Here is a 144179-nt window from a genome sequence, read left to right as displayed (position 1 = left end):
GTTAGTCTGTATTCGCAAAAAGAAAAGGAGGACTTGTGGCACCTTAGAATTTGTTAGTCTCTAAGGTGCCACAAGTACTCCTTTTCTTACTGGAATAATAAGGGATTTTACTGATTAATGGCCCCAGCAGAGGTCTTGGAGGAAAAAGTAGAATTATTATGGAAAAGGCCTTACCTAATAACCTTTTTGTAAAGCTTGGATGGCAAGATGATTCTGAGAGACACTGAAGTCACATGTCATTAATCAGAAATGACAGTCTTTATTCATGTATATTTGACTGAAGCTGCATAATTTTAGACTCCAATAGGTCTGGATAAATGACCTTAAGTATCGTACTTTTTCAAATTGACAATGATTGATGATGGAGCAAAAAATGATGAACACAGAAGAGAGAGCAGCGTAAGCATGGAAAATAGACCCTTTAGTATCGAAGAGATGACTCGTTTTCACTTCTCTAATGGTCTGCATCTCATTTTTTTAATCTCCATTGCTTTGCTCATCATGGTTTAATCATTTTTATGCTACTGTATTTGTTACATTCTGCCTGAGTGCCCTCAAAATAAACGTTGAGACGGCTGAAAGATCTAGTCAGATAACTGGAACTGATTTCATATTTTCCTGTTAACAAAAAATGCCTACCAAGTTAGAAACCCTTAAGCAAAAACAAAACACATTGTGTACAGAGGGCACCTTTCTGCAACCACGGCTGAAGTTGTACAGCGCTTGCTCATGTGAGTAGTGTTGCTCCCATGAGTAAGTACTAATCAACTTCTGCAACGGTTCTTGAATCATCCCCCAGTTCATGTCATTTCTGAACATGAACCACCTGGTTGACCATTAGATAAATAAGGCTTTCAGAGGACTGAAAAAAAGCTATTGATCTTTTGACAAACTAATTGATGAGATAGCTAAGAAAAGTGCGAAACTAATTAAGTTTGTTGTGCAGTAATCTTCTATACAGTGACCCCTGCAGGAATGAAGGAGTCATCCTATTAGAAAGGTAGAGTGGCCTAGTAGCCAGAGCACTCACTGTGAGATTCAAAAGACCCAGATTTTATTCCTAGCTTCGGTGCTAGCCTGCTGGGTGACACTGAGCCAGTCATTTCCCCCTTTGTAAAACAGGGATAATGCTACTTTGCTCATTTCGTCAGTAGATCTCAAAACCTGTTATAAAGGAGAAATCCGGTAGATGTTAGTATTATTTGTAATCCATATGCAAATCCAAAACTAGCCTTGACAACAGTCAAAGCTCTGTATCAGCCAACAAGTACAGGCCTGGGCCCTGAGTTAAGTGTAATTAGTTATCCTCACTTTCCAGGGCCTCCAACACATGCATGACAGCTTGAGGTGGCAGCAAGGCAGCCATGTAAGGGACACCTTGGAGAGCAATCCCTCTGCTTCAGGGAGTCTAAACACTGCTGCTGAGTTGCTTCCCCCTCTCAGGTGCTATTCACCAGAAAGAGGCCGGGAGGAGAGAAGAGGGGTGTAGGCAGAGTCGCGTCTCTGTCCCCTCACACTCCAGGCCCCGGCTAGGATTGCTGGGTGGTTACTACAGTGGATCAACATTTTTAATGTAAAATGATTTGGAGTTGAAAAATGGCTTTTTCCATCAACATGGAAATTTGGCCAGGAAATGTCCATTCTTGACAAGAGTTTTTGGACTTCCATTCAACCCCCCCCTTCAACCTCCCAAAAAACCAAAACCATTCCCCCCACTCCAAGTTTGGATTACCCCCCCCCCGCAAAAAAAATAAAACTGGGGGAAAATGTTAACGAAAATAAAACGGCTCTCATCAATTTCTTTTACCAGAACAACACAACACATTTCCTGGCCAGCTGTTCTGGTTACTCTTGGGGCTGATACTCTGCATCTCTTACAGGGATATAGAAATCTACTTTCCCGTTTGCACAAGCCAGGATGCCTCTGGGTGTTCTCGTTAAGGCCTTGCAGCTCCAAATCACCACATGCAATGGACAGTGCCGAACTAGATCAAAGTGGCTTAGAAAATGGAGTCATGTCTGGAATCGTCAATAGAAAAATATCTGAAGTTCTAGAATAAGTGTATAGCCAGGGGTTAGTGCATAATCTGCTTTAGCTAAAATATTCTACAGAATATTGTAAAATTTTGCATTAAGATTTAAACTGACAGAGTTTTGAAAAGTGTGTTATGTTCAGATTCACATGGTTACTTACCTTCTTTGTGAAGTGCTTTAAGATCTAGGGAGTGAAAAGGGGACAATGTATACCTTCAAATCAGCGGCACTGCTATGGGTACCCGCATGGCCCCACAGTATGCCAACATTTTTATGGCTGACTTAAAACAACGCTCCCTCAGCTCTCGTCCCCTAATGCCCCTACTCTACTTGTGCTACATTGATGACATCTTCATCATCTGGACCCATGGAAAAGATTGACAGAGCCAGAAGAGTTCCCAGAAGTTACCTACTACAGGACAGGCCCAACAAAGAAAATAACAGAACGCCACTAGCCATCATCTTCAGCCCCCAACTAAAACCTCTCCAACGCATCATCAAGGATCTACAACCTAACCTGAAGGATGACCCATCACTCTCACAGATCTTGGGAGACAGGCCAGTCCTTGCTTACAGACAGCCCCCCAACCTGAAGCAAATACTCACCAGCAACCACACACCACACAACAGAACCACTAACCCAGGAACCTATCCTTGCAACAAAGCCTGTTGCCAACTGTGTCCACATATCTATTCAGGGGACACCATCACAGGGCCTAATCACATCAGTCACACTATCAGAGGCTCGTTCACCTGCACATCTATCAATGTGATATATGCCATCATGTGCCAGCAGTGCCCCTCTGCCATGTACATTGGCCAAACTGGACAATCTCTACGCAAAAGAATAAATGGACACAAATCAGACATTAAGAATTACAACATTCAAAAACCAGTTGGAGAACACTTATACTTCAATCTCTCTGGTCACTCGATTACAGACCTAAAAGTGGCAATTCTTCAACAACAAAAAAAACTTCAAAAACTGAGAAATGTTCAAAAAATGAGAGACTGCTGAATTGGAATTAATTTGCAAATTGGATACAATTAACTTAGGCTTGAATAAAGACTGGGAGTGGATGGGTCATTACACAAAGTAAAACTATTTCCCCATGTTTATTCCCTCCCCCCCAACGTCCTCAGACATTCTTGTCAACTGCTGGAAATGGCCCACCTTGATTATCAGTACAAAAGGTCCCCCCCTCCCGCCCGCTCTCCTGCTGGTAATAGCTCACCTTATCTGATCACTTTCCTTACAATGTGTATGGTAACACCCATTGTTTCATGTTCTCTGTGTATATAAATCTCCGCACTGTATTTTCCACTGAATGCATCTGATGAAGTGAGCTGTAGCTTAGGAAAGCTTATGCTCAAATAAATTTGTTAGTCTCTAAGGTGCCACAAGTCCTCCTTTTCTTTTTGCGGATACAGACTAACATGGCTGCTACTCTGAAAAGTGGTATTTAAGAGGCTGATAATTTATTCTCTCTCCAGGGGAAAAAGTACTGGCCTAGTCTGAGCGTACGGTCAACTCTGCCATTGTTGTGATATTTTATTCTTGCTGCTGAGCCGGATGCTGAAGGTGAAGTTAACCCTATGTATTCTGTTCTACTCTCCTCAGTGCTCCTGCATTTAATATTGTTTGATCTTGGTGCGGCTACCAAAGAGGGCCTTCCATTTCAGTGCTCTACACCCTGATGTGCATGATATCAGTATCATACAGCACTGGTGTTTTGGTATTGTGAAAAGATGGCCAGTGTTAGTATGGTGGGTCCTGCGCTTTTCTTGGCAGGGGGGTTAAGACACCACCCCTTGCTCCTGGGCCACTGAGGTTCCTGCTAGTGGCCCAGGAAGGTGGTAGAGGAGGGAAGCGGGGGAGGGGGCTGGGTTTCCTCCTCACTCTGAGCCCCAGCCCCTCTGAACCCCTGTGGGTTCTCACCCTCTTCCTCCTTGGGTGGGGTACCTTCGGTCCTTAGGGGGAGGGAGTCTACCTCACTTCAGTTCTCAGATCTTTCAAGTCTTACAGCACACCTCCAAGCTCCAGTCCTCTCTCCTTCCCCCTGACTGCCTGAAGCAGGGAGTTTTATTAGGTTCCTGACAGGGCCTTAATTGACTGCAGGTGCTCCAATTAACCTGTAGCCACCCTCCCTAGCCTACAAGGAACAACACCTTAATTAGCCTTGGGTTTATATATTTCCCCTCTAGCACTCTACTACTGCTCCCTGGCCCTCCTGTATCACAATATTTTTAAAGAAATCTAGTAACAATTTTAAAAATAATGGCATGATTGCTATTCAGTATACAATATAATAATATGATTCAGGACAAACTCATTTCGTATTCATGTAGCTGCCTTAAGTACTTCTGTAGGTTTTTTTAGTGTAATTGAGCATTAATTAACATTATTTTAAATGTGCTACTAGAAAGCCACTGAAACAGCAAAAAAGATAAGCCTAGAATTCTGCTTTTCTTTTTAATGGCTATGAATCCCTTCTGTGCGTGCCAGGGGCCAGACTCTGGGACATTAAAACTGGGGTGATTATTTTCAACTCCAGTGAAAGATGCATGATATAAAAGCTAACAAATAAGCCCAACCACATTCCTCATCCCTCTACAAGGAAGTGTCCCTTGCATAAGCAAATGTTGGGCATTCAAAGATGCAAATGAAGTTAAGTATAAGGAAAGGGTCTCTAGAACGTAGAAAAAAGTTCATTCTCTTTAGATTTTCTCCTCAAATCTTTCCATGTTATGGCTGTTCAATCTTGAACAGTAAAGATGGTCACTATTACACACTAGCAAGGAGATGACGACTTGGGGAACCCTTATGTGAGCACATAAGCCGTGGCATTATCTGCACTGAGAGGTCCACCACTGCTGTAAGCTTCATCACAGTGTAGCAGGTTTTACACCAATGCAGTACGTTTAAACCAGTGTGGCTGACTGGCAAATCAAGTCGCACTGGTGTAAATTAGATCTGTGTTAGGGCTTTGCAGGAGTGCAGCTACACCAGCAGTTGAAATCCCATTATAGGTAGATTTATTTTGAACCACACCACAATTATTCTGTGGCTATGAAAGCTTACTGTGGGTGCAACTAAAAAGTTTTTTATCTTTTTACCAGTAAGCAAAATATCCCGTTTTGAGCAGGGAATCCCTTATTCTGATACAGGTAGAGAAACCTTTTTGGATTGTGCCCATTGGTCTTAATTCACCCCACTCCAAAGATTAATGTGTGTTGAAACACCCTAGAACATGAGAAGGCTTCTGTAGTGAAACTCCATATAGATACCATCATTATAAAGTGCTACCACCCCATATGAAATATTGGCTTGCTGCTGACATTTTTCACTATTTTGCTGTTGACTTTCATATTGGATTAACATGGCTAATGCTACAACACTGATATCAGATGAAAATTTGCTAATGAGATTTGAAACTGCTTAATGAAAGTTACCCAGTTCTCACAGATATCCAAACCACTAATTACCTGCCAAAAATCCAGATTGTATAGTCACTACTGGTATTGATAGTGAATAGTTGATGCGGGGTGGGGGTTGAATTTCTGACACACTGCATCATGTCATGTCATTCCACATCAAGTTACCTTGAGTTACTCTGTGTCAGGTCGGCTTAGGACCTAATGCAGTGTAACACAAAGTGACATGTTGTAATCCAAAGCAGTGAGCTCTAAGGTCCTTATTTTCTCTTTAAAGTGCTTGCATTATCAGAGGTGAATAGTACTATGATGAAGATACCCGTGCTCTCTGCTGCAAACCAAACCTAAATCCTGCAGCAAGGTCTCTACATTTTGCTGGACTCTGATGGGGCAGGCTGGACTTTGAGATATTTTACCTTAAATGAAAAAAAATAAATGAATTTAATATAAAGTAAAACAGTTACAGCTGTCCTATGATTTTTGGGGGGGGGGGGAGGGGCAGGGGAGGACAGCTTCTGCCACACTTATTTATGCTGTCTAGCCTTGTACTCTGCAAATAGTTTTAGGTTTTGCTATCCCCACATATTCATTATTTGCATTGGTAAGACTTAACTGTATTGAAGACATAACTATGTTGCTAGAAGGAGAACGAAGCTTTTGGTTGCTGAGTAGTGGACAGTTGAGGCTTTTGCCACTTGGACAGATTTAACTCGTTGAGAGTATTGCAGTGAATTTATACCTGAGAATGATCGTTCCAGTCTGTCTGTATACAGAGGAAGACAGCACATCACTTTCCACTCACTTCTAGTTGTCACAGTTTTCTTCACAACCATGAGGACAAGGGGTTGGGGTCTCATTCTGTAAGAAGGGTTGGATTCTCCAACAAATTCTGCGGCTGTGGAATTACAGTATGGAATAAGTGGAGCTCTACCTATAATGCCCTCTTTTCTCATGCCAGAAGCAAAGGTTTGCTATATTGCATAAAAGAGCAGTGAAGCAGGAGACAGTCCCTGAAGGGGATATTTGGGCAGAGTTTAACTGAGTGAAGGAGTCTGTGCAGGATGCAGTTTTATAGGGCACAGTAAATGACAGACTTATCCAGTAATTAACCATAGCCTCTGAATTTCTCTTTACTGTCTCTATCACAAAGAAGGGCACACAGGAAAGCATTATTGTATAATTTATAGACATTTAGGAGAGCAGCTGTGAACAAATCCAAATATCCACTACTGCCTTCAACCTCCAAGAGACTGAAAAACCCAGAAACTCATTGGGAGCATTCCAACCCATTTGTTAGGCAAAAACTTTGATTAGCGAAGGAATAGCTAACTCGGCTTTTGCTATAAGGATTTTTTTTAATAGTTGGAACCCTGTTTTTTTTTTTTTAAAGTGAAACTTCAAATAAAAATTGCTCAAAGATCACATTGTGTTTCTCCAACACATCTTCTAGCGTGGTGGCAATGTGAGGAAGCCTGCTTTCCAAGGACACCACCATTTTATTTGTTTACTATAAGATCAATTTTAATGCACAGGAAGAATAAGGCAATTAATTGTGTGTGTAGATTGCTCTTTGGGACAGGGTCCATCTTGTAATAATTTGAAACACAATGAGGCTAGGATCTCAAAAAAAAAAAAGTCAGCACAACTAGGGCCAAATCCTCAGCTGATCTTAGTGGGCATAGCTCCGTTGAAGTCACTGATCTACACCAGCCAAGAATCTGGCCCCTAACTTCCATCGCAATGCCTGCACCGTGGTGCTAACAATACAATTTGAAAGTGAAGCCCATAAAGTTGAGGCTAGCATTATTTGGGCTCTACTAATTACAGTAGCCCTGGTCTGGCAGACAAGGCTTTGCAAGACAGGAAACCATAGAAGATCTAAACAACATCTTTCCAAAGTGTAACCCATTGACCACCAGTGAAGTACAGGCCATCTGTGTGACATTATCACCTAGAAGTTGTCCTAATCGTTTTAAAAGATTTACTTTTTTGCTTCTTCCTTTTACTCTGCGCCTATAAAGGCTCCCATGGATCAGAAATTTTCAGCGTAACATTTCATATCTTGAAAGTATGTGCACATTGCTTAGTGTGCTAGACCAAATGCAAGTGGGTGTATTCGTTGTGAATAACTAATTAACTATTCACATTTGTCCACTACAACTGTCCCAGGCTCTAAGGACACTTGCAAAGCCATAAATCAATTGTAATAAAGCCACATTTTCAATATGGTAATACATGACTTCAAAGCACCTAATTCTCATTTACATGAAGACTACTTTGCCCTACTCTAGTAGAGTAAATAACTTACTGCAATCTTACAGTCCCTTTATGTTGTTAGAAGGATGGCCTTACAATATGAGAATTAAGCCTATAGCCTTTAAGGCTAGAAGGGACCATTGTGATCATCTGGTCGGATCATAAAATTTTACTTAGTAATTCTTTCCATCAAGGCCACAACGACACACTGAATTAGAGTATTTAAATACACCACGTATGCAGGTCTTTCCTAGTATACAAAGCTATGAGAGTAATCAGAAAGCAATGTGTCAATAGCTGTTTTATTGCACTGAAGTGTCCATGTGGAATTTGGACATCCTGTTAAGGTGCCCTATTGGTAGAAACTGGGTCCCTAATATTTAAAACCAAATTTAGTCCACAGATGTAAGTCTACAGCACCACTTTAAAATTTGATCCAATGTCCAAATTGACTGCATACTGTAGCAACAGATGTGGCAGTGAATTAAGTCATTGAGGAAAACTTACTGTTAAGAATTCTTTCACTGTTTCTGGCAATTGACTTTACATGCTACGGGGCTATGGGTTGAAATAGGAGAGCATGCTTATATTAATCAGATTGTTTAGCTGATGACAGTCAGATTTTGTGGTGGGAAAAAAACCTGAAGCACTGTGCTCAACTGGTTATTAAACAGCTGGGAGACAGGAAAGGTTCAGATTCAAATGAGATCTTAACAGCTCAATTCATTTTGGGACACTAGGCAAATCAGTTCTCTTTGGGCCTGATCTCACATCCTTAAAGTTATACACGTCTTTAAGTGCTGGGCTGGATCAAGGCTCTTGTGCCTTAGATGACCCAGTTGTAAAACTGGGTTCAAAAGTAGGCCCTCACTGAAACCCAGCTGCTGCATGTGAGCTGAGCAATCTTGAGTAATTAAATTACAATAAAAATTGCTTAATTCATTAACTAGGGTAATTGACCAAAAAGTGATAGGACACTGGGTATTCTCAGTATAATTGGAACTGTGCAGTCTCTGTGCATAACAGGTCACTTAGGTCTAGTGTGGTTTCAGACTGTTGTATTAAATAGATCATAAAATTCCAATCATCACTGCTTTCAGTGGAGTTAGACCAGAGATGAATTTAGCCCAAGGTTTTTAGCAACTGATATTCCATCAAATTTCAAAGATTCTCTTTTAGTGTTTATCTAGTTTGCTGCACAAACCTCTTGGTCCTTTTCTTTCACTTTCTAGCATCAGATATGTAGATTCCTCAAAGTACAGAAGATGTTTCCCTACTATTGTTTTTATGTATGATTATGGGATACATTAATTTTATTTAGTAAGTACCAAGACACAGAAGCCCCTGTACTGCTCAGTCTGAAGGACGTAAGCACCAGAAAACTCAGGGAATGGATTAACTTGCAATAAACAGGTTTTTTCTATATCTCAGGATTCTATATTGGGCCAACTCCTGAAGTCCTAGTTCAGTCCTTACTCAGACAATTGGAGTAAACAGGAGTTTTGTTCAAGTAAAAACTAGTACGGGGAAATCTATGGCACAGGACTCAATAGGACACATTTCTCATACTTAATTGCTTAATTAAGGGGCTTCTGCTAAGTAACAAGCAAACTACATAAGGAGCCTGCAATGGTACAAAATAGCAATTTTTGCTTTAATTGTGTCAGTTCCACACTGTAGTTAAAATTCTCGGAACATGTGTCTGAAACGAAGATCCTGCTCCAGATTAAGCATAGAGAAATTGTATTTTGTAAGGACTGTATTTTCAGTTTCAGCTGAACAATAACTTGTACAGCACACTGAATGATTTAACTGAACAGATCTGAAAGACTAGAGTTCAGTAGACAGAGTTCTTTGTTAGATCTTAGTCACAGTCCAAATTCAATAGCCTCTGTGCTGCAGGCATATGCTGAAATGCCAGAAAGGCACATGACATGGTTGAATATGTTGGGATTTATTGTTTAGAAAAATTAAGCTAGTTCCCATATTTAATCGTTAATGAAATGACCATACTCGAACTGAAGGGATAAGGGGGAGCGAACACTGTTGTTTTGTACATTGCAACAGATATTCAGTTCTGCATGTATTGAACCAATCAGTATATGACCTGTTTCCTGAAAACAGGAAATTTGCTCCCAAAAGCAAGCTGGATAAATTTATTACAAGCAATGCATTGCCAGCCCTATCACTGCTATACATTAACTATACATGACCATTTATAAACAGGTACACTATGTGCATAAATATAGATATGTTTATTTCCTTATGGAATAATGTTTGAGAAGTGCCAAAATAGAATATAAAAATGGAAATAGATATTACAAATGTGTAAAGTATCTATATAGATGTATCTGTTTAATATTCAGTTGAGTTAATAACTCAGCCATGGATTTATAACTCAAGCTGACCACTTTTTTTTTAGTGGCTAATACACGTAATAACAAGTCATATTTTGTGTTTCTATAGCACCACATCCATCCACCAGATCTCATAGTGCAGGGGTGGGAGACAGTTGGGATAGAGAGAAATAGCTGCTTAACCATGCAGAAATGCTGGCCATTAACACCAAAACACATTCCTACTCTCCTGTCATGGATCTTTAGGGACACAATTTCAAGGGAACAGGTCATGTGCATGCGCATGGATTGTACACACAAATTGGACAAACTGTATGAGCTAACTAGCCATTTGTATGCAGAATTGTTGCAGATTTGAGATACTATCTGCTCTGCCAGTAAAGGACATTTCCCACTTGGCAAACTATAAGGATCTTATAAGAAAGAAGGGCTGAGCTGAGTCTACCAGGATTTGTGCCCGTGGCTCCAGGCTCTATTCAACACCAAGGTTTGACCACTAATCCTCCCACCAGAATTTAGACTGGAGACCTGCGAGACGTGTCCTCAATCTGGGGAGCCAGAAGATGGCGTTTGACTTTCCTGTTAGGGTAGTTAGCATTTGCAGCCAATGGACATACAAGTGTATGGGTATGTCAGGCGGTGCTCCACTCACCCCTTGTCTGGCACCTCCTCCTGATCATTTTGGGAATTAGCTTAAAGTCAACACCCTTTTCCTGGTGTCACAGTCTCTCTCACAGGTCAGCAGCTTCTCTCTCCTCCCAGGAACCACAGTGTCCTCCTCATGACTCAGACCTCTGGCTAGGTCACTCAGTGTTTTCCCCCCTTCCGGGATAAAGTTCTTCAAATTCCCTGTCACTCCCACAGTGACTCAGAGTCTTCCAGTTCACTGTCCCATATCTGGCACTCACTGGCAGGGGATCCCAGGCCAACCCATTACTCTAGGTTCCAGTCCAGCAGACCCTCAAGCCAGCCAGCAGCTTTTACTCACCCAGCCCTCACTGCTCCTTCCCTGGGCTTCTCCCTACAACTCCCGGTTTCCCCACCACCACTTTCTCTGGGAGTACAGCTCCAAACCCTCCTCTCTCTTCCAAAGGAGAGGCTGCTACCTACACTTCCCTACAGCCTCCAAACACTCCCTCCCTCTTCCCAGGGAATGACTGTCCTTTCTCTGCAGCAGCCCTGGCTAGGGCCAGCTTCCTGGCTTTATAGGCCCCACCTATTCCTGCACAGCTGAACCTGCTTGCAGTCAATTCCCTGCTCCCTGGCTCTCCCTACAGGTGCAGTCTGTGGAGTTAATAGGTGAACTTAACCCCTTCCAGTCCTGCGTGGGTGGCTACCCCACCACAGGGCAATACTCATGTTTCTGTGAGGAAAAAAGCACATATGAGCTGCATTAAGCAGGTTGGCACTTCCTGCTAAATAGTTTCCTGTGGAGGAAGTAATGGCTTGCCACTTAGTGTCAGCTAATGGGATATGACACATAGACCTATATGGCCTGTTTACCGAGACAGCAGACTATGTCACCTGTCTATATTAAAAGACAATGCTTTGGGCTGCTCTCAGGCATAGTTTCTGCTGATTACTAAAATAGGGTTGCCAACTGTCTAGTTGCACAAACCTGAACACCCTTGCCCCACCCCCTTCCCCGAGGCCCTTACCCCACTCACTCCATCTCTCCTTTCTCCATCGCTCACTCTCCCCCACCCTCACTCACTTTCACCAGGCTGGGGCACAGGGTTGGGGTGTGGGAGGGGGTGCAAGCTTTCGGCTGGGGCCGTTCGGAGTGTATGGGGAGGCTCTGGGCTGAGCCTGGGGCAGGGGTGCAGGAGGGGGCTCAAGGCTGGGGTGTGGGCTCTAGGAGGGGGCTCAGGGCTAGGCCAGGGAGTTGGTGTCCAGGCTCTGGGCTGGAGTTGGGGTGCAGGAAGGGACTCAGGGCTGGGGTGAGGGAATGCGGGTGGGCTTTGGGCGGAACTGACCTCAGGCAGCTCCCAGAAGCAGCAGCATGTCCCTGCGACTCCTAGGCTCAGGGGCAGCCAGGCGGTTCTGCACACTGCCCTGCCTGCAGGCACTGCACCTGAAGCTCCCATTGGCTGTGGTTCCCAGCCAATAGGAGCTATGGAGTGGTGCTCAAGTAGGGGCAGCACCCAGAGACGCCCTGGCTGCTCTGCGCCTAGGAGCCAGACATGCTGGCCACTTCCAGGAGCCACACGGAGCAAGGGCAAGTAGGGATCCTGCCTTAGCCCCACTACACTGCCGACCAGACTTTTGGCCTATTAAAATCTCTTGGATTGCTTTCAATAGCTACCAGGAGATGGAAGCCGATTCCGGGAGACTCCCAGCCAGTCCGGGAGGGTTGGCAACCCTACATTAAAATAACTAACAACAAAAGATAAATCTCAATTACTCTGGTAATTGTTTAAAAAAAATGGGACAAATCAACATTCTCTCTTTCAATTAATGTAATACGAATGGGAAGTAGTACAATTGTAAGCCATTCTCATTTCCATCATTAAATTATCATCTTGTTTTCCTCCTTGCAGGCCTTATTCACAGTAACTTGCAGCAAAATCAATCAGTAACACTTCAAATTAAAAAGAAAAGGAGTACTTGTGGCACCTTAGAGACTAACCAATTTATTTGAGCATGAGCTTTCGTGAGCTACAGCTCACTTCATCGGATGCATACCGTGGAAACTGCAGCAGACTTTATATACACACAGAGAATATGAAACAATACCTCCTCCCACCCCACTGTCCTGCTGGTAATAGCTTATCTAAAGTGATCATCAGGTTGGGCCATTTCCAGCACAAACCAAACCTGGATTTGTGCTGGAAATGGCCCAACCTGATGATCACTTTAGATAAGTTATTACCAGCAGGACAGTGGGGTGGGAGGAGGTATTGTTTCATATTCTCTGTGTGTATATAAAGTCTGCTGCAGTTTCCACGGTATGCATCCGATGAAGTGAGCTGTAGCTCACGAAAGCTCATGCTCAAATAAATTGGTTAGTCTCTAAGGTGCCACAAGTACTCCTTTTCTTTTTGCGAATACAGACTAACACGGCTGTTACTCTGAAACTTCAAATTAAGCTTCTTAAATATTTTTAACTATGCATTTAACATGGATGTTGAAAGTCAGTTATTGTATATTATACCATTTCATCATTCCAAACTTTTTGTTTAAGTAAATGTGAAGTTTTAGAGTATATCCACGATCCAATATACAGTGAAGTTCAACAGAATTACTGCTTATAAGCTTAGCGCCAAAGCTTAAGGTATGCAATGCTGGTCTATTCATGATTACACAGTAAAGGTGGGATTTTCAAAAACACTTAGCATTTGCCTAACTGTTCCCACTGAAATTATCTGGTGGTTTACCCTTGAAATTCAATTGGAGCAGATTTAAGTGCTAAGTGCTTTTGAAAAATGCAACCCTGGTCATGATATTATATTTTTAAAAAAGAGCTGAACATTAGGCTGCTAAATAAGTGGCTTGATTTTCAAGGGAGCCCCATGGGAACTGCTGGGTGCTCAATATGGGGGCGAGGGGAGAGAAATCAGGCCACATATTTAGGAGTTTACCAACAGACTCAGGATCCTAACTATAAGCCTCCTACTTCTGCAAATCTTGATCATGGGAGTCAGCCACCAAGTTCAGATCTTGAACCAGTTTTGAAGTTCCCCAAAGGTAGAGTGGACTTTTCAATGGGCTTTGGTTTGGATCCTTAATATCATTCCTATTTCTATAATACAATAGTGGATATGGTGCTTTATAGATAACTGCGTTGTCAGCACAGAGATTTAACCATTCTTAAACCAGTGTCTAAGTGGGTCTTTACCTGAAATTGCAATAGCTATTTAGCCCCTTTAAGATTTTAAGTTTTGCCTCAACAACTAATTTTTGACCCAGTTGAATGGGCCTGAAGAATGCCTTTCTTGCTGTAGCTTGCAGATTATTACAGCAAATAATCATTAACAACCCTGCTGCTGTGCAGAGATACTAACCACCTTTGTTAAACAGCTGGATATAAAAAGATGCCGTGATTCCATGCAAATAGCTAGGAAGCCCTCTTCAAACTAAAAGAGGTTTAAAAATGCACAGTGTGTAATTGTTAGGAGTACCTTGCAGATACTGAGGCAGGCTCTCTCTATAATTGCAAGATGCATAAAAATTATAAGTAGAAGTTATGCTGTTCAAAATATTTACATCAAACCCTTATCTTATCATTGCGTAAAACAAACTCTATATGGACCAAAAGTGAGAAACCCTATTCTAATCTATACCTCAGTGTGGGCGTCATGTGAACAAGTGTCAGTAACTTGCAGTTACTTGCCCTTCCAAAGATGGTTGGGGATCCCAGCTAGATTTCAGGTCTACGTGAGGACAGTTTCTGAGGTGGGTGTGGGGTGGAAAAGATTGAGATTTCCTGGCCTTGAATATTTTCTGTGGTAAAACCAATTCAGCTTTGTGAGCAGATAGTATCATTTTTATAACTAATACCACCTTATCTTGCAGATGTCCAGATACTGCCCTGGCAAGTGTCTCAATCAAAGCCTGCTTCACAATGAAACAATATGAGCACAGGATTAATTCTTTCATACCAGCTGTATCCCAAAATGCTTCAGAGGTCAGTTAATCATTTATACAGTGCCATAAAATTACGTGGCATTTTGCCAGCGTAGAGCTGGAGTTTTTAGTCCTGAGCTGCAGCTAGTGCAAGTGAGAGACAGGGTCAAAGGTGGTTCTAAGCCTAGCCTGGCTAGAGACCAACATGGCCCTCACAGTGTAAGCACCGCTCCAAGTTGTGCTGGTTCTTTTATTTCATAAAATGTTGAGAGCAGAACCGTTTTGCTTCACCGCTCTCTCAGGGTCAGACTGAGCTCCAGTGAAGTCAATGAGAGTCTTTCCACTGACTTCGGTAAGTCATGGATCAGATCCCCATAAGCAAGTAAAATCACAAAGTAAATCATAGGAGGAAAATATGACATGACACACTCTAGTAGGTTAATGAATTTTTTTTTTAATCAACTATTTGCTAGTTCACACAGGAATCACCAACCCTTCTGTTACCAGCTGGCTGAACAACTGTGTCTCAAGGCCTAAGTTTCTTTCAGAGACCAACAAATGTTCGTCACAACAATACTTTACTCCTGAGCTGCATACGATTAGTAACTCATCCTTTGCTTTTCCGCATCTGCGACCCAGGAGAATGTTGCAAGGGGAAACACACAGTTACCAGCCCTTTAACATTCCAGACTTTAATTAATCAGCAGTACTAATAACCCCTCAGTTCAGCTTTTCAAGAAATCACATATTTAATCTGCCTTTCACTTTAACAAAAACCCGTCTTAATAAACTTATTTTCATTTCAGTTTCAGATAGAACAATCTTCAACAGTCACAAAAAGAGGCATAACATGAGATTTGCCACATGGTCTATTATCCCTATTTTTGGCTTTTGAAGAAAGACAACAGTTGCGGTCCTCCTCAACCCCTCCTGTTAAATCTTAAATATCATCCCTACTCAGGGACCCACTTCAGCCTGGACTTAATTTTAAGCATGTGCTTAAGTTTCATTGAAGCCAGAAGGAAGAGGATGGGATTGTGACTCTAGCACCCAGAGATGGGGCCTGAAGGTGTAGCAAATGCATGACCTTCGCACTCGTCCTTGGGTTCATTACACATTATAGGCCATTGGTGTGTGTTTTAGATCTAAGCGGACCGGGCTGGGGTAGGGGGTATTTATTTATCACTGTTAAAGTTTTTTTTTTTAAATAAGAAAATGAGAATGTACTTAAGCTAAGCACATGATAAATTACTGTCCTGAATAGGGATGGACTCCAACACATAGTTTAGTGCTCTCCTGAATCAGGTCCCCTATATAAGGCATGCCACCATATATGCTTTAGTGTCACTATCATCCATCACAAAACTACCAAGCTGAATATTTACCAGAATGTGTCACTTTTTGGATACTATCCAAAACATATCTGCAGTGAGAATTATCACTTGGAATGGTTTTGTTTTTCTAGGTGTTCTCAACCAAACATGTCAGAGCAGCCCCATTTTTCCTTCATCATAGTAATTCCTACTTTAATTATCTATTATCACTATTTAGTAGCACCTAGGGTCCAGTCATGATCAGAGTCCCATTGTCCAAAGAACAGAAGATAATCCCTGCCCCAAGGAGTTTATAATCAATAGTCAGGGAAAAGATATACACCAACACCGAAGAAACCAACTGTTCAGAAGTACAGAACTTGTCAGGCCACAATTCCCTCCCCTCCGCCCACCCGCACCCCTCCTGGGTGGTTGCATCCCATAGCAGGGAACCGGACTCCATTACCCAGTAGGCTCCTTCCAGGCCCACATCCTATTACTATGTTCTAACCTTAATCTTACAGGTGCCCCATTACATTTTGTATGCTCTGCAATAAGTTGGTCCTTCATCAATTCTTCATTGTAGACCTATGACCTTTGGGGTCAATTTTCAAAGGCACTGGTATAAGTTAGGTGCTCAAGTACCAGTTATTTGCAGATCTTGCCCTTCAGCTTTTATAGCCACTACATAGTTCTTATGAAACCCTTTCTGGGTTTGTTAATTGCAAAAAGATTTTCAGTCTGGGATACTCAGTAGAGTGAAAAGCATATCAGCACCCACAAGGCAGCAAAAGCCCATGTACAGCGCCATGGCAACAAATGTGTCCTTTCAATTTGTGCTCTTTTCTCTCTCAATGAAAGCTCTTCACAGGTACCTCCTATAGCAATGCCTTATTCTGCAACTAGTGCAAAAGAAATCAGTGGGACTAAGGAACTGTTTACATGCTTACCAGTGAGGAACTGCCCAAGCAAGGGAAGGTCACAGCCCCCTTTCCAATTCTAGCATAATTTAGAGCCAGCCAAGGATCCACTATGTAGACCAAGCCTCAGGCAAAGGGTCACACTTCTCCTCTCACAGATCGCATGCCGCTCCTTGTCCTCAATATGACCCCTATGTGCGGGGGCCTAGGGTGGCGAGAACTAATCAAGTTCTACACCACCCCAGGAGTCGCTGTCAGGAGGACTGCTCAGCTATTTTGCTCTATGAAAGCAAGGAAGAGCAAACACACCTGGGCCCAAGGTGTCTCGGGAACATTGAGTCTGCCATGTCCCCCCCCAGTTGATTGTTGTAAGTTTTACAAGGAACAACAAATTTTTGGAAGAAAAAAGTTTATGTTCTGCAGCAAGCAGAAGGACGTGTCAGCCCTTTCATTTCTCTGCTCCAGGGCTTGACAAAGCCCTAGCTGGGATGATTTAGTTGGGGATTGGTCCTGCTTTGAGCAGCGGGTTGGACTAGATGACCTCCTGAGGTCCCTTCCAACCCTGATATTCTATGATTCATCAATGCAATTACAAAAAACTGAAAGCAATTTGTAGAATGAGGCTCTCTCCAGCCATATCTGATCTGGACAGTTTTTTACTTAAACACCTACTCAAATAAAAGTTAATTCAAACAGTAGGAGAAGGAATGTTTGGGGTTTGTCAGACTGAAGATGGGGGGCAGGCAGGACATAGGCAGAGTTCACGTATCTTTGCACCTCCTTGGGATCACACCCCTTTGGTTACAGGGCACATGGAGGGCTGTACAACTAAAACTGGGCTTCCCTGTACAAAGGCTGCGCACATTTGCGGCCACTATGCTCAGAGAACCGCAGTGACCGCTCCCTCCTAGTGCACTTGGGAGTGCAAACTGCCCCCAAGGGACTAGAGATAAGGATGGGACCTAGACCTATTTCTTCTCTTCCCACTGTCACAGGGTTCACTCACTGTTAGTGGCACCACCTCCTGGATATCCTGGGGACTAGTTCTGGCCAGGCCTTGCACCCTCCCCCAGCGGTGTCTCTCTAGTCATCCTCTAGCCTTGCAGAGGCTTCTCACCCCAGGAACTACAGCCTCCTCTTCACAACTTAGCGCCCGCCTGCCCCTTGCAGAATACTAAAGTCCCACAACAAATGGGCTCAAGCAGTCTGACTGCTCACTGCCCTGATGGTGCCACTTCATCATGAGCCAGTAGGGGAGTCCAGACCTGCCCTCAAGTCCAGCTCCTAGCTCAGAAACTCCCTGGTCAGCAGCCATGGTCCACACTACCTATGGCTTACTGCTTTTTCCCTGAGCCTTCTCCTGCTATCTGGCTCTCCTCATTCCTCTGGGCTTGTCAGTCCTAAATTCCTTCCTCTTAGGGAAGAGCTATAGGCTAACTACTGACCTATAGCACCAAAACCACCACCACCCTTCTCCCAAAAAGTATCTACAGACTAGCTCCTCTTTCCTCCCTGCTCCTGGGCTTTATACAGACCACTCCCGTTCCTGCCCAGCTGAGCCTCATTTAATCAACCCCTGTGCCCTGGCTCCTCCTCCAGGTGCAGCCTGGGAAGCTAATTGAGCCTAATTTACCCTCTCAGGGCCTGTGTCAAGAGTACACCCTGTCATACCCACTGTATAATAGGTACTCACTTCCATAACAAATGCATATACACTGGCCATGAACAGATTCAGGCTGGAAATTAGGTTTCTAGCCAGCCAATGGAGGTGTGTGCTCCAGAACAGTCTCCCACTAGGAGTTGTGGGGCCAAACAACTTAATGAGATTTAAGAGCAAGCTGGACAAATGTATGAGTGCATTTGTATGAGGGGGTTGCTTGTGATGGTGGGGAGTAGAGCTCAGCAGCCCTGGGGCTCACTTCTGGTTTTTGTCTCTCAGGTGCCTGGCTGGTGGATTTTCCCCAGGTCAGATTGGCAGGGACAGGATGTGGGTATTGGTCACTTGACAAGATTATCTGGGTACATCTCACAATCTTTTCCCTGCCCTTGTTGGAGCTTCAGGCGCTGGCGTGCCTTGGTCTCTCCTATTCAATCCTGTAGCACATAACAGTCTAGTCTCCTGTGGGCTATAATTCTTTGGTCTAATCTCAATTGTTGGGTTTAACATGCAGGTGCTTGGTGGCCTGTGATATACAGGTCAGACTAGATGAGCTGTTGGTCCCTCTGGCCTAAAACTCCATGAGGATATTCACCTGAGAGCTGCACAGGGGATGTGGTTGGCACCAGCCCTTTCTCTCCCACGCCAACCCTGGGAGAACTTCAAGTTATTGTCTGAGTTGAGAAAGCTTAGGCCAGCACTTTTGTCTATTGGCATATAAAGGATTGAGTATTCCACGTTCCCAGGTTAGCCAAATCCCTTGTTCAATTAGTAAACATCATAAACCACACTGTGTATTTTAAGCAGGCACCTCTTATTGTTAATAACTATTGTTGAAGTATAATTGCAGTGTAGTTCCATAAAAATGTAATATAACAGTAGCATAATCCAATTAAACAATAGTAATTGCGAATGATTATACAAAATCTCAGTCTTTTTTATGTCTATTTCTAACAGTGAGCTTGTGTACACTATATAAACACCATCTGTAGATAACATAAGACATTCAACTACTATCTGAATACAGATATATAAAAAATGTACCGTTTTTTTTAGCGAGCATCAAGTTAAACAGTTATTTTCTGTAACTTCCTGTAATCTACATTAAATCAACAATTTATTCCTTTAGATTCACTTTCCTACTTCATTGAATCCAGGCTTAGTTACTTGCACCATTTTCTGTTTACTGCAAAAATCTATATGCACAAGCCCTGAATCTCTAACTCCACCTCCGCCAAGCCTTTCCCCAGTATTAAACATTCTTAATTTGCACTTCTGCATTCTGGCCCACGCCCTCTCTGTGTGCAATTATGATTAAGCACTAGAGGTTGACACAGAGCAGTGGTTCCCAAATTTCTTGCAGTGAATAGCTTTTGAGGTGTTTTAGTAGCAGGCTGCTAGTTGTGAATACCAAAGCAGGGTCTTTTCCCTCTGCAGAGGCCCCTTCCTAAGTATAAAGTACAAACAATGAAAATGAAAAGCAATAAAAAAAAAAAGACTCTGGTCTCTGAATGCTTTTTAGGGTCAAGCACTAAAACCTCCTTTGACAGCTACACAACCCACACTTGTTCTCCTCAAGAGAATTTGACCTCAAGTGAGGAATTGAACAAAGAGCTTGTTTTGTCTAGAGTAGACAAATACGTTGTTCTAACGCAACAAACAAACTTCAGATAAAACACACAGATAAATGACAGGAGGGGGAAAAAACTCCCAGAGATGAAGCCTCAGTCTGAGCAACCCAATTTGTACAAATTTAAAAAGAGAAAATATTTCTGATTTCATTTGACTTTGCAGTGTACAGCAGAAGGTTAATCAAACTAAAGTATGACATTTCTCCTTTGTTATTGATTAACCAAAGCCAAGTAACATTATCATTTTACTTAATGTACTTAAATCATGAATATTTTCCCAGATGCTCTGCACAGTCACTCTATAGATTTCACTTGAAAGTTGTTTATATGTGAAAGCATAGAGGGTTGATACAAACACTTTGCTGTGATAACAACACAGGCTCATTTCATTTTCTCAGTTCAGCAGGAAATTACCTTTTTCCCCTTGGAATTCTCTCTCTCTTTATAAAAGAATTATTCCTGCATAATTTGAAATTTAAGTGTACTTAAAATGCTGCACTTTTGTACCAGCTTTCACAACAGGCCTGATCCAAAGTTCACTGGAATCAATGGGAGTCTTTCACTGAGTTCTCTGAGCTTTGAAACAGGCCCCAAGTACATTAGAAAACTTTTTTTGATGAGCCAGATTCTCTGCTATCATAAACCCATGGATTTCAGTGTTTCAATGGCATTACATCAGCAGAAAATTTGGCCCAGTGAGTTGTTGAGTGAAATCTTGGCTCCACAGAAACAATGGGAGTTTTGCCATTGATTTCAGTAGTGACCCTTGATTTCACCCACTGACTAATGAAGTTAAAACTGATTATACCATGGGCTGATCCAGCATCCATTGAAGTTAATGGCTAAATCTTCCACTGATTTTAGTGGGAACATGATCAGTCCTGAGGTCAAAGTACCCCATCTAGGTAGCCAGTGTCACTAGTGTCTTCTGATGCATTCCTTAGCTGTGCTATGGATTCTAGTTCTGAAGTGGATTCCCCCATGACTATCTTGCAAGGAACACAGATGGAGCAGCAGAGCTACGCATACATTTATTAATTAATTCACATTGGTCAACTGCTTTGAAAATGAAAAGAACTAACTGGGACAAATTCAGCCTTGGTACCACCCCTCTGATTTGCTCACAACTGATTGTAAGTATTATTGATTTTGTATTGCTATTCTTGTTCAAAGCTGTTTAATTTTTACATGCCAGCTAGTAATCTCTGGCCAGATTTTCCTAGGTGAGGGGAAATTATTTCATGTATTATGAGAGAGAGAGAACAAACCTATCTGTTACAATAAGAAATAGGGAGAAAGTCCATACATCATCATCACCACCATTATTATCTGTATTCTGGTTGTGTCCATAATGGGCTAAATACTGCCCCCACACTAAAGAGACAGTCCCTGCCCTGAAGAGGCTATAATCTAAAATGACAACATATAAAAGGTCAGGAGGGACACAATGAAATACATGCACATTTTTATATATGTTATATACATTATTCTCTTTAATAAATACACATCAGCTATAGCTAGCTGCCTCTCCATTTTTGCCCATTTTCTTGCAGGCATCAAGACAGAAATGGGTCTTGCAGAGGGATTTGGAGGGGGAGAAGCTTCATGGATCTGTTTCAGGTGGGCCTTCCAGATAGTTTGGAAACAGCTGCCAGGGCAGTTGTGGGAAAAGCGGGTGGAGAAGGTTGTCATCACTGGCAAAACAGAGAGGATGGTGGGGAGAGCTGGGATAAGAAACAGAACAAAAGTAGGGAGCAGCAGCACTGGAGGGGACCTTGAAGGTTAACATGTAAAGCTTAAACTTGCTGTAGTTTGTAGCACCACTACTAGGCTCGGTAGTATGGTATGACTTTTTTTTCACTCTGCCACTTGGATGTGTCACGATGCTGCTCTTTATAGAACTTTAATCCCGCATCCACTGAAGTCAATGGCAAAACTCTCATTAACCGCGGTGATGCAGGTTTGAACCCTATGGAAGTTCTTTTCCATGACAGTATCTCAGTACCAGCCAGCAGCAACAGCTGCAGAGGCACTGCTGTGCCATGCACCTCTGAACCAGGCTACTTAGCTAAAATGAAACACACTGCAAGTTTACAAGGGTGGGGCCCAGACAGTAAGTTTTATATATTTACTTTGGCACTTCTGAGCCCCACTCTACACTGGGGGGAGGGTCGATCTAAGTTACGCAACGTCAGCTACTTGATAACGTAGCTGAAGTCGACGCGCTTAGATCGACTTACTGTGGTGTCTCGACTGCAATGAGTCGACTGCTGTCACTCCCCTGACAACTCTGGCTGCACCTCTCGCAGCGCTGGAGTACAGGAGTTGATGGGAGAGCGCTCAGGGATTGATTTATCGCGTCTAGACTAGTAGACTAGACATAAACATAGGTGACAGTGGTGATACCTGATTGTAAATTAATTTTGGATGTGTCAGGCAGCTTGCTGTTTTTAATAAAATGATAGCAGTGTTCAAATGGCCTAGATATCACAGATATAATTTATTGATGTAAGCCAAAATTTTCAAAAGTTGCCAAATTTTCAGATTTGCTGGACACCCACAGCTCCAATTCAACTGGAGTTAGCAGGTGCAAGGTGCCTTAAGTTAAGTAACCAAAATCACAGGCTATTTTTTAAAAACTGGCTGTATCATACCAAGAAAGTACATTTTGGGAGGTTCACTGAAAGCCAGAAGAAACTTCAAACTGAGACACTTCAAATAGGCAATTATGAAAGGTAGCTACACTTCAGTATACAGAATTTATTTTTTCACTGCTTTATGTTAATGGCAAGTACTTGTTTGCGCTCTGTGCACCTGGGGATGTGTTATTAAAAAGAGAGCTCGGACTTTGAAGCAACAGTACACTTTGAACTTTTCAAATATCACCAGAGACTATAATGCTGCTGTGTTTGGAATATATATTCTCCTCATCTTCATTTTTGTAAAGTCTCTTTATACAGAATTTAAATATTTAGTCAAGACAAGGTCTCTGAGAACTGCGACTAATACCAGTACAAGGACAGACTTTTCAGACCCTTGCACACAGCAATGCAAAACGAACATTGAGTATGACTAAGCATGCAAATAACAAGTTAGATGGTTATTTCACTGCATGGTTATGATGCGTAGTCACTGTCTGAGCATAAAACGGAGGTGTGTATATTTGCCTGCGCATTTGCAAATGAGGCCCTGGAGTGGTTTGGAATAGAAACTAATAAAAGGAAAAAACATCAGCATGGAAAAGTCTTGTTCTGTCTTTCCTTGCTCTATGTTATCTTCAGGATGTTATTATTATTGAAGACTATTTCTGTAAAAGATACATTTTTCAATTAGGTTTTAATTCAGCAAAGCATTTATGCAAATGTGTAACTAAGTATATGAGCAGTCACTTCAATGAAATTACTACTCACATGCTTAAAGTTACACATGTGCTTTACTGGATCAGGGCCTTGGGCTTGTCAACACAAAAAAGTTGCACAACTTTAACTATACCAGTATAGTAATAGAAGTCCAACTACACTAGTGTGGATACAGTTATACTGATAAAAGGTGTTTTTATGAGTATGGCTTATTCCTAGGCCTTCTACCAATGTAATTTTTTCTGTTAAAAAAAAATCACATCTCTGGTCTATGAAGTTAAATCAGTACAAAAACTGTGTGTAGACCGAGCTGGTGGTATAGAAGTTGGAAAAGTTAATGCCCTGTGTGCTTGGACGGAAAACATTATTGAAAATATTCCCTCTCTACTTTGCAGTAGAGATAAATAGAGTGTATATCACAGGTGTACAGTAATTAAATGTCAGAAAAGCTCATCCAAAGCAGTACATCCTTGTTAGATTTCAGTATTTAAAGAAAAAAGAAAAAAAAAAACACCTGTCCCTTTTTTCCGTTCCTCAGATGCACCTCGGTATCATGAAACCCAGCCCTCCTCCACCTTCAAAAACAAAAATTCATTTGGCAGCTGAAAATACTTAAGCATTTTTCAGTTGAAGGGATTTTCATTTTTTAAGCTTTTTCATAAGCAAGCAGCTGACTTTTATGAAGTGTTTGTTTTTCTATCCAGTGGCACAGACAAAGCCAAAGATTGATTTTCAAGGGTTTCAACTGCATCGCTAACTTGTGCGCTGCACATCAAATAGCCAGTAACACATCGAACTGGGGCTTTGAAAGTGCAAGCACAGTAATAGAATAGGCAATTTAGGCATGCAGTTGCATATACATTTTGTTCACCTAGGGCCAGATCCAGCCTTAGTGTGGCTGCTATGAGTTTTCCCATTTTTTTTCTATTTATTAAAAGCTGCATCAAGTCGTTAATTTCTTTGAAAATCCAACCCCATCACTGCTGCCAGCACTGATTGAATCCAGGAGTCCTTTGCTCAAGCTATGCTCCTCCAAAACCAGTTTGCGTGGCTAATTTGAATTACCATGTGTTAATGGCTGGTAAGTGATGTACAGTTAGTAAAATATCCTCCCTGTAACTAGACAGGAAGACACCTGTGCATATACATGTACCAAAAGATTTTCTGAACTGTTCTGGCTCTGCTCTAGTGATCCGATTACCAGGTAGAACAAATTCTTTATTTAAATTTCACAGGCAAACCAAAATGCCTGTGCCAAAATGCTGGATGTGTTCTTTACCAATTAGCTTTGTGAATTTAATGTATTCCTCTGATGGTTTAAATTGTGTATTTTGAGAACTACAGAATATTTTGTTAAACAAACAGTACAATTATCCTATTTTACTTTCATCTACTTAGTCTATTAATGCAGGTGACTACTGAGCGTGCATGTTCCTCTAGCAGCAAAACTTAATGTGTACCAAGAGACTACAGTGATAAATTACATGTACATACTGTGTCATATCCAACTAACTCAAATTGACTGTGCTCTGCATTATGCTGTTAGTGCATGGAAGATCAATAAATATGGAGACAATCCAACAAGGCTTTCTCCATTCCCATCCAATTCTAGTAGGTCTGAGACAGATCATGCTACTATGATGTGTGTGCTGCTGCTGAAGGGGGCAGGTGGTGCATAGACACCATTCAAACTTGGCCTATTCAATCCAAACTCCTCTAACTCTCCATTCATGCATAGCAAAACACCATCTGGTCCTATTTTGCCTCCAGCAATCACAGCTGACCAAAAACGATAATAACAGCTGTTGCAAAACAAAAGCCAAACAAAGAGGAGAGGGAAAGGTTAGAATGAAGTCCAGTGCTGAAAAATACTCCATGAAGTGAGAAATGGAAAAGGAGCCATTCAAATATCCAAACCCCATTGAAAAGAGTCAGCACCAGACTGCTGGTTAAACTTGAGATATTTAATCCATCTGTCTAGAAAAATCTTCAAACCACAATGGTCAGGTGATAATATATAGTTGAAATTATGCAGCATAAAAGTATTTAAAGCCTTTGTTCTCCGAGCTGGAAACTAATGACCCCATGTCAGCTAAAAATTAAACCTCCTTATGTTCTTTCATCATATGGCAGCCTAGGTTAATGTGAAAGTAGAATGTAGTTAACTGGGGTGATAAAGTATCTAAAACCTTGGGAAATGAAGGGGGTAGTTAAGTACTTGTTAATGATAGGAGTAAAAACTTTATTTAATAGGTGTATGACACCAAAATCATTAGGCATATTTCCTGTATGAATTGTATATTAACAGTTGTATTTCTGACCTGTAACAGCAAAATTATGTACTCAAACCTGGAGCATATGAATGCTAACTTGTACAATTTGAAACACAAGATGTTCTGCAATATGCTGTTGTGGATCATGTGAAATATAATTTTGTAACAAGCAGGGGGAAAGTAGTTTTCCATGATTCAAATCTTGACATTTAATATATACAGTTCTGCTTAATGATTAATGTTTTTAACTGCAGTAATTAAAACTATTTTTCCTGGAACTGACTATCAATAGTTCAGCAGCACTGAAACAAATGGGATACCACCCAGGATTTATTAAATCATTTAATGAGCGTAATAACACCTGAGTCTAACTGCAAATAGTTGAAAACAGACTTCAGTTGTAATTAACTCTTATTACTAGTGACATTTTCTCAACAATACTTCATAGGTCTTCAAAATGACAATTATAAAACTAATACACAATTACTGTCACATGCAGTTTAGCAATTATTTTTGAAGGCGTTTGTCTAAAGGTTTTAAAATAGACTATAAAATGGTTCCCATTGTTATGTAACGTTGGTTAAAAGTGACACAGAAAAATCTCTCACTGCCAACCTCTGCTGTGACATTTCTAACGCATGCAGACTTCCTCATGTGTGGAATAAACAGTCTTCCTCCGAGATGTAATTAGACATCATAGTAAGACTATTTCGAACACTGGTACCGGTCAACTAACACCTATTACGAAATACTTCAATTTATACACGAATGTTTCTGCTCCAAGAAATCTATAAATTTATAATTAGAATCTCTTGCTGATCAATAGTTGTACATAATAAACAAAGTACCAGATTATGAAATATTGAAAGCTGAATTCATTATTAATAACTCACAACATATAGTAAATCTTCTCACAACTATAACTGCAACTTTTTAGGAATCTATATTCCATTTTGTTGGGTTCTGTCCTGAGCTCAGTAGCCATGGACACCACCTCTAACATGCTCATTCTTTTCAGATGAGGATTCTGCTCAGGCTTGACACTTGCGGTTTTTAATTTTCATTTTATCATAAGCAGTTCTAAATTGTTGCCAGTGGTAATTTGCAATTTTTATCAAGACCTCTTCATTATAGTTTCTGACAGAACAGATGCTGTAATTAATCACGCAAAACAACTGGGGAGTGTGGTCACAGTGCACTCATAGGGCAGCTATTATGGGGAAAGAAATCAGAGAAAGAAAAAGAGTTCTCTTCCTTCTCAAGAGTAAGAATGTATACAAAGCACCAGCATCTTGACACTATAGCAGAGGAAGATTCCAAACCTGCCACATGACATGCTTATGTTCTTTACCCCTAGGTATCACTCAGTGCTCATATGCTAAAATATGCAAATAAGACAAATTGAGATGAGCCTGAATCACAAAGTTCAGGGTTTTTATATCCAGGGTTTTGAATCAGCCTGTTACAGAACTATGGGTCTGTGGCAACAAAATTCTGGGTTTTTTTAAATCCAGAATTTTGACTGAGGACCATTTTGAAATACTACTAGTCTGCCTGATTCTGCTACCTCGTCTCCTCAAGTAGTGCCTTTGATCTTATGTAATATCTGTGTATTGTGACTGTTTTGTAATCCCACCCTCTATACCCTGCCTGTGCAGTTAGTCACAGAGACTCGAAACAAGTCATACGCTGTTCTTCACATGTTTTAACGAGGGCACTTGTACATACACCAGAACTGATCATATGCAGCACCAGCAAACTTTGCACAGTACCTAGTTACACAGTGTGCTTGAGAAAATAAAAATCTGAAGGGAGAAGTAAGTAAGTTTTTAAAGACAGTAGTATTAAAAGTGAACACTTTTTTCTGGTTGTTGCATCAAACACTTCCAGTCCACTGGTTTTACGGAAATGTGTTTATTCTATAGCAAGATAAAAGCATTTATTTTAGATAAGCAAAATACAAACAACTTAATTGCTGCTATCATAACTCATAAAAAAGTATAAAACAGCTTAAAAACACAATAAGCAATGTAGCAATTAATAGTTCATGTTACCAGTGTTTACATTAAAGCCTCGTTTATGAAAACTTTACAACACATGATATGAAAAACTTACAACTTTTAAAGAAAATATTTACATTGATTATTCAGATGTGGAGCTTCTTTTAAATATTCTACTGGCATTACAGCATATTAAAACATCTTGCATTTTTTAATCAGTTTTTGTAATAACAGTTTTATTTAAGTGCATTTCCCTTTTAAAAATACAGTGTATTAAATCTGAAACTCGTCACTTAAACACAGAATATAATATTCACATTTGTTTTGCAACTGGAATTAACATAATAGGGTAACAGTGTCGATATATATTTTGTTACAAAGTATGGTAGGTTTATTTGGAGAAATCAAAGTGAAAGGATGGGTCAACCATTAAAGTTTAGTCGCTTGCATTTGTTTTTCTGAAGACGTGTAGGAAAGAAAAAATTAAGAGCTTTGGCAAAAATCTGTGATTTACATTATTTTCATGACAAAAAATGCCATCAACTACTCACGTCATACAAGTATGATTGTATGAAATCCAATCATCATTTTACAGGTAGTTACAACTGTGCTTTTAAGGGTTTCATGAGTTTAAACTGCCTCGAAGTGCATTACTCACTTTTTGAGAAAGAAAGGTGACCTTATATAACTCTGAAAGGCCATTTTGCAGTCATAACATCCACGTATTTATCAGGCCATTTTATTCACATATTGTAGGTAAAGCTAAAATAAATTAAAAAGGCCATCACATGAAAAGGAGCACAGCTTATTTTTTATTATTTTTTTTTTAACAAAACGATGTATAGTCAGCTAAAAGATGATACACAGCTACATTGTAGTTCTTTATTGCCTATCTAATAGACACTTTAGAGGATCGTTTGATCTGTTATGCATCTCTGCATAACTACCATCAACAATTTACAGTTTTCAGCCAAATATGGTTTACCCCTACCCCCTAGATAAATGCAAAACAAGGTTGCAAGAACATTTATCTTCAGAAAATACTAACCTGTGACAGTACTTGAGTCTGTGTTTGGGACGGTATTTGTGACTGGTGCTGCTGAGATGCTGGCTGAGGGCTCCCAATGGCAGGGAGCGGGGAGGTCATCTGGGAGGTTACAGGGGAATGCTGCTGAGGAGAAGGCTGGGACTGGTGTTGCATGTGTTGCATTTGCTGCTGCTGCATTTGCTGGAGCTGGAGCTGTTGCAGCTGCTGTTGCATTTGCTGCTGATTGATTTGCTGGTGAAGATGCTGCTGCTGCTGCAAATGTTGCTGCATGTGGTGCTGAAAATGCTGCTGTTGCATTTGTTGCTGGATCTGCTGATGCATTTGATGCTGATGTAGTTGCTGCTGCTGCATTTGCTGCAGCTGCTGCTGCTGCAGTTGCTGCAGCTGGTGCTGCTGGGTTTGCATGGAAGGGCTCACTTGCGATGAAGATGGTGTTGCAACGATATTTGTTCCCATGGAGCTTATCAATGGGGCTGCAATGTTTGCTGGCATGTTTGGTGCAATGGTAACAGAAGCTACAATCTGATTCATTGGCAGTCTCATGGTTAAAGGTTTTGGAGCGATTGCCCTGGGAAGGGATTGTTGGAGAGTCTGAGGAGATGCAGACACCGCTGCATGTTGAGAAAGAGGAGTATTCAGCAGAAGGGAGGATGACAAATTAGTGGACGCCAACGTTTGCTGAACAGACCGTATTGTCTGGGCTTCAGCGGATTCTGCAGCCGCCTGTGTTTAAAAGAGAAATTCAAGAGCTGATATTGGTACAGAGAAGGGCATTATTATCAGGCTCACAAATTATTTGACGTCCCTTTCTGCCCTCATCTACTGTTAACATAAACAGCTTAACATGAAGTAGGAAAGATAATTCATCCTAAGCAGTCTTACAGTTGGGACAGTGGTTCATGTAGCAGATACGAGTCACACCACTTCTTAGAGTTTGCTCAATACAACTGATTTCCTTTATTGAACAGCAGCTTCAATAGATTTATTATCTCATTTCTTATTTCTTCCTTTTTACATTAAATCTGTACAAGATAGAGAGGCCGGCAGGGATCCTGGCTCAGAGTTACCCAGGTCAATTTAAGGGACCACACATTTTTACAGGGACAAAAAGGGGTGCTGTTGATGAGGAGAGAAAATCCAGAAGCTGCCAAGGAGAGTGGGTTTTTTTCTGGAAAATATCAATTAGCAGGGAGAAGAGACCATTAGGGCTCATATTCATTCCATCATGCATTAATACACCGCTCTAGCTGGTACCACAAGCAACTAAAGTTCTGGTTCTGACAGGAAGCTAAATTCTGCTCTCCCTGAACCCTTGCAATCCCGCTCAAGTCAATGGGATTGCATGGTGGAAGACCTGAATTTGGCCCAGCAGCTTTAAGATAAATACCCACAGGGACATCATGGCAAAATACATCGCATACTTGCATGTTTGTTTTCCACAAAACTTTCCTGTGACAGATCTGAATGGAATTACATGATGACACAGCACTGAAGGGCAAAACCTCTTTAACTGACTTGTAGAATATGGATCTCAACTATTTATTGTCATTAGTGTACCAAGTCTGAGTTCTTTACAGATGATTAAAGTCTAAAGGGATTTCAATGGGAGTTTGGTTCCGAAGCATTTTTGAAAATCCCAGTAAGTACCTACCTGCATCTTTAGGCACCTAAATATATTCAACAATCTGGGCCTGTTATGCTGACCAATATTGTCTCATTGTTTCTACGTAGTCCCCTGTCTGTCTATATCCATCTGTTCTCTTGTCTTATACGTCGATTATAAGCCCCTTAGGATAGGGACCATCTTTTTGTTCTGTATTTGTAAAGCACCTAGTACAATGGGATTCTGGTCCATGACTTGGGCTCCTGGCCACTACAGTAATACAAATAAATAAAAATAAGCAGCCCCACTGTCTTTGAAAGACAATGATACTTTGGCTCCTAAGCAACTTTGGTGCTTTTGAAAAGAGGATTAGGGTAACATTTTCAAAAGCGTCCAAGTGACTTAGTAGCTTCATATTACAAACCCTTGAGATAATAACGAGCCATATCCTGTGGACAATATAACTTCAGATATAGCGCAAAGTTTTCAACTACTGGTGTTGTTTTTATATCTGTAATCTGAATTATTTGAAATGCTTAACACTTTCTCTTGTGCTATTCATATAAGTGATCCTGAAAGCTGGTTTTCATCATTTTCTTGTACTGTTTCCTTATGTTTTATTGTTGCAGTTAGGGATTCTTTTGTAATTAATCCATGAAACATGTAATTATGTCTAGTAATTCTTCCATAGATATTTTAGTTGGACGCATGGATATATCTCTTGCTTATGTTCAAATGTGAAAGAAGTAGAACCAATCTAAGAATGCCAATTAAAAAGCTACTTCTGACATAACGCTATAGGCTGACTTTCCTCATATTGCAAGTTGGGTTTTATAATTGTATTTCTTCTGAAATACTCAGTGTGGATCCCTGACAGGTTGTCCATTTGCAGGTACTTTCTAACTTCAAAGCCACAGTGTATATCTGTCCTTCAACAGCAAGAAATACACAGGATTCATCACATCTCATCTTCCACCTTGCCCCATATCCAGTATATTCTGTGTCTTCTTAAAAAGTGGGTACTTGGGAAATTCTGCAAATAGCTTTTAAATCTGAGTATTTAAAAGTCAATACATTTCTAATAACCAGATTCTACTTTTACAAACTGTCACTCACCGTAGCACGTATTACTTTACTTGTAAAAATAACCCAGAGACAAGGTGTGTTTGTATAGTTGTTGTCCGATATTTATTACTGTGATTTTAGGACTATGAAAAATTTTTGTGCAAAAACTAAGCACAGAATGTTGTTTGAGCTGTTATGTTTCAGGGCTACATTAAAGGAACTCTGGGATTCTAGATTTATTTTTAATCACATGACAAAATTCACATTTAAATAACCATTGCCAAACTCTACCTTATGTTTGATTGAAGTTACCATCAGGCTTACCTTGGAAACAAGACTAGCTCTATAGGCAGCAAGTGCCTTTAGGTATTCTTTTTTGGCAGCTTCTGTTTTCCTTTTATATATCTGTTAAAGAGACCACAATTAACACCAACTTCAGCTTACACATTTTTCACCATAAAACAGCACTTGCCAGAATAGGGTCATACTTGTATACATGCAAGGAATTAAAGATATGGTCCTGCTTTTCAGTCTATAACCCCCCGCCCCCAACAGACACACGTGATTTTTCTTCTCTTAAAATGTTGACACTAGCCTTACACTGAAAATCATATTACCTTTCACTGTACACTATCTACTCCCATAGATGAACTTCAGTTTTCACCTTACTGCCTTCCTGTTTGGATTTTAACCGCAGTATCCTAATGTTTTCCTTATCACTAATCATATTATTGTTCTATGGCTGCTACAAATTGCTATAGTGAATGATCTTAGCTGGTGGTCAGTAAGTATGACATTTTTTTCGGCAAGATGTTGCCTATTATATTCTCAATTCATGCATAGGAGTTATGTGGCTATGAAGAGGAACACAACCCCTAAGGAAGAACAGCTAATCTCTAAAAACTCATTCTACTGTACTAAGTTTTAAAATGAGCTATGAATAAAATTTCAAACACTAGGCTGATATAGTGAGGCACACAGGGTTGGCTTCAAAGGTTTGAAACCAACAATCTTTGTAACAAAGGTTCATAAAGAAGATCAAAGGAAATGGAAAATGTGTTGCACCTTCCCTTCTTCTAGTCTAACTTTTGAGTATAGTAAAAAAGAAAAAAGCTTGACAATATATTATTTAATTATATATAACGGTGTACTGGGATGCCTCACCCAAGCTTTCTCCAAACTGACCTGTAAAGACTGGACTTGATGGCAACAGAGTTATCTAAATGAATTGATAGGCCACCAAAGTTCGATACCACCATAAGATTCCTATAACGACACGCTGTTCTGCGGTCAGCTCCTCAGCAACTGTAAATCAGCATAGCTCAGTGGAGCAACATTGATACACACTCGCTGACAATCTAGCTCCTGTTATTTACTTAACAGGATTGTCATTTTACTTCTTGTAATATACTATTGCATAACTGCAGTCTGTTCTTTATTACCTGTTTTTGTTCTTCTCCTAAACTGTCCCACATAGATGCTACTATTTTTGAAACCTCTCCAAATGTAGCATTAGGATTCTGCCCTTTAATTGCAGCCTGTGTGTCCCTGAAGAATAGAGCATATGCTGACACTGGCTTTTGTGGTTCATTGGGATCTTTCTTTTTCTTCTTCTTTGGAGTCTTGGGCTTCTTGCCAGAATCTGGAGCAGCTCTTTTTTCTCCAGTAGCCTAAGAAACAGCAACAAAAATCATTGCCTACACAGTATATTCAGATATATGTGTGTATGAAAAATCCTCAGTAGTTCTATTAAACAACAAATGAATAAGATTAATGGACAGGTAACGTTTTAGAATCCTGTTGTGCAACCGTTACTCCTAAGTAGAATTAACTCAGGCATTTAATCCCATTGGCCTTAATGGAACTAAATGGGTGTGTAATAACTATTCAACATGACTAAGGGTTGCAGACTCAGCCCCTTAAGTTTTAGATGGGAAGAGCATGTCCTGGATATAATTTCTATAAAAATTAATACAGGATACATTACATATTTTGTGCATTCTCTATGAAAGAATACATTTCAGCAACAGAAACTCAAAAATAAGAAGCTTAGGGGCACCTCCTGGTCCCTTGGCTAAGCCTGTTAACCCCTTGGGCCAGGGGTTACAAATACTTTCCTCTGGCTACAGAGCTAGAGTGAACACACACTGCTATACCTCTCTAACTCCACCACTTCCTGTGGGTTGATGGGTGGAGAAGCAGTGAACAGATGGATCCATGTAGTCATCAGTTCCCTGCCAGGGATCCTCCCCAAACCTCACTGAGGCTGGTACACACGAGACTCTCCTGAGGACCCCTCCAAGAGTCACAGAGGGGGCTTCTTACAACATGTCTATGCTCCTTGCATTCTACCGCATTCTGCTGTTCTAGGATACTCTGTGGCAGCAGAGGGATATGGTGAAGAAAGGACTTTCTCCATAATATTACTTTGGTATATGATGACCCTATCCTGCAGGGCTTTCACATGCACAGTTCCCATTGGTTTCATCAGGAGATCTGCATGGGTAATACATGCAACCCTAACCCTAAAATAAATTTTAATTGCTAAAATATTTGTATTAATTTCAGTTGATCCGGCCAGAATAATTCCTTTGCTAATAGGTCTATTTAAATCTCAATGGAAATGAACTACAGGCATACTAAAACTTTCATAAAAAGGGAAAGGTCAACCTTTATTTCTAGAAAAAAGCATGTATAGTTAAATATAAGATATTAAAGAATGTTAAAATGTCAAAACAGTTATAAGATAGCGCAAACTGACTGATCATATCTATAAAATCTGAAATTTGTCACAGAAATAGGCCTATACATACATACGTGCCTAAGATATCCTCCTAAAATCACTAAAATGCTATATTATGTACACTTCATAAGCAAATATAGTTTTACTAAGTAAAGAGGTCACCCAGAGCATATGAATATTGCCACAATCATATACTCCACTACTGAAATACTTGTATATTTTACCTGGCCGGCCACACTGCAGTGAAGTCAGCAGTTCTATTGCTACGTATTCAAAACTATATTATATATGGTCATATATATTATAACACATACTATAACTTACTCTGTTTGATTCATCTGCATCCTCTTCATTTATAGAGCTGGATGGGGAAGGAGTTGCTGATTTACTTGCAGGAGGTGAAGGAGAAGTATGTGGCAAGCTAGTGCCTCCTAAATTTAGTCCCAACTGTGCACTTAGCTGAGACTGGTTAATGGTGGTTAACTGACTAGGAGGCATAATTCCTGAACGAGCAGCATCAGTCATATGAACAATCGATCTCATAATCAAAGAATGATCCTGGCGATACTGTGAAATTTGTGAGTGGCTATGATCCTAAAAAGCATGGAAAGAGCAAATATTTAGCAGCGACCATAAAATAATGTTATGGATAGTTTTAACAGTCTTATTTAGTTGACACTGTCAACTTGAAATCTAGTCAGTTTAAAAAATGAGTTAAAAGCAGCTTCAGGTATAACACCTTCCCCAGAGTCCCCCTGCCCATTTTTGTGGCATTATAATCACATTTCCCTATTCTTTAAAATGTTTTCCACCTGTCATTGCTGTGCAGTATACCGACCAGAACAACAAGGGGAAAAGACTGACTGACTGTGCAGGGGAAACTTTGAAACTGACTAGACACAAATTGCTGTCTACACACCAAGTAAACAAAATGAAAAAAACAAACAAATGTACGTTTTCCTCTACTGAATAGCAACTCAGTTATTACATAGCTCTTATCTGTAACCAAAATAGGTTAAAAAATAATTCATACTGAAGTGGAATCTTTAAGTTCTTTTAAGCAAAGAACCTGTTGTGTCTGGAACTTAGACATTGCAGCATGCTAGTGCACAGTTCAAATAATTCAAATCACTGCTAAAAAACCCATTCTGCAGGTAGCCTACAAAAAAGTAAATATACAAAGATAAAAATAAAAACCAAATAACTAAGTACACATGGAATTAACAAGCTACATCCTAATCATCAGCCTTATTTTTCTTGCATATTGTGTCTCTGACACCCACCATTTGTGGGTTTTTTGTCTTTACAGATCATAAACTCTTGAGGGCCAGGACTGCTTTCTTATAAATCTGTACAGTACCTAGCCTGTTTATAAATAACAACAGAGACCCTTAATGTAAAACAGACTGGAATCTGTCTATGCATAAAAAGGTTTTATTATTTGTAAGTATATAAAGAAGATCAATGTTCCATAAAAGAACATTTAAAATTGAAAGAAAAAATGGTAATTTATAGACCACACTTAGTAAATGGAGAGAATAAAAATCTCACAAATTGATTTAGAAATCTGCCTAATCTATATTGTCCAAACAGAGGGAAATGCAAGAAGTAAATTAGATTCTGAAAATTATTTCAGTGGTAATGATCTACAGCATAATTATTTGCTTATAAAGGAATACTTAAAGAAATACTGTAGAACCTCAGCAAACTGCAGATTTGTGAAGTGCTCAATTTACAGTCCATCCCCAACTTCCCTGCTGGTTGCTGAGCTTACTTGAAACACTGGCCAGAAGCATCTCAGTAGGACCTGATAAGTGCTGAACTTATCTGACAATCTGGAGCTTATTTAAGTGCTTCAATAAGGCTCAACTCTTTCAGAATTGCCCCCAAAGAATCTGACTAGAGCTGGTCAGAAATTTTCAACAAAGCATTTTTTAAAAAATTTTTTAGAAGTCAATTCACCAAAACCAGAAGTGTTTATGAAACAGGTTCACATTCAACAAACCTCCTGACTCCAAAAAACGTGTAAAAAAGTTTTAGAAATGGTCAAAACATTTCATGTCAGCTTTTTTTTTTTTTTTTTTTTTTTTAAGATTTTGATATTTTGTTCCATTTCACATCAGGAAAAAATTTCAATATCTCAAAAATATACACATTATGGGAAAACCATTTCCTGAAAGCTCCAAGGTATGAAAATCTGGCCCTAAGTGCTGTAGGGGTTGGTAGTGGACGGTGATGTTCATTCAACGTTCTATCCTCCTCATCTGTTGGAAACAAGATTGCCCAGCCCCTCTCACTTCCCCAGAGCACCCAGTCAGTGCCCCTTCTACATTAACACAGAATCTAGGGTTCTCTTGTTTTTGTGCTGATACCCACTGAGGAAGCCTCCTTCAATTTGCAGAGTGGTCTAGCACACAGCTATGGGATGATGGATGTTTCCAGTGCCAGAACGCACCAGGCTGTGGGACAGCCAGGCTATCTGTCACACAAAACACCCAACCATACCAAGAAGTAGTACTTCACTGGGGTCCAACACAGATGCACTAACCCTCCAAATTCAAGGTACAGATCTCTACATGCTGGGATCTCAGAACCTGCCAACAGCTTCCCCAAATTTCCCATGGTCTACGAGCTGCTGCCAGCTGGGCTGCTCACCCCTGCTGGACTTCATTTTTCTTCTTATTTCTCAAATGCTTTTATTATCTCCCACCTCCAAGAAAAGGAACCTAGTTCCTTAGAGATGAATGTGTGTGCCAAAAATGAAGCACTTGATATAGAAATGTTTAAACCATCAGACTGATTAACTGAAATGCCTATTTGCTTCAGGGCACCTTTCTGGGAAATTTACTACCGCTAACTATAGGGTCACTCTGATTTAGAATTATATTGACAGTGGCATCTGGAAGTCGTTCCAAGGTTGTTGTTTTTTTAAGGGATATCACTTTCTGTACATTAATTAAGTCCTTTTGCTTTACAGACACTCTTTTACTGCATAAAGAAAAAAAACTGCTGTTAAAACAAAGGTGGAGATAATCAGAATTCGCTTTCTTTGTGGGTCATGCACAAAGCGGTTTCTAGGAAGTATTCTACCTCTAAAAGACTAGTTTTCCTTCGCTTCCTTGCTGTTACACAAAACCATCTTTCACAGTCTTTATACCAAAGCAGCAGAATACGAAGCCATGGGTTACAAATAATTGACTCTAAGTCTTGACATTTTGGTTGAGTCTATGACTTTATTGAAACTAAATGCTCTTGACTTTGCACCGACTTAGAATTTAATTTTATACACAAGCCCATGAATTGTTAACTGTTCCTTCTTTTGACATGTTTGTGTGGGAAAGGGGGAGTTCTCTTTTTTTTCACCTCTTTGTATTTCTTTATTATTCCCTTCCGTTTTGCCTCAAAAAAATTTAAGTAAAAACACAAATTGGAAAGTTAGTAACATTTCATCACTGGAAATGGCTAACTGGCATCAAATAGAAAGTCTGATATGAAAAAAAAATATTTTAAAGGTTAATTTCTGGTTCTTATATTTTGATTTGGTAAAAAAATAGTTTCTATTGTCATGTGACAACCACCAGCAATACATTTGCTGCATTTATACTCAGTTATATTCCTAATATATGTATTTCAATAGCATGATGAATGGAGCGTGAATACAATTATTATTTTGTGGAGAGACATTGTGAATTTCAGTAGAATACTGTACGTAACTGTGCATGCAGAGGAGATTTCAGAAAAGGAAGTGGAAGAGCTGTTTATATTTTTATAATGGTCTGATGTGATAGTATGAAGGAATGGTATATACACAGTCCTAACTTTTTTGGTTCACAGCCTAGGTGAATCCCTTCTGAGCTTGTAAATCAACTTGAGGGCACTATTATCATGTAAAAGTCCACCAACATACCTTAACTGTTTATTTTTTTCCTAAAACATTTTAAGCATGGTGGATTCCTTATCAGTAACACTTCCTATAGAGTCAACAGGATCAGTAGCATTTCCTTCATTATCTAGAGAATTATGAGGAACTTTCACATATCAGAAGTATTCAGGGAAAGAATATAATCAGTGTTTGGATCACAGTGTCTATGTGATATTTTAATTCCATTAGTACTTGAAACACTGACAAGTGAAACAGTAAAGCTCACATATTCAGAATGCATCTTTTTGGAATAGTCAAAACAACAGATAATACTATGTACCCATTTCTAGAGCCTTGCACAGATACAAAATTTGTATCTGCATCCGAACGGCAATCTGCAAAAATGATCCGCGGATGAGGATATCCGCAGATTTGCAGGGCTCTACCAATTCGTATTATGAATTTACTTGGGATTCGGTGTGGTTTTTTATTTGAAATGTGCACAACTTTCACAATATAACTCAAAACTTAGATCAGGTTTGCCAAAATATTCATCCATCTTTTAAGATGAACTGAATCAAGTTTTGAGTGAACCTTGTCTGATTTATGGTTTTGGGTTGAAATTGGACAATACTCCATGGTTCTGACCTGAAATGAGACAAAATGCAAGAGTCCAGTAGCACCAGGGCTAAATCAGGTTTGAATATCATAAGAATTAGGGGGTGCAAACTTATATGAATTTGAAATCAAAATGGGAAAGGATTTGTATGAACTCGGTGCTGACTGAAAACCCCAGGAGCCCAAGTCAGCAGACATGGGCCAGCTGCGTGTGTTTTATTGTAGTGTAGACGTACCCGAAGTTTCACATAGCTCTGCTTAATATCCCTCAAGAGCACTAAAGATAAAGTTACGGTGGAGTCCTGTGCAAAAGCACTGTTGTGAGGGAGTCAACAAACCCTGCCCCTTCCAGAACACCCATGCTCGGGGCAAGTCAATATTTAGCCTAAAATGTTTTATCACCAAAACTCTCCCCTCTCAAATTGTCCACAAGCAAATGTTAGTGTCCATTATATGTGTGTGCATAATTTAACTGTTCGTAGTCCTAGAGTTCTGCACTATTATCTCAGTGTAATGTGATACACAGAAGGCAAAATCAAAGGAACCAAGAGGATCTCCAGACATCAGACTGCTCACTGCTTTGCCAACCTAGTCTAACACTCTTTTCTGTAAGCATCCCTGTTTGTTTGTTTTTTTTTAAAAGGATTGTCCTTTTGAACTGTCCATCTCCCTCTTCCCTCCCCAAGTAATGGAGGCAATTACTGCAGTGCACCAGCACAATGTTGCAGACTTCACTATATGATATGCAATGCAGATACAACTGGAACTATATAGCCTTTCCTTCCAACCAAGGACAGTGCTAGATATTGCTCTTGTAACATCAAACTCACAAAACATCCAGCAGAAATCAAAGCGAACTATTTAGTATTCCTCTTGATAGAGCAGAGTGAAATTCACCTGGAGCAAGGGGCTAGCATGAACCTGTACACTGCTTACATCCCATTTAAACCCTATTTTGATGGTAACTTCTGTGTAATGGCATTGCATTAGTCTTCTGAAGACAGGAGAATTTCACCCTACATGAACATTTAATATGATATTTTAAAAATACAATCTGAATTTTAGGCTCAAATCACTAGAAAAATCACTCTTAAATATCATGGAGCAATCCTGAAGTCTTGATAACTTCAAAAATACTGTTAAAATCAAGGGGGCCAATCCAGAATAATTTATTTAGGCAACACTTCCACTTAAATTTCAGTGGGAGTCTTGCAGAAAAACAATGTCAGGACAGTCCAATAAACGTTTTGCCTGTATAAAGATACAGGACCAGGATCAAACTCTGAACTTTGTGGGTCAGTTTTTTACAGAAGGATATGGTAAATGTCCCCACAGAAGTATGTATTACAAATCCTACACTTACGTGTGCAAATTACTCTGCGGGTATACCAACTACCCCCTGGAAAGTTGACTTAAAACATTACACATTCTATTATCCTTCAGATTTGTCACTGTCAAGATAACATAAGCCAATGTGATATACCAACTGATAAATTTACTTCAATATAAAAAGCAAAACCATCGCTTGTTCCTATCTGTAAATTACTCAGATTTTGTAAGTCAGCATCTCTCTGAAGGAAATCATCAATGTTCTCTCTCCACAACTGCAGTATAGATAAAAGAATCCATTAATCAAATTTGTAGAAGATTTGAATTTGTCCGTCCATCAAAAAAACATACTAACAGGATGCTTTTATCTGTCAGATTAAATCCTTGTTTTATGAAATACAACACAAAGCTTTGCTCAGTATTGCCACCATTCAAGAAGTATTCATGTTTTCAAATATACAGATTAAATACCAGCCCAACTGTGGTTGCCAGCATCTCCTGTTCCACAGCCATGACCCTGTCTCACGTCTCTGGAGAGAGGAAAGTTTGCCTACCCTTGTCCCACAACAACAGGAAAGGATAAATGACCATCTCCATTCACAGGGAATTAAGGCTGCAAGATACATCTAGAAGTTCCTCTGGATAGAGGAGAAATGCACAGGTTCTGCTACCTGAAAACACTTAGGCTGTTTTAAATCTTCTGGTCTAAGTGCACTACAAGTCTCTCAGGTCAAAAAGCCATTCTCCCTTCCACTCATACAGGCACAGTTCATCCCCTGGAGACCCCAGAGATCTCAGCAAGACCACATATCTCCTCATCATTACACGCCTGAAAGGGAGAAAGTTTTGGATATCTCTCAGTTCCTTTCTCACACAAAGAGCAAACAAAGGAGCAACTAGTGAATCACCCCTAGATCTAGGTGAGTGTCCTTTTCTGCTGGCTTGATCTCACATATCTCCATGTCACATCTCATTAAGGCACAGAATTTTCTTATATGCCTCCCTTCACAAACAAAACATGGGTTAGGAGGTGTGGCCAGCTCTCCCTACAGTCTGGGAGAGAATGTGTTTTAACTCCCTACTTCTAATCCTATGGTCCGTTCAGTTTTCTCTGATGTTTTTTCAGTCTGGCTTATGACCTGTCTTTCAGGCTCGGGCTGCCCATGGCTGTGGTGGTCCCTCTGGTAGCTCAGCTTCTCCATGTAGTCTTTTGTGTGCTGCACAACGTCTGCCAGCATAGACAGTTGATGTGGGTCCACCCAAGTCCGCAACTCTTGAGCAGACAGCCTAAAACCAATCCATAATTTCTTTCATTGACTAATACTCAGGCTTGAGACACCAAGTCACCTCATAGGTTAGTTGCTAGGTGAAGGAGTGCAGCCACAACCCTGAGGAAAAGACCTTCCCCCCAGAAATGCTGCTGGTACTTCTCCTCAAAAATCCTAACCCAGTCTAGGATGGCAGCCAGGGACAATGAAGGTAGTCAGTGGCAGCGTTCTTACCAAAGGCCAGAAAAGAACTTGGAAAGGAGCAAAATGGACAGCCCAAGACTACTCCCAGGCAACAGCAGTGTCCATCTGCTCAAAGGTGACCAGGCACTGTCATCATTCAGTCCCATCTCGAACAGAGAAAGGATGATGGGTATTAGAACATAAGAAGGGCCATACTTGGTCAGACCAAAGGTCCATCCAGCCCAGTATCCTGTCTGCCGACAGTGGCCAATGCCAGGTGCCCCAGAGGGAGTGAACCTAACAGGTAATGATCAAGTGATCTCTCTCCTGTCATCCATCTCCACCCTCTGACAAACAGAGGCTAGGGACACCATTCCTTACCCATCCTGGCTAACTGCCATGAATATCGATAGCCTAAATGGTGTCTTCTGGAACATTTGCTCCTGGAATTGCTGCTGTTGGAGTTGGACTGCAGACTGGGCTTGCTACTACTATTCTTAGAACTATCTTGGTGGTTCTTGTCAGTCTGCAGCCTGGGTCTGCTGTGGCATATCATCTAAGTCAGGACTTCCTCCAGGTTTCTTCTTTTATACCACTTTTGCAAAGAGATTAAAAAAAAACAACAACCGTAAACCATGTGTGATAGTTGCCTTTTCCAACTACATTTCAAAAGCAATCCATACATGGTGTGGATCTCACTTCTGTCTTGGAGCTTGGTTCTGTTAACACAGAAATTAACAAGATAACAAATTCCGCTCACTCCTTCACTCCACAGAACTCATCCGACACTTGGCTGCTCCTAGACTGAAAACTCTTCTATATATTCCTGTAGTGCCTATCACAATATTGTCTCAGCCTGGTTGGCTGAAAGACAGTCCTGCTATATTAATTAATTTTTCTTCCTCAGTGCTCAACCACAGCCTAGATCCTTCCTCTCTCTTTCTAGAAAGCCCCTCACATATCTGGAAGGGGTAATAAGTCGTCACCTGCACCAGTGACTTAGCAAAACCCCTTCATATTTACTAGAAGCAACATCACCAGCTCACTGGATGGGTGTCTCAGGCAAATGCTGCCAATCTGTATCATATTGCTGCTACTGAACTTAATCTAAGGTTTCTATGATATGGTACGAGTCCATTTTGACTAATGGACCAATAATGGGGTTTCTCATTTCAGTATACTCAGTTTCCATTTTGCTCCGAGTTACATCATTTTTTGAAAGAGCATTTGGGGTTTTTGTTTGTTTGTACTGTAACAAGTTCACTAGCACCTGGATTTGTTAAATTTGTATCAAGAAGAGAGAAGGAGGAAACATGTCTTATAGCAAAGTGACTTTTGTCTGCACTGACACATACAAAATTAAAATGGCATTGAGGGCATAATAAACTAGAGTCTGCAAAGACCAGTTAGATGTTTTAGTCCATCATCAAGATAGGGAAGGACTGTATTTGCTTTAGTGTTGTGTCAAACTGCAGTGGCTGTAGCCGGGATTGTTACTGTAAATTGAGTGGGCTATATATACTGTTTATTTCCACCTCTAGAAATCCCAAAAGTTGTTCAACTAAGCATTGAACTCAAATTTGCAGGTATAAAACCAAGTGTCACAATTCCAATGCACACTGGTATTGCAAAGCCTTAACTGAGAATTAAGGGACTACTCCTCCAAGGTGCTAAGCATCTTTTGAAGGGCGCTAAATACACACAACTCTCTCCGACTTCAATGAAAGCCAAATGCATGCAGCTTCTTGCAGGATTGGTCCCTAAGAGTACCCTTTCGTTTTAGTTACACTTAGTCAACAGCAATTATTTATTTTGAGATCATGTCTGTGGGTATCTTATTTCTTGAAAGGGGTGACTATAAAAACTACTATTCCTAAAGTACAACTCAAATATAAAACAGACTAATACTTCTGATCTTAATCTGAACTTTAGTGGCCCATAGTTTCTTGAGAAAAAAATCAAATCACGGAAAGTAAAAGATCTCTTCTGGTGAGAATGGCCACTGTTCTTATAAATGAATAATTATCACCTTCCAGAATTAGTTGTATTTTTTCCTATTAAGGATGGCAATAAACATGTTCATAACAATAACAAGGGCTTGTTTTAATAGAACGTTCCAGGCATTAAACACATTAATGACCCATGAAATAACTGTTTTATCTGTAACACATTAAACATAGCTATAACTCTGTATTAATTGAAAACCTACTCCTCTCTCTCAAAATATAAAATTATAAACCAAATATTTTAAAAAAGATTACATGGAAGTTTCTTTGTAAATGAAAATTAAAGATATAAATTAGAGGTATGCAGTCATGTGCGATGAAGTAATTGCCTGAAATGAAGACTTTTTTACCATTTAAACTAGGTTTTTTTTAGCTTTAATTTTTGCCATTTTGAGTTAATCTAGTCACTGAAAAGCTAAATTAGCAATTTGGGATTGAATACAGTAAGATTCAGATCTTTAAGTAAAAAGCACCACTGTTTTGAGATGTTTATAACATTTCCTTCTTTGGTTTGCGTATTTACTACCCTCTAACAGGATAAAAATTGCAACTAAATTCTTTAAGGCCATGACATCGGTTCACTGTTTATTTAAAAGTCTCTTCTTATTATCTCAGTTATAGCCACCATCATTTTTTGATTTTTGACCTCAAGCCAACATTTAAATGGTAACATAATTAAAGATGAGTTTATTCCAAAATGAATTAAGTGTATCTGGGCAGGATCCTAAATGTAATCAGGGTATTGTCACAATCATAAAACTCAAATAGGATCAAATCCTCACCAAACAGAAAACACAATTTCTCCAACAGTCAGTAAAATATATGGAGCAATATATGTAAAATTATCAGTTTGTTTTTGTAAAATCTATACTTTTTTGGATAAAAGGGAAAAAAATACAACTGAAAAGAGAAAATTACTTTACTGTCTGTTTCTTAGATATCAGAAAGAGAATTTCAAAATTCATCAAAGCTAACCTTCTGTTATGTACAACAGGCTAAGCTGAAAAGAATGTTAACAAGTTCAATTTTCATTCAATCAGCACTACTGCTCTCTGAAATGTTTCAATGCAGGAAAGAAATAAAAATAATCTATATGGTAATTATGAGGATGAATCCCCAGTAACTTTCAGCTACATGAAAGGTCAGTTCTATTCAAGATATTTTATCAGTCCCCTGCACATACTCCTGTCCTGTCATTTTAAATCTGAACAGCATTTTATTTTCCCATTTACAGCTACCTGCAGAATTAAGTACTTAAGCCAAATAAGAAAAAAAAAGAAAGAAAGAAAGAAAGAAAGAGAAAGAAAGAAAGAAAGAAAGAAAGAAATGTTGAACGCTGGCAAAGGCTATAATAGCATGGAGATAAATCGTTCAGCTGCTCTCTCTCAAGCCTCTGGGGCTGCAGATTTTTCTTCTCCTGGTGCACTGTGGGTATTCAAAACTTGTTCAACATGATTTCATTTCATTTCAGGCACTGCCTGAGAAAACTAAATTACAGAATCAATCATACAGAAGGTCAGAGTGAGACTTCATTACAAGTATTGCATGCTTGCATGAATATCTTTCATTTATGACTGACCCAATATGTCACAATAGCTGTCTAGTAAAAATAATCCACTTTCTGAAATTGATGTACTACTGATGTCAATGCTACTCAGCAGGCTGGGCAGATTATAGAGAGGTGTTAAAAAAAGGGAACCCTCAGGAGCACAAGTTGTAGTTTTATAGAATTGCCATCTTTTGTAGATTAAAATAATTTTTCAGAATATCATCTACACAGACAACAGAGCCTCAGTGTAAAATGTTTTTGCCAGAATATTGCTACTGATTTCTACTTATTTTGAGTTAGATATTTATAAGTATAGTATCTGCATCATGTAAATCAAGGGTTTCTTTGAAGTCAAAAAAGCATCAACATTCCATTTTTCATTAATACATTTTTGAATACTAGGATTTTATTTGCATATTATTAAAATGTAAATGTTAATCATACTGCACTCCTTTTATCTCCCCTTTTTCGTTGCTGTTGCCTGTTTTTAAATGTAATAGCATGCATTTAAGTAAGATAAATGTATTGTGCTTGTTGCCAATAATAATGAAGCTAATCAGCAGTGTGACAAATTGTCACTCTTTTCTAAAGCAAAACCAATATGGCAGGGTAAGAAATCAGTCCCAATACATCATAAACTATCTTCTTCTTAATAGCATGACCAATTGTTAATCCATCAATACAATCTTTTAATAACTATTCTGGTAATAAACATCTTGCTTGCACTTTGCATGAACTGAAGAATATAAGTCATAATAAATCAAGAATATAATGTAAAGTATTATTTATTATTTTTCTGGTCCTCCTATGGGGAGTATCTGAGGAGCTTGAAGAAGTATTATGATGTAGCTAGCCAACTCTGTACCCTCAGGGAGACATAGGAGAACCTTGACATAACCTATTTTTAACTATGCCTCCAGCGATTCTGCATTCAAGTTTATAGGTGAACATGTCAGGTAGTACATAGAACAAAGCCAAAGACACACTGTATTAATCATAATTCTGTCCAAACATTTTATTTTTTTCAAAATTTCTGATTTAAAATCTCATGACATTTCTTCAAGGTGAAATTCTACTGGACTTTGCAACAAGGTAAGGCTATATCAAGCTAAAATAACTATCACTTACAGTAAGCTCTCTAATAATTCAGAAAATGACCAATGAACTTGATGTGGTTTATCTCAAATTATTTTAACCGTTCATATTCAGCAAAGGAAACTACTGCTTGTTTTTCAGTATCTATAAACTCTCTCCTTTTGTAATTAGCCATAACAATTAAGCATTAAAATAAGACTACCCAAAATCACTGCATAAGAGCATTGTTCTGTAAGTGTATATGAATATCATAATTATTTTATGGCCCCCATCTTTAGTTCTTTCAGATATAGTAAATTCAATTGACCACGAAATGAAATTTCATAGTCAAAATGCCTCCTTTACATTTTTTTATTGCTGTAATAAAGTTTTTATAGCTCCCAGGCAAGGTAATTCATGAAATGTCTAATTTAAAGATGAATTCTAATATTATTAATAAATATTTACCAGTTGAATAAAGTGCCCATTTTCAATATAAAATATGATATACTGTTTTCATTATCTATTTTCAGAATGAAGATGATCCACTGGGAATGTATCTGAATAGTAGATAGAGATAAAGGAGTTTTGGGAAACCTGCACGATGACCCTTTTTTATTTTTTAAAGACCCTTAAGCTATCCAGTGTTTGTGGGCAGGGGAAGAGTTTGATTTAAGAAGAAAGGGGAGGAAAAAATGTCATCACTTAAAAACGTAGGCTGCCTCTCCCACAGTAAAACCCAGAGGGAACAGTCCTGGGGAGGAAATCAAGACACGAATCCCCCTGCAAAGTTCCTCCCTGGTCTTGGGCCACGGGACCTACCCGCACCGCTTCATCAGCTACCTAGTAAGGCAGCTCCATTAAAGCTGTGCTAACAGGGATTCCCACAGCTACAGCTTCCCCAGCACCACCTGAATTGCGGGGGGTGGGGTTTGGGTTAACGGTCTCCTCAGAAAATCTCAGAGGGGCTGGTGGGAGGATGAGGTGTGTGCTTGCCGAGGCTGCCTCCTGGCCCACCAGGAACTAGTCCTGCACCAATGAATCAATGGGAGCTATGGTGTCAAATTCAACGGGCACACAATCTAGCCCCCAGTGTCTACTCCTTCCCCCAGAGTGGGCCCTGGAAAAGGAAGGACATGATTCTGCAGAAGCGTAGCTAACCTAGTGGAGGTGGGAGGGTCAGTGGAGAAGAAGTGATCCAAATCAGAGGGTCTCTTCCATAAGCAGATCTGAAGGGGACCATCCAACACCATTATTTGTGGGGAATCACAAAATATGAAAAATGCAAAATTAAAAGCCTTATCCTGGTCACTTTGTTCACACAATCCAACTGGTAACACCAAGGAGAAGTATGCAGGATGTGGTCAAAAACATTCTATTATTTGTGCCTGAACTGGTTGTGGTGTGTGAACTGTATACCCATACAAATCACAACAGTTCAGGATTCCCTACTTCTTTGGCACATAATTCCCTACTTCTACTCCAAAGCCTGAGACTTTATTAAACTTTTTTCCTCTGGTTTAATCACTCCGTGTGCTCAAAACATACACAAATCCCAGGCAGGATGAGATCAGAGTAGAGGGATCGTATTCTGAAAGTTATGACTCCTGGCCATGGAATTATTTTGACTTTCTGCCTGCTCAGCAGTGAGATTCTTTTATTTATTTATTTTTAGTGTTAGCTATTTATCATGACCTTAATGGGAACATTCAAGTTTGCAATGAAGCCAGCAAGCTGTAATGGGCTTTCAGCTAGAATGGAGAAATCCAAAGAAACATTTGCTGCACATGTATTTGTAATTTTTTAAATTACTGCATCTTGGTAGAAATCTAATCTTTCCATGCTTTTACCTTATCTGGAGTGTTTCATTTTAAAAAATAAGACCATGTGTATAAAACTGTAAACTGACAATGTGACTTGCTTTCTTCTAGACCACTAGTAAACTTGCATTTTAATTTCACCACGCTAAGAAGAAGCTCCTAGAAAACTGCCAATCTGAATAACTATTAGTTGTATAACATATCTGTCTACCTGTACATATAGCCATTCTTTATTATGAAATACAGAGACTAATTCAAACTGTAGCCAAGGAGTTTAAAATGCTAAGTACAGTAAATTTACCACTGAGATTGGAAATAACTGTGGATCTGATAGCCTCACCCCAAAAACACTCAAAAAATGGGACCTGTAGGAGAAAAAACTAGGTTCCCTTTTGTAGAGTTCCCAGCAGATCATGAAGTGAGATTTGAATCTCTGCACACTGGAATGAGCAAACACTGTGGGCAATAAAATACATGGACCCTGCAAGACACATGCAGATCTACTTGACATCATGGCAGTCTGTCTGAGGAACTGTGTCTTCCGAAAGTTCCCCCCACAACTTTCCCAGCCATATGGTCAGAGTCATCCTGGCCAGAGACTCCTCAACCCACTGCTATCCCAACAGACTTCCCACTAAAGTGGGAGTTGCACAGTATGAAAAGGCTCTGTAGAAAAGTTAATATATCTTAAGGTTTTACTAAATTTTTAGTAGATTCTGATTGGTGGGGTTAAAGGTGTACCTATCATGCTGGCCGAACCCTTCCCCACAGTCAGATCTCTACCTTGCACCCCATGCCAGGCTTTCCAGAGGACAAGGGCATAGATGATGCCTTGCCTCAGCCTACCACCACTCCCAGGGGCATGGACAAGCAGAGAGCCCCTGTTTGCGAGGATCCTCAAAGGACAATCTTATCCTGTATTTCCAAGCATAATCAAAATACTGAAAACAAACAAGTTATTAATTTAAAAAGATGAAATGCAGGGTTCTTAGAATAACTGCATGGAATTATACATACATAGTATAGTAAAATATTTCCTTTACTGTTGATAGATTGGTTCAAAAAGGAAAGGAAAGGAAATGAAGAAACATTCTCTGTATTATGCTAGCAAACCATCCCTGGTACTGTCAAGGCAGTCCCTTACCTTCCACTCAAAATACAGCCAAATAATTCCTTGGTAACTAACTTACCTAAGACAGGAGGAAGTTTTACAGGGGAAGAGCAGTTCTTTCAATTCTATAGAACAAATTCTGCCCTCAAAAGTGTGGATATAGCTCTCATGAACTTCCTCAGCAGTCCTGAGTGCATGCAGTGGTAGAATCTGGCCTATGGACATGGGTTTCTAAATCCAGTCCCAGAATGCAAATTCTTACGTTAACAGTATTACCAGGCTGGTTCCTTTATTGTAAAATAGAGAAATCCATTCATATGCAGCTCAACAATACATGGTTTATTAACAACAAAGCCCACATTCCTGAATCTACCAACAGTTACCCTTAAACATTTTCCAGTTGCCACAGAGAAGCAAATACACCGAACCCTTGCTAAAATGCGGGGTTCGGGATCCAGGTGCGGTACCGCGTTAACAGGGGGACCACGTTACCATGGATCCCAATTTAAATATTGAAATTTGGGAGCCATCGCCACAACCGCACTGTATGCGCATCCGCGCTCTAGCGATGCATGCTCTAGCGAGGGTCCGCTGTAATGCTATTCCATTAGTTGTAGTACTCCCTATCATATGTAAAGTGCTGCAGATACGCAGGTAATATTATCTATTTAATACTGGCAAATGTTTAAGGGTGACTACCGTTCCACTAGATCAGACGGATATTTTGAGAGGTCAATAAAAATAGGTATTTTTATATATTAAAAAAATCTGCATTTCTATGTTTTGACAGGTGCTATTAATTAACTGAAAGATACAAAGGACCATGCCTACCATATGCAATCCATTGCTATGGATTACACCATCTTGCTCCACAAGATTTCGTGATATTGTAATAGAAGGGAGATCCAAGCTCTGTGGAGGAAACTGGGGTGTAAATTCATTTCCTTGTCCAGGCAGCTGGTCGCTTAGACCCTGAAAGGGCAACAGTATATCTGCCATTCCCAGCGTGGGGTCTGACTCAGGAGGGGGCGTAATTGGTGGGATCTCAAACTCTTCATCTCCGAGGCTTGGAGTATGGAATGTCTGCTAAAGAAAAGAAAAGCAAACACATTAGAGTGCACCATTCTAAATATTCATTTTTGGATTTGCAAACCAAACGAATTCTGTATTATTTAGCTCTCAAATGAAAACTCTGTAAATAAATTTTATAAGTTTCATATACATAGGGCTTTGTGGATAAGTCTGATTAAAGATTTAAGTCTCATTATCATATGGATTTAATGGAGTATCAGCATTAACAGTTTTTAATGCGTACTTAATTAGCAACATCTGTCTTTGTTGTTAGATTGAACATCAGCCACACTGGATTTGGGCTGTATAACAAATTGCCACTTTATTTATATGTTTTTGAAATAGCATCAACAGCTTACATTATTCTCATGCTTCATAAAATACTGACAATTTTGCAGCACATACACTCCATTAATCCAGTACTGAACATGGCACATCTTTTGTTTCCTTTTTACAACTAACAAACATGAAATATTATAATTCAGTTTTTTATTTCTTTTCTACTCCACCTATGAAGTACAATGGACCCCTTTTCATAAGGGTTATTATTGGACCACAGAAATGTATACAATAGCAATAGTGAGTATAGTAGCTTCCAGTGTTTTCTGAAGCAAGCCAGCATGTTTGAACAGTGGGTTTTTTTATTAAGTAAACACCTGTTAAGATGCCTGGAGCAGAATATATACTGCCAGTTATCGTCAGGGTTTGTATGTGTATGTGTGTGTCTAAGATAATCTTTATTCAACTACAGTCTGGATCTGGCCTCTGCATTGATGACTTTTATTTGAAAAAAAAAAAAATGAACTAAGCTTATTCAGATTTCCTTCTTGTGAGTTAAATGAATTTCTGTATATTACTTCAGGTCCACTGCTTCTTAATAATAGAAATCTAATACTTGAAATCAGGCCATTTCACATATACCCAAATCAGGACTATCTCAATCAAACTCAGCAGTTGGCAAGCCTAAAATAGGCACTCTGTCTTGTTTTGGATGTGCAGCACTGCCCTGGGATTTATTTGTTTGTATTAGTTCAAAATTCTAGTTGAGAGGGACAAAAATTGTTTCATGTATTATTTATATTGTTTGAAAGAGTGTCTTAATTCCCGTTAATTTTAAAATGATATGTTCAGTGAAAGATCTCATTAAGTGCTGTAAATTGTCATCCTTCAGACTGTTAATGATGATATAAATTAATAACCGCTTGAGAGAAGATGGAAACTGAAACACAAGTAAAACCTTTGCTTGCATACAGAACCTGTCAGCTGTCATTATTGGTCTCTCACCAGAAATGATGAGGTCCCAGACTGCTACCGTCTGCAGGAGCATAGTGAGAAAGTCTGCTGAGACTCTAGCAGTCTCGCTTGATGCAGAATATCGCAACTTAATTCCAGATTTGAAAGCTGGTCCTGAATTAGGGAGACATTTGACTTTCATTGCCATGTTACAAAAGGCATACATTTTCTTAGTGTGGAGCGCTGAGTTCACAAACACAAAGGATGGATTGGCCATGAGAAGTGGTTGGCTAATGAACATAACCCTATGGCTGCATTTGCAGTTATTTTGGCACTAATGTGGTCTAGTAACAGATGCAACTGTAATTTGTGACTCATTTGCTACCCCATTACTGCTTAATGAAATCTAACATATCACATTAACAATACGGATAAACACTCATTCTTGATATGTGGCATTTGGCTGTTTTCATTACCACTGTAATTAACACTTGAAATATTATTTCAATAAATATTTAAGGTGCTTTAAAAATGGGTCATGGTAATCATCATGACACAGAGACAGAAAACAAAGCAGAAGTGAGGATTCTAAATGTGAAGGTGTACTAGTGCTTACACTGTTCTCTCTGTAGGGCATTATTTACGGGAATAAAATGGTTTTCTAGCACGGCGGTGTCCATATGCAAAATCCTAATAAGCTGCGCTCATTTAAATGTAAAAACTGAATAACCAAACACACACTGAATGCAGTAATTGCCAAGTTAGGCTCACACTATAATGCAAATATTAACACTTAATCATATTCTTATTCTTTCAATAAGCAGTGAAATCAGTATCATTAGACTAGCTCTGAAACTCTGTTTTAAGTGTCATATTTATGAGGTAGAAGTAATTATGAGAATGGGATTTTGTTTCCCCATCTAAAGGGATAAATCCATTACAACTGTATAAATATATAATGCAACCATATAATAATGCAACATTTGTATAATTTACAAGTACAGAGAGAATCATGAGTAAACTGATGAGTACTTACATAAAACTAATTCTCACAATATAATAGCTTGAAATAAGTATACATTAAAAATATCTCTAAATGATCCAAGAATGAGGATAAAATAGATGTAATCTAAAAGAAAAAAAAAGTATTGTAGTGATGTAGTCTTAATCCAAATCACTGGGCTATTCAGATTGTAAAAAGAGGTATGTGATTTGATATTGCAGAAAGGTGCTGTTATAACCAAGATAATATAACATTTCTGGGGGTTATCTTACCAAATCGTATTTTTTAAGTTATTAACTTTTCAAATATTTATTTCTTATATATATATATATATTTTTAAGAAGTGTGTGCATGGTTAAATGCCATCTGTACTGAAATGTTCAAAACATTTGTTCCTTTTGATAAAAATGCAAATCTGGAGAACTGTTGTATCAACATATAACAGCCAATGTCTGACACGGTGAATTATCACAGCTGGAATTAAATTGTCTCTGAACAGCTGCTGGCAGCAGAGCTTTCATCAATGTTTGATTCAAATGTAGGAAAAAAATTCTACAGAATGAAACATCATGTTGTCATTACAGATGGGGTTTGTGTTCATTATCACAAACAACCCTGGAGCCAGTGCCAAACAATATTCCCTTACCTAAGCAGTGTTGTTGGATAAAAAGAGATGGTGGCCATTGTAAAAATGATTCATTAAATACTACTCTTAATTTGAACCTTCAACTTTATTGTAACACCTTCTTTGCCACTGAGTTCCATACCACTTTCTGTTTGGCTCTAACGAGCACAGTCATGACAGAATTGTCACCTTCAATGAATAAGGTCAAGGCTGCTCAATTTTTCTAACCTTTCCTTACCCTTGGGAGATTTATGATGTACACCTTATGTACATATTAAATATTACTTACTACCAGTTTCTGCCTCTGTCTCCATATTCCTACATTACACATGCATGCCCATAGGTTTTTAGGCAATACATCTTGCCCTTTTTATCTTTCCACCCTCATTGGAACAATAGCTGTTATTTTCCAGCTATACCCAAAAGGCAGCTCCATCTAGAGCTGATGTCAATACTACTGCAATGATAGTCTAAACAACTGGTTGACAGAAGATTGTGGTCTAAAAACAACTGCAAAAACATGGTGGTTGGTGCACACAGCCCTTCACTAGCCCCACTCCTACAAGCTAGCAGCCAAACGTATCACCTCAATGATCTGTCAGCCTCCATCAATTCAGACCCAAGGCTTGTTCCCAAGCCCATGTCTAAAACTTGGCTGAAAGTCTGTTCCTCGTTCCCACAACACAAACACTGCAGCCAACTAAGTTGTTTTGTTTTCTAACTTATGTGAGTGTTAAGAACCCAAATTAAAATGTTTGTATCTATGAGTGAAATTAGCATATTAGCTACTAATGACTTCTACTAGGCTTGCTTTCAAAATCTACACCTACTGTGCCTTTTATTTGTTTCCTTCTGTTTATAATTTTTTTCATACACAAAGCAGATTTGTTTCTATTGACATGCTATGTAAGTAACAGCCTTATGGACAGCTAAATTGAGTAGTAATGGAGAGCTGTCAGGTTATTTTCTTTCTCATTAAAGTCTTTATTTTGTGCTCCATAAAACACATACAAATTCAGCACTTCACTCTTCATCTGTTGAAAGTCTGTTAAATTATCAAAGCAAACAGCGGAATATGAACACAGATAAAAAGAAAAACATCTACCTCATTTGCAGTAAGAAATGCATTATTTGCCTCCGTCATGTTCATGTAGTTGTTATTGTTTCCAAACTGAAAGAAAAATAGATATTTGGCTTTTAATATATGCCATGATAAACCTTTATGACTATACAGTCAAAATATATTCTTTATCCCATCAACTACCGAGAAAAGAACTCCTTCTGAAAAAAAGATAAGATGTAAATCTGCACAAGCTCTTTTGGAGCTGCTATAGTCACAACCAAGCTGGAGATTTTGATTATTATATTGCTGCTTGAATTAGTATGGATCATTTGTGTCCCCCAGTTCTGCACAGAAAGGGTCCACTCTGTGCCTGGAATCTGCCCCTTCTCATGAGGAAGGTGGGGTCAGCTGACTCTGCAGCACAATCACTTCTATCAACCAAGCATGTCACAGGTCCATTCTCAGAAACAGATAATTCATCCCCAGACTCTATTATGTTTCTGCAAAGGCCCACCCATCACCCAGGAGGTCCTGAGGGGAACCAATGCTAGGGGAGTCCCCAGTAGCAGGGTTTCAATTAGAGCCTATTTAAAAAAGGAAAGAGGGGAGGGAGAATGAAGGAAGTCTGCAAGATTTTTTTTTTTACGTCTCCATCATCTCCTCCCACCCATTCAAAAATTTGAAATCTTTTGCACAGTTCTCATTCTAGTGGAGTCACACTGCCAGGGAGCCAATGGGGGCAGGGATAGGGAAATTGTGCTGGGGATCTGCCAGGTTTGTGGTGAACTCTGTGGCCCATTCCACTGAGGGCCTCTTCCTCCCACACATGTGAACAATCAAAGGGTATCCTCATGGAGCTTCTCTCCCCCAAGTTTCCTTCCTTCAAACTCTGAATCATGAACATCAGTTGACTATCAGAGAAATATTTCTTCTTTTTAGGGACCAGTATGGAAAAGAGGATGTGGCTAACTGGTGATTTACATGCACGGCTCTCTTAAATGGCAGCAGTCAGATGTTTGTAGGAAAATAGGTAGACTGGTAACTATCTTTATACACACACAGGCATTTCATAAGCTTTGCTTTTCAAGAACAAATACCATTGGTGTGTTTGTGTTGTCAGCTGAAACAAGCAGCTATGGCGTTTCAAACCTCCTTTGTGTTTCTAAGGTTCTATTTACTATGAGGCATAGTGAAAAAAATATAATAAAGGGTAGCAAAAAAGGAAAGAGTCCCTACGCCACATTTGTGTATGTTATCTACGTTCATTAGTGTTGTTGTAAACTAATATTTAATACCTAACATAGCATTTTGGGCAAGAGTGAAAAAAGGGATTGCTGAAATCTCTGAACACATTAATTTTTTATACACTGTCATTAAAATGACCTTCTCACACCATGAGAGTTAAGGTTGCATCAGCATTTCTATCCTGACCTCCTATTTTCTGAGTTTTATAACTCAAATATAAATCTTTCCTTGGGTCTTTTCCTTGTCTTGCAAAGTCTTGAGTGCATTTTACTTGAAGTGATTTTTTAAAAAATAGACATTTTTGATACTACAGAGCTCTACAATGAGTTTGTGAGGATGGGGAAATATTCATTTTCACAGCCACCCCCACAATTGTCTGCTCCAAATGAGATAATCCAAAAATGCTGCCAGAGTGGGATGAATCCATAATGAAAAGGGATATCCTCCACCCTCACTCAGTACTTTGTCCAACTTACTGCCTGGAGGTCTTGGTGATGAAGAGGTTTCAGACCTTGCCCCTCATACCTGCAGCATCAGAGAATGGGATTGGGGGAAGAAAACTGGGTCTTTTCTTGAAAGGGTTAATTTCCCTGAAAGACACAAGAACCTTTCCCCAAACTCCCAGCAGCACTGGGAGAAGGGAAGAAAAGGAAGATGGGTAAAGGGAACTGGGATCTGATCAAAGTCCACTGTAGTAAAATGAATATCTTTCCACTGACTTCACTGGCCTTTGGATCCCGCCCTTGGAGATAGACTTTAGAAACAGGGTAGAAGACAGAACTGGAGGAACTGTAGAAGGGAAGAACTGGAGAAGGAAAGCAAGAGATCAACTGCAACTTACAAAATTAGAGAGTAAAATCTCCACACCAAAATATGAAGCGATACACAAATCGTATCTAGGATATAGTCTAAGTAAAACTGGTGTTTATGGCATACATATACTGTGTCATAACTACAACTAACTACATAGCTAAAGATGATGTCAATATAAAATTCACCCAGGGGCTTAGTTTTTAGAGTCAGCCATTGCATATTAACCGGAATTTTTTCCGGCCAAGATCTTGTGTGGATTTTTAGCATACAGACTTAGTACTCATGCACAGCAGTGAGACTGACATGATAGATTTCTCATGTCAGTGAGTCGAGAACTAAGAAGGATTTACATGAAAAACTATAATGGCTCCAAAGGAGCTGTTCTTTTCTACAGTACCAAAACAAATCACTTATTAAAATAATATCTAAATACAGTCATGTACATGAGAGTGATTTTATCACTATCTACTGGGCAGAGCCAAATTCAACCCTACTATATAAATGAGCATATCTTTCCTGAGGTTGGACCTGCTCACAACAGGCCTGGTTTTGGCTATATACACCTTTAAAAAAAAATAGAATGATGTGTTTTCTTGGTCTTCATATACTTAAGTACAACATAGGCTGAGGCAGATCTGAATGCCAACTGTTTTTTTCTCAATTTTATGCGATTCACAGATTGAAAATTATGTCTGTCTGTCGTTAAGACAATGGAACAAAATGAGAAAACAAGGGAAGTCAAAGTGAAGGCTGCAACTACATTTTTAACTTGCTACTGTTATTGCGAATGGCAGCTCCCATTTTCTATAAGAACTCCAGAAACTAGCCTCAGACAATGCAGTATCTGTGCTGCCAACGTGTATCACAACTTCAACATTATTTAATTGTAGGTCTTTGTCTGTGAATTAGAAATCCATTAAGACAAACTATGTTTTATCAGTGAGCATTTTAAAGATTAAACTTACTTATTATCTAATAGTAACCACAAATGACACAGGAAAATAAAATGGTTATTATCTTAAGGACCTAAACAATTCAAAAAACAAATTAAGCTTAGAGTGAAATAAGAACTGGGTTAGAAATCCTCTTCTGAACAGTTAGTATGCGAATGTAATTACTGAAGAAACTACAGCTAATCAGCTGTGAATTGTATCCATTAATTAGTATTTGCCCTGGAGAAATGAGAAAAATCAGTAACAATGTTAACACCGCAATGCACTGATGAGTACTGAAACACAGGGCCCTCAGCAGTTAGTCAAGCAGGTGGCTCCAATGGTCCAAGTAATTTTAAAAGCTCTCACCTGAAGTGCAGAGCTGGAATTACAAAGCACTTCTTGCATATCTTTTGTATCTATATAAGGCTATAATTAATGGCTTTTAATTTAGAAACACTTTATGATCATCTGGGAACAGTTATAAATCATTCTAAATAGAACAAGGAGTTCTATTCTATTTTAGTAAAATATTTCATTTAGAATAGGCAGACAAATCAAACCTGTTGTGTGAAATGAGTCAACACCTATCTCCATTTATTTTCTGGGAACTCACTTGCCTAGACTGACATATACCAGTAATCCACATACTTGAGAACAGGGGTGCAAAAGGAGGGCTAGATCCTGCAATTTAATTCACATGAGCGCAACCCTTGTGACGCCTCACTGATTTCACTGACTGGGGCATTAAGGTGGATCCAGCTGCTGGATCTAGCCCTGATACCTTACTGTTTGAGTTGGCCTATGTGTTGTTCTAAAAATTACTTAGTAATAATAGGTTTCAGAGCAGCAGCCGTGTTAGTCTAAATCCGCAAAAAGAAAAGGAGTACTTGTGGCACCTTAGAGACTACCAGGTGCCACAAGTACTCCTTTTCTTTTTTTAGTAATAATAGTCAGTAATACTTTGTACTATATGGCGTCTTTCACCTGAAAATCTCAACGCACTATACAACTAATAATGAATAAAAGTTTCCGGAGGAACATGCAGCGTTATCCCCAGTTATTCAGAAACAGAGGAACCATAAGTGACTTTCCCAGGTCACAAAGCAAGTCTGCGGTCCAACTGAAAACAGAACAAGTTTTACTGTCTGCCTGTCCTGTGTTCAGCCATTGGCTCATGCTTGTTTGATTTCAAGAACTGCACAAAGTCCAGTTCCAATACTGACTAAGATTTGCACCCGGTCTCGCTTTTATATATGCACACCATATTTTGATGGAGCAAAAGAAACTGTATATGCACCCTCATGTTCTGCAATGCATTGAAATAAGAAAAGCAGGTAAGATATTTTGAACAAACTGTAGATCATCTCATTCATTCATTCTGCATGTGCAATGCCTAGGACCCTCTCAAATTCACAGGCCATTTAGGTCAATTTCACGGTCATACGATGTAAAAAATCATAAATGTCATTATTTCAGCTATCTACATTTGAAATTTCACGTTGTTCTAATTGTAAGGGTCCTGACCCAAAAAGGAGTTGGGGGGAGGTGGCAAGGTTATTGTGTGTGTCTGTGTGTGTGTGGGGGGGTGCAATACTGCTACCCTTACTTCTGTGCTATTGCTGGCGGTGACTGCCTTCAGAGCCGGGCAGCTGGAGAGCGGCGGCTGCTGGCTGGGAGCCCAACTCTGAAGGCAGAGCTACCACCAACAGCAGTGCAGAAGTAAGGATGGCCTGGTATGGTATTGCCATCTTTACTTCTGCGCTACTGCCTACAGAGCTGGGTCCTCAGTCAGCAGCCGCCACGCTCCAGCCACTCAGCTCTGAAGGCAGCTCAGAAGTAAGGCTGGCAATTCTGCGACGCCCCTAAAATAACCTTCCAACCTCCCCCCTGCAACTCCCTTTTGGGTCAAGATTCCCAGTTTGAGAAACGCTGGTCTCTCCTGTGAAATCTGTATAGTATAGGGTAAAAAACACACAAAGGACCAGATTTCACAGTCCGAGAGGCATTTTTCATGGCCGTGAATTTGCTAGGGCCCAAGCAATGCCCATTCAAGTGAGTGGGAGCTTTGCATTAAAACTAATTACATTATTTGGTCCTATGTCTTTAAAATTACAACAGTCCTTGGGGTGAAATAGCCTTGGACTTCAGTGGGGGCAGGATTTCATCCTTTTCTCTCTCTCATAAGGTTAATTGGGGGGTGTATGTTTGTTTTCACTTTGGGGAATGGCAAGAAATCTCTTGTAGCTCATTCTTAGTGCCAATCCAAAGCAGCCAAGTAATTGCCATTCTGTAGTCCAGTAAACCACCATTGCTGGTCTTCTCAATTACATACTTTCAATTACAATGCTTGAACTGAAATGTCTAATCTCACTACAGATTGCAGTTTTTAAAAACATTTTTCCTATATTAGGTTAAAGCGGTGATACTCAGACTGAGGCTCAGTAGCGGCAAGTGGCTCTGTAATGCGTCTCCTGCAGCTCTTCACAGCAAATGATATCAAAACACTGTGTGATTTAATTATTAAGCAATCTAAGTTATTAACCAGTCAGGATGCTTTTACTATACTACTGTAGTTGAAAAAATAATACTGGGTCAGAATAAGAAAGAAAGAAAGCTATAATAAGTGAAACAATTAAGTCACACCACTGTGGCTCTTTTGGGTGATGTGGATCGCTAATTTGGCTCCTGAACCACTGAAGTCTGAGTATCACTAGGTTAAAGTTTCTTTCCCACCCTGCATGCTTGTCCTAATGGACAAAGTCAAATCAACCCAAGGAGCAGACTTAGGTTTTAAATATTGTGCAACCCTTCCCCTTCTTTTTAACCCTTATACCTTTAACTTGCAGTATTGCCAACCTTAGATACCCACAAATCATGAATCAGCTCCCAAAACACCATGATGTTAGCTTAAAAATCACAAGATTTTATAACAATAATTTAGATTCTGATTATTTGTATTCTGGTTTTTGAACCTTTATGGTAGACTTGCCTTTAGGGTTTTCAATCTGTTCCCTGCAACCAGGAGTGCTAGAAACTTTTTTTTTTTTTTTTGGTAAATGAAAGTTGAAATTCTCATGAATTCATATGAAACCAGGAGCTGAGGCAATACTGTCAGGAACACATCACAGGTGAAAGGTTCATAGAGTCTGGCTTCCTCTCCAACATAGCCTCCTCAAAAAATTAAATTTTGGGCTATAGAGTGTGTTATTCTTCTGTAGCAGTGATGAGGCAAAACACATTTCCAGAAAGTAAAATATAAGCGACAGTACATAATCAACTTTATATTATACCCTGTTCTAAAAACGTGACCATATTTTCACAGCTGTACCCATAAGCCTCAAATCTGAAAGTATTAAAAATATGGTGGAGAATAATTTGCTCTAAAATATCCCATGATTTTCAGAACATTAACTATGAGTGAGATGGGAGAGTTTAGATACGTAGGATGAAATCTTGGTCCCACTAAGGTCAATGATTTTACCCATAATACGTAGCAATTCTTAAATAACCGAACTGTACACATCACCATCCTTTTAACTACCAAAACCCTAGTATAAATCTGTTTGAAAATTAGTGAATAAAAATGAACATTTAGTCTTGAGATAACTCATCCCTAGTATTCACACTAGAAAGAAGCAGATAGAGAAATACAGTAAGTAACTTGAAGATAGACAAATGGGTAAAATTTTCAAAATGCCACCCACCTGCCTCAGTGGAACTTGCGGAGAAAGGGAACAGTCCCAGCAGCAAGGGAGGGAGACACTTGCTCTTCCACCCTGAAAGTCTCCGGCACCCATCGGCCAGCTGGGAGGGAGGGTGTTGATTGGCCAGCATATCACAGCTCCCAGGATTTAACATGAAGCAGGGGCCACATGGAGCCTCTTTCAGTTCTGTTCCAGTGGCCTCACACTAATCACCCCAAACCAGGAATTGAAATCCAGTTGACAGATGCTGCAGGTCTAGACATTCAACCCTTTGGGGGATCAAGAAAGAATTTGTTCTCCCATGGGCCAATTGGCAGAGGACAAGGAGTTTTTTGCCTTCCTCACAGCATCTTCAAACCACAGCAGGTTAGGTAGGAACACGTTTAGTGCCTAACACAGGTACTTGGGTTGAGTTGTTTATTCATTGCAACTTGCAGCCAGTTTCCAGGGCAGTTAAGAGGATAAAATGAACAGTTCTGATGATAAAACTGATAAAAGATCTGGGATTTTGGTGATAGGCCTTGGGCTCATGGGATAGGGTGAGACCTTGTGGCCTTCGCAGGCTGAGATTAGACTTGTGACCCTCGCGGGCTGAGATCCCCATCCTTCTGCACCCCCTGTTCCCCTGGCCAGGGGGGAGGGTACTAGGGCTCAGAGACAGATGAGTCCTGGAGCATAGGCTGAGGAGAGCCTATCCCAAGTTATGGATTTTCTGGTCATGATCCCTGTAACCCTGGCATGGGAACCAACTAAATGCTTGGTAGAGGAGAGTGTGAGTGATGGGCAGGTAGTGCCCCTCCCGTGTTAAAGTTTAATAAAAGTTGCAACCTGCCACTTAATTCCACGCATGTGTCTGTCCTCATTTTGCCGCTATGTCTGCATCAGAGTGCTTTCAGGTGACTTAAGAGTCTAAGTCCAATGGACTTTCAATAGATTTCAGCCACTATACTACTCAGGCGCCTTTGAAAATGTTGCCCAAACGTCTTCTATCGAACACAAACAACAATTTTTATAGTCATAGTACTTTTACCCTCAACTGTGAAACCTGACTCACCAAGCAAATCTATTATATATTCCCAATCAAACTCCTCTTGTTAGTATAGACTAACCAGGCAAACACAAGGAACAAAAGGAGAAGCTTTTGTTCCAACCAAGAACAAAACAAAATCTGGCAATAAGAATAGGCGGCAAAGATGTACTGAAATCATACCACAGTAAAAAACAAAAAAAAAACCAAAAAAAACCCCAAAAACCACATCACAGTATGTCAAGACAATGAATGGGCCCACTGGTACCATACTAACAGAACATATCGTGAATTGGGAAAAAAACGTATTTATGCCACTTGAAGAAAAGTTTATAATTCTGTACTCAAAGTACTGTAAGTTTGAGGAGGATATGCCATACTTCTCTTACCAAACAGATATGCTGAATCCCTTATTTAGGTGAAAATAGAACTCATATTTAACTAATGCAACCACCTGTGCCTTCATAATTATTAGTAAATAAATATCAAAAATAAATATTTAGGGCCAAATATTGTATTGCATTTTAGGTAGACAGACATCCACATTCTATCATTTGTGCTCTCATTTCATTGCTCCTATAAAATGGCAATCTCTAAAATAAAGTTAGAAGCCATATTTTTAAAATGTGGCCATTAATTAAATTATATATATTTCTCTACTTGCACAAGAATATGTATATTTGTGCAAGTAGATACATTATAATTATTGTATCTACTAAATATGACCATTATATATATTCATTCCATGTAGAAAAATATCTACTTGCACAAATATATGTATGTTTGTGGAAGTAGATATTATATATAATTATTATTATGGCAGAGATCTCAGCTCTATCTTCATTTTGGCAAATTAATTCCTGAGAGTCTATACCATCTTTATGAATAATAATAATAATAAAAAAAAGATAATGATCCCAAAAGATGTAATTACAGACCAGAACTAAATTACTTTGCAGGTCTAAGTACTGTATCTTCATAATTCCACTAGAGAACATCTTCACTGCATTTGGGCAGATTTGATTTTGCTGCCTGACCAATAATTACAGCTCTGGCAAATACAATGTCTGATAAGGACATCAATTAAGAATGAGCATTGTGTTATTTAAAAAAAAATAAAAATCATCATGTTCACAGCCTGTCTGATTGAATGAAATGCCAAATTAAATTAATGGAGATTGCTAAATCTAGCTAGCTGGTGGGGAGCCATGCAGAAAGTGGGACAGCATAGACAATAAACGGTCTGTAATTAAAAGATGAGAAGCTGGACTAATGCTACTTCAGCCTGATTACTTCAAACACCACAATATACATTAAAATCATTCTGACAACAAAGTGTGAAGAATGGGAGGAGGTTTTGATCAACTAACATCTACAAACAGCAATGTCGTAATTAACTACTACAGAAAATTATAAAGCAAATATTATTTGTTCCCATCATGAAAAACTACTTACTTCTTCAGTTCACACAACTGCAATGCAAAATAATTCACCAACAGTTACAACATATCCATCTCATTTTTTTCTGGTAGTGCCTTCGCTTTAAGTATAGTGGACATATAGCTCCTGGACCCATGAATCAAGGAACACAGGGAGGGCTCTTTAGATGATCTGAAAGAGTAAGTCTCCACAACCATTTAAATGCTTCAGAAACTTTAGGTTATATTGCAAATTATTTCATTTTACTTTTGCAATTAAAAATGAAGAGACATATTCGGCTCTCAGGTTCACTGATGTAAATCTAGAGTAAATCCATTGTCTTCAGTGGAGTTACTTGGGATTTACACTATTGTAACCGAGTTCAAAATCTGGCCCAAATCCTTTAAAAAAAATAAATAAATCAAAGGGAATGTCAATTCCATCTCAGAGTGAATCCAAAATGATGCTCTGGGTATTGTGGCTGCTTGGGGACCCTGCAAATCTCAGTACTTTGTCTTGCAAGATAGAAAAACTTCTGAAATAAGTAAATTGTAAATTACAGTAAAGGCTATGGGTAATGGGTATAACAGTAGACAAGCCACAGCAGCTCAACATGGAGAAACTTGGATGTTCAGAATGTAAGAGGGTTAGATGAGAAATAACCCTCTGGTGTTCTGTTGGAGTCTGAAGAAGTCAGGCAGGGCATACAATGTGGTGAGGAAGGGATGTTGGAATTATTGTGCAATGGTTAACAGCCCTCTGGGTTTAGTAAAAATCACATGTAATCAAAAGTAAGCATTTGTGTGTATCTGCATGAAGTACTAGGTCATTGGTCAAGATGCAAGTTATGGTATACTTACTAGTTCATCCTTCTTGCATTTCTACATATATTTCAAAAGTTCATACAATGCAATTTACCTCAGAGATCCACAAAGGCACAGTATGGTGAAAATAGTTTAATTCTAACTTTGTGAGACATATTATCATTAAAAATACATGTTAAAAAACAGAATAATACATTTTCTTCTGCAAGCACATTCATTTCCTATTTGCATATGCCCACAAATTTCCCACAGGAAGGCTTTAGAGAACCTTGTAAAAAGATGACAGTTTATACCAGAATCTACTCTAAAGGTATTTTGGCCCAAAGAAGTTAATATCCAAGTCTGATACTACCAGCCAGCCACATACAGAGTTCCCTCAGGTGATATATTTGCAACTTGATTACTCCTCCACTGCTTAAAAATCAGGAGTGAAATGCTGAAGTCAATGGGAAACTCCATTTTGCCCAGATCTTACTTTGACTGAAACTATGCCAGTGATCTGCCAGTGATAAGCCACCAGGCAAGCAGAATCTTAAAATAAATTACAGCATTACCTAACCCCCCCCAACTCCCAATTCTGCAATCACATTTGCACATGCTCAACTTTAAGCAGGCGAGTAGTCCCATCAATTGTTCATTAATGTTAAGCATATGTATGAGTGTTTGAAGGATCAAGATCTTATGCAGAACTATAGTTTTAAAAATTACTTCACTTGACTTCAGTGGGACTACTCCAATTTTAAAGCAGAGCATGTGCATATGTGTTTGTAGTACCGCAACCTATATTTTGTACATTGGTTTGTTTTTTAAAAAATAACAAAGGAAGAAAATCTCATTGAGACAAAATAATTTTTTGCAACGTCCTGAAGATGACAGTGGTAAACTAAATTGTATTCATACATTCCCAGTCTCTATCAAACATACTGTTTGCAGATCTGAAGATTTAAAAGTTTTCAACAAGCAATTAAAGTGAATATATTTAAAATTAATTTTAAATGCCTTTAGCCAGCAAGTAAAATCTTCAACAATAATAAAAAAAAAAACCTTGACAATCTCTCCAATTCCAGCCAAACCATTTAATATGAAATCCTTCTTCAGCAAATTCCATGGCCAGCAGCAGTAACTTAATGATATTTTGCCAAGTATGGGACTGTTCTACTCTTGGAACAGTAAAATGAGGAATATTTAATGGTCTCAAATTATAGCCATGTTTAGTTCCTTTAAGAAGTATACAGTCTATAAAAATTACTTCCTCTAGAAATAAGTTACTTTCTATAAAGACATACAGTATGATAGTTTTGTTTGGCTTGCACTGGAAGTAATACAGAATGTTCTATTATGGGCCTCTTATGCTGATTTGTGCAGCACTGTACATCACACAGCTGTGTGAATAAAATTATTAAATCTAATAAGTGAAGAAATAGAATTTGATTATATAAACTAACTGTCATTAAATTAATTTACTTCATTCCAAAGTTGACCTAAAGATTATCACGTAGATAAAACCTTTATTTTCCATTTGTTGTCAAATGTTCAGAGCGCTCCAATTTACCATCTAATATGTTTGTATTCTGCACCTGACTCTATTTTATAGCACCAGTTTTCTCCACTGACTTCTGAAGAGCTATACAGATGTAAAGCTGGTGTAACAGAGTAAAGAATCAGGCACTATGTTTTTGTGAGAGTGTATCTGCACCTCCCTATACACCCCCCCCCCACACACACACACACTTAATAGCACATTATGTATATTTTTCTTTCAGAGGTTAATACAAATATTAAACTTAACTAGACTAGGTACTCTATGTTCCATGTAAAAATTATCTCAACAAGATCTACAGTCACTGTCATCACACCCTATTGCCACCTGAGGCTTAAAACACTTTCAAGATCAAATGCTGAGATAACCACACACAGACACACAACCCACAGTAAAAGAGACAATACATTTAAAAAAAATATTAAAACTTGAGAATTGTGTTTTTAATGTTTTCACTGCTTTGTTAATTTTAGCTTAATTTTACTTTTCAGAGATTTTTCACTGATGAGTTGTGAAACTTCTTTTAATGATGAATCCCACGAGTGCTTGTTTGCCTGTTGGAATCAGTCTGACTGTATGTCAACGAAGGGAACATACAGCAAAACAACAGAAGGCCTTTGCTCACATGGCAAAACATCTTGATTACATACATTTTTCTATGACTTTAGGTTTGCCAGGATTCCCACAGGGAAAGCTTTTTACCAAACAGATAATCTTATAGGTTTCATTTGTTCTCTCTATTTAACAGTAATATTGATTTATTTATCTAAAATCTGTTACCAAGATATAGCTCAAATGAGATATAAAATTTCATTCCTGATGAGGTCCAGGGGCAGGAAGAAGTTAAATTACATTTTTCCCTGTAACTTCTCTAAAGCACACAAGCAAGGATAGAGCCGTATTGTTCCCTCCCCACAGAGCCACCTACAGGAGAGCAGAAATTATTTACTCCAACCTCTGCAAGGTTTCTCAATGAAGAAGGACTTGCAGCCTCACAGAATGGATGTGGCTTTCAACTTCTATGGAACACAACAACCTGCAGCAAAGGCCAAGCACAACTCTGTGGATCTAACTCTGGGATTGCCTACCCCTTTCCTTTGTGAGGCCATCAGGCCCAATGCAAATCACCATAAAGTCGATGGCAGTCTTTTACGAGATTTTAATGGGAGTTGGATTTGGCCTACTGGCTGTAAGGCTACTCCAACTGAGGTTGTGCCTTCTCCGGAAAGGACAGAAATCATGCAGTGGTGTCACCAGATCTCTGCTTCGAAGTCTGCTTGGTCTTGCTCCCCTTTCCATGGTCCTCCTCTTATTGGCCAGCACAAGCAGAGCAGATCAATTTACCCTTTATTCTTCATTTCCTTTAAATACACTTTGTTTCAACTGTTTATTTTTAATTGGTCTGGCTGTAACTTAGAGACAGTTCCTAAAAAAAAGCGATACCGTAAAATATAGAATCAATCATCATCATCATCATATGAACTTTTGGTGTTTGGCCTTCATCTTCAAGGCACTAAGTTAATACAATCGAGGAATTAATCAGGTGTCTCATTTATTTTAGCATTTTATATAAGCTGTCTAAGTACTGAATCTAAGTATTTCTTAACATAATGACAGCATTTTATTCTTAGAATCCCAAGAAATGGTTTTATCCCACTACATTCAGGATTACCGTAACATTTTCTCACATGAATTTAAAGTGATGTGATTATTCTGCAATTGGTCTATAAGTAGATTTTCTTAGAATCTTAAATCGAATTTCACTCACTTCAGCAAAACCTGTAAATTCCATTCTGGACTGTGATTTAACTGTACTACACAGTAACACATGAGATCAAGTTTTAAATGTAAAATTGACAAAAAGAGTGAAGCACATATAGTACTTTATAGTGATCATAATGGAAGATGAGTCGAGCCACTTTTTGGCTAAATACAGTAGATGAAGGCAATATTAAATCGCTCATTTCTTAGTTACGTTGACATGACAGTTCCTTTAATTTTTTTCTGTGATGGCATAGTCTCCATTTTAGTAAACACTGTTCAGTATCAAATGAAAAATCAGCAAATTTTATTTTACTTTTTAAATCTTATATTAATTCTACTTCGTTGTATACAAGCCTGCATCTAGTAACATAGTGATGGTAGCTCTCAGCACTATGATTTTGGCCCTACAACAAACACACTGCAGACAGATGGGCAGACCACCACCAGAGTTAGAACCCTCCACCCAAAATGATTCCAGGAAAATGGGGGACCTTTTCACCTGGGTCTTCCACCCCCTCATAATATCTCTCCATGGGTTTGGGGAAACTTTCCCTCTCAATATTATTATACGTTTGTTTACAATAGCACCCACTATGTGCTAGATGCTTTGCAAATATTCAAGAATGATGCTCCAAGGAGTTCATAAGCTTAAGAAAAGACACACAGACAGAGGGTATTGGAAGGGGAGCATCAGCAACCCATTTATATGTAAGTCTATCTGATTTGCTATAGGCAACAAGGCAGAAGTGGGCCTTTAAGAGGGTCTTAAATGTGGACTGTGTCGTAGCTTTGCAGATGAGATCAGGGAGGTCATATCATGCACAGAGGGCCACATGGAAGAAGTCAGAGAAGTGGTTGTACAAGAAGCTGACAGACAAAGTCCAGGCTGAGAACCTTGCCTCAGTGAAGAGGTTTTCAAATATTAAAGTTTTAAAAGATAATCCATATAACTATCTTCTTTGCTACACTTGGTTTCTAATATAGGAAAAGCAATATAAGACCTAGTAAACCCTGGCCAAAGTATATATCTTTGACTATTTAATCCTAAGGGAAAGGGCACTTCCTTCTAGAGGTGCATAAAGATTAAGTGTTTTTATTGGGATTTTTGGCCCAAGATTTGGATAAGAAAATTGTGAGTATTCCCCAAGGGCAGAGCCTCTCCACTCACCCAAATCTCTACTTGAGGCTTCGGGCTGGTCTGAAGTTAAAAAAAAAAAAAAAAAAAAAGGCTGAAACATTCTTCCATAGAAGTGACCTCATATTATTTTCTCCTGGTTCTTTATCTTGCATCATCAACTGAAAACCTGCATCATTACTTCAGACTTGCAGAGATTTCAGACAACACTCTTAAAACAGCAAAACTGGCCATCCATGAAAATGCTTTTATATAAGAGCTTTTCCTCCCTCTTCTCCATTAAGTACAGAGTGACTGTAACAGCTAGTATTAAGAGAAAGAGGAGGAAGAAACAAGTTCTCAATTTCATAAGGGCTGCTAGGACAAATAAATCATCAAGGGAATCTGATAATGGTAATATATTACAGGGTTGGTTTCAAAGCGACTCAGAAGAAAAAAGGAACTCATAGAAAATCAAACTGCAAGCAACCTTTTGTGCAAGGCCGGGCAGGAAAATAAGGAGTAATAAAGAAAAACCTGAATAAAACACCTGCAAGTAGTGCTAGTGGTGAAGAAAGAGGCCATTTGCCCACATGGATTAAGTAATAATCTTTGATTTACACATCAAATATCATATTTGTAGCAGTATTGTATTACGGGAATATCATTTGCAGCTATGCTATTTGATACCAAAAATAGTAAAAGAGCTACCACTTTTCATGCTTAGGGTACAAACAGATCATCTTCTGACCACAGGAAGAAATTCCTACTCCATTATATGATTTAACTAAAAGGTGGTGTCACGCCTCACACGCGTCAATGATATTTACATTCCTTTCAAATAGCAGTAGCCAATACAGGATTCTTCAGAAACAGATTAGCTGAACTACAGATTTTTTCTGGAGTCGCGAAGTCTTATGTTCCTATGGAAGGCTTGAGTGTGAGCTATCATGTTTCCCCTCTGCAGACTTGCCTTCTACAAAGGTTAGCTTCAGGTAAGATGGGCGCTTTGTTGGCCTTCTCCATTACCTCTGAAGTCTCAGTCACATCATTGGCTCTAGGTGTTGCTGCTCTGTACCAATCTGTTTTCTTCAGTGCTACAGTGTGGGCATTTTCTGAGCTCAGCTTGTTAGGCCCACAGTAGTTCAGCCTCTTTAAAAGACTTCTATTATTAGGATCTCAATGATGAAATTTCACAAGAGATGAGAAACACATGTATTCCTCCAAAACTACAAGGGCAGTCAAGCCCAATACATTTGTACAGTGCTGCTCTAAAGCATAAAGGACTTACAATACTGTTTCTTCACATAGCTTATTTGGTCATCGAAATATTGTTGTCAACATTCACAATGTTAAACAAGCACCAGCAATGAGGAAAGAGATTTTTTTAAATGCATCTATAGCATGCAAGGAAAGGTCGTACACAGTAGTACATTTGTGCCACATGGTAGCGGATACCTGAGTTGAAATCCTGGCCTCACTGACAGTCAATAGCAAAACATCCATTGACTTCAATGGGTCAGATGTCCCTTCAGAACCGTATTTTCAAAAAAACCCTCAGCTTCCAGTTAGGGACCAGCATAACCAGCCAGATTTTTAAGAAGTCAGATGCTGAACTCTTCTGAAAATCTGACCCTCATTTCTTTAAATGTTAGATGAGCACTTTTGATATCTTGCCATTAGTCTGTATAGCAGTCTTCCCTGACTAAGGAATAAACTGCATGTACCATACACGGAACATCAGCAGCAGCCCTGGTTAAAATGTATACAACTGCCAGATAGTTTATGCTTCACTATACTACTCTTCCAATGAGCCTATGGGAGGGAATTAAGATTAGTACAAGCAGAATTATACATGTAGGAGTTTAAAGAAAAAGATCTGGCTTATATCAAGTTGAAACTTTCAGATAAAATACTGCATTATAACAGGTTATACTTGCAATAATAATTTTGACTGGCATGTAATTTTTACTAACTACTGCTTGGAATCCATCCAGAATGTGCAGCGTACCATAAACTGTTATGAAAGATACCTCTGTATTGTTCAATATTTACAGTGTGCTTTTAATTTTTAAATGGTAGAGCTGGCAGCAAATGTACCCCCTTTCTACAAAAAAAAGTATTTTACTAAAAGCAGCTGACTGTTTTGTTCAGAAATGTTCACACTAAGACTTAATAAACTTTCAATGGTAAAAATGTGATTGCTTTGTTCAGGCGCTCAAACAGATTTCTCTCTCTGCTATGTTTGCATATTTCTGAATATTCTCTCTCAGATCCACACATTTTTGTTAGCAAAATCAATTTTGTCTTGGACAAAAAGTGAGATTTGGTCTAAAGATTTTAAGCTTTTAAATAAACATGAACTGATTTGATGTAAAGAGCTCCCCTTTAAAAAAAAGAATCTTGCTGTTTGGAAAGAAAAGAATTCTTTGCATCCATGGAGATCAATTGTCAGTAATACATTTTAACATGCAAAGGGGTGGGGGGGGGACAAAAAGGGAAAACCGAAAAGAACCGCAATCTAATTACGTAGCTGTAAATACAGATTGATGATAAATTTAATTTTTGAGGAACATTAGGTTCCAAAGTCAATATTTATAGACACAAATCATAAGAAACACCAAATTATGATATAAAACTTTTCTTGCTGCTTTTCTAAAGTAACATACAATACTCAAGTTTATGAAATAGCTTCCTCTTCACCTGAAGAGGGATTGTTCTGAAATTCAACAGTTCTGCAGAATCCTTAATAATAAACACTCTCCACATGCAGTTTTTCCAGGCCTGCTTTGCCCTGCTAATAGTTATTGTTTGCACAACTGTAACTAAGTACATTACCAACCAGTTGTTCAATCTATATAAATTTAAGAAACACACATTGCCAAGGAGCAACTCATATATCAGTCTATTATATGCTACAGAGCAGACTGTATTAAACAAATCACTCTCCCTACAGCTGAAGAATAGAAGCTATATACAGAGCAGAGGTTATTGTCTAATTTAAATCTTGGCTCACTTCCCAGTGCGGTACAAGATTCCAATTTGTGGAAATGTTGCTCTCTGCTACTGCCAGAAAGACTGCAGAAAATGGTATTGGGTGCCTTCCAGAAATATGTCTGCAAAATGCCAATCAACAAGTCACTAAAGATTAACAGTATGACTGTACCAAATTAATTTAAATTATAGAAACATATGGCTAGGATGTTTGCATTGCACTTAACAAAACACCTGCTCCACAAACAGCTAGGCTCCTTGTACAATATAAATAATGTGTCAAACACCGTAGGCCTGGTGCTCGGACTATTATAAAAATGTATAAAATGTTAATAAATTGGTAAGTAGATGTTTACGCAGTGCCACCATTTTGGAAAATGTAAATTCCTTCTTTACTTAAAATATTAGGAGACAATCTGGGTTATCGTTAGTTGGTCTTCTATTAAAGAAGATAATTTGAACGTTATCAGGAAACAAAGGAGAAAGAAACGAAACATCTCTCTGTTCCATTTGACAAATTCAAACTGGTGTGAGCATTTTACCAAAATTAGCTTCTGCTCTTGTAATAGTCCCTAGTACAGTGGTTTTGCCTTGTTTTGTGAGGACAGCATACAACAAAGAAGTTATTATCTTTTCAGCACAGACATGCATGAGATGTACTACAGAATCCTGGAAAATATTATGTGATGAAAAATTATACTACAACAGATGTATAATTTATATTTCCTTGATGTTGCTTTCCCCATTATTTTTACAAGAATCTTTAATATATATGATCATGTCATCAAACATAAAAAAATCAATGTCACTCCTAGCAATACTTACATATTAGTGTATGCTGTATTTCAACTGAAGAGGAAGGAAGCTGTTTTATGTTTCTCTCCACTGCTTTTCTATTATTGCCTAGCTAATGGAAATACATCAAACAAATGTTCTACCAGAGCAATAAATATTAAAGTTGACCTATCCATCTGGGAGAAATGAGAACAATACTGCTCACTTTTAGCCCAAATATGACACTGATAAATGAAGCTGTGAGATTCCATCACACTTTTTCAACAACCTGGGCTGAGCACCCACCACATGATTCTTGTACCAGCAATTTTCTCCATTCATCTTCATTAGGCAGTCACTTGACCTGCCTCCTAACATCCCTGTCAAATTTGAACCTTCAGGGGCTTGTTGTACTTTCTAACAATGTACTCTAAAGGCCCTATTCCCTTTTTTTTTTTAAAAAAAAAAAAGCAAAAAAAAAGCTCATATGAACATAAAAGAATATATAAAGTATTTCTTCTGGAGACAGAACCATCAAATGCTACTCATGATTTTAAAAAGGAAATTACAGCACTATACATAAAACAACATATACAGTATCACACTCACAAGTCTAAAACCAACATGATGGCTGACACAGAAAGCACGTATGTGCATGAGCAATCACCCCTTTGGACACAAAATGACAATTACACATTCAAATAAGGATGTACATGGCACCTTATCACAAATGAAATGCCTTCCATTTCCTTACTCAATCACTGTTTCAAGTGAGCTGGAACAGCATTCTTAGCCTAACACAATAAGAGAGTTTCACCACATTACCAGCTTTACATTACACCCACATTATTTTCTTTTTGAACAGTACAATAATAATGGCACTGATTTGATTATTCTGCATTAGTGAAAATGGATACCAATTCAATACGAATTTGTCACTATAATAAAAAGCTACTAATAGGAATCTGGAAAGAATTTTTATAGCCTTATGATCAGAGGGGGAAATCAAAAAGGCAAAAGGTACCTTTGAGTGAAACCTTTGACATTAAAACTACCTTGGATATTCATGCAATTGCAGCAATTAAGTCAGGCTGCATATACAGTATTTTTCAGATACGTAAACAGATTCTTCTTCTGTTTCCCATAAAAACCACTTGATCATTTCTCTTAAAAGGATCCTCTAAATGTATCTACATTGCATACTTAGTGTAAAACAGCCAAAGTACTGTATCAGTTAAAATGTATCCAGATATATTTCCTACTAGGGATCCAATTCACTCATGTTGAGTGACACTTACATGAGTAGTTTCAAAGAACTACTACCTCCCTGGAACGACATACATGTGAAAGTGCAGTGCTTAATTTAGGCTTAAATAGAGACTGGGAGTGGCTAAGTCATTATGCAAGGTAGCCTATTTTCCCTTGTTTTTTTCTACCCCCCCCCCCCCGACGTTCTGGTTAAACTTGGATTAATGCTGGAAATGGCCCACCTTGATTATCATGCACATTGTAAGGAGAGTGGTCAGTCTGGATGAGCTATTGCCAGCAGGAGAGTGAGTTTGTGGGTGTGTGTGTGGAGGGGTGGGGGGCTGAGAAAACCTGGATTTGTGCTGGAAATGGCCCACCTTGATTATCATGCACATTGTAGGGAGAGTGGTCGCTTTGGATAAGCTATTACCAGCAGGAGAGTGAGTTTTTGTGTATGTGTTTTTTTGAAAAAAGGGGGTGGGAGGGGTGAGAAAACCTGGATTTGTGCTGGAAATGGCCCACCTTGATTATCATACACATTTTAAAGAGAGTTGTCACTTTGGATGGGCTATTACCAGCAGGAGAGTGAGTTGGGGGGGGGGGGGAGACGGAGGGTGAGAAAACCTGGATTTGTGCTGGAAATGGCCCAACTTGATGATCGCTTTAGATAAGCTATTACCAGCAGGAGAGTGGGATGGGAGGAGGTATTGTTTCATGGTCTCTGTGTATATATAATGTCTTCTGCAGTTTCCACAGTATGCATCCGATGAAGTGAGCTGTAGCTCACGAAAGCTCATGCTCAAATAAATTGGTTAGTCTCTAAGGTGCCACAAGTACTCCTTTTCATCATGAGTTAAGATTGCATAAATAAAGTACACACTAGTAAAATGTATTTCATTACATTCAGTGGAAACGGACAAAAATGTAATTTTTTAGGTATATGAAATAGATTACTTTCATGGCAGACATTTCAACATGCTAACTAAACGTACCTCACAAAAAGAAGTTCCTTTTTAAAAAAAAAAAAAAATCTAGTTCAGTACCAGATGATGAGGGAAAAATTAACCAAACAGAAGCCCCTTCAGGTCTATTATACTCACACAAATAGCCCCTTTGCAGCCAGCGCAGCTACTCAAGTAAAAAGGAATATTTGAGAGAGTAGGGAATACAAGGTCAGCCCCGCTTTCTCTATGTTCTTAGCTTGGGAGCGTCTCAGGACAGGGAACCTTTCTTTGTGTCCGTCTGGAAGGCACCTCGCACATACTGAGCACTACCATAAAAAAAAATACATAATTATAGCACATACTGTAGTATGCATGAGTCGGGACTCCATTTTAGCCTCTATCCAAATACTGCCATCCTTCCTTCTGTGCTGCTGCTGGCAGTAGCTATGTCTGCAGAGCTGGGCTCCCGGCCAGCCACTGGTGCTCTCCGGCTGCCCAGCTCTGAAGGCACCGCTGCCGCCATCAGCGGTACTGCAACCACCCCTACGACAACCTTGCCCCCGCCCCGCCCGACACCTCCTTTTTGAGTCAGGACCCTACAATTATACTACCATGAAATTTCAGACTTAAATAGCTGAAATCATGAAATTTACCACTTTTAAAATCTTAGGACTGTGAAATTGACCAAAAAGGACGTGAATTTGGTTAGGCCCTAGTTATGATGATTATTACAAGGGTAGAGTTTGGCCTAATGCAGATCCACCCAGGCGACCCTCAACACCAAGAAACTCAGGAGAAACTGGCTTGTGGATTCTGAGAAACACTGAATCCTCCATATGTGTTTGTTGACTTTCATTTCTGTTCCTCTGAGATGAGGACCTTCAACAGAACTGGGTTTACTTGCACCCCCCAGATTAATTATGCAGCAGAAGGGAAGGTGGGTAGGTAGTGGAATACAGACAGGGACCACACATCTCAAAGGACAAAGTAACTAACCTTTCTTTCTTCTTCAAGTGATGGCCTCTCTGTGTATTCCATTTTAGGTATACACCTATAGCAGTATATGCTGAGGAGGTGGGTTTGAGGACACCTGTTGTAACAATGACGGCAGGACTACTCTGCTAAAGGATGCATCACCTGTAGAAATTTGCACCAGGACATAACACTTCACAAAGCTGTGAATGGAGCCCCAGGTTGCCCCTCTACAGGGCTCTAGCAGAGATATCAGAAAGTGATGGTACCAGTGCAGCCGAGGCTCTAGTTGAATGGGCCCTCATATTTTGTGGGGGATGAACTGCTGTTAAGTTACAGCAAAGCAGAATGCAGCCTGGAATCCATATGGAAAGTTTCTGAAAAGAGATTGCTTCTCCTCCCTTGACAACGCCACTATGATCAGATGGAACTCCCATATTGGGGTAGCTTTTATTATTGGAAGAAAGTGTCTGACCAGGCCTTTTAGAAAGCATACTATAATAGGACAGGCAAAGATTGAATGGTTGTCTGTCGGAAAGTAAAAGCCACTGACAATTGTGAAGTGAAACTGCAGAGATCTAAGGGATAGAGACCTGGAGTTTTTAAGGAGAGAAGGTAGTCCAAAATGGCAAGATGTTGGCCTCCTCTGTGGTTTTCCAATGATGACGTCACCAGATGGAAAATCTTTTCCACTTTGAGGTATAGTATTTCCTCATAGCATTCTTCCTACTATTGCTAAGAATGGATTGTACCACCGCCAAACATGACTTTTATAGGTTCATTTTCCATTCAAATACCATGCCATTAGGTGAAAGAATACTTGATTGAAATGTTTGATGTTGCCTCTGCCTTGAGTCAACAGGTCTGGGGGAAAGCTATATATGGAGGTAAGGCAGATGGACATCTGGAGAAAACTCAGTATTGTCTGGGCCACCTGGGAGCTCAGCCAGAGCTGAGTAACGATATTACTCATAACCAGGAATCTGCTCTGAGGCAAATATACCTTGACACAGACTGTGTCTAGGTTTACCCCAAAAATATTTGTTCTTTGTGTGGGAACTAAAGTGGACTTTTCTATGTTTACTTCAGGCCCAAAGAAGTGTAGGAGACTGAACAGTGACAGGGTTGTCATCCATAGCTCCTAATGAGATTTCCCTGTGACTAACCAGCCATCAAAGTAGGGGAACACAGTGGACCCCTGCTAGTGGAGGTGGGCAGCCATTTCAATAACACCTTTGTGAATATCCTTGGCACTCCTACAAGGCCAAGGGATCACTCTGTATTGGTAGTAGTCCTGGGCCATGGTGAATCTCAGGAGTCTCCTGTGTGCAGGATGGATGTCTATGTGAAAATAAACAGCCTTTCAATCAAGAGCTGTTACCCAATCACCCTTGTTCAGTGAGAGAATTATAGAGGACAGGGTGATCATCCTGAGCCTCAAGCAATGGATTAAGATGTTCAGCAATCTGAGATCTATTATAGGCCTCGATCCTCCCTTCCTCTTGGGGAGAAGGAAATACCTTGAATAAAATCCTTTCCTTCTGTGCTGAGTAGGAATCTTATGGCTCCCTGAGCATCTTCCTGTGAAAAAGGTCCCTGAAAATAAATGGAGATGGATGTAACCAATGGTGATTATCTCCAGAACCCACCTGTCTGTTATCAGGTGCAAAGCCGAGAAAAAGGACTAGGCAGCCACCATACTGGGTAACAGAGCCCTGAACATGTAGATGTTCTAGGGTGGGGTTATCCGCTCTTTTCAGCAATGACTTGCACCACTAGCGTGTTCAGAGCATAGTGCGTATTCTGCTCCCTTAAATGGCACAAAGCTCTTCTCCAGTCTTTTCAAACTGGGAGCACACGTGGCAGGACTGTGTCACACCATTGCAGTTAGTTCTAAGATGGCTTCATTAATTGGGAATGCCACGCTATTGGACCAGCACTCTGGAGGATTACAGCAGTTAATGAGGGATCTGGAATGTGTGTAGGATTCTCCTTAGTAGTCCTTGAAGTTGTCTGTTGTCATACAGTGGAGATGGTGAGGCCAGGCAACCTGATTCATCCTGATTCAGGTCCTTCTCTTCCTCAATTAGTTCTTGAGGAGGCTGAGGTTCTTCCCTGCATGGAGAGGATTGTCTTGATCCTGGTGGTATTTTACGGATTCAAGCTTCTTTCTATCTGTGATGCCAGTGTTGCTGTGGTCTTCGGTATAGATGATTCCCTTTCATGCCATGTTGGTAGAGCCAGTGTGGGAGGCATACACTGTCATTTTTTCCTCACTGGTACCAGGGATGGTCCCTCTCCTTCATTTAGTGCCAGTTTTGGGGTGCTCTTGTACTTTGGTGCTGTGAATACAGTGACAAGCTCCATATGAGCTCCTGGCACTCCCATACTGGGATGGAGAATCTCACTTGACTTGCAGAGTGTTGGGGAGGATGACCTACAGGCAGATTTCTCTAGTGTCTTGTGAGAGTGTTTCTTAGCTTCCTCATACCCATTTGGAGGAGTCCTCTGTTCTATTCCTATCAGTTCTGGAGCCAGAAATCACCATGCTTGGAGGGTTATTTTTCAGTGCCTATGCCCAAGGTACAGTGGGGTCTGATGGGCCATGATTAGACTGGGGCCTCAGAACATGATCCATTTGGAATCTTCGAAGTCTGTACTCACAGGCTGGACAGGTTCCACTTGGAAAGGCTTGGCAGATGCTGCACATAGAGAGGATGTGGGCTTTCCTGAGACAGTAGACATATGTGTCACAGTAGTCACTGACCGGAAAAACTGTGGGCAAGCCACACAATTCTTGAAACTCAGGACCTTGGGCATGCCCCTAAAAAAAGAGGGCAGGGTCCTGAACTAACTAACTATAATCTATCTAAAGATTGTAAATAGTTTGTAAACAACTAGAGTTTAAGCATAAGTAAGCTAGCTAAAGATGCAGACCCTGAAGAGGTTCGGTCTCAGTCCATGGGCGGCAGAAAGAAATTTGAGAGGCTGTCAGTCCGCACCATGCTTTATGCTCCAGTTCAGTGCACAAGAAAGAGAGGAGAAGGAGCAGATCAACAGATACTGCAAGCAAAAATCTTCTGGTCTCCTGTGCATACAGCACATCCACACATACAGTGGCATACAATAAGGACCATCATTTGAAGAAGCAGCAATGTTGTGTTGTCATAACACTACGACCATTACATCCCCATTGTCGGTCAGGAAAAATAATTTTATGGCCAGACTGAGCACTGTTGAAGCAACTTGAAAAAAGATTTGCCAAACACCTTAAGAAAAAAGCGCATTGAAATTGTACCATATTGGACATATGATGCTTATGTGCCCATCAATGCAAGATTCTGCATATATGGAAGGAGTGTTTCACTATACAGAACTTGAGCATTCAGCTGTATCTAAACAGCAGACAACTGTGGTTAAACTCCTATGAACTTCTTCTTTATAACTTTGTTAACTTTATTCAGAATGCCCTTCCAAATGCAGTTCAGTCATGAAACTATACAATTTATAATCCAGTATTGTTTATGTCAGATCTTCAAAGTGAGGTTATCGCTGCAGGTTAATGGATTTATGTTCAAAGAAACTATGATTAAAATAGGTTTACCTACAGTGACCTGTATTCTGCGTTATACAGTAAAAAAACATATCTAGCAGCGTGATTGTTATCAACCACCAAAACAAAGTCCTATATACCCAACACACTAAATTCAAGTGTGTTCATTAGACTGTGTCCATGTTGTACATGTGGAAACAGTGGTTAAACTTGTTATAAAAAAAAATCAAACTGAAAATTAATAAAATAACATTTTCTATATCAGTGCTAATGACTTAATCTGGAAAATAATAATGATGTGCAACATTTCAAAAGAACTATGAATATCCATTTGTGAAAATATTTAAAATATTCATGGCATTTTAGGCATTCTTTTCAGCAGATGTTATAAACAATGGAGAAAATCATCTGATATTTTACAGGAACGTGTGATGTTATTGTCTTTTCATAAAATTTTGAACATGTACTTTTTTACTGTTGAAGCAGACATTAGAATTAACATTTAGAAATTCTAATGTGTAAAAATAATATAAAGAAGACGTTTTTGTTAAGATGTTTTTTATCCTCTGCTGTAACATTTTAACAGCACTTTAACTACTTATTAAAAAAAAAAGTAAATAATTTTGCCTTCCTCAGTTTTTTTTATTCTATTTTTAATTATGAAACAGTGTAGTGTCAAGAAAAAAAAGTCTATAAATTTTCAAGTGAGATTTACGCATCGTTGTTACAGAAGCAGAAACATGGAGAAACTAAGTAGAAAAAATAAGTTAATAAGTTAATTAGAACACTAATGAGAATAGGTGAAACATTCAGAGTAAAAGGCCAACTAATCTTTTACAGCTTGACAGATCTGTAACTCCGTATTTGCATGGCCAAATATTCAATTTGCATGTGCAACCAGGGTAAACTGCATCTGCAAATTGGCTTGTACTTGCATGCTAATTTTTTGCATGCATATTTATACTCCCATATGGTTCAAAATTGGGCCTTTAAAGTTTAACATTACATTGCAGTGATTCTAATGTGATACTGAATCCATTTAGAAACCAGTAAATTTAGTTCAAAAAAAGTATGAAAGGTATAATTAATAGATTCCATAACTTATTCCAAACTAATCTAGAATCTGGGACAAATACTGCATGCACACCAGCAACCCCACCAAAGCCACTGTCTTCTGTGAAAACTGGAGCTGATCTTATATACTGCCATTGCAAAGGAAAGAACAAAATTTCCTTTTCTTCTTTAAAGGATTGATAAACATGGGAAGAATGAAAGATTTTTCAATGAAATCTGGTAAGAGAATTTTGAAGTGTAGGCAAATTGCTACTCTATACACAGAAACCTCCAAGAAATCAGAACTGGAGTATGAACCATATTGTTATTTTTAAAAGCGGAGTCATATATTTTTTTTTTTACACAATTTTTAATGGAATAGAAACCTAACGTTTCTGCTTTTGAGCTACAATCCTTAACTACATGTCCATAGTAGCAAACCAAATAGGTGGATAGTGAATAGCATCTCTGAGAATGAGCTCATTAACCTTTAGTGGCCAAGAAATTCCTTCTTCTTTACAGTTCAGACTCCGAGCTGGGACTGAGGAACACTCAGCACAGCTCATGAAGGTGGGGCACAAAGGCATCTTTAAGCCACCTTTGTGGGCCAATCTGTCTCAATCTGGCCTGCCAACCCAGAGTAACATAATGGTAACTGTTCATTTAAAATGCTACAGCAGCCATGTCTTCCATTGACTTAGCACGGTCTACAGTGGGGGGTTAGGTCAGCATAGCTGCATCTCTTGGGATGTGGGTCTTCCCTACAGCTATGCCGATGTAAGTTCCCAGCGTACACCTGCCCTAAGTTGTGCCTGTTGCCAAAACAACCCTGTCAAGGTTCCTCCCCCACTCTGAACTCTAGGGTACAGATGTGGGGACCTGCATGAAAACCCTCCTAAGCTTATCTTTACCAGCTTAGGTCAAAACTTCCCCAAGGTACAAAATATTACCCCCGTTATCCTTGGACTGGCCGCTACCACCACCAAACTAATACTGGTTACTGGGGAAGAGCTGTTTGGACGCGTCCTTCCCCCCAAAATACTTCCCAAAACCTTGCACCCCACTTCCTGGACAAGGTTTGGTAAAAAGCCTCACCAATTTGCCTAGGTGACTACAGACCCAGACCCTTGGATCTTAAGAATAATGAACAATCCTCCCAACACTTGCACCCCCCCTTTCCTGGGAAATGTTGGATAAAAAGCCTCACCAATTTGCATAGGTGACCACAGACCCAAACCCTTGGATCTGAGAACAATGAAAAAGCATTCAGTGTTTTACAAGAAGACTTTGAATAAAAAATAGAAGTAAATAGAAATAAAGAAATCCCCCCTGTAAAATCAGGATGGTAGATATCTTACAGGGTAATTAGATTCAAAAACATAGAGAACCCCTCTAGGCAAAACCTTAAGTTACAAAAAAGATACACAGACAGAAATAGTTATTCTATTCAGCACAATTCTTTTCTCAGCCATTTAAAGAAATCATAATCTAACACATACCTAGCTAGATTACTTACTAAAAGTTCTAAGACTCCATTCCTGTTCTGTCCCCGGCCAAGACGACTACAGACAGACACAGACCCTTTGTTTCTCTCCCTCCTCCCAGCTTTTGAAAGTATCTTGTCTCCTCATTGGTCATTTTGGTCAGGTGCCAGCGAGGTTACCTTTAGCTTCTTAACCCTTTACAGGTGAGAGGAGCTTTCCCCTGGCCAGGAGGGATTTCAAAGGGGTTTACCCTTCCCTTTATATTTATGACAAACCCCCAGGGTCCATTTCAGTAAGTGGGGATTGTCAGGGTATCCCCCACCGCCAACTGCATTCCCTAAGGCCAGCAAGGACTAAAAATTTAAAGGGAGAAAAGCTCAACTTCTAAAGAACCATGTAACCATAAAAGGAGGGTATTCTGAGATACAGAAAGGTCAATCATGACTTTGCAAACTCACTTTTGTCTAGGAAGTCCACCAGTAGTCAACCAGTGAATTCTGTCACTGGCCCTTTACAATAAATTGAAACAAACAAACAAAAACCCTAATATTCTTAGACAAATGTATCATCTGGAGCCCCCTTGTGCATTTCATGTGTGACATGTGCTGTCTGCAATATGGGGCCCCATTCTACCTCCCTTACTCATTTTGAATACTCCTTGAGCAGCCCAAAACGAACAAATAGCGACACAGCTAATCCACATTCTTGTTTAATGTACATTCCAAATATACAGCTTTTATAGACAATAGGTATTTTGCTGTCCAGAACAGAATCTGGAAGGACTCTTGTTTGGCAAGAATTGCCACTGACCTTTTCTGCTTCATTCAAATGCCCTGCCACTGATAAATCATTCTTATTAACATCTGTGGCAAAGACAACTCTTTGTAGCTGGAATATCAAAAGACATGGCAAGTAACCAGAAAATGTCTGTCATTTTCCTCTCTTCCTTTAACCATTCTCCTTGTATGGTACCCGACTGACCTCTTGAGAGTGCACTCCCCAACTTGGAACTGAAAGTAAGTTATAACTTGCCAAGACAATTCTTGTAATGGAACTCCTATTTGCAGATTTTCTGGTATAGTCAACAGCAATAGAAAAGCCTTGAGGTATTAAGTCATCACCACCATCTTAGGCAGGCATACACGACAGACATATATTGATATTACTGTGAAAAAATCTACACCCCTGAGAGACGTAGTTATACTGATCGAATCTGCATGTAGACAGCGCTATTGTCAACGGGAGAGTATCTCCCATTGACATAGCTAACGCCTCTCTGGGAGGTGAATTAACTAGTCTGACAAGAGAAGCTCCCCCATCAGCATAGTAGCATCTTCACTAAAGCACTGTAGCACTGTACCAGAAGAAAAGCCCTTAGATAACCTATCTTAGCTGCTGTTGTATCCCTGGCTGGAAGTAATCATGTCCACTGGGCAATGTTCAAACACAAGAACTAAAATATCTGTTGCTTTAGGGCCGCAGAATGATTGAATCTGGTTCACTCAAACTAGTATTTTTGTACCCTCTCTGTTTTGGGGAACACTGTGCTCATTTCCAGAATGAGCAGAACTTGCATAAAAACAAAGGCACTCCTCTTGGTACTTACCAGAAACTTGAGACTTTGTAAATTATCCAGAACTCTGGCAACTGCTCAAAATGACCAAGCTTTCGTTAACCAATCATTTGGACAAAGTATAAGATGAATCCTTCATTACCTTAAAATTACTGCTACTCAAACAAGGATTTTTTGTGGGAAAAAACTGAGGTACTACTACAGTCTCATTTGAAAAGGTTATATTTGGAATACTAGATAAAGTGACTAATTTAATGTGATATGGAATCCATTTCTGTATTCTCAGAGAAAAATGTACACATTTTGCTAAAAATTACTAGTTGTTTGTAGTGTTGAGTGTACCCTTTAAACAAACAAAAGGAAAAAATTATAAATGCAGGCCTGGATTTTCAAGCCTATATTGACAAAGTATACATGCACATGCATCAGTTTATATACCAAAGTGAAGTCTTTGTTTATTACTGAATTTGTGAAAGTATAAAGCCATTTATGTGTATTACTAAATGTGTCTTTTCAGAGTCAGTACATGCTTTGTATTTCAGGCATCTTTTTATTTTTTGAAGCTGAAGGAATAGGTTTTCATGCTCTTGGCTGATTGCAAATTCTTTTCTTGAGGTAAAAAGAATAAATACATTTTTTAAAAAAAAAATATCTCAGAGCTGTGGCAAGTCTAAAGGATAAAGAAAACTGAAAGTAAAAGAATGTTATGGAAAAACAGAGATACCTCTTGTTCCTTGCAAGTTTACTGATGCTAAAAAAGTCCTGGTTTTTTGGGTGAAATCAGTGTCTCGAGAATTTGCATCTATAACTTTTCAAATAGTGTGTAGTTGTTGAGTTATTTTAGGTCTAGGTCAGGTCCTTCGGTGTCTATTCTACTTCTCAGAAGACCAAAATAAAAGGAATGTCCGCCTGTGAATTTTTATTTGTCTGTCTCAAGTTGCCATTACTCACATCTGTTTGGGACGACTTGTTGTAGAGTGATCTATGGAACTGCTTTATGATAGTAATCACTATTCCTAGCCATAAGTGTTTTCAGAACTGGGCCCTTATTTTTACTAGTTATTCAGACAAAATTCCTAGAGAGATCAATGAGATTTTTCTCCACTGTAAAGACTTCTCAATTTGATCATTTAATTGTTTACGTGCAAGGAAATCATCTGAGGAAGGGAAGTGGAGGGTGGGTTTCCAGAATTATATGTAATATTCCATGGATATTGTTAAAGTTATATTTAGTTAATTTGGTGGGAAATTTGTTAGACTATCTTCCAGAGATGGTTTATTAGGAGAGGAAGGATGATATTGTGAGATTAAACTACTAGAGTGGACTCAGGAGGTCTGGTCATCTGGGTTCTGTTCCTAGTTCTGTAACAGAATACCTGTGTGACACTGAGCAGGTTACTCTCTCTGCCTCAGTTACCTGTCTAGGAATTGGGGATAATACTACTTAACTATCCCAGAGAAGGTAAATCTGTGAGATTGAATTTGTAATGTTTGTGAGGAAAAGTCTAAGAATTGCTCAAAGAAGGATTTTTGAAGAGTTAAGTCTTTTAACCAAGACCACCCCCGGAAAAAGTAAAAACAGTAAGACCAAGCCAACCATGGAAATTAAACCACCAGGCCATGGTCTAATACACAGAGGGCCACCAAATTATATGCCAAATTCGGGAATGGAAAGGGGACAATATCCACAGAAGCATGAATATACAGGAAATTGACAGCTAAAATCACTAATATTGATTTTTTAATCTTTTCTACACTTCTTTGTGCTAGGCTCCTTAACTAGTTTGTTAAACCAATCAGAAAATTAACAGATACATAATACATTCCCACTCAAAGATTTAGCTAGTATGTCATAACCTTTTCTAAGGGCTAGAGCCATTTTTCAGTGAATCAGTTCATTCAATATTACAGAATCCCAATGAGCAGAACAGAATAGCCACTCATGGATACAAGAAGTCACTGATGGGTTTTTTTGTTTTTGGTGCTGAACTTCATTGGCCTGAGTAACATAATATGTAAAAAGAAAAGGAGTACTTGTGGCACCTTAGAGACTAACCAATTTATTTGAGCATGAGCTTTCGTGAGCTACAGCTCACTTCATCGGATGCATACCGTGGAAACTGCAGAAGACATTATATACACACAGAGACCATGAAACAATACCTCCTCCCACCCCACTCTCCTGCTGGTAATAGCTTATCTAAAGTGATCATCAAGTTGGGCTGTTTTCTCACCCTCTGCCCCCCCCACACACAAACTCACTCTCCTGCTGGTAATAGCCCATCCAAAGTGACAACTCTCTTCACAATGTGTATGATAATCAAGGTGGGCCATTTCCTGCACAAATCCAGGTTCTCTCACTCCCTCACCCCCCTCCAAAAAAATGGACACAAATCAGATGTCAAGAATTATAACATTCATAAACCAGTCGGAGAACACTTCAATCTCTCTGGTCACGCAATCACAGACAGGAAGGTCGCTATCTTAAAACAAAAAAACTTCAAATCCAGACTCCAGCGAGAAACTGCTGAATTGGAATTCATTTGCAAATTGGATACTATTAATTTAGGCTTAAATAGAGACTGGGAGTGGCTAAGTCATTATGCAAGGTAGCGTATTTCCCCTTGTTTTTTCCTACACCTCGCCCCCCCCCCCCCCAGACGTTCTGGTTAAACTTGGAGAGTGGTCAGTTTGGATGAGCTATTGCCAGGAGGGGGGGAGGGGGAGGGGGAGGGAGAGTGTGTGTGTGTGTGTGTGTGTGTGTGTGTGTCCGGGAAGGGGGGGGTGAGAAAGCCTGGATTTGTGCTGGAAATGGCCCACCTTGATTACCATGCACATTGTAGGGAGAGTGGTCACTTTGGATGAGCTATTACCAGCAGGAGAGCGAGTTTGTGTGTGTGGTTTTTGGAGGGGGGTGAGGGAGTGAGAGAACCTGGATTTGTGCAGGAAATGGCCCACCTTGATTATCATACACAGTGTGAAGAGAGTTGTCACTTTGGACGGGCTATTACCAGCAGGAGAGTGAGTTTGTGTGGGGGGGGGGGGTGGAGGGTGAGAAAACCTGGATTTGTGCTGGAAATGGCCCAACTTGATGATCACTTTAGATAAGCTATTACCAGCAGGAGAGTGGGGTGGGAGGAGGTATTGTTTCATGGTCTCTGTGTGTATATAATGTCTTTTGCAGTTTCCACGGTATGCATCCGATGAAGTGAGCTGTAGCTCAGGAAAGCTCATGCTCAGATAAATTGGTTAGTCTCTAAGGTGCCACAAGTACTCCTTTTCTTTTTGCAAATACAGACTAACACGGCTGTTACTCTGAAACCTGATAATATGTAAAGCTTTTGTTCCTCCCTCATCATAAGACATTTACAGCCAGGTGAGCCACAACCTCTCTTTACATATTTTTTGAATTTCACAAATACATAATTTCTTTTCATGATTCCCCTTACAGAATTATAATTTTAGTGGTGTTACATCTTCATGAGCTAGAGAGTTCTGGGTCCTGATTCTTGCCCAATGACTGGATGGGACTCTATCAAAGTTAGTGGAGTTACACTGATGTAATACTGGTCTGAGATCAAAATCAGTCCTGAGGGACTTAAGCCCTGAACTCTTACCTAGATACATAGGTGATTTACTACTGTTTAATCCAGTTTTATGCCAGTGGAGGTTGTTGGTCTCACCTTCCTCTAATGAGAACTCCTACAAAGTAAACTGAAGCTTTATTTCTATCCCAGAACTTTGCCTCCGTGGGGAATGGCTCTAGGAAAATGTCCAAGAGGAGATAATTCAACGAACCTTTTTGTCTTTAACATGACATATGCATTTATATCTCCTATTTACTTTCATTGTGGTTAGCTTGATCTGCAAATAGGCATCATTGAAAACTGAAGCCAATAATTGGTGCAGTTTTCCTTTAGAGGAAGTCTGTGGCTTTATAGTGTCAGAAGCTCTTTTTCCCTCCTCTGAGATGACACTAAGATCCTGAAGGGTTTTTGAGGCTAGAGGAAAAAACTGAGAAAATTGGTGTGGCTGAGGATTGTCTTGTAATGGAATAAATCATAGCACAGTCACAGGAGTTGCATTTTCTTCCTTTCCTTTCTTGTTAAAATTACCGACCTGAAGTTGGCCCAGAACACAGATGGGGTGTACCACTTGACCTGTTAAGGCACCAGTATTCTAAAATCATGATTGGTTTCCCGGATTACAGTGTACATGCTTCCACTGTCCAAACTGATATGTCTAATAGGTAGAAACACAAATGCTTCTTTTAGACATTCTTAAGGATGTTGTGATTTCTTGCAGTAAGTACATGGGTAAATTTAAGAGGCCTATATTTTGCTTATTCTTTTAAACTATAAATAAAAATCAAGTTTGTTTTGACACGAACCTTGCAGTTGCATTTGGAACTAAATTCTGAATGTGAATCTATTTATATTGCCTAAATCAATGGTTTGTAATGTTTGTTCTTTCTTATCTGTGCAGCTTCACTACAAAGGAACAACATGCAAAAAGATTTCTTCCCAGGAAAAGGAAAAAATTAGACAGCATAGAAGACAGGTCTTTCGTTCCCCTGCAAAATACAGCATTCTGAAACTAGAATATAATTAGGTTTCCATTCCAAGTATTTCAATGCACACTGTTAACCTTAGACAACTGTGCATGAACCTTTTAATTAACATGTTATCTTTGGTGCAATTAATATCTTGTACTTCAATATGTTACCTTCAAATTAAAACTTTTACTATCTAAACCATATTAATGTTCTAAGAGTGCAGAGACATAATTCAAGAGAAAGAACCAGTATATTTATGTCATCATAGCTATCAAATTTTTAGACCTAACATTTAGATAACTGTTAAAAAAATATTACACAGGTATTAGCCTTCAGCCCCCTCTTCCGCCACATAGCTATATCCTCGCTATTGTATATGTTATTATATCAAATGGATTAGTATATATTTGTACCCAAAATCACAGATTAGAATATTCAAAATGCTCTGCATTGCACACCTGTTGCAATGTAGGAATAATTTTAGCAACAAGACTGATTCTACTTTATTTCCTTAAATAAATTCCAGAATCAAGAATATTCCTTGCTATTAGATTTATACTAAGCAAGAATTAGTTCCAAACCACATAAGAGCTCCAACTGTGCAAAGATTTAATGATTTGATCTTGAAGATATGAAAGATCATGGTTGATATTGGTAAACCATTTTGCCAAACTGATGAATGAATAAATTCATAGTTTAACAGCTTGTAGCAAAACCTTTAACAACAGTAATTTGAGAAGTTAAAATATGGAATGATTTGTAAAAGATACTTTTCCCCCTAAGAAACTAAAAACACAGGAAGAAATCTGAGTTTTTATTACATGTGATATCTAATGAGAGGTAAACATAAAACACAAAGCCATATGGCTAGGATCTATCAAAGGATAACATCCAATTTTTTACAGACATATTCCTATTACTGTGCGTAAACCAGATGCTGTTCTATGTTTGGCCACAGGGAGAGCAAGGACTCCCTAATCCATGTTATACCAAAAGCATCCATATAGTCCCAGGAAAACACAGCAAAAGTCAGCTGCAAAACAGTGTTCTTTTAAAAAACTGCATTTGGAAAGAAAAAGTGATTTAGAAATATTTAACAGAAGAACACTAAGAGATTTTTGTAGAACTGCAGAACATCAGATTCTCAGTTTTTATTCCATCATTGAATAATTCTATATAGTTTAAACTTGAAAAATCTAGAACAACTCTGCAGTTACCTACATTCAATAAAGATGGCTACAGGCTATCATTCTACTATGAACTAGGCTTTATTTTTAATTAATTTCATATTATTAAAATCCCATGTATATATTGTGATAATGTGCCTATCAAAATAGCTGGCATATAAGACTAGACATCATCTGCCAAAAATTGTGGTCTTCAAGGAGGAGATACAGTAAATCAGCGTTATTTCAACCTGATACATGTTTAAACTGTTCTATTGAAATACTAGATGGGAACAAAAATTGCAACAGTACTGAAAAATTCATTTGTTAAAACAAATTGAGGTTATATTAGGTACCCAAGTACATTTATACATATAGTAATAATTACTGTGCATTTGTATAGTGTCTTCTAAGTGGGACTCAAAGCACTTTACTTACATTAACGAATTGAGCCTCACAACACTAGCGTAAGGACCAGAAGTATTAACATCTCTCTTTACACAGATACAGACACTTAGGCACAGGAAAGGTAAATGACTTGCCCAATTTAAGGACAGCAATTTAAGGACAGAAATGGGAATAGAACCCAAATATCCTGACTCCGAGTCCTTTACTTCAACCAGTACACCGTATGTTCCTTCTAAGCACCAAGTAATTCTAATCATTCTATTATAGTAAAAGGAAAGAAATAAAAACTTTTACTTAAGTGGGAAGTGATCAGGCTTTATGGAGTTTATCAAGGTAAATACTGAGATAATGTATGTCTTGAATTTGTAACCTGAGACTTATCAATACAAAAAACAATTTCTAGGTGATATCATTTAGAGAATCACTGGTTGATCAATCAAAAAAGGATAAGCTTACACAGGCAGAAATATATGTTTTATCCACATTATGACATATTTTTCATTTGTTGCAAGAAAAGCCAAATTGCTTACACTAGATATGTGTAACGAAAAACAACAATTTGGTATGCTAAGGGTCTAATTTTAAATCTAATACAGCCTTCCTCTCTACTTACTTTCCTCTAAAAGAAAATATCTTAAAATACTAAATTGTATGTATAATTTATTTTCTGTGCAGAATTATAACATTCTGTTTATGAGACAAGGAAAAATGTACCTGGAACTTTCTGAATACCACAATTTATTTAACTGTTTTTTCTACCAATTTCTCCCATTGCTGTAGGTAATCCACCTCCCCAAGAAGCAGTAGCTCCGTCTACACTGTGGGATAGGGCGGCTTAACTACATCTCTTAGGGTTGTGGATTTTTCACACCCCTGAGAGATATATGCCAATGTAACTTTTCAGTGTAGACCAGCCCAGTGTGGCAGGATTCCTGGGACACACTTTGCATATACTCTGCAGACCCTCATTACAAATGAGGTTCCAGTGCTAATATAATTTCTCTCACCTTTAAAGACCTTGACAATGACCTATCACAAATTGATTATATCATCAAAATTACTGAGGCTTCAATTAATGTTTTTGGGAGAAATCCATTCTCCAGGCACCAGACAGTAATATGTTCATAGTGTTCAGCCGACATACTGGAGAGAAAGACTGGGGACCTCAAGGCCACAGGGCGACAGCAGCACAATTCCTTAGAGGCTACTCTAGGCTGATGGCTGAAGTAATCTCATCTCCAAGAGAGTACCCTCAGCACAGTGAAGGGCAAAAGATCCAACCAGTGACTAACATGGAACTGCCCACCTTATTCTGGCACCATTCCCACAACAGTGTGCCATGGTGCACAAGAGAGTTAACCCTTCTCCTCCCTCCCTGGCTAAGGATGCTCAAATCCTGCCTCCCCAGTTGAACACCACTGACTCCACTGCCTGGGGCCCCTCTGGAGATCAGGGTATGAGACGGATCCAAAGTCCACTGAAGTCGATGGAAATGCATTATTAATGGTTTGGTCTTTGTTTACTTTATACTTTCTATTCCCAGCAATTCTTTCAACCATTGCAGAAGCTCGGAAAGGCACATGAAACCGTTTGGTACTTAAGTGGGTTTCACTGTAATATTAAAATTCCAAAAAGTAAGAAATGTTAATTGAAAAAGATTTTCCTTATTTTTTTGGATTGAACTTCCATTGTCTTGAAAGTTTCCAAAATCCCAAGACATTAGCTACCTAAGAAAGTAACCTGGGTTACCACAATATCTAGGAATATTATACTTATACCCATGTCAATACTTAATATTTATTATTTGCACTGCCACTACCATAGACATACTTTTATGTCAATGGAGTTACTGCAGACACTAATCTAAATAATAAAAATACTTTGAACTAATTTTAGGTAGAACTTTGCTGAACTATGAATGAAATGTTTACTATATGATCTATTTTAAAAAAAGATATTTTCTCTTTCATTAATCAGCAATCATTTATTTTGGATTTTCATTTCCAAAAGGAATAAGATTCTGTTCAAGAAAAAGAATTAGCAAAAAACTTTCCAGAGCATGTGGTTTTAAATTTACATTTAATAAAAGTATGAGATAAGTGAGGAAACAGGTGCTTATGCAGATGGATATTGCTAAATGTTAATGTATGTAATGCCACTGAACAAGTGTTAACTTTACTCTTTTTTGAAGATTTTTTTTAATATTAGATCTTTTAGTAAGGAATGACATATCCAAATACTACTGAAGGTTCAGGGCTTTTAAAAGATGAAGTTCATTACTTCATACAGTAACATCTTCAGATAGTATTTCTGTCTAGTTTTAGAAAACTACAATTGATCTCTACTCCATATATACTTAACCTCCTACAGATTTATTTGATTCTCAATAATTACTATTATCTGGTAAAAGGCATATGTTATTACTGTACACTGCACTCCCACAAGCTGTCCACTCAGTGTATTTTAATAAATCTCTGCCAGAGCTGTATAAATTTGATCCTGTTTAAATTTAATAAGGATCAGAATATATCAAAGCCCAAATACCCATGGGAGAAACAGATATTTTGCATAGTTATTGAGTGCCCTATTCATAGATACAATGTGTAAGACCTAGACCATCAACCTTGAATTAAAAAGAAAAAAAGATTAATGTGTTCAAAGCTAGCTACTTCTTAAATAACAAGTGAAATTAGCATTTAATAAAACATTTTCTTCCCTGTATTACTGTTAAGGATATCAGCACTGTTGCTGTTTTAATAAAAGTATTCTAATATACAACTGCTGAATAATTATAATAATGTCTTATAGATGCCACATTTCTCAAGTACTCAATTACCATTTTTAAAGTGTTTTCATTTCAGAAGGACATATGGTACATTGATAAACACACCCCAAAAAATTTTATTTAAGGTCACTTCCAGCTCCCTTTGAATTCAATGGGAAATTTGCCACTGTCTTCAATGGCAAGAGGATCAGGCACCAGCTAGCATTACTAAAACGAATCCATTTGCAGCACCAAACACTGCATGACTTTCTGAGAAAAATGGACAGCATGAATATGTGACAGTCATTATATCCTTGCTTTTCCTTCCCTTTCTCTGTAACAATTTCTAGTGTGAGAATTTATTCTTCAATGTTCTGATAATATTCTGGATAAAATTTAGTGATCGTCAATACTGCTTTACAAAAGGACCACTTCCACTGACTTGACTGAAATTGCTTCCCTTCTCAGCCACTGCCATGTCAAAACACCATTAGCAGTAACGTAAAGACACTATAGCATAGTCCCACTAGTGGAAACTATGATGGCCACTAACTCTAACCCAGATACTGTCACATGCATACCTATATATCAGGGTCTGCATATTCCAAGGCTGCACTTAAAAACAAATGGTTAAAATTGTGTTTTATGTATCAGAAAAAATAACCAGTCCAACACATATAAACCACTCATGGCAGCTGTTAGAAATGGAAATAAAATTAATTAATGTTCCCTAACAAGTCTGCATCCTTTATTATTGGGTAGTATTACTAAATGTATACCTAACACTATTTTTTTAAACAATCCCATTAGCTCAGTACCCATCACTACCTTCTGGTTCTGAGATAGTCAGTCAGGGGACAAAATGAGACCATGGTTATTCCCAAAATTAGACACTCTTATTTTTACAGTGTAAGGGCACAATTCTTATTTAGTGTAAATCAGCTCTACTAAATTCATAGTACAGAAATCATTTTACACCAACTGAAGATCTGACCCGAGAAAATAAATATGCCAGAATTCTTTGCCATTGTTTTACAAATTAACTTCTAAGGGTGAAATCCTGGGTCCACTGAAGCTATCAGGAGTTTTGCCAATGGCTTCAATGGGGCTAAGATTGTACCCTGTGTGTTTTACAGCACTGGAAAACTGAAGTCAGTGGAGTTATGGCTTTACATGGTGTTACAACGAAATTTAGTCCTAAACGTTCAGATTATCGGACCAGTCATGTTCCCAATGAAGTCAATGGCAAGATTCCCATTTTTTCCCCTCTTTGTCAAGCTCTTTGGAGCTGACATCATAGTCACATCTGCCAGTGATATTTCTTCATCCAGGTTTTTTTTCCTTATTTGCTTCATGACAAAACTCTCAAGATCATGGTGATGAAAGTCTACATACAAAGATGAAGATAAATGAAAAAGGCCACATTAATAGAAACCATAATATAGTCAACATGGAAACAGACTATTGTCACAAAAGTTGAACATTAAAAAACAACAATTTTGAACTGACACCAAACTGTGACACACACAGAATATGTGGAGAAATATTTATTTTAATGGCATGGATTAAATATGTGGATAATTTTTTTGTGCACCACTTGTACTACAGGGTTACAATCCATTGGTATTTGTTCTAGACTCACAAAAGACACAGACACTGGAGAATAAAGAGGGATCCATTCATATAACACTGCAATGCTTATCTACTAAGGAGCCGAGTTAAGAGTGCAGTGAAAGGCTTAACTCAATTTCCTTGCTTTTATGGGTTTATGTCTTTCAACCTTAATGTTATTTCAACACTGTATTTTGTGTTTATCATGAAGGTATTTTGCTGTACTGTACTTTCCTTTTCTCAGTTCATGAAATTTTCAATGTAACAAAAAAAACCCTTGAATTCCTATTTTGAAAATCATATTGCCATTTTTATTCAGCCTGTATTTTAATATAGCATCAATATTTAACTACTTCATTAAATGAAGTGTGACTTTTATAGTGAAAATGTCAGTCTTTGCAGTTCATTAAATTCATTTAAAGCATAGCTGCTTGATTTTTTTTCCTGGAGGAATAAAGGGCTATTAACTGAAGGCATAAACTTAGCATTGGCATGTATTTTCTCCTTCAAAATTAACATTCAAGATTTGTAACAATCTTTACAAATTTAAGGGATTGTTTGTATTATCCTTATTTTTATAATAGATGTCATTTTTATAGCATACACAACTGTTTAGCCCAGTTGGATATGACCAATAGGATGTCACAAAGGATATTAAGATGTCCTGTGTTATTACGAATCTGTTGAATTCTGTATGTAGGATTAAAAATACATTATTCTGAAGTGTGCATCTGGAAAAATAAACCATATAGGATGTGAAATTTAATAACTTGTGGAATCCAACGGGGCTTGTGAGTGGTGTATTTCTGTTTCATAAAACATTCTATGATTAGCATCTTTTTCAAGAAGGAGGAGTTATCTGAGAAGAACGAACATAGTTAAAGCTCTATTTCTGGAAATGAAGCCCCATGTATTTGTCAGATGTAAGAGTCCTGGTTCTTACTCTCTAGGACTTCTGAAATTTACATGTGTAAAGCTGGAAAAGCTAATTATTTCTGATTAATAAATGTCTGTGATTACAAATTTCAGAGTAACAGCCGTGTTAGTCTGTATTCGCAAAAAGAAAAGGAGTACTTGTGGCACCTTAGAGACTAACCAATTTATTTGAGCATAAGCTTTCGTGAGCTGCAGCTCACTTCATCGGCATCCGCACACAAGTGGCACAAGTACTCCTTTTCTTTTTGTGATTACAAAGTCCTTTAATAAGAATTAAGAAGCTGCTATGAAATTTACTAGGACAGACATAAAAGTGGTGAATATTTTCTGCTAATCTTACCATTCCCACACATGACTAGAATAAATACAAGCAACAGTAAAACATCAGTTTTGTAAGCAACAAGTTCTTTCCAATTATTTTTTTAAAGCAGGAATCATGTGATTATGATCTTCTGTTGGTAAGACAGATCTGTACCATTATCATGATGGTTCTCATGCTAGCAATTGATCTGAGATTCCTATGAATTGAGTAGTCATACATCCAGTTCATTAAAATACTGCAGGGCCTACATTTTCTGAAGTGTTCAGTGATTTTGAGTTTCTCAATTTTCGGGAGCCAACTTGAGACGCTTTTAGGGGCTGATTTTAAGACCATACAGTGGACCTCCTCTGAAAATCAGGTCACTTTTAAAGTGCTTCAAATCTGGCACCACAAAGGACATTAGTCACTTTAGAAAATATAGGCCCTCGCTTTCTGCAGTTTAGGCCCTTCAATTAAATTTAACGAAGACCTTATCGGGAACTAGTGTATGAAAATATATCACCCAACCTTTGTGTCCCCTTTCAAAATTAACTGGATTCTATGCTTTCTTTGTACATGGGTCCCCACAATCTGTTACAGCACCCCATCAGTATGCAATCCAAAATGGGGACAGAACTACACAGGAGGAGGAGGAGGAGGACAGGATGACTGCATTAATTTGTACCTACTATAAAAGTAACATTTTTCTACCAAGAGTCCTATTTTCCATTACCTTTATCTTTGGAAAGTAGCACTCTTTTTTATAAAGACATTTTCTGCCTCTCCCAGTCTGTACTGACAGACTAATTTCTTTCTCTGTGAGTTAAAAGTAGCAGGATCTATGAGAACTAGCCTACGAGTTTGGTACCTGAGTTCTCAACTATCTTTTCCCCAGACGAAATTACTACAGCACTCAGAGGTAATAAAAACAGACTAAAGAGGATCAAAACTATAATGTTACTGCTTTGTAATCAGTAAAGGGAAACAAAGAATTATAAAAACCATTTATGAAAACAGCAGCCCTAACACTCAGATGTATAAAATAGTGCACAGATATCAGTGTGGGGTGTTCCAGATGGGTGTATCAGAGATAAACAGCCTTTACACTCTTATTTTCTACACCGTTAGAGCCACCAACCTAGGCTGATAGGCTCTAAACAGCAGTTTCTTACAAGATTAAGTGGCGCTAAATAGAAATAGTTGGTCTCAGGATTTCATGGCTGAACACACAACTGCAGAGTCAAAAGTGTCCAGCTTGCTGTAACAAATCCATATGTTGCAGACAACAGTCACAATTACTAGGTAAATCACACAAACACACACACCTGCAGAGCGGGGATTGGAATCCCAGTGCTTGAGTTTGAAAACACAGCCATATACCACTTGAGGTAAAGGAAAATCTCCCTGGCATGTAAGTCATAGTAAGTTCCTTTTCCTTTTTGTGGACCAGCCACCAGATGACAAAATGCTCTCTTCTCTCATTCGGGGGGGTGGGGAGGCGAGAGGAGAGAGAGAGAGAAAACTTATATTATGCTGGTAAAACAAAATGAAGAGGACTAAATGGGTGTTTATAGATTTCCTTCACCTTATCTCTCCATCCAGGAAGAGACCACTTTCTTTGTGGAATGTACTTTGATCATCAAGCCAGAGATACCTTCTACAAGCATGCCTCAAAATCCCTCCATTCCCGTCTGGGAATCATAAAGTTGGACATCATGGCTCCTATTTTAGGATCTCTTCACAAGATAAACAGATGATTTGATATTCTTAATTCTTATTCTCCCCTCCCCCCCATCCCCAAATACAACTCACCCCTCTTACACATAAGGAGTAGCAAATACAATCCTATTATAAGCAGTGTACAATTAAAAAGTAAGGAGAGATATCTTCTAGGTTTCATGTGAACCAAGAGAAACCCCATATATCCCATTTATCACCATCTGGATGCTATCCAACAACAAACTGAGCCACATTCTTAAGGAATCATAGAATATCAGGGTTCGAAGGGACCTCAGGAGGTCATCTGTGCAACCCCCTGCTCAAAGCAGGACCGATCCACAATTAAATCATCCCAGCCAGGGCTTTGTCAAGCCTGAAGAGACCACAAGAAGATGGAATTCCATCTAATGACCAGATAATTTTCCCCTGAACTGCACTGAAGAGGAGGTGTGGATTCTGAAAGTACTAGCCTTTGTCCAAGCCTTCCTGAATAAATACTAATGCCAATTAGTGCTTAAATTAGAACTTTTCGATTTTACCTGTTGGAGAATTCCCTCTGAATTCATAATACAATGATGAACAATGGATAATGATAGAGTACCCAAATATATGATAGAAACCTCAAAAAGCAAATGCATTTCCTTGGCCCCAAAGAAATCTAAATCAGTCATGCACAACATGTCAGACTCAAACAGTCAAGAGGTATTGGCCCTGCTTTGAGCAGGGGATTGGACTAGATGACCTCCTGAGGTCTTTTCCAACCCTAATATTCTATGATGGGGGGGAAATAACAGAGGGGAAAAGTGGGCCGACAATCATATCATGCAGTTACTTAGTAAGGCATATACACATCATGATGGTTTTTCTTTTCATTAATATTTTCTTTAGTTCCCCTCTCTTCCTGTAGGCTCGTGGCGGAAGTGAATTTTTAAGTATTGGAAAGTGGTGGAGAGGGTTTGCTTGGTGTGCCTTTTAAAATGAAGAAAATAAATTGGAGGAAGCTTAAACTAGCAATATCCCAACATGAGGACTAAATTAGGAAATTATAAAATAATCCAATCTCTGATAAAAATAAATAAATACACTGTTACACATTTTTCTACAGAATCAGAGGGCAATACTGACAACATGACACTAGGTTAGGAAGGGAAATAGACCCACATATCTCAGAGGATATAATTCTAATCACTATGAAAAGTACCAACTTCCCCCACTTTGTGGTAGGTGGGAAATTATTTATGGATACTTCTGTACACTAGTCTTAAAGCAAAATAGATGCAAAATTTACAAGAAAATTCTAGCACCTGCGCCATGGTATGAGTGATCATTTTATCTCTCTTCCAAGAATGTACCAAACTGAAAGAATGCCGATGTGCTGTTAGACAATGGATACAAGAGCCATTTCAAGGATCTCCAAATTCCGTTAATTATGGTGTTAAGGCAATGTCTTGATTTACTGAAGTTAAACAAAGACAGAAAAATCCTTGTAACTGAACCCAAAAAATTGCACTTAATTACTATGGTTGCAAAAACAAATACCTACTATACATATGAGGATGACAAGAATAAAAGTATTAAAATAAATGGAACAATTTATGCCTGATTATTTGAGGATAGATGGACATAGTGGAATTAAGTAGTTCTAAATGTATCCTTGATATAACTTTTATAACAGTACATGTAGTCACTCTAACCTTTAACTTACATTGCCTTGACTCTTTTGTAATCCTTTACTTTTATATCTGATACACTATACAATCACTTGTATATGAATATTATATATATATATATATATATATATATATATATATAATGTGTGTATGTTACCATCAATAGTTCTGTTTGTCTTTAATAAAAATATCAGGGACTAGATTGAACTGAAAATGCTTGGCAAACAGAGTTTTTCCTGTCTCTGCCTCACACATGTCAACGGTCAGGATGGATTTAAGTTTCCAGCTTTCAATCCAAACATGGGGAAAGAACCACTATTCCTTTACTGAAAATTGCACAGGATCAAACTCAGACAGCAGTAGCTAGGGTGGAATTCCTAGAATGCTTATGGCCAGACCCTTCTGCATCTTGCAAACCACTTTTTACATTAGTGGGATCAGAGTTAAGGTGTGTCTATCCCTGTGGACTAAGAAAAGGGAAAGACACCCACTGTGCTAATTTCGTCTCTAATTACTTTCTGCAGAACTAAGACAGTCTGACATTGACCTTGTACACAAACAGGTCCAAGGACAGCTGAACTCACAATCACTTGGCATACCTCTGCGAAGAAATGTCTATTCTTTTCCACTGCCCAAATTAATGAGGACTTCATTTCTTAAGGGCATATCCTTAAAAAGTCATGAACACTTCCAAAGCCTTGAAACTCAGGCTACTAACTCAGGCTATAAACACCTCTAAAGGAACCATCTCTCCTGAGCCAACGAACACTTCAAGTCCCACGGGCCATATCCTAAGATGATGTAAACCATCTCAATTCCATTTTGAGCTATAACAATTTGCATCAGCTAAAAATCTGCCACATACCCGTAAGTGGCAGCATCAGTAATCTAATGTAAAAAGGAAAATTCCTTTAATCTCTTTAGATAGATAGTTTCCTTCTAGGCTCCTGGAGATTCCCCCCAGCAGGACACTATACAGTACTCTGTAGCTGAGATAAATTCAGTGTGGAGAGAATAGTATTGTAGATAATCATCCCTCGAGCAAAATTCAAGAGGTTTCTAATGAAACAAGAATGCGATCCCTCCAAGTCCAGGGATGCCTGATAATCACCCACAATAAAGCCCTTGCAGTTTCCATTCATAATCATTGAATCACTACAAAATGAGTCACCCATCTGACCTAGGATTGGCCATCTATCTCCTGTTATCTTTTAGAGATGGCAAAATAAATTAAATAAATGATTGAGCATGCCTCCAGAGGAGAAAATGGTTTTTCTTCCGGGATACCAAGCAGGTTATCTACCAGGCTTGACGTCATCTGTCTCTGTCTGTAGTTCATAACACAGGAGAGGGAATGAACCAAGCAGCTGATGGAATCACTATAAATTATACAAACCTCTGTTAACTACTGACTTCACACATCGGTTCATGCTTTCACTAGCCAGTTTAGCCTCCCTCCAGTCTGACAATGTGGACACTCAAAATCATATGGGTTGACCTGATTGCCCTCTAAAAAATTAATTTCCTTGAAATTCTGCACTGAAGGTTGACTGATACTTCTAAAATCCTTCTGTTGCAGGTTCTGGATTATTGTCCCATCTAGGGTTTGCTTTGTCAAAGCAGATAACCTCTCTTGCTCCCACCAGATTAGCCAATCCTTCCACTGGAACTCAGAACAACCTAGAGTGCAGGGACACGGCACATGAGGCAATTCTGTATGTTTTACTGCTGTAGAAGAACATAACAATGGTTGTCGTTTCATAAAGTAAGAACACAGGTCTTATGACTTAGTTTATGGCTGTATACCCCATTTTCGTCACCAGGGAGATACGTTGCTGCTGCTGGTGAGGCTGAGACATCGCATGTAGTGGCGGTTGTACGCAAGTTGGTACTTTAACAGCCAGGTGGATGGTTACTAACATTGTGTGGTGGACTTGTAGCACAAATTATTGTCACTGATTCCATTTATTTTCCAAACGGAATCAGGGAGTGGCCTTAACTTCTCAGATTATGGATACCTAAAAACTGGGGGACTAGAACCCAGGTCTGTGGAGTCTGGGACGGCTGATATTCCTATAGTACCCCCCCAGTTTACTTTTTCAGCAAGTAGTTTGTGAAACTTCGATAAAATGTGAAAGTATAAGAACTATTTCTATCTTCAACCTGCCACAGATTTGCCATCAGAGACCTTACAACTATGTACGGGAGCATGGTCCTATCCAGTTTCTCCTGCCCTTGGATGACTTTGGAAACCAGAGCTGGAGAAGAGAGAGTCACATGTGTTTTTGACAAATTTTAGCACCAAGTCCAGCACTTTCTCTAGGTTAAACGTCTGGAAGAGTTATGATCCTTCTTCTCAGAATAGGAACTTCTAAGAGAAGAGATTTTCTCCAAGAGAAAAACTTCCGCGGTTGGAACAGAGTAACTGCCTCTTCCCCTTCACTGGCCACCACTCACACAGAGATGCATTGTCTGAAATCTTCTTCATGTTTCTAAATTCAAGGATGTTAATGCTGCATCCATTCCAACAACTTTGATAACCTGAACTACTAATGTAAGTGAGGAGTGCTACAAATGTGAGCTCCCTTGCTAGGTACTAGAAGCTATCAGAATGAAAGAAGAAAAAGATGAATCCATTTTTTCCTTTTCTGTCTGGTTAGTATCAATGTTCTGTTTTTTGAATGAGTCATCTCTTTCTCTGGAAAGACAGCATGCATCCTCAGTCCCAGAAACTGCAGGTTTCAGAGCCCAGGGGCACTAAAGACAAATCAACCCCAAAATTAACTGTAGCAACACTTCCCCACCCTTATTTTCACCCTTCTTGCAGGTTCGCCACAGCTATCTTCCTTTCTTAAAAAATACGTGGCCTTTACAGAATTTTATGTGGCAGCAGGTGTACACTGGTATGACTCTTCAGAAAGAAATGTGAAAGTAGGGAATGAAGGTGAGGAATGCAGCAGAAAGAAGTAGGGGGAACGCATTAAAATAATGGTGAGAGGTAATGACATGGAGATGCCTGCTGCCAAAATTCTGGGCTAGATCTCAGCAACGGAACTACTGGTCTCTCATCGAGAGTAGCTGCAACCCATCAACCTGGACAAGTGAATATGAAGGTCCAGAACTGATTTTACTCTACAGAAACTGTACACTCCTTTTTATTCTCATATTTATTTTAAACGAAAAAGTTTATATTTTGTGAGGAACAAATGTAGTTGCAGGAGGCAGCAAGGAATACGTCTGATGTCAGTTCTCATCCATGCAGAAGATAAATGAAACTCAAGTCCTTTATATAGTTTGATGCCAGTTAGATTTTTATAATTTCTCGACCCTATCTAACTCTTCTGATGTCCTTATTTTTTTTTAATTTAGCTTATTATGAGTTGTTTGAGTCATAGAAACTCTGCAGGAGAATAAAGTCTAAAATAGCATAAAGCTCACACACATCATCATATGAATCAAGCTCTTTATCATCACACACCATACTGCTCATTTCTCATGATGAGAGAACTTTTAAAAGCATTTATTTAGAAATAATTGTGCATATGCATAGTGCCAAGCAGTATGAAATGTGATGCAGAGATGGTAAGCATGGAATGGGCCAGAAAGTCAGATACAGGAGGTCTATGGGAAACTAGGCCCATAAACATGCCATCAAAAATTCAATGACTCTAGAGAAGCCAAAGATAGAGTCCTAACCTTTCACAATAAAAAGTAGCCTCTTACCACTTTTGTGGTGCTATGAAAGCTCATTTCAACCGAGTCAGACCCTTAAATTCGGTTAACATTTTAAAGAGACTATATAAAAGTATCATTTTCTGACTCAACCATTCTCATCCCTGTGTGTATTACAAGTCAGGGCTGCAAACTTTTCTGAAGAATAAGTTTATTACATTTTATTCCTGTTCGTCCTACAGAATCAACACATCTATAAGTGAGGGAGCTGGATTCTTTTCTGGTTCACACATCATCATCAGAGTTGTTCAAGAACCAAATTCTGTGACCTTTACTCAAGCAAAACTCCTACTGACTAAAGATATGGATAAAGTAATGCAGGCAAAAGGCTTTCTAGACTCTTGTGTCATCAGTAATCCAGTTCTGCAACCGGAATGTAGAGTGAAATATTGCAGTCCTCACTCAAGCAGAACTCCCATATGCTTCATAATATGAAAGACAGAAAGAGCCCTGTTTTATTTGCATTTAGTAAAAATATCTTGTTACTTAAAATGAGCAAATTAGATCTGCAAATCACTGTGACAATAACCATGGAACCGCATAATGCCATTTTTACAGTGACTTTTCAGAGCAGAGATAAATTTCAAGTAGAAAGTTCAAGACTCATCTCAAGCTGGCAAATCTGACACTATCCCACAAATGGCTTTGCGTATGTACAGTGCCAAAGTGCTTTGTAAATCTAGGTTACCTAGTCATTTGTCTACCTCATCATATCCTTCCATTTAGCATAACAAATGTGATTTCCTTTTATACAACTTCTTGCTAAAAACTGTGGGCTATATTTAGCCCTGGATTATGCTGGTTTTTACAGGAAGACCTCAGGCCTGGGTGGTGAAAGTCTGCCTGGGTTTGGGGTAGTTAAAAGTAATTAAAGTGGCTGGTATGAGCTAGAACCAGCCAACCCAAGTCAAAAGTGGGAAGCACTATCAGAGGTGGGGCATGACAACAGAACCCAAAGAGTGGGTTGATTCAGAACATTCCCCAGGCAGCATTTGCTACTGGGAGCCAAAGACACAACATAAAACTGCCCTCTGCTAGCAAATCACCACCTGCCCTCGCCAGACATAAATCCTCATTCTCTTGAAGCAGCACCTAATGATCCAGGGTGCTGCTAGACCCCCCCAGAGCCAGCCACAGTGAATCAAGCCATCTGCTCATATACCGTATTAGAACCTTCCAAATCCCACAAAGAATGCATAATTGTGTAGGGGAGTATCAGCTGAGTCCTTGGAGTAACAATTCTAGATGTATATTCAACAAGCTACAGATTTTTTTTTTGTAAACATCTTCCATGAGTAATACAACGCAGCTATTCTGAAATGTGCTTTTCAAATGCTGAAATCTAAAGACAAAGATACCAGAATAAAACAGAGGACATGTGTTATCTGTTGTATATATTATACCACAAACAACAGGTAGATCTCTATCAAAAAAGCAACCATGCAAGCCTCTGTTTAGGTTAGGATGTCAGACTGCACCATCTGAAGTAATGTGCAATTCATCTATAGACATACACATGCTTCTTGGGCCTAACTCTCAATCACACTAAAGCCCCATTACATCATTGTGGCAGAGGAAAGGTGCCTTAAAGTGTGTGTTTAAAAGAAAGAAAGGAAAACAGGAGCACACATTGCATGACTTTATTTTAAAAAAGCTTACACCACAAAGCATACACTGTTCTTCTGCAGAAAGTCAGTTATGCCAATTCATCATATTGTATATAGTTTTGCAAATTCTTAGAGAGTCACAGACTTCACCATTACACATGTACAAGTATTCATTTCCACTGAGATCCATGACTATATGCAACATAAATGTTTCATGTTGTAGGCCAAAGTTGTGCTCTCAAATATTTTTGCCATTTATACTGAAGTAACTAGGGCTTAAGTGCAGATATCTAGGGCGGAAGTTGACTTGTAACTGTTTAGGTGTAAGGTTAAAGTGTTTCTAACCATTTTAAACAATGCAACAGAAAGAAACTCCATCTTGGGTTGTGGTGACAAACCACAACCACAGAGTGTGTTACTACTGCATATCAGTGAAATTCTATCTTTGTAGTTAGTACATAGTTGCTTGTCTATTAGTAGTAGTATTGTATCTTTATGCTTACAGGTTAAAACCCAACAAGGTTATTCTTTTACACATTCTATTTTCTAAAGCACACTGAATATCAATTTTCCAATACCTAAGTGACACTTCACTTAATTAAATTCAATACTGTTTATTCTACCAACTGAAACTGCTAAAAAAAAAGACAAACCTCTGCCAATCGGAAACTAGCTTATGAATAAAAGTATAATTTAATTTAACAAATGCGCTTTTATGAATAAGAGAGTTTGGCAATTTCCTAAACCACCTGAAATGCAGCTATTTATAAAAGCAGCATAACTATAAATAGAGTAACTGTAAAAGAGCTCAGTCATGAGATAAATATCTTCTGCTTTGAAAACAAACAGCTCTTCTGTGCCTCTCAGTCAATTTTTGTAGTTATCATAAAATATTTCACATTAAAATTAGGCATCTAAATCAATGTTTCGGTATTTAAATACGCCCCACTCCTACAAACACTTACATATATGACTGACTTTACACATGCAAGTTATCCCATTGAGTTTAATCGGATTACTCATGCATACAAAATTATTCACATGTGTAAATGTTTGCAGGGATTAAATATGGATTCAGGTGCCTAACTTCAGGTACCCAGTTTTGAAATATTTGCTAATTTTCTTGTATCTCTCTCTCTTTAAAAAAAACTACTTGATTTCAATGCAAAGGGTGTGCCCCTTCTTCACTGTTAAATAGAACCCCCAAGTTTCAGCATCACCAGTAGATAGCTTGCTTCACAGTAAAAGCAGTTTTTGAACAAACAAACAAACAAAAAAAGGATTTGCAAATACTGTTTGAAAGGGAAAGTAGCTCTCAAACTGAAAATTACATATAAACTTTACTACTGTTTTACTTTAGTGAATAAGAGACATCCATGAAAGCTCTACCCATAAGAAGGCACTCACTCCAAAAACTGGGTGCATTTTTCAGTAAAATAGGAAAGGACAATTGACTTTGTAATACAGGTAGCTTTGAGCTTCTGAACCTCATTTACACACGCCTCTTTACTTATGTGGTAGTTCCATTAAGCTCAGTGGATAGAGTTAACTGAAAAAAAGAAAATGCAGACAAAGGTATTGAGGCCCAAATCATTCATTGTATACATTAAAATGGGGAGAAATGGGAAGAAGAGACGTACCACTGCCTCTCCACAGCAACTCTCAGCTGATGAGATCCAAACCAAAACAGTTGCAGTATCCAGGATACCTAAAAGAACTCAACCAGATCCCCCTGCCTCTAGCAATTGCCCGGTCGCACACTAACATATCCTCTACTTTTACCTTCTGTGTATGCCACATCCACCTCTCCTCCACCAGAGTTAGCTCTTGGATATCCGTGCTGCAGACTTGTGGCCAGGAGGAATAATGCAAGGTCAAGGTGAACCACACATCGAGAATGTTTTTGCTACTGTAAAGTAGAATCAAACTACTGAGTTGCAAATTATTTTTCCCATGAAACACCAAGAATAGGCCTGATATACATCACTGAAACAATTCCCACATTGGATCAGACCTCAATGAGTATAAACAAAGTTAAAAACCAGAAGTGCTAGTGAAAAGAAACACGCTGCATTTCTATCCAAGAAATCTTATATGAGCTTAAAGGGACACAGTCAACTTGAATTTTTTTTAAATTGACCAATTTCAAAAATTCCTGTTTGACAGGGAACCTCCTAATAATAGGACTTAATTTTTTTTTGGGGGGGGGGAGAGAGGAGGAGAGGAAAATATTAAACTTTATAAGGGTTTTTCTGCTCCCATGATGATGTTTATAAGGGGTCGTTCACAAAAGAGAAACGGACCAGCTAACTGACTATGCAGGGGAAACACTGAAAATGACTTTATATATACACCAAGTGTTGTCAAATAAACCATCTATTTTGATATGAAAACTGCAAATCTGAGAAGTAATTCTAGAATAAAGGATTTCTCCCCTCTCTTTATACAAGTTTAGTACTTGAATTAAATCTGTCTTTTTCAATATGTTGTTTTCATTGCAAGTAGAGAGAACACACAAAAAATAGCATTTGAATTTGGGCTGACAGGCCCAGAACACGAGGAAACAGATATGAAATGGTAACCTTATTGTAAAAATAAACATTTAATAATGGGCAAACATGATCTCATCAAAGGCTTCATCTTAATGTAACAAAATGATAGAGACCAGAAGGTTCCTGTGTGATTTTGTTATCTAAATTCCTGATTAGTTTTTCTCCCTGGCGTTCTCAATTTTGGTAGAAATCATCTGCAAGATACCAGGGTGACTGGCACTCTATAAATACATAAGATAGAGAGGTAACGGTATGGACCACTGGTATCAGATAAGAGTTTTAAACATCTGAGTACTCAGCCTTGCCGTTAGGTATTTGGCTGCATATTGTCAGGGCAGTACCCAATTTTACGTCATGCTGTAAGCAGCAATGGGAGTCTACAGATCAAAACGGCAGATTGTTCACTTAAGGCCTTGATTCTGCAAACAGGCATTTGAGTAATCCCACTGAATTATCTATTTTATGTCTACATAACTTGGGTGTTTTTATAGTGTTACTGAACTCAATAAAACTACTCAAATCCAATATCAGTAACAACAACAACTCAACTCAAAAACTGGTCCCTTCCACCAAGAGAAATTGGTCCATTTAAAGATATTACCTCACCCTATCTTGTCTGTCTCATATCCTGGACCAACAAGGCTACAACTACACTACAAATCAATAATAATTATAACATTTACATTGCAATAAGTAGCACCTAAAGGCTACAACCAGTTTGGCCTATCGTGCTAGGCACTGTGCAAAAATATAATACAGTAGAAACTCAGTTACGAACACCTCAGGAATGGAGGTTGTTCCTAACTCTGAAATGTTGGTAACTCTGAACAAAACATTATTCAACAGTTTACAACTGAACATTGACTTAATACAGCTTTGAAATTTTCCTATGCAGAAGAAAAATGCTACTTACCCCCCCCCCTTTTTTTAGTAGTTTACATTTAACACAGTACTCTACTGTATTTGGTTTTTTTGGTCTCTGCTACTGCCTGATTCCATACTTCCGGTTCCAAATGAGGTGTGTGGTTGACTGGTTAGTTTGTAACTCTTGGGTTCTACTGTAAATGGAAGTCCCAGCCAAAGAGCTTACAATCTACAAAATTGCACAAGTGTTTGCAGTAGAGTGTAAGCGATTACCTGTAACACTGCTACCAAAATTTCACCTCACTTCCTCAGTAGAACTCAACATGATCATTTTATAACAAAGAATAATATTTTAAAGTAAACAATCTTATGAGAACAGGCCTCAAAAGGATATTTAAAAAATAATTTTCCTCATTCTTGGAAATATTTTTTTGAGAATTAATTTGTCACAAACTATCACTTCATATTTTTTAAAAGATACATGTTTGGGCTTTTCATATACCATACTAAACATACTTCAGAAAATCTTTAATAATAAACTATTGCACTTTACTTTTCTTATACTATTGTACTTGATTAAAATCCTTGCTGATTAAATTGTAATTAGTTGTAAAGAAACTTGCTGACAAAACAGCTTCTGCTATGTTAACTGTTTTTAAAACCAATTTCTCCCTGTGTCATACATACAAATGGTTTATTCAATACAGACGTTGCATTATTTGAACAAAAAAATTATACACGGCACAATCCAATTAGTGTCACCACTATGCACAAGCTCCTTCAAAAAAAATAGTCCTTTGTAAAGTTGCCGCCCTTGACATATAGGAGGCTTGTTTTCTAAGCTAGCTGTTCAAGAAGACTCAAGTAAAGAAAAGCTGTAGATCATTCTTCAGAAAGACAACGTACTGCAAGAGCTAGTGATGGTACAAACCGTAATTTTTATTCTAATTTTGGATTTTCACTGTTCCTCATGAAGCCTGTATTAGTAAAGTGCAATGGCTTGAAAAAGGTTTCAGTGATATCAGAATTCATGCCTCTTTGGAGGAAAGGGAATCTCAGATGGAACATTCTTGGTCCCCGGAGGACAGGGGGGACATTTTGCACTATTCTCTGGTTCCCCACAGAAGTTGCCTGTAAAGTGTTGAAATGTTGACGGGTCTGTTTACCATTTTGGGCAAGTAACAGTTCAGTAAATTTGTCAGCTATCCAGGAGGATCACTGAACTATAATGGTGATAAAACGGCAATCCAGAAAGAGGTGATAAGGGGAGAGATCACAGATCCTTATTTGGATTGTCTCCCATCTCATGGCCTTTAGACTGAGTTGTCTGGGACACGTGGGGAACCCTATGCTTATATGCATAACCATGACCAAGCAGCAATAGTGGGTTACAGCCAACTTAAAACTCATATTTCTCTTTGAAAATGCACACTGCTGCATATGTCTTTAGGCATTCAGCTTATTACCAGGGATCCTCAGCCACCAAAAGGAAACAGAGTTTTCCTTTCATTCACTACTGTACAGCCAGACTAAAGGCTCCCCATGACCCAGGCTACTGCTGTCTCTTCTCTAACTCTATTAAAATATAGGATAAACTCATTTTAAACCCATAAGATACAAGATATTTCAGCCAAAAATGTCAAACTCTGGCATCCAAATATGGATTTTTGGTGCCTAAATTTAGGCACCCAAATTTGAAATTTTTGACCAACAAGAGCATCTGTATGGAATAAATACACTGTATTTCAATAAAAATGTAAATGTTAAATAATGCAGCAAATTTTGTTCAGTTCTAATACGATAACTCACTTAAGCACCAGCCTGTGGTTGGGTTTTTTGTTTGTTTGTTTGTTTTAAAAGCACCATGAGAATTATGGCTGCTATACAGACTTCCTTATTCTCTCTGACAAAAAGTTCCATAAATATTTTCAGTTCAAGGCACATAACCTACTCAATAACTGGAAAAAGTTTATTTAGGAAAAAAAAAAACATATAGCCTACATCCAAAATTACTGTCTATCAGCAGAACCATAAAAGGGAGCAAGACAGAAGCAGAATGTGTAACAGCTGGTCTCTTTCAACTTTTTATAATTTTTTTACAACTCTTTTATGGTGAATTTTTTAGTGCCCAGAAATATAACAGGCCTGGACTAGAAAGAGGCATACTGCAGTCTCTCATACAATTCTACCAATTAGAGATGGGTCTCCTCCTTGAGAACTACCATCAGTCCTAACACACAGAGGGGCAGGTTATGTACTTTGATTACCCAACTACCTTCACAACTGTATAGAAAATTTATGAAGTACTGGCCCAATCCTGAAAAGCATTTAAGCACATACTTCACTTTAAATTTGTAACTAATCGTACTGAAGTCAATGAGATCCAGCATGGACCAGATAAGGCACTGATCTAAGTTCTTAGTTCTATGCCTGGTTATGCTGGTGACCTTGGACAAATCACTTCACATTTCTGTGCCTCTGTTTCGCCGATTGCTCTTCAGCTATTTATTTTGTAAGCTCTTTGGAGCATACTATGTGCTTGTACAGTGCCTAGCAAAATAGAATCCTAATCTAGAAATATCTAGAAGCTACTATAATACAAACAATACTTGGACTATTCTTGTACTTGAAGTTAAACTTGTGCTTAAATACATTGCAGGAGGGGCCTATCTGATTTCCAAAGGAAGAGTCTTCAAAATCAAGGTGCTACCCCTTGGAAATAATTACCATAACACTGAGTAACCAACAGTGTGACATTAAGCTTGAGAGTAGCAACTTTTAGAGGCTGTTCTGGTGGAAGAAATCAAGTTAGCCTTCTTGTGTACTGCATACCTGCAGGTACACAGGTTTAGGTTGTGACATTTATACCAGAGTTCTGTTTAGGGGTAGGCAGAGTCACCTGGCCTCCAGAAGAGTGACAGAGAGATTGTCTGTTAGGTGGAGGGTGGGAGAGGTATGTTAGAGTGAGAATTCTGCTCCAATGATTATCTCTAGCGTATTTACCCAACATCAGTGCTTGTGTTGAAATTTTTAGACATCATAACTCAACAATTAATTTGCAGTGGCTGACTCATGAATCGTCAACTACACTTTTTAATCACACTGGCAATATTTTCATAGAAACTGTGTTTATGCAGTGATATGTTCCAACAGGAAAACATTTTATTTGTAACATCACACAATTTTTTTCCATAGCAACTCAATGGTCACAGGTAATGTCATTGGCACATTACAAGAGGAATATGAATACAGATTGTAACAATGAGGCAGAGTGGTCAAGTGGACAGGGAACTCAGCTGGGAGTCTGAAGACCTGGGGTAAAATCCTGGCCACACTGAAGTCAATGGGAGATTTACCATTGACTTCAATGGTGCGAGGATTTCACCCTTGAGTTCTATGCTTTCAATTCATCCCAGTGACTAAAACAGTTTATTTTGCCTAAGCATATCTGCAAAAATAATAATAAATAATAAGCCTTAAAAACTAAACTTAATAAGAGAACTTGAAATGATGCATAGATTTTAAGGCCAGAAGAACCCATTTTGATTGTGTAGTCTAACCTTCCTTTGTGAACTCTGTTTTTAAGGGGGTGGGGAGTATATTTTCCATGCAAGAGAATAACTACAGAAGATAGGTGAGCTATTGAGTATAGGTAGAAGTCAAACCTAACTTACTATAGAACAGGAGCCTCCCTTCTAGGAACTCAATCACAGACTGCACTTCTGTTTTTGAAACACCTGCACAGTATGCTATTGCTTTCCAGACTGATCTAACGGGAAATGATACCCATCAATCCCAATAACATCACTAGGAACTGTGAGTGCATGCGTCTGCTCAAGATCAGGCCCTTAACATGCAAAGATTTATCTGTAACAACTCACACAATGTAGATCTTTACAAGTTCTCCTCTAGTTATAAAAATGTCTTCTGCTATAGGTTGAAGCTTGGCCTACTAGTCTTTACCAAAACTGTGTTAACAAGCACAGAGAAATAGAACTTCCATTAGGTTTTCCAAAAATCTTACAGGTCAAGAAGTTAGTTACTTCTAATGTTCGTGGGATATGTGCACTAATCTCCTTTCCTGCCTGCAATAAAAATTTATTCAGTATCTGATTTTAGATGTGAACTTTATGTGCATGTGCACCAACTGAGTTTACACAACAAACTTCAGGTTTTGGAGCTATTCATGATTTTGGATGTAACAAGCACTGTATCAATAAGAAATTACACAGTAGATTGTAGTGGCTCCAACATAAGTACACAATGTGCATAATACAATAAAAATGTTAATGAATAAATACATTTATGTCAAGTAAATGACAAACGTTTTCAAAATTAGTTGGTGTACCAAACAACAATGCATGTTTACTAGGCATTTTAGCATTTCTGAAGCCTTTAACAGCATTCAAAGCTTGACACTCATGTTATCTTCATTCATGTTTTCTTTTAATATTAACGATTAACAAAGTAGCATGCTAATAGCCTCCGTGTTGTATTCAGTGAGAGCATGCGCAATGTGAGAGTCATGTACATTTCCCGGGAAGTCTGTTCTACATCTCCCAGTGAAAGCATATCTGTGTTTTGAATAGCACGGCAGCTCACAAAATAGCACTCTCAAGCTTCAACATTGCAGCAATTGAAATTAGAATTATTAATTGAAGAGGAATAGAAAAGTATACTTGTGATATCCACTTGTCTGTCATTTTTTCATGTGAGTTTCTCCATACTCAGATACTGTTCCATCCATTTATTCTGATCCCAAATTATGTCTCCCCTGAAGTGATCTCTGTGTTTCCTCAAACTTTAACTAGGCATTCGCAAAGGATTCTAGAACTAGAGTTAACATAAGTTATCACATTATGCAGCACCCTTTCTTTCCCCAACATTTCATATAGTACCTCACAAAAGGCCCCAGAGGTTGGGCAAACACAGCACTAGGAAAAACACAGTGTGAAAGGGACCTTTATGTACATGTGAGAGGGCCCAGTGCTAATAGCTCAATGTGCTATTGACACATCCCAGTGCAAACAGCTAAGTCTTTTTCAAAATAGCATGAGTCACAGTGTCATTCTTAACTTCACATTTTCCATCTTTTGGTAATTTGTGAAACAAACTGTCTTGATATTATTTAAAGACATACTTTGTAAATAAATTGACCCACTGGGGAACAACTACTTCTTCTGACTAGCAACATCTGTTGTGAAATCCACAAAACCACAAGAAAGGTGTGAAAAACAAATACAGTAAGCAGGACTGCAACTTCTTTGACAATATCCAAATCAAAATGGTTATTCCCTTTTAAAGTTAGCAGCTGAGGTACATAAACCTCTAGCTAACCCTCCACTTTGTAATAATCCTTTATTTAGCAACTTGATAAAACTGATCTGAAATAATCTGAAAGAATAGAATGAACGAATTATTAGAATAATCTCTTTCTTTCTCCCACAACAGAGATGCACTGTCTGGAAGCATCATTTCCATCAGAACTCTGCTATAACATAACACTGGGAGCAGAAGTCGGTCCAGCCCCTGAAAAACTTCACAAGTGCTGGCCCTGGATAGAAATCTCACTCTGCTACTATGGACTCAAAGAAGCTGTCCATTGTTCCCGACATGTGGGGGAAAAGCAGCGCATCTTAAAGTTATATTTAATAAAAAAACTGCACAAGATCCTTTGCCCAGATGAAAATACTTGGTTCCTTAGTAATTCTCTTGTGACCAATGAAACGCTACAAGCGGTAACATGATGTAGCTGTTCAAAGTGTAACACATTTGTGTTTACAGATGTAAATGCAATATTACAAAGCTGTGCCTTTCAGACTGGGGGCGGGGGGGAACAGAAATATTCTCACAGAGCAAAAATCACAGTGGCTCTCTCCATCAATGCATGCCGAGGGAAAAGGGAGCATTTAAACTTTTAAAGGACATTGTGTCCCATTTTGCAGTTTCGAAATGTAAGTTTTAACCTGCTGGATCCGTACTTAAAATTCCCACCTCCTGAAATGCTCCCCAGCATGCACCAAAATCTAATACATACAGAATAAGCAATATAACAGCAACCTGAAGAAGAACAGAAATGATCACCTTGTTGTAGCTGTAGTAGCCCAAACACTGGGCAAAGTCCAGATTGGAAGGGTCTCCGGGAAGAGAGCTGCCAGCTGCAGCTGGGTAAAATCTTACATCCATGCTGGGGGTGGTTTTGGTCCAAGAAGTGCACTTCGAGAAAAGCGCTGGGAGGTTATAATAGATCCACCTTCAGTGCCCTTCCCTGGATCTGTGCTTCAGGGAAAGGACCAAGTTGCTGGAGCTAGCGAGGGAGCCGACTTTTCCTTTGAGGCGAGGGGGACGAACAAGGGAAGGGACCGAGGGAGGGCAGAGCCAGAGAGAGAAGAAAGAGGCGGTGGGGAAAGTGCAGGTAAACAAGGGAAAGGGAGGAGAGGGGAGCAGCCCAGGTAGGGGTCTCTCTCTGCCGGGGTGGGGGAGGCAGGACGGGCTGGGTTTTTTGTTTGTTTGTTTGTTTGTTTGGAAAAGCTCAGGGCCAAGCCACAGGGTTTGCCTCTGCCTTCAGGAGCAGCTGTACACAAAGAAGCCACGCGCCCGGCACGGAGACGGCAGCGGCTCTCCCCGCTGCGCCCTGCCTGCCCCAGGAGGGTGCTGCTGAGCTCTGCCCGGGGCTCGCTGGCCGGAGGGGGAACAAAGGGCTGCCCCGCTGCCGGGGCGCGGGGGGGGGGGAGGAAACAGGGTCCCGCTCACCCCTCTGCCCGCCGCCAATCCAGCCGCCCCGCGCTTGGCTGCAAGGCAAGCGGGAGAGAAAGAGCTGCCCGGCCCCGCTGTCCGGGAGGGGGGTGAAACCAGGCTGGGGGGGGTGAGGGAGGCTCCCCGGCTACACCGAGCGGAGTTCAAAGTGTTGGAGAAGCAGGGGAGCCGCCGCCGCTGCTACTGGCACCGCTCCCCAGGAGGAATGAATCCGCGAAGCGGGTGGAAACAAGGGACCGGGGGGCCCCTCCCCGCGCCCGCGCTCCCACCCCTCCCACGGCGAGCAGCTGGCGCTCCCTGCGCACCGGCTGCCTGCCAGCGCTCCGACACGCCGAGCCCGGCGCGCGCTCGCCGGGCATGCCCCCCTGCGCACGCCCAGCCGGACTACAGCACACCGCGCGCGCGCGCACCCGGGGGGGAGGGGGGGGCAGGGCAGTGCGCGCGCCCTGGGGGCACACAGCCACCTGCGCCCCCACCGTTCCGTCCAGAGCAGGGACCCAGCCACAGAGTGCACAGCAGACGTGCCCAGAGGACACTGCCCATCGGCACATGCAGTGCATAGGCAGTGCCACGCAAGGTTTGCACAGATCTACGCCCCCCCCCCCCCCCGGTGCACAGAGAATGGAGTGCATGCACATACCCCCCATCCCATCCCACGTGTGGAGCGAATAGAGGAAGCCCGGTGCTCGCACAGTCACATATACACTGTACAGCACACGCCCCATCTGCCCTCACAGTCACAACTACAATGCACAGTGCTTAAAGCTACAGTTGAAGTGTTATATAAATGCCTAAAATGTTAACAATGCGCCCACAAACCCGCAGTGCCCAGGGTGCATGCTGTGAACGCAAAGTGCATAGAGACTGCGCACACACAGCTGCACATGCGAGTGTACATAACCTACTCAACCTAAACATAATGCAAAGTTCATGCAAAGTGTACAATGCATGCATACACACATAGTGAACAGTTTGTACATATATACACACACCTACCCCCTCCCCATTTCTCTGATCCATCCTCCACTTTCTCCATATCTATTCCTCAGTTTCTCTTAATCCACATGCGCATATCTCCCTGCCCCTTTGAGTCCTTCCTGCTCCTCCATTTCCCCCCCTTGTTTTTCCACTTTCATAGTTGCCTCTTATTCATTCATGGCTCTAGGACTCCCTGACTTCAGTTTCCCTAGCAAGATCTACTCCTTCTTTCCTTCCTCCTCAGCACTTTCCATATCTTGTATCTAGAGAAACAAGACCATTATTCACTTGAAAAAATTCTAATAATTTTCTGTAGTATTTCCTTTAGTTTGTTTTCATTCGACAAACTTTCTTTCCTTTTTATTTATTTTTGGTCTTGTTTTGTATTCAAAAGGTATTCCAATAACTGGATGTAACCGGACCTTTCAATTCCTGTCCTATTTTCTTGAAAGATTCTAGGTGAGTAACTTCCACCGCTGCATTTTTTTTAAATTGCAGCTTGTTTTGTAATGTACTTTATTGATTCATAGTGATATCTTGCTAGCTGAACCTGGAAGTAGAAGAAAGAAAAAGATTCTTATAGCATAATATCAGACTAAGGCTTTAAAACATAATAGCCTGCCCACAAAAGCTAGCGCTCTCTCTCTCTCAAATTCTTTGGAAGCCAATGTGAAAGGGAGAACAGTAATCCAAATATGTTTACTCAACCACAGTCACCACATTATTGGATCTGCTGTCACAATAGAGATGTATGGAGGCTTTTGTATCCCAAAAATGTTAGCTGCAGAACTTTTAAACAAGACCCTGTATGGTAGCACTCATATTTCTGTACAGTTGTTGTAGGAGGGGACATGTCTTGTACATCTGCTCATTTTATCCTTCATAAAACCAGATAACAGAAAAATAAAGGGTTCTTGTGATCCCAGACTGTGAAGGAGCCAGGGACCAAGGAAAGATGGATCTCTGGATCCAAAAGAAGGCTGCAGCTCCTCCTCTCCACTTCAGCAGTTAGGAAGCTGAGGCAGCCTCTCTTTTAGCCTAGGTCCACCCTAACACCAAACTGCAAAACCCACCACCCATAGAAACTGGCAAGATGTGTGGCCAAAGGTCCTCATCCTCTTGGGAAGAGAGGATATTCCTATACATTTTGCAGTTCTTGACATGGTATTGTTTTCATAAGGTTTTTAATTTAATTAAAAAATAAGCAGAGGATTTCAGCACAAAATATATGTTATACAGAGGAGTGCCTAGGTCATTTTTAAAACATGGTCATTTTGAAAGGCTCCACAGAAAGAGGTGGCTATAGACTTTAGGGTCCAACAGGCTAGTGTCTAATCTTCTAACTTACAAGAAAATTTAGATAAGTTCAATTTTATTGCACTTTCATGGGTCTGAGGAAATGAGGGAGAGATATCTGTGTGGCTGAGTCCTGAACTACAGCTATAGGAGATATCCATACAACTGGAACCCTGGCCCACCAATTAAAGTCCATTGCACAGTCCAAACTGACAAGCTTCCCCATTATATCATTTCATAACCAAATGTAGGCAGGTCTTATATATGTATGCGTATGTACATGTGTGTGTGAGCAAGAAGATGATCCATTTTTCATTGTATAGGCAGATTGGGCTGTAAACAGTAAATGAAATGACCAGCACCAATCAAAATGTGTCCTAAATTAATTTTTGCACACACCTGAAAGACACACAGGATTTTAAAAAGGGGACATTGTCCCAGTTGTGCTCTTATCAGTTTAATATTGGTTACATCCTGTGGCTCGATTCACTCCTGCTAGCACAGGGAAATCCAAATGACAGCACCCATGATTCCTTCTCATAGAGTCCACGTAAGAGGAAAACTTTTAAGCTCCATCTGGGATGCCGCGGGAATCAGCATGTCACCCCAACAACCTTTCCATAGACTCCCCTCAGCCAGAGCCATCAACATGTTGACTGCAGACATCCCAGTAGAGGGGAGGTAATGGTTGCCTTGAGCTACTGCAACCTCCCAGTTGAAAGACTTCAGTGCTGAGATCCCTGCACCTTATTCTACACTGATCCCAGAGAGGCATGGCATGAGGCAAAAAAAAGTTGTCTAGCCCAAAAACAAGCTTCTGAATCCAAAAATCGAACATGGCATGGAGGTGCATCTTTACTTACCTATTACATGTATAAGTAAGGCCATACACCTTTTATATGAGCACACAAGTGCCTTAACAGAGCAACAAGATATGCTCATCCAAATACTGTAATCAGCTTCTGTTCAGTCAGTGTATGCCAACTTCAAACCTCCAACGAATCAAAACTAACAGCATACTTTGATGCTAGAAGCAAACAATGGTTGAAATGTGCATGGTGTGTATACAGTGCAGTCATAGGCAACATGTACCATGTAGCAAAAATATTTACACTCATGAGACAAATAAGTCATTTGCCAAATGAAAAAAATAGCAGAAGTGCAGAGCCTATTCCAGAATTCATACAGCCCTTCAGAATGTAAAATGTTCTTGGAGATCTCATCTACAAACAACATTGACAGAAAAATGATAGGTAGACAGGGATGGCAACTCAATTTCTAGAGGAGAGAAGAATTTTGAATGAGGCTTAACAAGTGCAAGCACCAAAATCTGTCTATTCACTTGGAGGCTATACTCCTAGAAGACATTTATGCAAGGTAGGAAAAGTCGCTTCTTAGCTGTGACTCCACACATTATTTATGACAAGCAGCTTTTCTGAGAGACTATCACAAATCTGAGGGCAACTCCCTAAGTGCCTTATTCTGCTTTTATACGATTTTTATGAAGCCAGTGTATAGGCATATTTCCACTGAATACAGTGGGACTTGCATAACTAAGGTGAGCATGATTTGTCCCCAGGAGTCTAATTGTGGCGAGAGTTGACTGAAAAATGTCCAATGGAACAGGTCTATTTCAACTAAATTTTTTTTATAAATTATAATACAATATTTTTAAAAAGTGAAAATTACAACAAAATGTTTTGATTTTATTGAAATAAAACATTTCAATTGATTTGAAAGAAAAAAATGTTCAAAAATTTTGTTTCACAGGAAATTTAGAAAATATGGCTTTTTGCACAGAATAAAAATTCCAGTTTTCAATCATTTCTAGTTAGTCACAGGATGTAAGTATGAATTTCTAGTGACAGTGATAATTGATCAAGTGAGAGCAAAGGACCATTTTAAGGTGAAAGGAATGGAAACTAGGATGCATGCTTATTACCTTTCTTTTAGAACAAAGCATTATGTTTGTATGAGATATTGTTCCATGGAGAATTTAACAATTTTGAAAATAAAACAGGTATGTAAGGGGTTTATTTTCTCAACATCTCTTCAAGTTCTTGAGATAAATTGAATAATTCCTGCTACACTTTTAATGGCTACATACACAGCCAAACCATATTGATCTCATTGGTTTATCTAAGGACAGAATGTGGTCCCCAGCATTTCTATCATTTTATATATTTAATCTTAAAGAGGCCCAGTAAATTTCACTCTGGTTATTCACTTTCATATCCTCTAACAGATCCATTACTTTGAAATTCTACTTTCTTTTTTCTTTCAGAGCAGTTGTATTTATGAATTATTGGTCATTTTAAGTGCATGTTCCATTCTTTTCATGGTGTAATAAAGTAAGCATCTTTCTGCAGAAAATGGAATACTCTTGCCAAGGATTTCCTTTGAAACCCACCAGCCTTGAATTTGAAGAAACTTTTTGAAATGTACCCTTTTGGTAGTAGTATAATCTAAATCTAGTAATGCCAACAATTATTAAGTCTGAGGTATCACATAAGATATGACTCTGTTCCATCCTCAGCTAAACTTTCTTCTGAATTGTCATCATCATCACAAATCAATTAGCCATAAAGAACACTCAGACTCCTGGTCTATGGAAAGCACAGAAAATGTATTTAAATGAATCAGTAACAGATATATTACAAAAATATGCACATATAAATTCACTCCCGCCTAAAAAAACGGTATCTTTGACTTAAATCTGTAAACCCTCATGTTCCAAGTCCAGTTGGTTTTGTTACATCGCTGGCAAGTATGTTTTCCATGCAGTAGTAGACGTGGGGAAGCAGTATGTCTAGAATCAGAGAAAAGCACAGAAAATCAGGACTGTTCATCGGCTATATCCGGTGACCTTTTTATTATTCTCTGTGAGACTTTCTACAAGTCATTTAACCTCTGCTCCTCAATTTCTCCTTTTGTAAAATGGATACAATACTGTGAGATGCGAGCATTATCCTTCTTTTTCAATCACAGAAATTGTGATACAGAGGTTAAGGTGACTTAACCAAGGACACAATGAGTTAATAGTGGAGCCAGGATTATAGTAGACCTCAAGAGTTCCTAGTTCTATCCTATGCACAATCCAAAAGAGTAGTCCATGCCACCTGTCTAGCATTTACACACTTACAACCTTAGCCATGGTCAACACTAGGACTTTAGGTCGAATTTAGCAGCATTAAATCGATGTAAACCTGCACCCGTCCACACGATGAAGCCCTTTATTTCGACTTAAAGGGCTCTTAAAATCGATTTCCTTACTCCACCCCTGACAAGTGGATTAGCGCTTAAATTGGCCTTGCCGGCTCGAATTTGGGGTACTGTGGACACAATTCGACGGTATTGGCCTCCGGGAGCTATCCCAGAGTGCTCCATTTTGACCGCTCTGGACAGCACTCTCAACTCAGATGCACTGGCCAGGTAGACAGGAAAAGAACTGCGAACTTTTGAATCTCATTTCCTGTTTGGCCAGCGTGGCAAGCTGCAGGTGACCATGCAGAACTCATCAGCAGAGGTGACCATGATGGAGTCCCAGAATCGCAAAAGAGCTCCAGCATGGACCGAACAGGAGGTATGGGATCTGATCGCTGTATGGGGAGAGGAATCCGTGCTATCAGAACTCCGTTCCAGTTTTCGAAATGCCAAAACCTTTGTCAAAATCTCCCAGGGCATGAAGAACAGAGGCCATAACAGGGACCCGAAGCAGTGCCGCATGAAACTGAAGGAGCTGAGGCAAGCCTACCAGAAAACCAGAGAGGCGAACGGCCGCTCCGGGTCAGAGCCCCAAACATGCCGCTTCTATGATGAGCTGCATGCCATTTTAGGGGGTTCAGCCGCCACTACCCCAGCCGTGTTGTTTGACTCCTTCAATGGAGATGGAGGCAATACGGAAGCAGGTTTTGGGGACGAAGAAGATGATGATGATGATGAGGTTGTAGATAGCTCACAGCAAGCAAGCGGAGAAACCTGTTTTCCCGACAGCCAGGAACTGTTTCTCACCCTGGACCTGGAGCCAGTACCCCCCGAACCCACCCAGTAATCAGAACTTCAATACAGTATTGTGCAAATACAGCAACTTGAATGAACCATTCCACTGGTGATTTCCGTCTGATGTTACAATCACCACACTGGGAGAAGGGAGAGAAAAAAAGAGAGGAAAAATTAGGGTGGGGAAAAGAGGATGAGGAAAGTGAAGAGGAAGGGGAGAAGAAATAGGGCAGAGAGAGTGGTTTTGACTGTAATAAGGCTGTAACTCACAGGAGTGTTGTTAAGAGATGATTTCTTTGCCTCACTCTCATGATATGGGACAGAGTTACAAAAGACTGATACCCCCATCACATGATAGGTGTTATTATCCATTGTTTTTGGCTGTTAGAGAGGCTACTGTTAGACTGACTTACCTCTGATTCTCCATCTTACTTGGAAGAAGATGGCGATTCGGGTGAGTGATCAAGCTCTGATGTTGTCCTTCAAGGGAGGGTATCACAGTCCCATCAACCATCAAACAATTCACAGAGCAGCAAGAGAGGAACAGGGAGTACAAGATGTAAAAAACGGCAAGAGAAGGACAGCACCAAGGTGAGCTACTAACTAACCTGCTTAGGGCCTAAGCCCATTGAAGTCAGTGGAAAGACTCCTTCCTGTTGATTGCAATGGGCTTTGGATCAGACATATAATCTACTTATCAAGAACATAAGGTTGCCACCTCCAAAATGCAGACAACACGGCTATTGGCCTCCCCTCCACCACCAGCCTGACCCTCCCCTTCCCCTCTTAGGTGTCCTACCACCATCAGCCTGACCCTTTTCTGCCCTCCTCATGCAGATGGCTGTGCAGGTGGGGGAGGCTGGGGGTGGTTCAAGGCCTTGCTGCACTCTGAGTCCGAGCCCGTGTCCAACTGGGGATGAAGGTGGCTCTGGTCCCCTGTCAAATACACAAGCAGCCAGCAGGGAAGGTGGCCCCACAACCAACTCCCCACCCCCATTTCTCTTACTGAGTTGGAGGCTACAGAGTCTGGCTGATCCCGGAGCATGCTGGGAAGGAGGGGAAGGCAGCCCAATCCTCCAAGGGAGGCTCAGCTCTGAAAAGGATAAGCTCATGGGAAGTCTCTGCTGAGCATTTCTTCCCTGTCACTCTCAGGGTGGGGGAGCAGGAAAAGGGCAAAAAAAACCCTGGCAGTTCTTCCCCAGCCAGGCCGGTTAAAAACCAGCCAGATGGCAATCTTACCAGAACAACAGCTGAGAATCAATAATATTTTGATTCATCCCATGAAATAACAGTTATCATGCTGACTTTTGAGTTGATATGATTAACAGCATTTTAATTCATCACAGTTTATCTTAATCATGGCCATGCCACTTTCTCATCAGATCTTAGGGTCAGCTGGCACTTCTAAATGAAACTGATGACAGGAAGTAGGCTCCCTCCTTCCAAAACAATGAGTCTGATAAGAGACCATTTTTACCATTAACATGAATTTGAATCAGATATTCATTGATATCGATGCTTCTTCTCAACACAATTGTCCCAGGTACAGTGGGCACCATTAAACACTCAACATTCACCGCCCAGGGTGTTGCAGTAAACATGGTATTTTATTATGGAGGCAGAGTGGCCCAGGAGCCAGGACAGGTGGGTTCTAATCATGGGTTTGTTGCTAGTCTACAGTTTGATCTTGAACAAGTCAGTTAACCTCTATTTGCTTCAGTATCCACATCTGTAAATTGGGACTAATGATACTTACAATCCAGTTGACATCTACGAATGAAAAAGGTCATACAAGAGCCAAGTGTTGTTATTATTATAACACTTTACTTAAAATACACAATATTGTGATACTGTAATTGCTTCAGAGGCAAAAGTGATGTATGTGGTTAGTGGAAATTCCATTTCTTATGGTCTTTGCCAAAATCAGGAAGTGCAGAAGTTTGTGAAACTGGAAAAAAAATCAAAGTTATTGATTGTTTTCAAATTTCTAAAAATGTTTATTTTAATTTTTGTGTGGAAGGATCATGTTTGTTTTTATTTGTCTGAATTATTTCATCATCTCAGCTCACATCTGACATTTCTAACCATGTTAAGGCAGAAAAATATTATTTCAAGTTATTTACCGTCTTTGGAGCACAGACTGCTACTGGTATTTTATAGTAAAAAGTTTCCTACTTCTTTAAAACTCTGTTCCATACACCTTCAAAATTAACCTATCTGTAATATAATAAAGTATAAAATTACTTTTTGGCAGAGTGAATATTCTGTTGCTATTGTCTACATACTGTCTTATGTACGGTACTCTGCCATACCAGCATATATTTTTTGTGGGATAAGGACCACAGGACTGACCTCAGAGCTGAAAACAAAACAACAACAACAAAAATTAGAAACTAATGTAAAAATTAACTTATTCAAGAAAGCAAATGACTGGAATGGCTAATTTGATTATGGTTACTTGGATTAATATTAAAGGTCTCAATAATGTTGTAAAGGCTTTAACTGAAATTAAGGAAGTGTAGCCCAATAGGTAGCCCCTTCTTGAAGGAGGCACATTTTAAAGTGGACAAAATGCTTCTTTTAGAGTCAGTTGGTTTTGTCATGCATATTTTTTCTTCTGCATCAATTAAAAATTAGGGTGTGGGTGTGCTATTCATTTATGTATGCCCAGGTATGGAATATAATCTATATAAATTGTTGAAAGAAAAGAGAGACAGGTCTCTTTAAAAAAAATCTACTTTTTAAAGGAAATTAAATGAGAAATATGTTTATCAAGAGGAACATATATGTTCCTAATAAAGGGCAGACCAAATTCTTCTTGAACTTCTTTAATATTCTACACAAGTTTAAAAAAGGAGTACTTATCATTGGCAGGTACTTTAATTGTACTCTAGAACCAAAAGTTGATTATTGAAAGAATTATTTTACTTAAATTCACTTATAAAGTCTTAGAGACAGCTGGTGAACTTTACATCTGAATTACAAAGTCTACACTTTTTTCTCCTGCCTGCATGAAATATACTCACGTACACTTTCCATTATACATTTTCATGCAATTAGTTGAAAGACACATCACATGGTTTGATCATGTCCCACTCTTACTCATCCTAAGAAACTAGTTTGGTAAACCTACCTTTAATTCAGTTGTATCATGGAGACGTTCTAATGAATTTCCAAGAAATTAAAGACCATTTTGGATCTGCAACACTACCCTTCTACCAACATTTACAGCTCCGATACTATATTTGTCATAAAACTAGTAAACAGCATTTTAAGAGAAAGGTCACTAGCTATACAGGAACTGGTTTAGAATTGTACCATCTCACAAACAGACAAACATTTGAGCAAAATATATAAAGGGGATAGAGGAAGAGATAGAGGAAAAAATCTTAGAGAAATACTCATTAAGGAATGATCGTCTGCCATGTGTACCTGTAATGGAGTCTTAGGTGATTCCTCTCTCAGAAGGTGGGAGGATCTGACCATGCCCAATTATCTATACCGGGTGATTTCAAAACAGGCCCCACTTTCAAGGGGTGGGGCTCTGCCCTTTGTGAGCCTTTTTAAGTCTCTCTGGATGGGGAATCAAAATGAAAGTCACAAATTCTAATGTATTCGGGGATACTTCCACCCTGTGGCCCCAGCAAAGAGGGGAGTGGCAAGTATACAATGTTGCTAACTATCCAGCACCACCTTAGGAGGGCTTGGAAAAAATCCTCTGGAAGGGCCTCTGAGTCAGGCTCAGCCTTTCTGTCTTACCCTGGGAATTTGCTGCACTCTCGTCAGGGTTGGGGTGAAGGTCTCCTGGCTAGGAGTTCCCTCCACAGCTTCAGGAGTCACCGTTGCTGTCTGCTGTTCAGGGCAATCCTGCTCCATACTCTCCCCTGCTTATTGTAGTTTCCTCCCTTTCATTCAAGATTGACAGGCCTGGAGAGATGTGGCTAGCCCTACCACCAGGGCCTCTCTGTCACCTTCCTGGTCCATGTGAGGTCTATGCACGCCTTCACAGTACCATTCTAAAGGAATAATGTTTTATTAAGAGGTTGTATTAATGGTATCTTGCTCCAACACAGTTTAAAAAAAATTATAAAAACCACCAGTGACCAGTGCTCGAGAAGATGTGAAAATATAAGATTTATTCATATCTGGTGAGACTGCCCACAAGCACAATTTTATTGGGGCAGGACTGGAGTAAAATCTAGTCAATAATTGGAAGTGGTCTTCTTAAGGACTCAGTAGTTATCCTTTTAGGTCTCCTAATTAATGACGTAGCCTTCTGAGATTATAAATCTTTAATAACTCCTTTATTAGTAGTAGCATGGTTCTTATTAGCTGGGAATTAGACAAAGAAAACACTTTACTCTGTAAGTACTTGCTACAATTGAGTTTGGGACATAGCATAATGGAGTTATTAGTGCATCAAATTAAAAAGTGAACAAAGTATGCAAAAGCAAATAGCAAGATACCCAGTTTCTTTTTATTGAATTTTCCGATAAGATATATTCATCTGCAAATCTGAAACACTTCTTTTTTTTTTTTTTTTGAGAATTAAATGAGATGTTGCTTGTGAAAATTTCCAGTGAAAAGGACTCTCTAAGATAGCAAGAAATACAGAAGACAAACATGATTCATCCCTCCTTGGAAAAATAAATAAAAAGAAAATAGGACTTAAAACTGTGTTTATAGAATATAACAAAGAAGTGTGCTTCAGCAAAGATTAACTTTATAACTTTTTATAATGGAAAATATCACACTGACTCATGTATTACAGAAATACTGTAAGAACGTGTTGTTTTACTTTATATACCATCTTTTTGTTTTGTGTTTGTATAGTGCCTAGCACAATTGGGTTCTGGTCCATGGCTGGAGCTCCTAGATCAGGGATGGGTAAACTTTTTGGCCCGAGAGCCACATCAGGGTTGCAAAACGGTATGGAAGGCCGGGTAGGGAAGGCTGTGCCTCATCAAGCAGCCTGGCCCCCACCCCCTATCCGCCCCCTCCCTCTTCCCGCCCCCTAACTGCCCCCCTCAGAACCTCTGACCCATCCAACCCGCCCTGCTCCTTGTCCCCTGACCACCCCCTCCTGGGACCCACCTCCCCTAACCGCCCCCCCGGGAACCCACCCCCATCCAACCCCCCCTGCTCCCTGTCCCCTGACTGCCCCGACCCCTATCCACACCCCCATCCCCTGACAGGCCCCCTGTGACTCCCAACCCATCCAACCCCCCCCACTCCTTGTCCCCTGACCGCCCCCTCCCAGGACCCCACTCCCTACCCAATCCCCCCTGCTCTCTGTCTCCTGACTGCCCCCGCAAACCTCCACCCCATCCAACCACCCCCTGTCCCCTGACTGCCCCCCGGGGCCTCCAGCCCCTCAACCAAACCCCCTCCCCCCACCCCCTTACCATGCTGCTCAGAGCGGCAGGACAGGCTTATTGGAAAGCCTGGAAGGTAGGCGGGCACAAGCCATGCTGCCCATGTGGCGGCATAACTATGGGGGAGGGGAGACAGTGGGGGAGGGGCCGGGGCTAGCCTGCCTGGCCGGTAGCTCAGGGCCAGGCAGGACGGTCCCGTGGGCCAGATGTGGCCTGCAGGCCGTAGTTTGCCCACCTCTGTCCTAGGTGCTTCCACAATATAAGTAAGAGATAATAAGACCTAATTTGAAAAATGTTTAAAGTTAAGCATGAGCTTAGGGGTCTTTTAATAGAGAGTGACTTAAGCATGTGCTTAAGTGCTTTTCTGACTTGGGGCCCCATTTCCTAAAAGGGCAATCTAGGGACCCACACAGCACTCGAATATAATCTTTTAAACACATTGTTGTACCTTCAAGAACAAGGCCTGTTTTTTTAAAGAGTAACTTTATTAACTCTAATTCTTACTGATGCTGGAAACCAGATCCCAGCTCATGCCAAGGTCCCCGAGCTCACTGAACACTTACTACTCCTGGGGGAATTCTGCACCACTACACAGTGCAGAATTTGTGCAGAATTAATGATCCCTGCAGAATTCTATTTTTTCCCCGCAGAATTCGTGATTTCAACCAAAATGCTTCCTTTTGGTGGACATCACAAATTTCAGCCCTGTGCATGGCGGGCTCTGGGTGTCTGGGCTGTTAGCCCCACACATGGTGGGGTTGACAGCGGGAGCCCCAGCTTAGTGACATTTCTTGAATCTTTTTCGTTGTCTGTGTTGTTACAGACATACTTACTGACAGGTATATATTACCAAAATAATTGTAACTAGCAGGATTATATTGTGACAAATAAAAATGCAGAATTTTAAAATATTGTGCACAGAATTTTTTACATAAGTAACTTACAAATGTATAGCTGGAAACCGGTCTGGCTCACCTGTGTTAATGTGTGTTAGCATTATCAAAATAGATATTAGAGTCGTAACAATGTATTTAGACTTTATGGAATGCTTGTAGGATGCTGCATGTATTATTTCTACTGTATCCCACATTACAGGGGAAGGCTTCAATGTTTGCTCTGTAACTATAAAAATGTTTATTAAAACTGTAAATTCCCTGTAGTCAGGAGAGAAACATTACCAAGTGTGAAATATTAGTTTACGCCAGGAGGTGTTATCTTTTGCCAGTCAAGTAGGACTGTTGAATCCAAATGTGCCATTATGGAACAAAGAATTGTTGATTTCTCCCTCCCACCTGTCGCAGGTAGGTACACCCCGTCACGGATGCTGGGTCACATATGAGGAGGAGAAAGGGGAAAAAACCTGTATAACAGCTGGTTAGGTCCCTCGTTCGTGACCCTAATTATCAAATGTGGCAGCGGGGCCCTGTGGCCAGAGTCAATAGAGTAACCCACCTCTGTAGGATTGTGTGGCCTATTGGCCCACTGGGGAAGTGGGCGCCACTTGGGGGGGTGACACCCAGGGTAGGGGGACTCGGCCCCTCCCCGCTCCTCAAAGTCCCAGCCCTGGCAGTGGTAGGGGTGCCCACCACCAAGTCAGTGGGGATCCTCCCAAAATGTGCTGACCAGTTCCCCAGTTCACTCCCTGGAGAAGAGTCTTAGTCCCTGGGCTGCTTCCGACCCTTTCCCCCTCGGCGATGCTCCACGGTTCCCCCGGGTCTCTGGGGTCCTCAGGTGGCGTAGCTCCTGCCAGCGCAATCTCTTCTCCAGGCTTGTCAGGCAGTCTGGAGTCCATCTGGAGCGCTGCGTGCCGTGGCTCTGTACTCGGAGCTTGTAGCAGCTCTCTGGAGAGTGCCTGCCGTCTGCATCCTCCCCTTCCAGCAGCCTTCCCAGACTGGATTGGGCTGCTTCACTTTATATTCTGCCTCCAGGCTAAGCATGCCCAGCAGAGTTGGAGGGGTGGGGCTTCCTCAGTCTGCAAAGCTAACCCTTTCGGGGCTGGTGCGGGGCAGGTACACCATGTCATACCACCCACAAAAAGGTTGCCTACAGGCACGCTCATCCCATCAGCTTTTACTTGAGGTAGGGGATAAAATCCCTGACCAGAAGGAATTGAGGTCTCTTTATGCCAGTGGCGGGCAACCTGCAGCCCATCAGGGTATTCTGCTGGCGGGCCGCAAGACAGTTTGTTTACATTGACCGTCCGCAAGCACAGCCACCCGCAGCTCCCAGTGGCTGCGGTTCACTGTTCCCAGCCAATGGGAGCTGCGGGAAGCTGCGCAGGCCACAGGGATGTGCTGGCTGCCGCCTCCCACAGCTCCCATGGGCCAGGAATGGCAAACCGCAGCCACTGGGAGCTGCCTGCCAGCAAATTACCCTGACGGGCCACAGGTTGCCCACCTCTTCTTTATGCTGTCTGAACTCTGAGGGGCAAAGATTCATAGACATAAGCAAGAAATCCCCAAGCTGCTTGGCTTGAGTTAGCCCGAAGGACATAAAAGTTTGCTTATTACAGAAGCTTCTGTTATCTTTTGAACTTAACATTATACCTTATTTGTGTGTATGCTTACCCGCTTTAATCTTGTAAATAGCTCTTATTTCTTTTCTTAATTAAAAAAGCTTTAGTTAGATTATTACAGGATTGGCTACAGGATTGAGATCTGAGTACAACTGATCTGGGGTAAGTGACTGGTCCTTTGGAATACTGTTGTGATTTTTAGTCTTTAGTGTCCATCTATCACAGTGGTTCTTAAACTTTTGTACTGGTGACCCCTTTCACATAGAAAGCCTCTGAGTGCGACCCCTCCTTATAAATTCAAAAACACTTTTAATATATTTAACACCATTATAAATGCTGGAGGCAAAGCGTGTTTTGGGGGTGGAGGCTGACAGCTCACGACCCCCCCATGAAAGAACCTGTTGACCCCCTGAGGAGTCCCGACCCCCAGTTTGAGAACCCCGATCTATCACATAGTCCAACTTGCTGGGTGGCAAGATAGTCTGGAATATTTACGGGGACTGTCTGTGACTCCATGGTAAGACTGTTATAGAGCTTTAGGTGTTCACACTTGTTACTGGGTTACTAATTATAGAACATACCACCAGTTTGGGGTTTCTGCCCTTTGATGGTTGGGAGCCACTCCAGACAGAGTGACACTGATTTTTTCTGCTGCTTCAGAAGGCTGGGTCTTCCACCCTCTGGAGCTGAAGGCAGATTTCACCCAGTGCTCTCAGACTCTGCAAATTCACATTTAGTCAAGCGCCACACTCTGTTCTCAAAGGGCTGCCCCCACTACCACGCACATGTAACACTGAACAATACAGCCAAGAGCAAAAGCAAACCAATTAAATATGTTTTGAAAAATCCTCCAGGTTCACTGCTAAATACAATGCTCTACAATAAAAAACTATTTCAGTGACATTGACTCTTACAGCAGCCTAAGTAATCAACGAAGAATTTTCCATGTGGTTTACACCTTGCCTTTTAAAATGAAGTGACTAAAACGAAAAAAGTGTTTGTTTATCCTGTCTAGGTTGATTTGTAAAACATATTCTTTTCCTTTCTCTTTCCCCAGCCCCTCTTCCTACCTCAGCCTGCCCTCTTCCCACACACAGTTTCCTAAGCTTGCAGAGGGCTTCACCACAGAGCCCAGGGACAGGGAGATGATGCTCCCATTCCTAGTGGAAATTGGATATCCTTGGAAAAAGAGCCCTTTTTTCATCCACTGAGAGTACAATCTGGGACCCAGTTCTGAATGCCATCAACTGCCTCTAAAATCAATGGGAGTTGACAGCCCACAGTATGTCTCAAGAAATGCTCCGTACCTTATGTATAGGTAAGGATTTTATATCTGCAAAAAGCAGCTTCTAATTTAAACATTCACTGCATTTTCATATGCACATGAGCCCATTTAGAGACTGAGCATAGGATAGCTGAACATTTGGCTCAAAACAGATAAACCAGACATTTTAATTTGCCACAAGTTCCCTTTAATTCATTGGCAGTTAATTTCAGAGTAAAAATATATCAATAAGACTTGTTTGTGCCTTTCAGTCACAAGTCCAAGCTTTTTGTTATTATATTATTTTTAGTGCATGCAGTTACTTACCATCAAAAAGATTCTCTGATAAAGTTCTCCTCTCGAGAAATATTCTTTTTGTAGACCCAGCCAGTGGAAAAATAGTATTCATTTGTAATACCCATCGAAGCAGGGCTGGGGAATCAGAATCAGCTGAAAAGAACTTGTTTCATTAATACACACTGTGATTATATTTGAAATGTTAAATTTGATCAAATATCAACACAGCATTCAGAGTGAAATAATCTCTCTTAATTTACATGAACCTGCCTGTGCCAAACAGAAGTGTGTTTGCTTTCAAGCAGGTGCACATCCTGCTATGACTAAATCTCTAACTCATCAAACCACTTTACCAGTGTGGGACGTGCCCTCTTTTCTGGAACAGCTTCAAGCTTTCCCCCCAGCATTTCAGCCACCTGTTTACTGAGTTCATACTCCAAAGGAGATGCATGCAATTAGAAACAAGGAAGTGAAAATAAATGACCTTGTTTGTTATTTATAACAAAGGGACTCAGCAAAATTAATGCAGTGAAGCCTGACCTTCTGACCTGAAAGAAAGAATCACCTCATTCCTTTGTACTAGACTCACAATGCTCCAGCACCAGGCATTGTTTTGCAGCTTTGCCTCTTTTGATGACCTTAAAGGAATATATTCTAAATATTAAATGTTTCACAAGGTAGATTGGGACATTTTCATTAAAAAGCATGTTCAAACAAAGGCAAGTGAGCTGTGATGAAAATTGTGATATTTCCTTGTTTAAAGTGTACAGGTAAATTATGTGTATGTGTTCTCTACTAGTACTATTACAGGTTTTCCCATTGAAAAAATAAATATGCAATGCCAGGTACTAAGAGCTGTGGAATATATCCTTCAGTACTCAGAACTGCTCAAGAAGGAAGTTGTTAAATACACAACTTGGTAAAGAAAACATATTTTTGTGTAAGTTGTTTGCTTCACATGTATCAAATCATCATATGACATGCAATATACCCCTACTACTAATAGTGACAATGGCTTTCTTTTTCATTTGTACTTTTTGTGTTATCTTGTACATTGATTTGAACTAGAAATTCCTTCTTTTTACAAGGCCTATTCTCTGGCATTTAAATGTTTTATTGGGTTATTTTTATGAATTTAAGTGACTTCCAATGTGCACATTGATCCAGAATGGGGTGTCCAGTGGTAATGGAAGGCAAGGTGTTAGAATCTCTTTATGTAATGAGATTGCAGTCTTTTTTTATGGGAGTTCTCACAAAAAGAACATTATGTAATTACAAGGCCAGTTCTAGTTCTTAACTTGTGACTCTCCAAAACAAGGCTGTTACTAGTAAAGTAAGTCAGAATAATTATAGAAAATGAAAGGCTAAAATATTTTGATGTCTCTTACTGCAAGTACCTCCTGCAAAAGGTATTGCTTGGCAAAGCGTTCTCTAAAACTTTCTTTTTTTTTTCACCCAGCTGATGTGGGTTACTGCAGGGCCCTCCACATGTATTAAGGCCTTAGTTCTCCAAGTTTTTTTGCTTGAGTGGACCCCTGTGTCCACTTTACCCCTTTGACTTTAGTGGGGAAAAGGTGTCCACGCTATGTGGAGTAAGTTGCAGGATCAGGGTTACATCTCTCTAGGGTGACCATATGTTCCATTTTGGCTGGGACAGTCCCTTTTTTAAGTCCTGTCCCAGCCATCTCGACTTTTCTGGCAAAAGTGGGTATCTGTCCCGTTTGTTCTTGTCAGTTGGCAAGAGAAAACAGGACAAATGCCCTCTTTTGTCAAAAACCTGGGGTGCAGTGCAGAGAAATGTGTGTGTGGGGGGGGGAGACATGCAGTGATGCCACCCCTACGCAGGGGAGAGGCAGGACTGGGGGCGGGGGAGACGCAGGCAGAGATCGGGTGAGCAGTGACCTAAGCCATGCGTGGGGAGGCAGGCAGGGCTTGGGCAAGCTGCTCATGCCAGCCCTGGGTGGGGGGGGGGGGTAGGTGGTCGGGCCAGCAGCTTGGGCCAGTCCCACACTGTGTCCTGTTTTTCCCTTTGGGAAATATGGGAACCCTACGTCTTGCCATACCACTTAAGGATAGTGGAGTGCGGGTGGAATGTGGATGAAGCTAAAAAGGAGTGCCAGTGAGAGAGCCCCTGCCTAAACCTCAAATAGGTCAGCACACAAGAGATAGCAAAGGTGGGACCCTTATTAACATGGATCTAGTGCTCTTACTGAACCACACAAGTGACATGCAGCGTCTGCAGCTGTTGGAGTAGTGGGGGTGGGGCTCTCTGCCCATCCACCCCTCCCACCCATTCTTCATACTCACAAAGAGAGGGGGGAAATGGCTTTATATGAGTGAAGTGACTTACGCCCCTTGAGAATACAGAGCTGAGTAATGACTTGTTCCTAGGCTAAAAACATTAAGATACTTTAACAAAGAAAAACCTGAAGATGCATTTTACAGTAAAAGATTGAGCTGAACTTGAGCTGTTTTGCTGAATCAGAGCCTGAAACAAATATTTTATTTTGAATAATTTTTGGATCGAGTCACAAGTTGTACATTGTTAAATTCAGAATTGGTGTTGTGCAGGATTCTTTGATTTCTGTTCCTTTACTGGGTGAGTATAGCTAACTGGGTGCTATTACAAATTGTCAAGTTTACAAGTTCAGAATTTATTCTATGTGAATTTGAAGTAGGGATTTACAATGAGCCTAAGAGAATTAGATACACAAGTCCAATTCAAATTCAATAGGAGTCAGAGGCCTAACTCCCCTAGGCTCCTGTGAAAATCCAACCTTGCTGCATAGAAAAATGTTAGTGGTCTGGCTGGATTTAATTTAAATATTCAAAAAAGTCTGGTTCCTCGTGCTAGAACAGGAAGAAGCATGTTGTTACATAGCCAGATATTCCACAGGCATACAGTGACCCTCTGGCTGCATAACCCTCTCAGTTCTGAGCTTGAAAGTTCCACACCCATATCAACTATTGACTTTGAAGTGCACCATTAAAAGGGAACAGTGCTGTCCAAATTGCTGTCCTTGGTGAGAAATGAAACCAAAGTTCCCTTCATTCCAACTCCAATTCCCATCCAATGGGAACAGAAAGAATCCCCTGAGACGTTTTGAAAAGAATAGAGGATAATGCTGGTGTCCTGGCTAACATTCCCTATCTCAGTAAGACATCTTCTAATGGCCCAGGCTGCGCGTGAGCTATTGCTGAGCACATAATGACTTTGCAATGAACCACTAAGCCAGTCATTGCTCTGTACTGAACAGCCACAACTGTAACTCACTGCTTCATAAAGTGTTTTGCCATTCCTTGAGTGTGAAAGGTGTGTGACAGGGTCAGGCCAGATGGCTACAGGAGAGTGATAGAAGGCAGATATATTAGCCCCAGGTTAAGTAGGTCCCTTTTCCCTGGGTAAGGTAACAGGGAAGGTTCCAGAACAATCAGGAACTTTCTGGAAACAATTAAGGCAGACAGGCTGATTAGAACACATGCAGCCAATCAAGAAGCTGCCAGAATCAATTAAGACAGGCAGGCTAATCAGGGCACCTGGGTTTAAAAAGGAGCTCACTTCAGTTTGTGGTGTGCGTGCGAAGAGGTGGGAGCAAGAGGTACAAAAAGTTGAGAGTGAGAAGGCATACTACTGGAAGACTGAGAAGTACAAGCATTATCAGTCATCAGGAGGCAGGTCTTGTGGTGAGAATAAAGAAGGTGATGGGAGGAGGCCATGGGGAAGTAGCCCGGGGAGTTGTAGCAGTCACACAGCTGTTACAGGAGCCACTGTAGCCAGCTGCAATCCACAGGGCCCTGGGCTGGAACCCGGAGTAGAGGGCGGGCCCGGGTTTCCCCCATCCCTCCATCCCCCCCAACTCCCTACTTGATACCGGAGGAGTTGATCTGGACTGTGGGTTCACGAAAACGGCCAAACTAAGGGCTGCCGTGAATCTCCGAGGTGAGCAAATCCGCCAATAAGCACAAGACCCACCAAGGTAGAGGAGGAACTTTGTCATAGGTGCTTTACAAAAATCGAGCTCTATTCTACTCTATAGATTAAAAAAAACCCTTTATATTATACTCTGACTTGTAATGCTCTCTTGTTCTCTGCAACCTTTGAGATAAGGCTTCTATGACAATTATTTATTCTTTCTGAGTATTAGCAATTGTTATAGCAAAATCAATTGTTATAGAAAATTCACTACATACATTGGAGCTGTGGTGGTCCCTTTGACAGAGAAACCAATGTGGATCTGTTGAGCAAAGAGGGTCCACACCAGGGATGGGTATCACTATATAGTGCAGACAACTACATGGGGACAGATGGGACCATGGCAAAAGATCCATTTCTTTCCTTCTGTGGTGTGATAGCACACTAGAACTAACTCAGCCATTAGCCTAAAATGGACTTTGCAGAGTGTCCGTAGCAATGATCCACAAATTGGAGGGAGAAATCCTCACACCGTCTCCTTCAGAGATATCCAGTGTACAGCTTGCTACTCAGGTGGGCTCTGGGTCCCTGGATTTGAACCAATATGGGATCCTCATTGTTTTGCAAGTATCAGGAGGGAAGGAGACCATTTATTTGAGTGAATATATTGAAGCAGATCCTCATCAAGGAACGTTCCTGATATGGTTTTAGGTCTATGGGTTGTTGTTTTTTAGGGCAACAAATTCATTTCATTTTATAAAGCATAGATACTGGAAGCACTCATCCATAGCTTTGGGTGTCCCTTCCAATATTTCAAACACAGAACAATCAATAATTGCTCTGAGCTGCGTAATCTACTGCTGATCATCTGTACATTTATAATTCACTCTCACTCTATAACTTGGTTTTGCTGCATTAACAAACAACTCCTCTCCCCGCTCCCCACCAGCCCTCATCTTGTCCCCTGCTCAAAAGCCTGAGAAATAAGTGATCTGAGTTCTGGCAGACCACGAAGGCCTCTGCTGACAGCTCTCTCTTTTCTATATTGAGGGCACTCCAGCTTGAGTACCTCCACTGATTCTAGTTGAGGAGTATGGTACATGGAGAGAGGTAGTCTTGCAGGTAACCTGGATCCAACTAATTTAGGGCTTTACAGGTCACACATAGTGTCATGAATTCTACCAGGAAGTGCACAGTGGGACTTGGTCTGAAGTAGTGGTGGTATGGGTTCTCACTGGAAAGGCTGATATTAGCAAGCAGGCCACATTCCTAATTAATCTCAGCTTCTGAATGATCTCACATTATAGCTTCAAGTAGAGTACGTTACAGTAGTCTTTAATTATGGTACCTAAGGGAACCCTTCCAATTCTGTGGTTAGGACAAGGAGTTTGTTTGCCTTCTGTCCTGGAATGAAATGTGTCACTCTCTTTTTTGTTCCAACTATTTTAGTACTTCTTTTTCACTAAGAACTATTCTACAGGAGAGAATGATGGGTAAGTATTCAGAAAAATTCCTGTTGAAGGTCTCAGGCAGGCATACTTTGATGAAACCCATCCATTAAAACACTTTCAGCCTTTTCTGTAGAGTTAAAATAAGTATATTCCTTTGAATATACTACATTTTATTTTGCATAAGTGTTTATCATCTGTATGACTGTGCAGTCAGTTTTTTAAACCAAAACCTTTATGACCCAGACATCACAGAATCCCGTCATGTATCAGCTGCATACACAATACATAAGATGAGCGCTCATTCAGACAGGTTAAAAAACACAAACATTTTTCTGAAGATTTTCCTTACACTCTCTCTTTATGTATACTGTACTATTATTTTGGACTGCACTGTCCAGGGAGTCTCTCAGGAAAAATCTTATATAAGTAGTTATGGTAAAATATAAGAAATTTTATGATGGATGAGTTACAAGAAACCTGTCTAGATCTATGTCCATTCTCTGAGTTAGCATTTCTGTTCCAGAATATATTTTCCCCTTCAGATATAGTAGTTATTACCTAAGGCCAAAAAAAGCCCAAAAAACCAACCAAACAAAAAAGACTGTATGAACAATGATGTGCCTAATTTGTGCATGGGTTTAATTTACTTTTTTGCATGTGCAAATATTCCACTTTAATCACATTTTCAAAAAATCTTAAATCCAGAATTGTAAATACTGTTTAGATTTGTTGTTCCTATTGATGCCTTTGGTGGTATATTTCATACACTGGCCTGTTTCCTCAGTCTGTAAAGAAATTCTGACTAAATATTTTTGTTGGACAATTCTCCAACGTTCATGATTCTTTGTTCTTGTATCTGGGAGTAGCTCAACCAGCCTTGTAGCTTTTATCCTATCTAGTCCCTTCAGAATTATCTCTAACCCAGTGAGAGGGCCTCTTAATTTCCTCTTTTCTAAAGAATACAGACCTAGTTTCTCTAACCTTCATATATAAATAAGGTCCTCTGTCCCCCTTTCAGTCTGGCTGCATTGTATTGCACTCTCTGTTTGTATGATATCTTTTTTATAATTAGTTTGCAATTTTGGTTACCCTGTCTTTCATGCACTGCCAAAATAATGTAATCGCTCACTGATACCATACTATTTGATGCCTTTGTATGCACGGCTCAGAATTGTTTGTATTTATTTCATTAAGTGCACATTTGTATCCTCTGCTATCCTCCAATCTTTCTTTTGCCCATTGTGGCTTTTAAATGGATATCTAACATTCCTTCTGGCTGGTTCCCAAGCAGGACTTTCCTGAGGTTTCTCTATTCTCTTTCCGATTTGGGTTCACAATGTCTTCTATAATGCTGAAGCCAATATCACAACTTCTGAAATTTGCCTTGGGGTGAGTAATGTGCTCTGTTTGCACTCTGCATACCAGCTCTGCTCGGTGGGCTATTCAGGCAGTGGGGCTATGGACTCACCTCCTCCTCCTCCACCTCTGCCCCCTTTTGGTAGCTTGGTTTCTGGGATAGAGCAGAAGTGAGCAGATGGAGCAGAAGGACCTTGAAGGCTGCCATGTGCAAAAATTGGCTGTTCTGTCAGCCATGAACCATCACAATCTGGAATATTTTGCACGGATTAATGAGAGGCTGGGGTTAAAAGCGCTTGACTGCACTTCAGTCCATCAAGTATTTATAACCAGTCTCTATTTCCAACACTAATAATCTAATTGTCTCCTTCTCTTAGCATGCCAGGATGGTTCTTCTGAAGTCTTGAACTTTTTTAGTTTCCTGGAGTATGTACTAATTCCCTATTCTGTTTCCATGTTCCATCTATGTCTCTTTTGGTCTTCTATTACCCCAGCCTTCTTTGTGAGAACTGAGTCCAAGTATTTGTTTAATATTTTAGAAACACATGCCTCTTCTGTCAACAGCTTACCTTTGCTATGTCTGAAGCACCACTGCCTCTTCCAGTGACCTCTTGTTCCTTTTTACTTGGAAGACGTCTTGGCCCCTTATGGAATCTTCCCATTTTGTCATCCCTCCTCCGCCCCTTCCTCCCACCACACACACTTTGTTCTGTAATCTTTCTGGTCCTCTTCTCTCCTGTCCCATGACTATCTTACTATTAATTGATATTTTCTGGTTGGCAGGCATAATCGTCAACCTACAATCATTTTTTTCCCCTTCACATCCTTTTCCATTCAATGATATCCATCCCTTCCAAATAGGTTGAGTTAGTTTATAATTAAAACACAAATAAGATGAAAATTAACCTGCTTTATTGCCCCGACTATTAAGATGTTCTCCCATGCCTACATCTCCATTCCTGTTATCTTTGTGACTCAGAACTAGGCTGAGGATTGTTCCTTTTAAGTTCCATCCTTTTATACTGTGTAAAGAAGCAATATGATAGTGTTCGGTAAGTGATTTGTGCTATACGCCCAGACTGAATTAAAGCTAGATGGAGTAGAAACTCAGGTATGCCTTGTGTTTAAAGGTCTCTGTGTGAAAGGAAAAAAAATCTATAATGCTATCCCCAGGATTTCAGGCAGTGAGATTCCCAATCTGAAAGAGCGGGAATAAAGAGCCTGAAAAACATATACATCACTAGCCAATCAATTGAAAATATGGTAAATGGAAAACAGAAAACTGCCCGAGTTTGCCTTGTGGGCTGATAGCCCTGGCTTTGTATGAAGAGAGAGCATTTATGATTCACTTTTTACTAGGGACAGACAAATTCATTCTTCCAAAGGTGCAGCACAATATGGCAAAGTTCAAAATCGTGGGAAGTAAAAACCCACAGCTACTCAATGGGCAAGTTGGCTGGGCAATCGTGAATGCCATGGCACTTCACCAACATACAGTACCACTGCATGAAATGCAAAAGCCGCTGAAACCTACCAAGCTGTATTACAAAAGTGAAACTCACTTTGATCAGTTGTGACTTTTGCTAAGATTCAGCAAGTCGTAGGTTGGGCGTAACAGTAGGCAATTTTCACTGGGTCTAGCATGCCTACAGTCTTCCCCCCTTCGAAGGCCCTGGTGTTCTCCTTACTTTGTGCTATTATCTGGGGAAGGGGCTATACACCCCTACCTAGTGGCTCTTGTATGATCTACTTCGAGACATCTGAGCCCCACATCATGATAAACTGGCCCTGGACAGGTGCCAGATGAAATCAGTGCAATCTTGCAGAGGTGGGTGAGGAGCTTATCTTTCCAAACCCAAATACTGTAGATGGAGTTAAAAAAAAATCTTATTTACAGGGAGGGAGTGGGCCCACTGTCCACCCTTAAAAATCAAGAAGGGGGCAGGGCTTGAGCTCTGCTTCGAAGAGGAATTGAGGTTCTGAAGCCGGCACGAGTCCAGAGATAGGTGAGTTTCATTGCTTTTATTGAAACCCAGGAGGGTCTGCACAATTTTGCAGAAAGCCTTTTGGGGTCATGCAAACCCCAGAGTCAAAGCTAAACCTCAGGTCACACGTGAAATGGCCTAATGAACCAGAAGAAACAAACACTTCCCTGTCTACTGGGTTCTGATTATGATTCTTCTTCTACTGCCTATTAGGCTCCAACTCCCCAATTCCTCTCCCAAACAGCCAGGCAATGTCCTAGGGATCTCCTCAGAGGCTGGGCGAGAAGGCATTTCCCCCTGCAGAGCCAAGAGCTGCAGCAGAGCTATTCAAAGCTGATATGCCAGCATCCCGGCTGAAGTTGCCTCTTCTCCATATGTACTCCAGCCCACCCTTCCATGTGGGGAACGGCTGACGGAATTGCACCACAAGAGACCCACATACCTGCCCCTGCTCTGCCCCGGGAGCCCCCATGTCCAAGCTCCCTACATCCTGCCTAACTTGCAGAAGAGTGCCAGAATTCGGAGTACGTGGGAATTATTAAAAAATGAACCATGTAGTGCCTCCACCTGTTCCTACCCTATCACATTTATTGGCATTCAGTCTGCTTCTGCATTTCTGGTCTGTAACTGGATCCTGAGGGCCCACACCTGTGACAATGAAATGGTCTCACACGGATGGCTCAAGGCATGCAAGGATCAACTATTCAAGGATCACACAAAGAGAACGCAAGGACCACACCCAGTTTAGAATATTTGCATATTCCTGCAAAATCCTTACAATAGGAACTAATGGATATGCTTGTAACCTTGCATTTGGAATGTGCACACCTCAACCATCAGAAAACCCAGTGAGCCAGAATTTTTGCTGCCCTGCACCCCGTGCAAAGTGAGTGCAAAAATGCGTGTAAGTCATTCCCATTCTGATTTAGTAGCATTTTACACCTACTTTGCACCGGCATGTATAACAAGGCAACATGCTGGACAGTGGAGATTCAAGTTCGTTATATGGTATTTGTGGTAGAAGGTGTGTAGCAAATATTTGTGGACTGAGAACTATGGCAAGCCAAAAAGGATGGCCAAAAAAGGCAATTTAGCCACAGCCTAGGGTTGCCAGGTGTCCGGTTTTCAACTGGAATGCCCAGTCGAAAAGGGACACTGCAGGTTCCAGTCAGCACTGCTGACCGGGCGGTTAAAAGTCCAGTCAGCAGTGCAGCGGGTGCCTGGGGCTAAGGCTGCCCCTACCTCCAGCACCATCTCTGTAGCTCCCACTGGCTGGGAACCACAACCAATGGGAGTTGCGTGGGTGGTGCTTCTGGGTGCGAGGGCAGTGTGCAGAGCCTCCCCGGGAGATGCAGTAAGTGCCGCTGGGACACTGCACATCGAACCCCATCCCGCACTCCAAATCCCTTGGCCCCAACCCGGAACCCCCTCCTACACCCCAAACTCCTCATCCCCAGTCCCACCCCAGAGCCTGCCCCCCCAACTGGAGTCCTCACCCTTCACACCCCAATCCCTTGCCCTAGCCCAGAGCCCTCTCCCGCACCCCAAATCCCTCCTCCTTGGCCCCACCCCAGAGGCTGCACCCCCAGCCATAGCCACCCCCTCTCCCACCCCAACCCCTTGCCCCAGCCCAGTGAAAGTGAGCGAGAGTGGGTGTCATAAATATAAAGGGAAGGGTAAACCCCTTTGAAATCCCTCCTGGCCAGGGGAAAGCTCCTCTCACCTGTAAAGGGTTAAGAAGCTAAAGGTAACCTCGCTGGCACCTGACCAAAATGACCAATGAGGAGACAAGATACTTTCAAAAGCTGGGAGAGAAACAAAGGGTCTGTCTATATGCTGGGTTTCTGCCGGGGATAGACCAGGAATGGAGTCTTAGAACTTTTAGTAAGTAATCTAGCTAGGTATGTGTTAGATTATGATTTCTTTAAATGGCTGAGAAAAGAATTGTGCTGAATAGAATAACTATTTCTGTCTGTGTATCTTTTTTGTAACTTAAGGTTTTGCCTAGAGGGGTTCTCTATGTTTTTGAATCTAATTACCCTGTAAGATATCTACCATCCTGATTTTACAGGGGGGATTTCTTTATTTCTATTTACTTCTATTTTTATTAAAAGTCTTCTTGTAAGAAAACTGAATGCTTTTTCATTGTTCTCAGATCCAAGGGTTTGGGTCTGTGATCACCTATGCAAATTGGTGAGGCTTTTTATCCAACATTTCCCAGGAAAGGGGGGGGTGCAAGTGTTGGGAGGATTGTTCATTGTTCTTAAGATCCAAGGGTCTGGGTCTGTAGTCACCTAGGCAAATTGGTGAGGCTTTTTACCAAACCTTGTCCAGGAAGTGGGGTGCAAGGTTTTGGGAAGTATTTTGGGGGGAAAGACGTGTCCAAACAGCTCTTCCCCAGTAACCAGTATTAGTTTGGTGGTGGTAGCGGCCAATCCAAGGACGACGGGTGGAATATTTTGTACCTTGGAGAAGTTTTGACCTAAGCTGGTAAAGATAAGCTTAGGAGGTTTTTCATGCAGGTCCCCACATCTGTACCCTAGAGTTCAGAGTGGGGGAGGAACCTTGACAGTGGGGAAGAGCGAGCAATGAAGGGAGGCAGGACGCAGCGAGCGGAGTGCAGGGCCTCAGAGAAGCGGGGCAGTGCAGAGGGATTCAGGTTTCTGCGAGTGGAAAGTTGGCACCCCTACCACAGCTTGTTGTAATGGGGCAGTGAGGAGCCCAATTGGGGAAAAAATGGGATGTGTTTTGCTTCCAAGAGGAGCAATGCCCCTTGGGAACTGCCCAGTGGTGAGCAGGACCAGAGAGAATGCTGTGTGGCCCCTCTTAAAGGTGTGTAACACACTCCAACTCTCCCCTGCCCTTCCCAACCCTCTTTCAGGCCTCCCTCAGTAGTATCTCAGTAGCAGCCTAAAATACAGTCACTACTAACTGTAGCTTCCCAGTGTATCTGAAGAGTTCCACTTCCTTAAGATTTCAAAGCCAACAGCACATCTCTTTCTCTCTCATTTGAAAAGTCTTAATAGCAAAAGGGAAAAGATGTGAGGGTAAAGTGACAATAAAACACGATGCAAGGTCAGTCAGTCATAGCTAGTAAATCTCTCACCAAAAAAACCCAGCAAAAGACAAAAAAGAAGCTCACATATGCAGTCTGTCTTGTTGCATATGCACTGAATATTAAAGCTAAAGCCACGTAATCTACATATATAAATCTCCTATGATTTTATTACAAAAATGCATTTTTCTTTGGGGCTTCTTGCAATAGACAGCCACTTCGCTTCTCTATATAGTCAAGGCTACCTACAGAAAACTAAATAATTTAGAGGTACACTCCTCTAAACACCAAGGGCCTGATTCTGCAATCTCTTACTCGTGTGATTCGTCCACAGTGGGACTGCTTGCACATACAAGGACTACACACATGAGGATTCCAAGATTAGCCCTTGAAATGATTAGAATCCTGTTCTTTAGAACTTTCTTCTCAAACAGATTGACCTTATGTTGCAAACACACAACCTAACTCAGTTTCTTTCTGTGCAAAAGACACCTCCGGGCATAAACACAGAAAGGCAAATATTAAGTGAGGTGACTGAAACACCTGCACATGCAAACTCACCCAGCCTTTGTCAGTAAATAAACAAAGTTAAATGTTTGCTGAGTTTTAAAACCAATCACATTTCACACTGCTGTTCCACTTCATTCCAAGGGCCCAATCCTGAGAGGCACGAAGGGAAGTGAATTTACTGAGTATTGGGGGAACACACCAGGACTCAGAATTGGGCCCCAATATCGCAGGACCTAACTTCAGTCAGTACATTCTGCGTCCTAGTTCTACGACAAGTACAGGCAGAAACAGGAAGTAGCGGGGGTGAAGGGAGGAGCCATTATTGCTAGTCATGTCAACAGAATACGCACAAATAGTTCTGTGACTGTTTGATGAATCATTCAATTACATTTAGCAATCTAAAGAAATAAGATTGTGGCAACAGTGCTTATAACTCAGTCCCTAATAATTTCCTGCTGTGATGACTGGGATAAGAGTTCCTTTATGGCTAAAGTAGGGGCAAGATATTCTCTAAAGCTCAGAAGATAAGTTGAGAGTTTCAAAGCAGTCTCGGGGATTTGGACACATCTTCCATTAATATTTGTCTAAATACTAATATGTCTATTAATCTTCAAAACTCAACCATTCCCTTCCCCCCTTTTTTTTAAGTTTGTGACTTGTCCTCTGGAGGTGTGCAGTTGAGGCCATGTTACTTGATTTCAGAGATGTTTTGTAAAGCCCAGGCCCAGATAGCTATACACCAAAGCGAGGCACATAAATGTTGTGTGACTAGCGCCCTAATTCATTGCAAAGGGGATTCATATACTTGCACAGTGAAAAGCTCAGATTAGGCACACAACATAATTTCCATTATGTTAATGTTGCTTTAAAATATATTGCACAGAGTGCTGCAACAATCAAATTATCAATTATAATGTCTACTCAGAGTAGAAAAGTGTTGCAAACAGAGGGCTGATTACTGCTTCAGTACTTCCAATCTGCATACTCATTGTTTAGTACAGGGAAAACAAATTATCTTGTGCTGGCCCTAGTTCAAATTTAATTAAATGAGTGCAAAGCAATTATAATAAAGTACAATAGTGTAGTAATGAAAGGAAAATAACTCATTAACCTATTAATCTTTATTTATGTTCCTCTCAAATAAGTATGTAATTTCTTTATCACCACATCCCATAAGAAATAGCAGGCTCTTGTGCTCATGGCCTGTTTTTTAGTGGGGTTTATTTTACTAAAAGATCATTGTATGACTTCACTGTTACTATTTATATAGATTTTATTTAGTGCCTCTGATTTTTCCCCTCCCTTTTTGAGCCACTTTCCCACATATCTATGTGATGTAGATTAGAAACCTATTCTCACTTTTTTTTTCTTAACATTTGTCAGTTCTAAAAGGTAAACCTCTCTATGAGCATTGGTATGCTTTTGTCATAGCATAAGGGAAAGAGCCCTCCCAGAACATCTGCTGTGTAAGATAGTGTTATATTAAAACATAGGATGAAAGCATATTATTTTTAAGAGGACTTGACACAGCTATCTCTTTCTAATCTTCATAAACTGAATGGGTATAACAACAAAACGCAGCTCTCTCAAGTGTGCTTTTTAGGATCCTCACTGCAAGTTTTTAACCAGATTGTTTTGTTTGTTTCATTATTCTTATGAAAAAAGAGTCATTCTCAAATTTAAAAGGGAATTTTTTTTAAATTGATGAAACACTGTAGCATGGTAAACATTTATTTTAATGGCGCCCACAATATGGTATGAGTTATTACCTATCTTCACATTGTTGGTTTTGTTTTCTATTGATATCTTACATTTGGGTGTGTACATTTAATGGCGCACACCAATGCTTAGGTTGCTGCAGACAATAAGAGTTGATCCCGTGTTTTCAGCCAAGCCAGACCAAAAGAAGAAAAAGAACATGGTGGCAAAATACAGGTTTTCTTCCAACTTGGCAGGAAGCAACAACATTAAGAACAACAACTTGTCACAAAAAAGGCAAGACACCAACTTTAGGCCTAAACTGGAGAAATTAATATTAGGGTGCAAAAGGAAAAAAATGTCCAGTTTAGAAGATCAATTGAGATACAGCACTTCTTTAAAATCTTTTCAGTTGCCTAAGGTAACAAAATAATATACTATTTAATATTCATAGGATTTTCTATACTAAATAAAGGGAAGTCCAGGTAATATTGCACCATGACTACTGTGGTACTATTATCTAATTACAAAGGCAAAATTGTTGAACCACCACTGTACAGCACAACAGAAAGTTAAAACATTTACAATTATCAACATTTGAAAAACAAACCATATTTTCAAAAACTGGTCTCCATTTATGTACCCACAAATATCTGTGTGGACAGATGATCAGACGTACATGTATAAAACCAATCACCTTGCGTGTCCAGTGTTAGTGTGCACGCAAATGGAGGCTGGCTTAAGGCTCCTTTTGAAAATTTGGAACGAAAAGTCTTTACAAAATAGTTTGT

The 144179-nt window shown here is 39.8% G+C and overlaps 1 protein-coding gene across 3 annotated transcripts; it reads right to left on the bottom strand.

Annotated features, from left to right (window-relative positions):
* Positions 1–28030: 28030 nt before the first annotated feature.
* TOX3 (TOX high mobility group box family member 3) lies at positions 28031–114005 on the bottom strand. 3 transcript variants are annotated; one of them, XM_084644424.1, is made up of 7 exons: positions 113025–114005; positions 54118–54183; positions 49912–50163; positions 34585–34854; positions 32960–33187; positions 31842–31922; positions 28031–29572 (listed from the first exon to the last, which is right to left on the bottom strand). In XM_084644424.1, the coding sequence occupies exons 1-7, from the start codon at positions 113124–113126 to the stop codon at positions 28835–28837; spliced, it is 1737 nt and encodes a 578-aa protein (XP_084500550.1). In that variant the 5' UTR covers positions 113127–114005; the 3' UTR covers positions 28031–28834. The 3 variants fall into 3 exon arrangements, with proteins under 3 accessions (XP_084500550.1, XP_084500549.1, XP_084500551.1); XM_084644423.1 differs by having other exon boundaries at positions 49912–50166; positions 113025–114004; XM_084644425.1 differs by lacking the exon at positions 54118–54183.
* Between the last annotated feature and the right edge of the window lie 30174 nt (positions 114006–144179).

This window comes from Lepidochelys olivacea (assembly GCF_965140295.1).
Source record: "Lepidochelys olivacea isolate rLepOli2 genome assembly, chromosome: 12".
NCBI classification, from domain to species: Eukaryota; Metazoa; Chordata; order Testudines; family Cheloniidae; genus Lepidochelys; species Lepidochelys olivacea.
This window is presented reverse-complemented; position numbering and strand designations above follow the sequence as displayed.

Bases quoted from the DNA above. Each gene is read 5' to 3' on its own strand.
- TOX3 (XM_084644423.1), bottom strand. From the start codon at position 113,126: ATGGATGTAAGATTTTACCCAGCTGCAGCTGGCAGCTCTCTTCCCGGA. The intron at 54,184-113,024 runs GTGATCATTTCT...TTTTTCTTTCAG, and splicing joins GCTACTACAGCTACAACAAG to TTTGGAAACAATAACAACTA. The intron at 50,167-54,117 runs GTAGATGTTTTT...TCTTTTCTTTAG, and splicing joins CATTTCTTACTGCAAATGAG to CAGACATTCCATACTCCAAG.